Source organism: Micromys minutus (assembly GCF_963924665.1).
Source record: "Micromys minutus genome assembly, chromosome: 1".
Lineage (NCBI taxonomy): Eukaryota > Metazoa > Chordata > Mammalia > Rodentia > Muridae > Micromys > Micromys minutus.
In genome coordinates, this window is record NC_137969.1 from 249897042 (window position 1) to 250041220 (window position 144179).

General features: G+C 49.8%; 1 protein-coding gene across 5 annotated transcripts; it reads right to left on the reverse strand.

Moving 5' to 3' along the window:
* Window positions 1-15772: 15772 nt before the first annotated feature.
* Window positions 15773-101460, reverse strand: BCL11B (BCL11 transcription factor B; the record flags this gene model as incomplete). Of its 5 annotated transcripts, none has more annotated exons than XM_080908097.1 (4): window positions 15773-17787; window positions 64219-64434; window positions 87938-88300; window positions 101403-101460. In XM_080908097.1, the coding sequence occupies 4 exons, from the start codon at window positions 101458-101460 to the stop codon at window positions 15773-15775; spliced, it is 2652 nt and encodes an 883-aa protein (XP_080764223.1). The 5 variants fall into 5 exon arrangements, with proteins under 5 accessions (XP_080764223.1, XP_080764222.1, XP_080764225.1 ...); XM_080908096.1 differs by having other exon boundaries at window positions 87938-88303; XM_080908099.1 differs by lacking the exon at window positions 64219-64434.
* Between the last annotated feature and the right edge of the window lie 42719 nt (window positions 101461-144179).

Consider the following 144179-nt stretch of genomic DNA (forward strand, 5'->3'; position numbering starts at 1 on the left):
CAACCCAAATAGCATTTGCAATCAGCTCGATGTTGCAATGTGTTATACACACCATTTGCTTTTAAAAAAATTAAAATATGAATCAAACCTAGATGACAAAGAAGTTCAGCTTCTGGGGGGAAATCAAATATATCATCCAAAGGCCACAATTCATGGACAAATTGCTGTTAAAATTTATTACTTGTTTGCAAAATGTACTCTTGATCATTGGTAACTGCTAAATGCTTGGGCGCTTCTGACTAAATAAATAAATAAATAATGTGCTCCGCGTGTGTTATGGGAGAAAGGTATGAAAAAAAATTACCCAGAATGCTTCAGGCCAGGAGGAGGAGGACAGAAAAGAGTGCTGTCTGGCTGGGTGGAGCAGAGGCAAGGAGAGCAGGGAACCCTAAGGAGGAGATAACTGTGCAAGGTCAGGGCAGACTCCTTTTCCTACCCCTTTGGACAATCTGAATTTCTTAGTAACGTGAGAAGCACCAAAGTCCAAGTGGCAGCCCAGTAGTGGCTTCGAGGCCATGGAACAGTCTTGTAGACTCTGCGCAAGTCAGTCCTGACAGCATGGTCCAGACCTGTGTGATGAACCAGGTACTTGGACGTGTTTGTTTACAGGTGAGGTTCCCACATGTATGATGTCATACATGCACATCCGGTCCCTAGCAAAATGACACACGTGGGTCAAGGCACTGTTGTGCGCACTGTGGTGTGCACCTAACACCCCTCCCACCCTTTGCACCTGAGCTGCAGCCATGTGCAGTTGGTTTGTGGGCTTCTTCCAGCCACCTGATTGGTTTGGGACTGGCCAATGAGATATGAGAGGAGGACGGCCGGACTTCTGAAAGGTTTGGGGGAGTTCCAGCGGTTATGCCCTGACGCGTTCGACACAGATAAAGAGTTCAGAAGGGAGGGTGGGCTGAGGGGAGCTATAGGATGAGACTGGGCACACTGAGTTCAGTCACAAGATGACTTTCCTCCAACAAGGCCATAACTCTCAATAGTGCCACTCCCTGTGGGCCAAGCATTTGAACACATGAATCTATAGAAACCATTCCTGTTCAAACCACCTCAGGTGCCCTGATGGGGAAGCACCACACAACCTGGGTATGGAGTATTCCAGCAGCCAGGGCAGAGCAGTCCAATACTAAACGACAGGAACAGGAGTTGGATGGGAAAAGAAAGGCTTTTCCAGGGGGCAGAGTCAGTGAGGGGAAGCCCGTGGGGCTCTGGAAAGAGCTTGGCTCATCTGAGTGGCCGGTGGCCAATGCGGGGGGAGTGGGGTGGGAACCCCCATCACTTCGATGGTTCGTTAAGTACATCATCGCTTTCTGATGTTAAAGACGCGGTCTATTCGTCATGCCCGATGTCATTGATCCTGACCACTGTGCCGTACAGACAGATTGTCCCCTCAATGAATTGGCAGAGAAAGGGACAGACCAAGAGCTGAGGAGACAGGGCAAGGTCAGAGCCCGGACAACGCTGAGCTGAGGATTCCAAGTTCCAAGCTTCACTCGTGACATTAGGCTGCCCTTGGCCTGAGTCCAGGGGCCCACCCAGTGCCCCCACCTCCTTTCTCCAGTCTGGAAACCAGGCCTTAGAGAGAGCTGTGGACAAGAGTGAAGGGGTTCCTGCTAACCAGGTCATAGGCTAGGCTAGACAGGCCCTGAAGGCTGGTGTGTATCAGACCCCCAATGGGCTTCTTGCTCATGATCCTTACGCAGTTCCTGCCTCAGAACCTGACAGGATTCATGTTTGAAGACACAAATACTTCATGCCAGGCCCTTACACTCTGAGCAGGGAAACCGGGAGTCTGACATTTTCACAAACTTCACAGAAGATCTGTCTAGTTTGAGCCTAAGAGCTGCAGGATGGATTCTGGGTTCTAGCTCTGTGTCATCGGGGCACCTGTGGGCTTTCTCCCAGGGACAAGCAGGGCCCCTGAACAGGGGCATGACCTTTCCCAGGGTTCCGAAAATGATTAGGGTGGGGGGAGGGGTTAGCTAGACAAATAAGGTCAGGATGGTATACAAGAATCTAAGAATCAGGCACCCTGGGTGGAGGAGACAGAAAGATCTGGAAGAAATGGGGGCCTAGCATCAGGAAAAGCCCAGGAAGGACTAGGGAGACCAGGCCAGAACATAGACTGTGGAGTTCTTGAAGAGACATAGCCAGGCTAACTGGAGTAAGAGAGAGAGGGGCAGAGGGGAGGGGATGTAATGGGGCCATCATATAGGTGTGGCTCCTAACTCCAGGTCTTCCAACCACACCACTAGAGACTGAGGAACAAGTGGACAGATTGGGAGTGATCTCTAGAGGTAGCCTACACGCCTACCAGTCCCTACCCAGTTGCCAAGCTGCCAAGTGTCAGGGTTATGCCAAGTGGGTATCTACCTACCAGGAGAGGCTTCTCAAAGGCACGCATGAGGGAAGGCGCGGATGATTGCAGACACCAAGGACACCAGCAAATGTCCAGAGACTCTGGTCCTCTCCAGTGTGCTAGACAATGTATGTGTAAAATGGGGGTGGGGAAAGAAGCTGCCTGGATTGGGTTGGGGACTTTCTAGGGACTAACAAGAAAACTAGTGGGCGTGGTTGGGTATTTTCCATGTATCATCTACCCCATCTCCACCTGCCTGACCCTCACGGGGACTCTTTAGATATTCTTGTCCTCACACTGCATATGGGGAAACAAAGGCAGAGAGTTTCCACCCTGCAGCTACTTAGCGAGCAGGCAAGAGGCCAAGATAAGATTCCTATTAATGGTCAGGGCTGCTCAGTTTTAAATTGTTCGTCCCTGGGGCTGAAGCGATGGCTCAGTGGGTAAGAGCACTTTCTGTACAAGCATGAGACGAGGGACCCCAGAACCAAGAAATAGAAGTAGGTGTGACCACACACATGCGCCTGTAAACCCACAGCTGTGGGGAAAAGGAGGCTGGAGGTTGATGATCACCAGCGTTACTTCAGATTCAGTGAGAGACGCTGTCCTGAGGGGACTGAGGGTGGACAGCAGGATAGACAGACACCCAGCATCCTCCTTTGGCTTCAGTGAACAGGCAAAGAGATGTATACCCACACCCGTGTGTGTTGGGGGGTGTGCGCGCACATGCTCATGTGAGCACCAGACATATACCCCACACCATACACAAAATAAATAAATCCCAGTTCCTTCCCCCACAGATGTGTCTAACATTTGACATTAATGTTCACACTTGAGAAGCACACAATCGAGTTACAAAAAGCTTGCAAAGCTGAACCTCATAAAATTATAAATCAGTTTATGGTTTTGTGCTGAGCTGAATTCACAGACGTCCTCGGCCACATGTGGCCCACGGACTTCGGTTGGGATATGTCTGCGATCACGTTTCTTGGGTCTTAATAACACAAAGGACAATGGGTGGCGTTTGGAAGCAGGACAATCCAGCAGTATCAGAGATGTGACCCACTACAGCCACAGAGGTTCAGATAGCAAACACAGCAGGAATGTTGACGGGAGCAGACAGTGTGGACAGCATCCTGTATGGCTCTGTGGGGGCAGTGGGTATCATCTCTTTACTTATTAATAATTCTTTATAAGAGCATCTTCAATATTCATGAGGTTGCAATAAAATTACATAGAGAATAATCTTATCAAAATGCTGCATCAAAAAGAATATAGAAAGGGAATTTTTTTAACCTAAAGTGAATAGTTCTAATATTTTGATTGGATATTAAATTTAACTCTGAGCTTCCTGACAGTGGTAGCAAAATGTGAGGTGCAGTTAGTTATGTGAATTTGAATACAAGATGAAACATTAAAACATAAAGGAGGTAGCTCTCCCTCACTGAAGGATAACATGTTCCAAATACTTACCATCCTGTTCTATTTATATAAGGATGCATTTATATAAAAATATAAACGCATGTGTTTGAGTGGTAGATCACACACATGTATAACAACACATCTGTGGGCATATATTCAGTTCATGAATTCTGGGATACATGAAGGCCAGAAAGATGAAAAGTCAGACTGCTAAGAATTGACTCCACATCCTACGGGTTTCAGACCCTGAAAGGGTAATAGAAACATGGGGCTCCAATGTCCATGTGTGACTATATGCGTAGAACCTCACATTGCTTTTGGTACTTAATCTATCATCAAAACCAGGACAGAAGTCATACTTATCAGGAGGCAGTTATGGAAGTGTGTTGCCCACCTTGGCCCTATTTTAGAATGAAACTTTGAGACCTTGAGTGCACGGGGTCCACCAGGACAGTCATTACTCTTTTGCTCCTGTGATCAAAGACTTGAGGAGAGGCAGCTTCCAGAAGAAGGGTTTATTTTTGGCTCTTCGGAATCCAGCCTGTCATGGTTGAAAAGGCGTGGCAGCTGGTCGCGTTGCATTTGCCACCCAGTGACCCACTTCTCCCAGCAAGGCTCCACCTCAAGGACCTCCCCAAGGTGAGAACCAAGTGCTCCGGCACATGCACTCACTGAGAACATTTCACATTCAAATCATGATGCTTCGCTCCCAGCTAAAGTCCCTAGACAGCCCCAGTCAGAGCTGAGAAAGGCGCTGAGGTTTCCAGGGCTCTTTTCATAGTCAAGACACTGCAGATGCTCTTGGGAGGGATCTGCAACGAGGAGCTCACAAGTCTGAAATTACAAACTGAGGAGTCAGATAGATGAGAGTCCTCAGAGGAAAAAACCCTCTGAGGGGATGTGGGTGATGGGATGCACTGGGCGAGACTGGAGGGCATCTATGTCCCATGCACGGCAAGCTTTCTTCTTGTCCGCACAGTCAAAAGATCTGCTCGGTGGCAAGAATTCTTCTGGAATGACCTGTCAGCCACCGATAAAAACCCTAACACTACAGTGGACCTTGTTTTAAATGCTTATATGGACCGAGCAAAGATTATGCAATCTGATCCTGCCTTGATCCCTCAGGTTGTCATCTTGACATTGTACAAATGAGGAAACAGAGACAAGACCAGGTTGCATAACTGGATTCTAAGCTCACAGGCTGCAAGACCAGGGCACAGTTCTAAGCCAGGATGGTCAGCTCCCAGCATGCCTCTCACTCCCAGCATGCCTCTTCTACCCAGCATGCCTCTCACTCCCAGCATGCCTCTCCTACCCAGCATGCCTTTGTTAGCAGATCCCGTGCACTGTTGCTTGGCAGACTCCTCAGCGAGACTGTGAGGATGATTTTGTCAGCCTTTAACCGTGCATCCTCTCCAGCTTCCTGAACCCCACGGGGCTCTGGATCGCCTTCCCCGAGTTCCTAACACCTCCATGTTTCCTCTGCATCCATAGACGGCTACTGACCCTATTGTGCCTCTACTTCACTCCCACACTGCCTCAGCTTGCTCTCTATGGCTGTGATAAACATCACGAACAAAAGCAACTTGGGGAGGAAGGGGTTTATTTTATCTGACAGCTTGGAGTCCATCTTGAAGAGGAGCCAGATCAGGAGCCTGAAGGCAGGAAACCGAAGCAGAGGTCATGGAGCACGCTGTTTACTGGCTTGCTTCTCATGGCTTGCTCAGCCTGCTTCCTTACAGACCCCAAGACCACCAGCCCAGGGATGGCACCACCCAGAGTTCCTTCCACATAAACCATGAATTAAAAATATGCCTTACAAACCTACAAGGCAATAAGATGGAGGCACTCCTTCCCAGGGACAACACACGCACCCCTACCCAATCCAATGGCAGATCCCAGCAGTTTGTCACCTACATCCAAAGAGAGTTGAAACCAGAACTCTTACCAGCTTACTTCTATTGATTTGAGTACAGCCGCCATCCTGTCCTCATCCTCTTGGACATCTTCAATAAACAAATGTGTGGCTGGATCTCTGGCTGGATCGCTGCTGCCTTGGAACATTTTTTAAGAAAGGAAGTCACTTCAGAAATTAAAGAGAAAATATGAGCTGGTTCCTACCATGACAGGTAGAAGTGGGGAGAGGCATTTGTAGACTGTTGACTGGTAGTGGGAGAAACTTTCCTAAGCATAGCCTTCCTCTAGCCATCTGTGTTCAATCTACTCCCACACAGTAAACTAGAAAGCTTACAATGATGTCAGCCAAACGTTTCCTAATGTTTTATGTTTGTAACATGTTTTAGCGTTACTTGTGTGTGTCATGTATGTCTGTGTGTGGGTATGTGCACGTGTGAGCGCAGTACCAGCAGAGGCCTAAAGATGGCGTTGCATGCCAAGAAGCTATAGTAGGCAGTTGTGAATCCGTCTCCATGGGTTCTGATAACTGAACCTGTTCCCTCTTGCAAGAACTGTGTGTGCTCCTAACCACGGAGCCCCCACTCAGGTGCCCCTTTCTAGCCTTAGAAACGTTAACATTATCCTGCACAGTTTCCGTGTTATCGCCAAGTCCTGTCAGGTGGATATAAACATTTCTCAGTCATAGTTCTCTTCCTCATTCATATACTCTTTGTTGCCAAAGCAGGAGGCTGCTTATAAAACTTTGCACCATGTATGTCAATGATACCAAGTATTCTCATGCTTTGAAAAGACCGTGACTCGGTTTCCCTTTTCCCTTTGGCTTCCTGGAAGCTTACATTCAGTGTGTGGTTTCGGTAGACAGTTCTATTTTTGTGAATGTGCCCATTTACTCATCTTTCAGTATCTCGGATCCTGATGTTATGTCGCCAATGTGTGTCTTGAATGGTTCCTACTGGTCGGCTCAGAGCCTTGTGGATCAAGGACAAACACCAATTATTAATAAAACCTTGTTCTGAAATGATCATCCAGGCGCCTAGCCTCTTCCTTCATCTGGGGATCACTAATGCACACTCTCAACATAGTTTTTGAGGATGACATCACCAGATCAAACATTCAGCATATCATTTAGGCTCTTGATTCATACTGGCTTCTTCCCAGGAGAAAAGGAACATGGGCCTGAAACACAATACAGACGATAAAGCCAACCTCTTAATCACATCTCCAACACAGGCAGAGTGGGGCCATGTCCGGTGTGGAAGGTGTTGAGTGGCATGACACCTGCTAACTCCCTACATCTTGGCTTCCTAGGTTAACTTTGAACCCAGCAGCTCAGCATTTCCCTCCACGAGGCACAGGACTTGAGCAGGTACTTAGCAGAGTCTCGATAATAATAGGGGAAGAGGCGGGGTGGGTGGCATTGTCCCTAACCCAGGTCTCCTTCATTGGCTGAGATGCTAGCCAAGCCTTTGGAAACTGCAGTCTTCGGTGCATTCTGAGCCAAAGGGTCTTCTAAAGTCTGGACCAAGAGCTACACAATAGCAGCACTTGGTATTTGAACAGATAAACATCCCTCTCCTTGTTCTAGACAGGGACCCTAGGATCACAGTCAGCACTGTGTCCTAAACCAGACAGTGCCTATTTATTTTATTGGTTTTAGTTATAAGATATTACAAAGATACAATTTCCCTTTTCAATGTGATCTGAAAAATAAACCATAGGAAAGAGAGGCATGGGGAGGAAGGACACTTGCTCCCACCTCTCACTGAAACCTATCGGTCAACATACCAAGCCCTACTTACCTATTCCCTAGTGGCATTCCCAGCTAAAATGGAATGACTCCATGACAGAGCCTGTGTTTCAGGCCTGTGAGTGTGAGCCAGAGGTGGGAACCCAAGACACTGAAAAGAACAAATGAGTAGGTGGGCGGACAGGTAGTTGGATGAGTGCATGTTCTAACCACAGAAATAGAAATTCCTGAAAAGCAATGAGAATTCTATTTACCCCTAACTTCTATCAGTGTCTGAGACACAGCGTGGGTCTTCAGTGTTTTCAAAGTGAGGAAACATGCAGGTGAGTGGGTGGTTGGATGGATGGATGGATGGATGGGTGGGTGGGTGGGTGGATGGGTGGATGGGTGGATGGATGGATAGGAGGGTGGATGATGGATGGATAGATGGATGGATGGATGGATGGGTGGGTGGGTGAATGGGTGGGTGGGTGGATGGGTGGATGAGTGGATGGGTGGATGGGTGGATGGATGGATGGATGGATAGGAGGGTGGATGATGGATGGATAGATGGATGGATGGATGGATGGGTGGGTGGGTGGATGGGTGGGTGGGTGGATGGGTGGATGAGTGGATGGGTGGATGGGTGGATGGATGGATGGGTGGGTAGATGGATGGATGGATGGATGGATGGGTGGATGGATGGATAGGAGGGTGGATGATGGATGGATAGATGGATGATGGATGGGTGGGTGGGTGGATGGGTGGATGGATGGATGGATGGGTGGATGGATGGATAGGAGGGTGGATGATGGATGGATGATGGATGATGGATGGGTGGGTGGGTGGATGGGTGGATGGATGGATGGATGGATGGATGGGTGGGTGGATGGATGGATAGGAGGGTGGATGATGGATGGATGATGGATGGATGGATGGGTGGGTGGGTAAGTAGATGATTGTTTGGATGGATGGTTCTATGGATGAATGCATGCATGGATGGATGTACTTATGAATCAGTAATTGTGTTGAGGTACTTTGGGGTTTGGGAAGGATGGAGTCCTATTCCTACGTTAGCTAGAAATATACCACTAAATGAATTTTAAGGATGCCAGTCAACTCTGGGATTCTGCTTCTCTATGAACTTGACCCTGCTCTTCCAAGTACTGTGAAGGTTCCCCCCCACGCCCTCTGTAAGACGCACCATCTCTCCCTTTGTTCCCATCTTCCCGGTGAATCCTCAGTCATCTTTGAAGGAACAGCAGCACACTTTCCCCAGCCCTCCTGACACCTGGCTGGTCCACTTCTCCCTCTTTACACCTTTGCTTCCCATACCTCCTAGCCCGGAAAGATCCTGCCTCCTTTCTTGGGAGCGAGAGACAAGCCTAGCCCTCCCTATGTTCACACTCATGACATTCAGCTCAGTCCTTGCTTTGGGAGTTAAATTGGTTTCCAGGTTCAGCCTGTTTAGACGTCTTTTAAGCATCTTAGATGGTCTGCAATCAGAATCCGATGGAGCCGTTTTGAAGACTGTTCAGGGCAGGTAATTAGCGGCTCAGGCATCACCTGCACGGAGTGTCAGCGTTTTCATCCTCCCCAGCTTGAAAGTTACATGAGATTCATTATGTATCTCCATCACATTAACATAAAAAGTCCCATTCATCTAGTTTTATCTCCAAAGCAGACAAGGGAAATTTTCTCATTTTAATTGCTGGACCTTGCAGCTCAGAATGGGGTGACTAAAGCTGTCCAGAAACTTCAGAGATGCCCCAAACCGCAACGGGATGGTTGGAAACTGCAGAGATGCTGGGATTTATATTGCAGACGGGACCTTCAGTCGTAATTAGCAACCAGGACCATCTACTCTCAAGGTTCTTTCTCATTCTTGGTTGGTGGAGTCCAGGCAGTTGAGAGTCAGAGCAAAAATGGTTCGGTCTTGTTGCCTTGACCCCTTGCTATGCAAGTAAAGACACAGAGACCCAGAAAAAGGAAGAGGCTGGTCTGAGATCTTAAAATCAGTTACCAAGGAAACTAGTAGGAACTCGATCAAGCCCTTCCGTTGCCGTACTTTGTCCCCAGTTTGTCCCATAGCCCTCAGTTTGATGTAAGCGGAGCACTGGCTAACTTGTTCATGTAAACAACTTCCGTGACTCAGACTAAGCATGTTTCCCCCGACTTAAAGAGGAGAGTGTCTCCCCCAAAAAGAGCGCACTCTCTGAGTTCTTAGGGTAAGAGATTGGAACATTTCAGCTCCACTATTTCTCTGGATAGGAAGTACCAAGGCTCAAAACCTGTGCTTCTAAGCCAGCTGAGGGAAAAGCTGTGGAAAAACAAAATAAAAAACAAACAAACAAAAAAGCAAAGCAAGCAAAACATCTTCCCTGGGAATTCTTGCTCCTGGAGCTCTAGAAAGAACTCGGGCCTGTCCCACTCTCCTGGTCCCCATTACCAAGTCCACTTCCGGTGCAAACTGTTCTTCATGCTCCACTCCACTTCCGGTGCCGCCGTTCAAACTGGTCTTGTTCAGTCACGTGACAGCTTCTTGGGCTTAAGATGGCTTGGAGAGGAGCACACCGCCGACCCCGCCCCACCCCAGTTCTCCTGTAATCTCCCACAGAGCGCCTCGGCAGTGAGGCACCTCCTGAACACTTCGCTGTGCAATCCCAGTGAACGCTCGGCCCACAACGAGAGCGATGGGTGAGTTCAGGTGAAAGTGCCTTGTGGCTTTGAGATCAGGAACCCGGTGGGGGGGACCCTTCCTTCTTCCCATGTAGCTCAGGTGGACTTTGCTCACGTGGAGTTATAAAACTGTAACTTAACCTCGTGCAGACATACCCAGAACCTACAAAACCCGTTTCCATCCAGCTTCTCTCCTTCTTCCTCTCTCCCTCCCTCCCCCTTTTCCTTCTTCTCTCTTTCCTTTTATCTCTCTCCCATACGTGATCTGGCTATACATGCCAAGCTGGCCTGGAACCCATTATTAGAAGCCAGGTTGGCCTCAAACTTGAGACCTGGCTGCTCCTGCTTCTAGAATGCAGGAGAGCTTAGAGACTACAACCAGCGAAGCAGCCAGATTTTTATTCCTAAGGGGAAAAAATAAATAAGTGGTTTCACGTGGCCCAACCCGGAAGGAAGCGGCGTCTACTAAACTCACCACAAGAGAGCTTGACCATGACTGAGTGGGGATTATAGCATGGAAGGTTTGTGGAGATCAGGGCTATCCTGGGCTGTTTTGAACTACCCCCTCTCTGTTTTATTTTGCTGTTTGAGACAAGGCCTCACTCACTGTGTACACACATGCTGTGCAGCCGGGGCTAAGAGAGAGCCTTTCCCAAACCTCTCTGCTTCCTGGAAGTATCTTCTCTCCTCCTGACCATGGGCTTAAAGTGTGAGTCAGAAGGGAAATGGAGAAAGACCTTCAATTCCCTCTAAGAAATGAGCTATCCATTCCCCACCTTTAAAAGACACAGAAAAGGACAAGGTTTGGAGATCAAGTTAAATGTCCCAATTTATTTTCATAACTTGAAACCAGAACAAACTTGGTTTTGAACAAACGAAATGGCAGACACATGCTGAACTCAACATTGTGACATTAAGGGGGGGAAAAAGAGGCCCAAACTCTTGTACAGAGAAGAAAAGGAACAATAAATATTCTACTAAGCCATATTGAAATGACCTCTTGTCATCTCAACATTTTATCCATAATTAAAAAAAAAAAAAAACCAAGTGCCCATTTTTAAAAGCAGAGCACAAATACCAAGCAATAATAAATAGCTCCAAACTTGTTGTAAGAGACAAACCCCCTAGGCAAACAACAGAAGCTCATACGATAAGTAATAGAAAAGGTAATAAAAATATTCCGCCTTACCAGTACAAAAGCAAACAGCTGAAAGCAATGCCCCTTTGCTGTGTAGAGCAGACAGAGCACCAAAATCACAGATTCGCCTGCCTCCAACAAAACCTTGGACGGAAGGGCTGGGTGGAAGGCCGTTCACTTCCGGGTTCACATTTTGCCTAGAGTAATGCAGTCTCCTCTCCCCCTTCCCCTCCCCCAATGACCCTCCAATGGCAAGTGGCAGGTTCTAATAGGGGGCAACTTTGGGTCAAGTTGTGGCAGTATGGAACCCGACCTGAGGTCGGCTGGGTCACCCACGCTAGAGCCCTTTGGCTGGGGTCACTTGCTTCGGGTAGGTTGGTTGGTTGATTTTTCTCTTTGACAAGAGAAGCAAAATTCTCTTCTCTCTGCGGTTGGCAGAGACACACGATCCTTGTGCTTTAGGATGGCTTAGTCCTGGCATTCTGGTGAAAGGTGAGCTGGTGAGCACTGGCTAGCTTTTCTTAGCACAGGAGAACCACACAGAGGCTCCCAGGCAGTAGAGAGGCAGGGTGGCCAAAGGGCAGGGTAACAACCCTGAGCCTTAAAGCAGGCGTGCAGGATACCCAAGACCAAGGCCTGGCCTGCCACTTGGCCCCACCCCGTCCTTTAACTGCGCAAAGGCAAGTGTCAAATGGGAAACAGGAAGGCAGACTCCGCATTCAGTAAGGGTCAGCCTGGAAAGATGCACAACCATGCTTTCATAACCTGAAATGATGCTTTCCTGAAATTAAAAAAAGAAAATGGCTCTTCCTGATATAGGTATGTGTGAAGTGTATTATTATATTATTATTCCCTCATCCAATAAACAACCACTTTGTTACCTTAAAGCTACTTGGCTTTACAAAAGAAAGAAAGAAGGAAGGAAGAAAGAGAGGGAGGGAGGGAGGGAGGGAGGGAGGGAGGGAGGGAGGAAGAAAGGAATCGAGGGAGGGAGGGAGGGAGGAAGGGAGGAAGAGGGCCTGGGGAGAAGGGACAAAGAGGAGGAAGAAAATTAAAGATGAGTCGATAGAGAGCAGGCAGAGACTGGGGAGGGCATCGGAACATGGAAAGGCACAGAATCCCTTCATCCCAGGCCTCACCGTTCTGCGGAAATCGAGCAGACACTCTCGTCCCTCCTGCACCAGTCTCAGTGGCAGAGGCTCCCCTGGGTCCAGCTGCTCCTTCCAGAAGCTTCAGCTACTCCATCCAGGTTTGCTCAAGAACAAAAGCAAGGGTGGATTCTCTCTGCTCCTGAGGGTGGTCAGGGAGTGGAGGGGGTGGCTGCAGCCGCCATACATAGCGGAGAAGGTAACCTGGATCTCTCCTGGCGCTACCATCTTAGAGATGGCCTCTTGGAGGAAGGGCTCTCTTCTCCACTCAACACAAGTAAGGACTCGACTTGCCACCAACCTGCTGTGGCCTCGCCAAGGCATTCGAATGAAAAGCCCAAAGCCAACAAGTCTTTTGAGTAGGCCAATTCTGACAGACCGTGTACAACTAAAACGACTCATGAATCAGAGAACACCTCTTTCTGTGTCTTTTTCTCTTGAAGGTTGTCAAACAACCCCTCCCCCCCCATACAAGAGGACTTAACATACAAATGTGGGTGGAGGGTTTTTCGTTTCTTTCTTTTTTTTTTGTAATATTTTATCCTGCCAAATTAAAAAAAATATATTATGGCAGCCTGTTTGTTTTTGTTTTTTTTTTCTCTTTTTATTTCCAAATTCACTAACAAAAAGGTACATTAAATCCCTTTAAAAGGACAAGCTTACAGTTAAAAAATTACAAGCTCCAGTAAAAATACAGCGAGAGCCTACATCATATGAACCGACCAATATATCCATTCCAGAGGGAGGAGGGAGAGAAAAATAAGTACAGGTCAGAAGTGTGATTTTTTTTTTCTTCTGCAAAGCAGTAACAATATTAAGCACTTTCTCTACATACGTTTTCTACACATGTAGCAATCCCCCTTAACCCCCAAATACAAGTTTCTATACATTTTGTCTTCAAAATAAAAACTCAACACCCAAGGCAGAAAAAAAAATTACTAAACTTCGACTTTACAGGTTACCTGACAGAACAGATTTTTATAGACCCACCATTAAAACTTACTGTAGCGGTTTCAAGGAAAAGAAAAAGGACTTTTTTTTCTTATTATTCTCATTTTGTAAGACGCCCAGGCAGCTTCAATTATTACAAATACTGGTGCACTTTGACAGTAATCAAGAAATTTCAATATATATAATGTATACTAAAAACCCCATCACCAAAAGAAAACAATATACACCTAGCCGTTGTGGCATTTCTGTATAACCTATTAAGCAAACTTTGAAAATAATAAAATAAAATAAAAAGATCGCTCCAACACACATACACACGATTTATTTTACCCTTGTTTGTATCCAATACTGTAAACGTATTTTTAAGACAGAGTGCACTAAATTTAAATTTAGGAGGAAAAAAATTAGCCATTGTTCCTGAATTGTTTTTGTTGTTTGTTTGTTTGTTTTTCATTCAACGACATCGGCTTGTCACGTGAGTTTTAATTCAGCAGTAAAGTCACCTCCACTCCATATCTAAGCAGCTTTGTCCCCCAAAAAGGGGGGAGGGGTCTGAAAACAACTCTGCTAATGGACATCCAGGGCTCTGCTGGGTTTATTTCTTCATTAGACTGGGTCTTATGGCGTTTCCCATCCTCTATCTTTAACCAGGATTTTTTTTTTTAATTTAAAGTAAATGTGGCTTTGTTGCTAAAGAATGTACTTCCCTTGTTTGCTTTTTTAAAGTCTTTTCATCTCAAAAAAAAAAAAAAAAAAAAAAAAAAAAGAAGAGAGAGAGTTTTGCATTTGTCTCAAGAGACTCAAATAGGAAGATCGGTTTTCAAGGCACGCACATCAAATTGAATGGCAGTAGAGAAACTGTCCAATAAATTATTTAATTTTGTTCTTTATAGTGCCAGTATTGTGAATGCCACGCTTAGCAACACTGACACTCAATCTCAGCTGTCCCTTACAGTCTAACCCACCTCTGGGCCAAAGACAAGAATATGCTGCAATTTCTTGTTTAGAAGCCATTTAATTTAAATGCAAACAAAAGCTTTAAAGTGCGGGGCAACAGAATTCAAACATCAAATCCCAACAAGTCCAATGTATATAGTATGTCCCAACTAATTGGAGGAAGGAGAAAGACAAAACACAGAAATGGAAGCAGCGTGGGGCACCTTGAACAGAACTCTTCCCAGCTCCTCCAGAAAGAGAACAGGCGAGAGTCCCCTGCCCTACAGTGCCCTACCGACACTGCAGCTAACGTCCCCAGTTCACCACAAGGGCCAGTTGTCTGCCTGGGACACAGTCAATTACCACTGTAGCAATGGACACCTGGGATTTATCTGTAGGCTGGGGGGAGGAGGGGACTGAAAAGAGAAGAAGCCATCGTGCCAGTGAGAGAACATTGTTAGTCTCTTTCTTCCTGCCACTACAGGCCACTGCTGTCTACCCAGTGGGTGCCCTCAGCCCGTTCTATACAGCCAAATCTACAGCAAAGGGCAGAGGTGGCTTCCCAGAATACGCCAAGCTCTCCCTGAAAAGGACAGTATCGTATCTCCTGGTAATGCACAATTGCAGGATGCGGGAGGCTGTTCTAAGAGTCACCCTGGAAAAGATTCTCGGGGTCCCGAGCGGGGGAGAGGCTCGCCTGCCGCGTCCCTCTCCGAGTTTTCCTTCCATAGCATGAAAGTTGAACGGCACACAGAGACGCCTCTGTGGCTCAGTGCTACCTCTCCAATGCGACGCTAAAACAAAGTGCTACAATTTTAAAGATTGTAATCCGCTGTACATCCACCTCCGGGGGGGGGGGAATGTTTTTGAAAGCCACCCCTACCCCCCCCACCCGAAAAAAAACCCACATGCTACTTTTCATTTCAGGACAAGGTAAATGATGAAAACGCAAACAACTTTAAAAGTCATTTAAGTGTTGGCTTCTTGACAAGAAATTACACATGCTTAGCTTAAATTTCAAAAAAGCAGCACCCCCCCCCGCGCGCGCACACTCACACACACACACAAAATTATAATTTAAAAGATAGCTTCCCTCTACATCACTCGCAGTCACTGCTCAGACTACTACTGGGTTATTAAAAAATGAAGGGATGGATACTCAACAAAATCCTTTAAAGGAATTTAAACAGAAAATAATAATAATAGGTACCTGCACGTACATGCCAAAAAAATTACAAAACCCAATAAATACAGAAATTATTGCACAGTTAAAAGGCTCCACAAAAAAATTTTTTTTTTAATTTTTACTGCCTTAATCAACCCTCAGGTTTCCATAGGACTTCGCAGACACAGGTTAGGTTGGACTGCCGCCTCCCTGAGCCCCGGGGATGCAGAGGCCAGTCCGGTCACCGGGTCCCGTTGGCGAAGGTTGGCGATGGCCACGCTGTACAGACGCACGCACGCAGTGTCCCCCGCGTACACGCTTAGCTCCTCTCGGCCTGCTCGATTTTGACATCATTAGTCAGCAAGTGTTCCCCGTGCCACTTTTTCATGTGTTTCTCCAGGGTACTGTAGACACTGAAGGGCATCTGGCAGATGTCGCAGCGGTACACCTCCTTGCCGATCTGCCCGTGCGTCTTCATGTGGCGCGTGAGCTTGCTGCTCTGCGCGCATGCGTAGTTGCACAGCTCGCACTTGTAAGGCCGCTCGCCGGTGTGGCTCCTCCGGTGCACCGTCAGGTTGCTACAGTTCTTGAAGACCTTGCCGCAGTATTCGCACGTGTCGCTGCGACGGCCCTCCTTGGAGCTTGGCCGCCCAGGACCCGGGCCACCCAGGTGAGGCGTGCTGCCCCCGCTCGCTGTGCCACTGCGCCCCGACAGCCCGCCGTCCAGCAGGTCCCCCGGTGGCGTGGAGAAGCGCAGGCTGCCGTTCTCTGAGGAATGTTCCGACGACGTGGCGAAAGGCGACTGGCGCGCATCCGTGAAGCCCAGGAACGGGTCCTTCATGAAGTGGCGTGACGCTGCGTAGCCCACGAGCCACTGCGAGTACACGTTCTCAGATGGGATGAGGGCGGCGGGTGGCAGCTCCAGGTCCTTCTCCACCTTGATTCGCTTGGCCGCGTGCAGCGCAGGACCACCGAGCCCCGGGCTGGGCAGCGGTGCTGGCTTGCGCGGGAAGAGCGCTGGGAAGGGCTCTGCGCCTGGCGCGAAGGCCCCGCCACGACCGTTCACTGCGCCCGGTGCACCCGCGTCCCCGCAGCCACCAGCTCCGTTGTCACCCGCGTCGCCTGCACGCTTCAGGAAGGCGCCTCGCTTCTCCCCATACTGCGGGAGCGCGCCCAGCCCTGCGTCCTCCATCACCTTGCCCAGTGCCAGTGCCTTCTCATCCGCCAGAGCTGCAGCTGCAGCCCCCGCGCCCGGCACCCCTGGTGGCACGCCACCCCCATTCTCGCGGCCACGGCCCAGTTCTGAGTCCATGCTGAAGCTCGACTCGGGCCGGCTCTCGTTCTCCAGCAGCAGCTCCTCTTCTTCCTCCTCCTCATCCTCGTCGTCCTCAGGCTCGGGGCCCAGAGATGGGTCACTCTCATGGTGGCGGAAGTCGCCATCGGCTGCTTTGAGGTCGCCTGGCAGCTCGCTGGTGCCGGGCTCGGGGGAGCTGGCGGCCGAGAGCCCATCGTCTGAGCGGCCAGCCAGCGAGCCGGCCTTGTGCATGTGCGTCTTCATGTGGCGCTTGAGCTTGCTCGCCTGCGAGCACGCGTGGTCGCACAGCTGACACTTGTAGGGCTTCTCGCCCGTGTGGCTGCGCCGGTGCACGATGAGATTGCTCTGGAATTTGAAGGTCTTGCCGCAGAACTCACAGGACTTGCTCTTGGCTGGCGGCTGCGGTGGCGGCGTGCCCGTGGGCATGGGTGGCAGCGGTGGCGTGCTGAGGAACGGGGACTTGGGGCTGGGCTGGAAAGGGTTCAGCAGTCGGTGCATAGGGTTGCCACGGCCTGGGGACACAGGCGGCGGCGTGGAGCTGTTGCCCGCCAGTTCTCGAAGCCGCCGGGAGAAGTCCATGGCGGGAGAGTCTATGGCCATGGGGTTCAGGCGCATGACTCGGTCGAAGGCACTGGGGTGCTGGGCCACGAGCCCCATCTCCTCTGCACTGAGGCGGTGTGGGTCCAAGTGATGGCGTGGCGGTGGGCTGAAGAGCGGTGGCGTACCGGGCAGGCGGCCCTCTCCGAAGCCCGGGTGGTCCCGCAGGATGGGGCCCGTCATGCGCAGCAGGTTGAAAGGATTGCTGTCCCCCAAGAAATTCATGAGTGGGGACTGTGCCACGGCCTCCGGCCCGAGCGGCGGCGGGATGGTGAGCCTGGGAGTGAGCGAGGTGCTGGCCGGCCCGGGCTCCAGGTAGATGCGGAAGCCATGTGTGTTCTGCGCATGCTGCAGCAGGAACCAGGCGCTGTTGAAGGGCTGCTTGCATGTTGTGCAAATGTAGCTGGAAGGCTCATCTTTACCTGGGGAAACATGAAGAAAAAGGCAGAGGGTGAGCAGCTGCGGGGGGATCTGGGGTGGCCACGGGAGCGGTCAGGCCTCGCTGCGTGTGTCCACCCAGAAGTCAGAGAAAGCAAGATCTACGAGCATGCCCAGGGAATCCTTGGAGTCACTTGTGCAGCCGGAAAGGTAGACAAGCCCCGCTCGACTTCCCAGATAGCAAGGGACAATGGAATCTATGAGCAGGCTCCAGGTCACCTGGGAGTGGCTTGCATTTAATAGGCCTGATGTCCCCTGGAAGTGTTCTTATTTTCATCATTTTGGGGACCGGAAGGGAGAGAGTGACAATGGCTATGTTGTGTAAGAGACAGGGTAATAAGCTTCATCCCCACAACATGTAGTCCAGGGTTTTTGACTCAGTCACTGCTGACATGTAGACCCCACCCTCATAATTCATTGCTGGAGTAAGAAGGGGGTGTAGGGCCTCCACATAGTCGAGGCCAATATCCCCACCCTCCAGTGGTGTAGACAGAAAAGTATGCTCGTCATAAAATGTCTCCTCGGGATAAAAATCACTCCACCACATCCTCCCCTTGGGAACGACTAACTCTGTTGCTTTGCAAACTGAAAAAGAAAAAAACAAAAACAAAAAAACAAAAACAAAACCAAGTAACGGAAATTGCTCCGAGGTTCCATTGTGGAATGCCTGCCTAGCATGGATGAGGACCCAAGTTCAATTCGCAGGAATGCTAGAAACGGACATTCAGATAGCACTATAATACCATGTCTCCGCTTGAGATTTTAGCCACAGGAAATTCCTGTTTCCTGGGCCAGCATTGTGCCCAGGAAACCTGTCCAGTCGAAACCCAGAACAAGACTGGCACAGTGCAAAAGCCTGCTACCCACCCTGAGCTAAGGCCTCATACACCCACAGCGTGGGAATCAGCTCCCCAGCCCCCAAGCAGGGCAGGGGGTGGAAGACGGGACCCCAGCCTAAAAGAGCGGTTTGGTATCTTCTGCCAGAAAACAAAGGGACAAGAGGCGGTCACTGAATGTGACAGCAGTCAAGATGAGCAGCCACACGTGTTGATTTGTCACAACTGGCTCGGGTGACATCAGTAATAAATTGTGGTGGACACTGGTGGCCCTGAGCCAAAATACCACGTATTTGTCAGTCAATCAGGGCGGTGGAAAGATGGAAGCTGAATCTCTTGTCTGGAGCTGTTGACCTGGACGTGAGGCCACATGCCGCTTGCCAGAAGCTTCCTAATGCTTTAGAGGAGCAAGACAGGCACAGACAGGCCTGTCTGCCACCAGCAGATGTGGCATCTCTGAAGCAGTAAGAACATGGTTCTCACTTCAGGCCTGGCACACAGTATGGCAGCCTCAGTCTTGAGAAACCCCTCTCTTCTGTCTTTAACTTGCTTCTATCAAACCGATAATCAAAACTGACACCAAGTCGGTAAGCTTCAAAGTCCCCGGCAAAGCCAAGCATGCACGTTGTAGCCGTAGCCCACCATGGGCAGGGCTGTGGAAACGGACCTGAAAAGCTGCCACCTTTGCTGAGCCATCAGCCTAACCTGGGACTTCTACAATCCCCAATAGACAGCATCCCCACTTCCCGACAGCTGATGACACTTCATGGGAGGTTGTATGTATGTTCTGAAGGCCACCTCAGGCCCTGTTTCCAGGGTGCAACTCTCTAAGTAAGGTTTCCCAGCCAGCCAGGACCCACAGAAAAGTACCGTGTCAGCGTAAGGCAACATTGGGACTCTCTTGGACCATCACACCAGCAGGCCCAGGGCAAGCAGCTCTGGGATCCGAGGCATGCTTTTGCAAGCCAGGAATTTTCCCACCATTCCCCAATACTGTGTCTGTGGGTTTGATGTAGAGGGGAGTAAAGCAGAGAAGGACGAACACCAAAGAACTCTGAAAGTCCAGCCTCATTCCGCTGTACATGTGCGTTCATGTGTGCAGGCATGTGTGTATACATGCCTGAGGAAAACTTCCCGTGTCATTTCCCATCGGACATCATCTTCTCTTTTTTGAGGGAGGGTCTCTCACTGGGACCTGGGGCTCCCAGACTGGACACTGTGTCCTGGAGATCCATCCTCTCCCACCTCCCCCACACTGAAAATAAAAGTGAATGACCACCACCCCTTGTTTCTCATGTGCATTCTAGGGATTAAGCTCGGGTACGGAGAGCCTTACTCTATTCTTTAAACTGCCACAAGAGCGCTGAGGGTACAGCTCAATGGAACAGTGCTTGCCTAGCCTATACGAGGCCCTTGGTGCAATCGTCCACACCAGACCTTCCAGCAAAACAAACAACAGTTTGGAAAAACAGGCTGTGGTTCTCTCCGGCTGTCCCAGCCTGTCTGGATGGGTCTGTGTCGGGCAACGAGATTCCTAAGGAGAACCTTCGATCCTAGCCTGGTTTCACAAGGCCTGGGTAGCCACAGTGCTTGTGATTAGAAGACCGTTGGGTTTCTACAAAGATCTGATCGCTCCATATTCAGCTTATTGGCTAATGTGCTTGGGGAACAGAGTGGCTCGCCCCCAGATAATTCACACAGAGCTGGCCAGAAGACAGAAGACTCTTCCTCTTCCTCACGCCGAGTGTGTGTGTGTGTGTGCACGCATGTGCGTGCGCGCACACGAGCTAAGAAGGTAAAAGGACAAGTCCCTTTCAGACACATTGGAGCTACTAACACAAATGGAGTATCATGTCCTAGGAGGCCACATATCAAATGAAAGGGTATTTCTTCTGTGCCCTTCTCTTGGCCCCAGCCACTCTAAGTAATGGATTTATGGTACGTGGCTGCTGAGATCTGGGGTGTGAAGTTGGGGCCCATCTCTTCTTAGCATCTCCGTTTCCTTGAGTAGATCTGAAGTCCTTCCTGTCTCTTTCTCTGGTGGCCACACGTTTTTCTAGACTGTTCTATCCAGCAAATACAGAAGTCCAGAGCGGACTACGTAACTAGGTAGCCAAAATAACTGATTCAACTGATCCGGTGTTTTAGAAAAGCAGAGAGAAGGACACACATGTTCTAAAGTGCATGTTCTAGAATCTAGATGCCACCACCTTCATAGTTAGATTTCAGGGCCACTTGTCACCGCAGGGTGACAGCTAACTTTATCAGATCCCCTAAGTGTCCCTCTACAGAACTCTAGGAGTCCCTCACTGTAGGCAGCAGCCTCCTCCAGTACCTGACAGAAAGTAAAAACATCTCCCAGCCCTTGAAGGCCCTCCCTAGACACCTCTCTTTCCAGCCACCCCCATCTTTTTTAAAATAAAATGTTCATTTACATATGACGACCTCATGGCTCTCTCTTGCCTACAAATAGCCCTGAGCATGGGGTTGCTCACTTTTAAGAGCTGACAATGTCAGAGAGTCTTTGACGAGCCACTTGGAACATCTTTCTATTCAGGAACTGAATAAATGTTTTATAGAGATAGCACGCTTTTAGATGAGAAGAGCCGTAGACAGCAGGTTGCTTCTGACTCAGGGCTGGCTGGCCTTAGCTCATCCCAAACTCTTCCTTACTGCCTCAAACTCAGTTACCTGCACACAGGTATTCCGGGGGATGTCCTGCAAGTAGGTGGTGGCCGCTTTGCTAATGGTTAGGACAGGGTCCACTGGCCTCACCAGTGGCTGCTCCTAATGGCGCTAACTGCTGGGTCCAGATGGCTTCAGAAGCACCAATCCTGGCCTACAGACCTAGAAATGTCAGCTGTGTTTGTCTCACTAGATCACACCGGGCAGCTCAGAATCCAGGGCCCTGCCGTGCCCTTCCTTGCTTCCCTCCCTCCTTATTTTCATAGATCTTTAGAGCACTCAATGAGCCTTCTTTGTTCTTCCAGTATGTTGTCTGAAGATTTCAAATGCAGAATCCCCCCCCCCCCATGTCTTCTGACAAGAGCCCGTACACATAGAAGCATCACTAAACACTTGAGCCTCACTCACTAAAGGGTGTAGCCAAACATGAGATGTCACCTCTCTGAGCTTTGTTTCCTACTCGGCCTGGGGGCAGTGAGGTCCTGCCTCTATAAACTGCTCACTGATGCACAGATGTGGCGGCAGGCATGTACACTATGAGCTTGTCACCCATCCTTGTTCGTGGCTATGCGTGTTTCAGGGATGCCTTTTGCTTTAAGGCCCTGTACGAATCATAATGTAACTTGACTCAAAGGCAGCAAATGTTGAAAGGCACTTCTGATCAAACAGGGAAACTGGCGTGGACCTCCCAGGCTCCTCGGTAAGCCACAAAGCACAGCACAACTCCCTCAGCGGCGGCATTATGGCTGCCCCAGCTCACGGCACCCTTGTTCACTAACGCCTTTGAGGGAAGCCAAGTAAGGATCACGGTCATGCAGTGTAGAGAATCACCCGCTACCTTCACCCCTGCCACCTTCCCGGGCCCCATACAGGATCCTGGTGGCCTCTCTGAACACACCTGCCGACCCCAGGGTCTGCTACCATTTCTGGCATCTTACAGAGCCAGAAAGCATACTGGGTGGCATATGCAACTTGGGGGACCTAGTGAAAGGACCATGTGGCAGTGAGGTGGCTGAACCTTGGATAGGAATTGGTACCCCTGGGTATCTCAACAGTGATCCTCCAAACAGAAGGCCGGTCTTGCTTCGTCAATCAAACCACACCCCAACACACACACACACACACACACACACACACACACACACACACACACACACACACACTACAACTGCTGTCTTCACAGTTCCATAATGGCAGCCAGTATAACCATTATTCAGGTGACAAGTAGATCTCATGTTCATTTAAAAATTGCCCCCTTCCCTACGGGGTGGAGAGGTATCTCGGTGGTTGAGACTGGTTGCTTTTTCATAGGACCCTGGTTCAATTCCCAGTATCCATACGGCAGTCCATAGCTATCTGTAACTCCAGTTCCGGGGCACCTATTACCTTCTGGATTCTGTGGGCACTGCACGCACATACCACAAAGACATACAGGCAGGCGAAAGACCCATACACACAAAATAAAATAAAAATTAACCTAAAGACAAAATAAAATTAAACCACCCGCCACCCCCCACCAGCTAGAAGTGTATTCCAGTGTTCCAATGGCAGAGAACTTACCAACCCCCCCGTATCTCCTAGTACCCCCCAAAAAAAATAAAGTAAAAAATAAAACCATCTTTCACAATGTCACAGGAAAAAAAAAAAAACTGTCAGTTGGGCTCCTTGAGTGTTTCTAGTCATGCACAAATCCATAAGCATCAAGCATCCCGCTGGCTCCCAATTCATTCACTCAGCCCTGAGAGGAGGCAGAAAGTCGTGCTGAGGAACAGAGGTAGCAACAGACAGTAGGAAATCTCTACCGTGAGCTGGGGTGAGCTAAGTCCACCACAGGCCTCATGCAACACTCCCACGGCTCAGAAAGTGCAACTGCCATCAGTTCCATTTTACAGATGAGGAAACTGAGGGCTGGGAGAGACGAGGAGATCTGCCTGATGTCCCCCGACAGCTGGCAAGTGGCGGTGTCTTAAGAGAAGTGTCTGAAGCTCAAGGGCCTAGGATGGAGGTAGGCATGTGTGTGCCTTGGTGTTTTACCTTTCATCTCAGCATGAACAAAACAAACCAAGAAGAGTTTGGCTAGAACTGTGGTACCGGAATCCATGCTGGCTTGCTCATGATCCACAGAAGGATGTGATAGCGTGGTGGTTCTCACAGGGGCTGTGTAGCCTACATGGCAATTTCTGAACAGAGGTTGTCCTCTGGCCTCTAACACAAGCACCTCTACCCCACCACACACACACACACACACACACACACACACACACACACACACACACACGAGCACAGGGTATGCTGAGGGGAAAGTTAGGGTGCTAACTGAAGATCCAAGGGCTTAGCCACATTGGGGATTAGAATCCGCATTACACCGACTTCTGTCCTACACCCCCATAACTGCACACCCTGAAGGAATTGCAAGCCAGACTGACTGGCCTTGGACTATCTGTTCAGACTCCATCTTGTGGCCAATTCCAAGCTTATCTTGTCAATTACTGGGACTGCAGCCCCCATGGTGGTGAAGATCGTGGGGTGTGCTTTAATGTCTCTGCCCTGTGGCCCTGCAGCTCGATGTAGCCTGGGCCATTTCCTCAGCTTTGGCAAGCAGAGACTTCTGTCCCCTTTAGGCTCGACACTACAGTCCAGTTGCTGGACATCAAAAGAAGCCCAGGCTTCTCCCTAGGAAGGGGGAGGCCTTCCTGGGTTGGTTGTTGTGGTAACTTGCCCAAGAGGGGGTCCCCTATCCTCCGCTTCCTGAATACACAGCAGGTGGCTCAGGACACACAAAACCTATACCCTGCCAACATTTCCCATGGCATGTTCTGCAGGTTTCATAGAATAGCTGTCTCCTTCTCCCTGTCTGAGCTTCCACACTCTGTCATGCCCTATTAACGCTGGACACCTGACTGGGTCACCATTCTCTGACCTTGGTCTTGTTATCTCGGAGCCACGTGAGGAAGAGCGTTTTTCCATACTTATTTTTTTTTTAAGATTTATTTATTTTATGAATGCGAATACACTGTCACTGTCCTCAGACACACACCAGAAGAGGGCATCGGACCCATTACAGATGGTTGTGAGCCACCATGTGGTTGCTGGGAATCGAACTCGGGACCTCTGGAAGAACAGCCAGTGTTTTTTTTAACCACTGAGCTGTCTCTCCAGCCCTCCAGACTTCTTAGGAAAAGGAAATCTCATCACGGGTGAGTGGGCCCCACAATCCCCGCAGCTTGTTAACTAGAAAAGACAGGATTCACACTCAGACCTGCCAGATCTGGCTCATTTTGTGTTCTTACTCACAGCTAACTCCCTCTGTCACAAAAGAAGTGCTGGCCCTGGCACTCGCCCGAGGGGGCTTGGACCAAGCAATGTGAAGTCTTTCTACCTGTGCCTATGAACACCAGGAAGCTGGACAGGCAGAGAAGCCAGGTAGTCAGGTTCAAGTACAGGAAATGGTGGAGCGCATTGGTGGACACCGAGAAAATCTCATTGTCTTCCCCTGTATGGGACCAGCTCCGCTTAGATGACCACGTGGTTTCATCTACCAGGTGTTAACTCACCCTGGGAGCAAAAACTCTGTACTAACCGCCTTCACCACAGTGGCAAACCAGCTGCCATAATCCCCTCAACAGTCTTACTGGAAATGTCAGTGAGGGTTTCTTCCCTCCCCTCCAGGAGGCCACAGGTTGGGGTGTGGGCATGGTGTCCAGTTTGGCATTAGACCCAAATAGACTGATGGACTTCAGAAATACCAAGGGAAGGGGCAGAAAGATTAGGGGTGGGACTGAAGGCTATAATCAAGCCAAATAAGAAAACTCCAGAGGTGCCGAGGTGAGAAGAAAGACAGGCCTACGAGGCAGAGGTAGGCCCACAAGGCAGAGACAGGCCCACAAGGCAGAGACAGGCTTGCAAGGCCTACCTAGATGCAGGGCATGTAGCCACAATGGAAGACACAGCTCTGCCTGCTGCAGAATGAGGAAGCAGAAGATGCCACAGCTACCACACAGAATCCAGAAGCGTTGCATTCCAAAGCTTTGGATGAAGGGCTGGCCCTGCCCACCCCACTCAGTCTCCCAAACCAAACTAAACTAAACGCTAAGAATCAGTCTGTTCCCAGGAGTTCTCTCTCCAAGGTCACACACCATGTCTGGAAAGGAACACTGTTCCTTCATGCAGATGTTTCCAGCAACTTCCCAGTACCCTTTATCCTGTTTGGCCACCGGCCTCTCTCTGTCTACACTCCACAGACTTGTAAAGCACTGTGAGTCAGGACCACTGAGCATCAGGAGACGGGAGAGGCTGCTTTTACGGAGCCTACAGTCCAGCAAGACACTGGCGATCACGTGACTTCCAACAAGGGTTCAAGCATCTGGTCCATAAAGAAAGGTGAGTCCTGACAACTTGGGAGAAGCCCTAGGAAAGGCCCTCCGAGAACACCCTAATGCTGACTGCAGAAGGGAGAGAAAGGACAGGCTACTGGAGGAAAGGAAGTACCCAAAGCATGGAAAGGGGACCCTGGACGCAGAGGGGAAACCCTGGAGGCGTAACATGTTTGGAGCCTACCTGAAGAAGGACCAAAAATGTGTGGAAAAGAAAATAACTTCTCCAGATATTAAAAAAAAATTCCAATTTCTAAAAGAGAAAGATAAAAAAAACGTTCAAGCCCATACTCAAGGCCCATTCAAGACAAGAACCGTTTTGTCTAGCAAAATCTCACTACAGTGAAGGATGCAGGTCCCTTGGACAGTTTCCAACTGAATGATGCCTGTCAGCACCACCACCATCACCATCACCACCAACACCACCATCACCACCAACATCACCATCACCACCAACATCACCACTATCACCATCACCACCACCACCACTATCACCATCACCACCATCACCATCATCACCACCACACCACCATCATCACCATCACCACCACCACCATCACCATCACCACCAACATCACCATCACCATCACCACTCTCCCAAATGTGGAAAGGAAAATGAGAACAAACGCCAATCCAGTCCATGGAGACCTGTAATATAGGAGGTGGCCTTCCCTCATCTCTCAAGCAGGTCGGTTATCACGGTTAACCTTTCATTTGACATCTGAGAACCGCAAGAGACCCGTGAACCCTTCAGGACCAGGGTGGAGTAGGTAAAGTGGAAGAGAAGTTCAGCTGTGGGCACCATGCACCCCACAGGTCCTCCAAACAGTCTTCCTTTCAACCGTTCAACTTTGTGGTCAGACCAGGTGTGCAAGGTCAGGCTGGGACAAATAGCCACGGAGCTCCGGAACAGAAACATTGCTGACCGAGAGACTGATCCCAGTACAGTGGAAACAAAGGTGTTTGTCACTGATGTGGAGAGTGGGGAAGGACAGGGCAAAGGGCACAGGTGATCTTACAAATGACAGTTCCCCTAGAGCACCTACAACAACTACAGTTGGTCACCCTCAGCACCCTGGCCTCCCATGAAATCTTTAAGTTCATGGGAGTTAGTCCACCTAAGGTCTCCGCTTAGCCAGATCCCTTGAAATCTGTGAATCGCAGGCCTCTCCGAGCCGCACCCACACTTCTCCAGTGGGTTTTTCTTTATGTGTGTGGGTATGTGTGGACAAGTGTGTAGTGCTGAGGTAATCGAAGCCTGTTTGTAAGGAGGCTGGAGGAAAACCCACCATGCTGTTTCTCGGAGTGGGGGTGCATCCATCTTGGATTTGGTTTGGTTTGTTTTGAGACAGGGCCTCTCACTGGCCCTAGGGTTTACTAAACAGGCTGGACTGGCTGGCTAGAGCATCCCAGGGACCGCCTGTCTCGGCCTCCTCGGCCCTGAGAAGACAGGCTCATGCCACTGTGCAATTTTGTTTTTATTTGTTCGTTTTTACGTAGGTCCTAGACTTCACCAACTGTGCAGTCTCCCCAGCCCCCCTCGAGATCTGAGATGCCGATGATCAAAGTCACCTGAGCCGTTCGGTCATTTTGTGCCTCCCACACACCCACCCACCCAGCGTGCGGATTTTCAAGAACTCTGGAGCAGGAGTTGTACAGAGAATATGCCAGAAACAAGTAAGCCATACTTATCACTTAATGGCCAAAATGCAGTGACTTAAGGAAGCAAATAGAAAAGGCAGAGAGCTCCTGCAGGTGTATGGGAGCCTCCACATCTGCGCCCCGTCCTCTCACACGGCAAGCGAACCTCCCTCCATGTGGCTTTCTATCCTCCTAGGAGACACAGAATGTCTCACGTGTTACTGCTTCCTCCCCAGGAAACTCTATCCTTCTTTCCTTCCCTTAAATCCGCAAAAAAATCTCCACTTTCTACCCCAAGAAGTATGGCCGGGGCAGTAAATCTCATTTTAATGGAGTGTACGTTTAGCTGTGAGGAGGTAATTGGCGTTATGGAGAGCCTCAACGCCGAGTTATATAGGTTAGCTAATGCAGAGGGGACTCATTACCAACACACTACAAACAAGTCGTAATATATGTATATTGTTCTGAGTGGTGTTACAGCGAAAGTGTTCCGGTCCACGGGGATTGATAAAGCGCGAGAAAACAGCAGATACGCACTTGTAAATTTGTCTCATTTGTCTCTGAAGTTAAAGGTTATTCCCTTGTTCTGAATTTGTAATAAAAACATGCTAGCCCAGGGTTTGTGGAGAATGTTTGAATATTTAAATTGTGTATAATGATAGGCAATTATAGGGTAAAAACTGGACCTTGTGAATGGGGGGACACCGTGTGAATCAGAGTGCTCCCCCACAATCTGCCCCCCGCCCCCGCCGCCACGACTTTTTTATCTTTAATGCATTTTGCGAGTACTGCCGATCCCCTCTCCCAAGGGTTGAAGTACACAGTCCACAGCCACTGAGCAGGGACCAGCTAGACTTGGGTCTGCGTGAATAGGTGCCCCCCCCCCCCCCGTTCTCTGGTTTTGCTTCCTTCGGTATGCAGTGTCTGTCTAACCCCAGATGGAAGCCGAGGCACACGGCTCTTCTCAGAGTTGGTGTCAGTGCCACTGTGGCCAAGGGGGATGACAGGCTGGGTGTGAAGAGGACTTACAGAGGACAGGACGAATTTCCTCTACCCCCCCTTCCGCCATATTCCCTTTCCACAGGAGGGGTTGGCAGAGAGCCCCAGCTGTGCCCACAGCCAGGGGGGGGGACAGGACGGGGATGGCGATGTGTCTCTTTGCTGCAGCCTAGGTGCCCACCTGGTCCCGGCTGCCAGTCTACCCAGGTTAACCAACTACAGTTAAGAGTAACTCTAGCCAGCTCGTCACGGAGCACAAAAGTCATCAGCCGGCGACTGCTCTTTTTCTGTGCCACAATTAAGACGAATCAATACGACGTGCCACAAATGGTATTTTACTCTCAATAAGAACTGGAGCTGAGTTTATTCAGAATATTTTAGCGCTTCCCCGGGGGATTTTGGGCCGACGCAGATGGCAAATAAAGTAGTCAGCCTAGGGCTACAGCACATTATGGTAATTCTGATGTCAGATGTACTTTAATATACAGCTCTATTTAATCACCCCATTATTTCACATTTCCATATGAAAAACCTGCGGCTCCTGTGCACTGCCTTCTCTCTGCCTCCGTGCCAAGCTTCCTCCAGCCCTCTGCCGGCAGCCGGGCTGTGGTCATCCTCACCAGGCACTGCCCTACAAGCACTGGAGTTTCCCGGTGCCCAGATGAGCCGTTAAAAATCAGAGGACTCAGATGCAACATCACTACCGTGGAAGACAGAAGTTAAACGCACGCTTGGATAAAAAAAAAAACAAAAAACAAAAAAAAAACTACAACAAAAAACAAACAAACTAACAAAAAACAAATCAAGGGATGTGGAAGTGACACCTCCCACCCACAGACACACACAGACACACACACACACACACACAGGGACACAGGCACTAAAAAGGAAAGAAATTTATGTCACACAGTGATTACAGCTATGCTTACAACATATCCTCCTCCAAACACTAATGGCCCCAGTATGGTTGCTAGGTAGCCAGGCATCTATGTCCAGCCATGGCCTGTGACCCACACCAGCTGTGCCCACTGGTCCTCCTAGCATCCTATCCACCCCCCTAGGACAGGAGAAAATTCACACAGGCAGCCAGGAGGGCTGGCCCAGTGACAAAGGAGGAGAAGGTTGGAAAGGGGAGGGGCTGTGGAATCACAGCCAGGAACCATAGGTCTGAGGCCAGAAGGTCCCTAGACCTGGATGCTGTATCAGAGAACCGGAAACCATAAAGCCCAGATCCTGGGGCATGTGGGGGTCCTGTGGATTCCACATGTCTGCAGAGCCTCGGGCTGGCTGGCCGGGCCAGCTGGCTGAGAGCAGCTAGTGGAAGCCAGAGTTTTGGCTGGGACCAGGAAATCACTTTTAGGTAGTCACGTTGTTTTCCAGAGGAACTGGGCACAAAACCCACTGACCACCCAATTCTACATATCCCGACGATGAACCCCCAGAGGGAGGCAGTGACACCTGGCCCTACCCAAGCCTCACAGCGATGGATCAGTTTAAAGACATAGAACATGGTTCTTAGAAATGGTCACAGTATGGTCATTAAAACAGGCTTTGCCTGGGAGCAGGCTGAATCTGACCCCTAAGAATGGGGAGGGGGCGGGGGGAGTCTCCAAGGAAGGAGGGAAGTAGAGAGGGAAAAGGAAGTGGGGAAGGAGGAAACCAAGCAAGTCCCAGAGAATGTTCTACAGGCCTACTCATCGAGACAACAGGCTCCTTCCTGTCATTCCAGCATGCGGGAGGCAGGAGGGTTACTGCGAGTGAAGGTCAGCCTGGGTTACATAGTAAGTTCTAGGGCGTCCTGGATTAAAGAGATTTTGTTTTGACACCCACTTCCCCCTAAAAAGAAAAAGGACCCTATTCTCCCAGCGTTGTCTTAGGGGCTCAGAATGGGACGACTGCAGAGAAATCCAGCTCGATTATTAACGCCTGGCCCACTGACCACACAAGTTCATGGGCCATGCCAGTGATGGCCAGCTTGCCACCTGGGAACCCTGCTGCCTGCACGGGACACATCAAAGTCACCCTTAAACCAGGGTCACTCATGTTCCGCATTAAAATATGCTTTGGACGTGAAAATCAATCTTGATTTTCAAGGTCTTATAATATTTCTGTCGCTATTTCGCAACACAAAAAATGGATCTCCATATTCTCGGCCCCTTCTCTGCTCTTGGAAAACAGGCTGGACCACTAGTTTTCTATTTCACTCCCCCATCCCCTCCCAGGGGTCATAATCTGGTGATATTTCGATTTTCATGTCTACAAGGAATTGAGGGGGGCTTCAGGCACCTCTTGAGCAAAGGCCTAGGAGACCATGATAAGCAGGCTATTTCTCCAACACAGCAGTGACCCAGCCCCAGGGATGCAGCCCTGTGGCCGAGCCTTCCTGGGCCTTCAGCTTTGATGCTGGTCCCCCCACCTAGCAGAACAAACTGCAGAAGCAGAGAGCAGAGGTGAGGAGGAGAGAGAAGGGAGGGGGGGGGTTGCAACGGGCAGCAGGAGAAGACAGAGCAAACAAGACCGAATCATCTCCCTTTTGGTGACAAAGCTCAGGGCTGGTGGCAACCTTGAGCCGGTAGCCTGAACAGTAAAATTGGGCTGAGATCCTGGCCCTGCCACCAAGCAGGCCTGTGTGCGAGGGACAGCTCCCTTCAGAGCTCAGCCACCACTGGGGCAGGGCGGCATAGCTGCCCTAGATTTGTCAGCTCAGCTGGGAGCCTTGCAGCGGCTGCTTCATGAGACGAAAACCCAAATACGCTTCCTGAAGTCAGTCGGAAAGATAAAAATACAGTTTCTGCTGCGTAGACCACTCTCGCACCCCGGATTACATATGGGGAGGTGGGGGGGTGACCACGCAAGCATAAGAGTTTTGTTTTTTTGTTTTTTTTTTTAAATGATCTAGAGAGATTATATAAAAAGCAGAATTAAAGGGTGCTCACCATCCTGGGCCTTCCAGAGTACGCCGCTTCTGGGCTATTTTTAGAGCAATCACTGAAGTGACTCTTCTTAGTTGTAAAAACACTCCAAATCAGAAAGTCAATTTTTCCTCTATTTGCAGAAGTGAGCTGGCTCCTCTGGACGGAGCACGCGTGTTTTGCTTGGCGCCTGTTCATAAGGCTGTCTTGGCAGCGTTTCCTTGGAGTGAGCACGGTGAACCTGGCTAGCACATACAGTAGCACTTTCATTTGAAGCGCTCCAGCCACGCTTCCCTAATAACAGCCTGGGAACTGCAAAAAAAAAAACCGCCCGTGAGCCCAGCCCTTTAAATGGGGAACAGAGCAGGGCTCTGGGGCTGGCTCACCACAACGGGGACTTAGGTTCAGGCTTTCTGTCCAGAAACAAGGCTCCCGTTAAAAGCGGAAAACAAAACAATACCAGTAAACTTTCTGGTGACAGCCATAACCCAACTCTCATCTTCATCCTGACACACGTGTGTACACACACACACACACACACACACACACACACACACAGGCTCCTTAGAGCATCCTGCTTCCTCGACAGATGCCAGGGTCCCCAGTTGCCTTGGGGTGGACAGACCTGGCTCTCTAGCTTCCTTGCCTTAGCTGAATTTGAATGAGTGAGCTATAGTCTCCTCTGCCACGATGTGACTAATACCTGTGCTGAAGACGTAAGGAAGATACCAGAAGGGCACGGGAGGGGGCTGCATCCGGTCACTGCTCTGCAGACACAGCTCTTGCGCTAACACTACCACAGAGTGAATGACTGACTGTAAGTGAATGAATGAATAAATGAATGAATGAATAGAGTGAGTGAACCAGTCAGGGTAAATACGTGACTGGCCCGAGCCGATGCAGACCAACAAGGCAGGACTAACAGGTCCCATCTCACAACTCCTGGTGAACCTCTTTCTCCACCTCTGGCCTATTTGTCTCACTTGGCCCTGCATCCGGGGGCTGCCATTCAAAGCCGGACTGGAAGGCACAGTTCCCATCCCTCTGCAGCATGGGGAAATGTCGCTCTTTGGGCCTCTTGGAGCTGGCTCGTCACTACCCGCTCTGTTTCACACATTCCCTTTTCTTTCTCTCTCTGTGTTGTTTACAAAGGTTTCATTATGTTTTCAACTAATCAGAAAGGCCCCGCTAATACACAATTAACATGTGATTATAAAAAAAAAATTAAAATAGCTTCCAGAAGAAGGAAACGTAATTAAGTAGAGAATGCTTTTCAATAAGAGCTTGCTTTAACCCATTGTCAGAACACAGTCTCCGTGCGTCCACAATGCCTAGAACAGATGCCAAGGGCAGAATGTTAAAAGCAAGAAGGGGGGAAAAAAAGGACATTATTCTAGGGGAAATAATAACCACCGCTTGGCACAATGCGCCTGGAACTCAGGTTCCGGCAGCAGAGGGGCAACCTCCCCCAACGCACTCACAAGCTGTAAAAACACTTCCCTTCCACAGATGTAAAGTGAATGACTGTGGCCAAGCCCGGGACAATCGGAACAAGTGTCCAGTGTGGAGGGGACAATGGGGCGCACACGGGTCTTAGGGCCCACTGCTAGCAGACGTGCTAGGCCACGGACACGTGGTTAATTGCTGGCATCCCGTGTTCATTCCTGGTGGTTTTCTTTTAAATAGTTTGGGTTGGAATTCCAGAAGGGTTCTGTCTCCCAAGCCAGACTGGATTTGAGCCAACTGTCCAAGAAGCCAGTGGGGCAAGTCATTTCCTTTCTACCCTTCTTCCCCCATCACTTCGAATCTCTCTTCACACCCCCAGGTGCATCCATTTCATTGGTCCTGATGTTGTCAACGCAACTGTAGGCACCAAAGTGCAGGATGTTCTCTGCTCATCCACATGGCCTCAAAGGTACCTGGGAATCAGGCAGTCCCCAGAAGATGGGGTTTTGTGAGAGCTGAGCATACACCTGACCCCATAATGCATCCGGGGCACAGGGCAGTTCTCCCAAACATGGTGGAAAAGAAACAAAAGCCTGCGTGCTCAGGGATCTTTCTCCCTTCTACAGAGGCTCCACCTAGGGCTAGCTGCAGGCTTGACTCTCTAGTTTCCCTGTACTGGTATAGGACAAACTCGTGTGACAGTGGCACCAGGAAGGAGCCTAGGGTGTAGTCAGCACATCATCACCCTATCTCTGCCCTAAGAACCACTTAGAACCCCAGCCCATGTGACCTGTGAAGAATTTGACACCACAGCTCAGTGACCTGGGCAAAGCACCTAACTTCTTAGTCTGCCCCTGGTTGTGAAATTCCTTGTCTATAAAGGAGCCTTAGAGGAGAGAGAGAGAGAGAGAGAGAGAGAGAGAGAGAGAGAGAGAGATTTCCGGGGGCTAGTCCTAGAGGAAGGGATGAAGGCAGCCAGGCCTGAAGGATGTACTCATGAGCTAGCCTTTAACCAAGGGGTGTGTTGTCTTCCGTGGCAAGAGCCCAGGGAGGAAGCTAAGAGCCAGCCGTGAAGATGAGGCACCTCACCACACTCACACGGTAATCCCATCTTACCATGGCTCCCAAGGGGTGGAGCCAATGCACAGAAGTGCAGCATTATTTACGAACCCCACTGACAGGCCTTCTAGTGGGATGGAGTCCCGCCCTTCCCACTCTAGCTGGCCATGGCCCAAAAATCTCTCCCTGGAGGGCACATAAGGAGAAACCTACACTACCTAATGCAAAATGACTTCCAAGGTGGGCGATCTAGCTCTCGGGCCCTGAAGTCCTGCTCCTCCCGTAAAGGGAGCTCTCTGTCTGCCAAAGCGAGTGCAAGAGGATTTGTTCTCTGAGGCGTGCTGAGTGAGCCAGCCCGAGCTCCCTGAATCACACTTATGAGTCCTGCTCAGCAAACCAACCATAGGCACCAACAGCGTCCGCTCTGACCCACAGCTTAGTCCATAGGAAGAAGGGGAAAGGCCTTCAATGGCTCCCCAACATGCCCCTGACTTCCTCTGTGGTATACTTTACCAAACTTCTGTCTCCCACTGTTGACAGAACTCAGAGGAAGAAGGAGTACTCCCAGCATCCTCACCTGTCCTGCTCTACCCAGGGACACTTCTCTGGGCTTAACACCCTCAATATTCAGCCCCCGTCCTGAGGCTTGCTGAGCAGTTCAGAGTTCCTTTAGCAAACCTACCTGAGGTTCAGCCCTGTATATTCCAGTCTGGGAGTGGAAAGCTCCAAGACATAGGGCAACCTTTCAGAGACCACAATGTTCCCCCACCCCCACCCCAGGAGCTCTGCCACAGGAACACAACGCAAACAATATTGCTCTCTCTGCACCCCCACCCCCAGTCAGACTGGTCTCTCACAGGCAGGAGCCTGCCCCACTCATCCCTGAAATCCTATCAGCACCTATCACACAGTAGGTACCCAAGCAATTCCTGCCAGACTCATCTGAGAGGCCGCCCTAATTCTGTAGTCGGTACCCGCCCCAAGTGTCTGCACCACGCAGCAAGGGCTGACAATTCCTCCTAGATAGATATCTGGAAAGAAGTCGAGAAACAATTAAAACTCGAAGCTAATAAATGATGAAGAAGCCCAGGAGCCAAGTCCTGGCCCACTTCCCAGTCTTCATTCATGCATCAAAAAAGCCCCAGCGGTCCGAGGCTTTGAGAGGGCAGCTGGGCAGTGGGGCTGTCCGGTGTAATAGAAATGTGATATGATCAAAGGTACTCATTGATTCCCACAGCAGACACTATCTCCCGGCGCCCCCCCACCGCCTGCCACATCTCCCCAGCCAAGCACCCTTTTCCGGGAACACGTGACAGATGATCTTGTAACCAGGCAACCAGGGGGAAGAAAGGTTCCCAAGTTCCTCTACACAAGCAAGGGAGGATGGTCGCATTCTTTGCACCCTGGCTACTGGCTGCAAATATCTTCTCTAGGTCTTACAGAGCAGGACAGGAGGTAACATTTAAACACCTTGACCTCCCTGTCCATACTAGGTGGGCTGGCCCATTCTACAACTGGCAGCTCCCCGTCCCCCCTAAACACCATACCCCAAAGAGCTGGCCGTGCCATGCCCAGTACATTGTCTTTCTAGAACAGCATCCCTCTGCAGCAGCTTTTCCTGACCATGCTAGGCCCCAGCTCTGACAACAGGCAAGTGCTTACCCTCAAGGTCACCTGACTATACTCTAGGCAAATGCCCACCTTGTCAGAGTCTATGAGCCCTGAAGATGATCAGAGTGTTCACCTGCTACGCTAAAATAGCATGATGCTTCTCAGGATGCAGGAGACACCCCAGAAATCCAGTACCTACTGCTTACTCTGGTACCTCACCTGCTTTGGAAGTCTTCAGGCCCCACCCCTTAGAGAAGAGATCCTACCATACCAACTGCAGTGCCCCAGGCTAGAAGTCATAGACAGAAAAAGAACCTACTATGTGCTGGGAACTTCACTCAAATGTCTCTTAGGCCTGAGGGTTTACTTATCTCTGTGTTGTTGTTCACAGTTGGAAGAGCTGAAGCCCCAAACCAGAGCCAGAAGCAAGGAGAAGGCACGTGGGAAGAAAAGGGTCCCTGGAGAGAGGACACATAGCAGCAGGGACCCAGCAAGTGCCAAGCAGGACCCCGGAGGCTCCAGACCCAGCGGCCCCCTCCTGCCAATCAGCATAAGCTACTATGCAAAGCAGAGGTCCTCGCTTTGAATTCTCGGCAGAAATGCCATTTTCTCTCTCTAATATCCATAGCTCACCTAATAAAGAAAGCGAGTGAGTGTGAGAGATGGGAAATTGGAAAGAAAGTAATTTTTTCCTTATGTGACAAGACTCTAGCCCCTCTGGGTGTCAGGAGGTGTCGAGGGGTATTCCAGAACATTCCAGAAGGAAATGAAGACCTCGATGTGGGGTGGGCGGGGGGATCACCTGCTTCTTCTGGTGACATGGACAGGACCAGCCACTCTCTCCCCCACCCAGCCCCATGCATGGAATAGAATTATTACCACATTTATCTGGGCGTCCGTGACCTCAGCCAGAGGCTGGTAAACAATTCCGGTGAGGAGACTGGGAAGCTATCAACTTACTAACGGCATGAAGAGACCCATCCTCACCCAGAGTGACCTCCCACACGTCCCCTACCCTGGGATATGAGGGTCTGAGGGCCCTGCTTCCCCATCTGGAGCCCCCAGCAAGGCACACAAACACACAAATAACATCAGTATAAGCAAAAGGTGCCTCCCAGGACACAGGGGCGTGGGACTGTGTTGGGAATCGATCGATCACAGCCCACTGACACCAGTATCTCAAGCACATCCCATTACGTCTAAGGGCAGAATGGTTTTCTGGGAAGAGAAAGGCAAGAGCTAATGAAACCACAGGCTTGGCACAGGCTGCTGGCACAGGGTGCCCAGCCAGAAACTTTCTTTTCCCATCAGCAAAAGTCACTGGAACAGTCACTCAAACTTTGGGGCTTGGGTCACTGAGTTCTCTGATTTTCAAAAATCAAGCTTGTCTTGATGTGCAAAAGATATAGACAAGGATCTAAAAGAAAGTGTAAATGCTAGTGTAGAGCCGCCATTATATTATATATATATATATATATATATATATATATATATATATATATATATATATATATATATATATATATGCGTGTGTGTGTGTGTATGTACGTATATGTATATAAATATATATAATATGACAGACATATATATATGTGTGTATATGTATGTATATATGTATGTGTGTGTGTGTGTGTGTGTATATATATATATATACACACACACTGTCACATTGCAGACTCTGAATTTATTCTTGCCCCTCTTGGCACTTCCCTGGAAATGTCTGTGGTGTCACCATTTTTTTCTCCACCCGGCCCCACCTCCAGCATCCCTTTATCACAGCGATGTCATAGGTGTTTGCATGTCCTCATGGCTCCTGCATACGGCTCAGGAAACCCACCCCCAGGCCCCAAGGATACAGGCCTCCCCTAACAGAGATCAGTACTTCGAGGAAAAATTCCCAACCATGTTACAAATCACCATGGGTAAACATTGCCCATCTAGGGGCCAGGGGAAGGTGGTCTCTCCACGTTCCTGCCAGGCACCTGGCCATCTCTCAGGGCGTGCACCCCAGAAGCTAGCCCCAGTGACAAGGCTAGACACCTCCCCCGGGCTCCCAAGTCACAGAACAATGCTTTGTCCACAAACAACCGTGTTTTGAAAAACAAACAGAAAGAGCAAGGCTGGTACTTTCCCAATAGTTTCCACTTCCTGGAAATGTGAGATAATGAATAAAAATGTTCATTACTGAATTATTCACTTTTCCTCCCCGATTCACGTCCTGGTAATTACCGTGACCAGCCTAATAAAAACTGCTACAAACCGAGGGTCAACTGGCAGTTAGAAGTGTTCATTTTCATCTCGATGTATTCATCTCTGGCTCCTAATGGCCTCATTTTCTCCCATGCTCCTTAATAAATACCACTGAATTACAGGTTAAATAGCTAAATTAAATTATTGCAATTATAGCGTGCAGAGCCCTGAATCCGGGTTTACCTTTCCTAGTTCAATTAGAGACGAAGTTTCAACAGCCGCAGAATCATGATTGCTGTCAATAATCTCAACGCTGAGAGTCTCGCCCAGATCTTTGGTGGGGTTTTTTCTCTCTTCTCATGTCTGAGGGGCTGATTGGAGCGCTCTCCAGTGCAACTGAATCACACAATCAAAAGTGGGTTTTGGAAATCGACCACAAGACATAATTGGTTCTTTTCTACTGAAAAGGGAGAAGACTTAGCAGGGTTCTGGCTACATGCTCATGGTGTGTGTATGTGTGTGTGTGTGTCTGTCTGGTTTTGTCCATCTGTGTGTGTACATGTGTATGTCTGCATGTATGTACATGTGTGTGCATGTGTGTGTATACATTTGTATATGTGTTTGTCTGTGTATATGTGTGACTATTCGTGTGTGTGTCTGTGTCTCTGTATATATGTATCTATGTATCTGTGTATGTGTGTGTCTGTATATATGTTATATGTGACTATATCTGTATGTGTCTGTGTATATGTGTGTGTCTGTGTATATGTGTCTGTCTGTATCTACGAAGATATCTGTGTGTGTATATGTGTGCATTTCTGTGTATATGTGTATCTGTATCTGCATGTGTGTATGTGCCTGCCTGTATCTCTGTGTGTGTCTGTGTATCTGTGTGTGTGTCTGTGTGTGTGCGTATATGTCTCTGCATATATTTTGTGTGTATCTGTGTGTGCATGTGTGTACATGTCTGTGCATACGTGTGTGAGGGGTATATGTGTCTATATCTGTGCATGTGTCTATGTATCTGTGTCTGTCTAAACCTGTGTGACTGTCTCTGTATGTGGTATGTGTGTGTGTCTGTGTATGTGCACACATGTGTTTATGTGTGTACAACCTCATTTTGTGAAGGAAAAAGTACATTTTAGCGCATACAGATGGGTCCTTCTCTTACTTGTGGCACAAGCCCACAGGAATTTTCCTGGTCCACACTAAGGAACTTCTTCATTATTTAAATATACTCTTTGAATGCTTGTTGCTTTTACCTCTCCCCAGGATTAATTATCCAGCATCCCCTACAAGACAGAGTATCCTAATAATACAAAGTGCCTGGTAAGGAAAGAAAAAATAAATAAATAAAAACCCTGCCGGTTCTGCTTCCCCATGCAAGCCACGACATTCTATTTCTTGTGTAACAGCTCCCCCTGACTTCTCCATCCCTCGTCTTCGAAGGCAAGGAATTCTACCACGGACAGAGACTCCTGTCTTTTTGGTCCAGACAAGGAAGGCCAGGTCTGGTCAGAGCTACAGAGACAACAGATTCCCTGGTGGGCAAGGAGGGGGTCCAGTTGTCCTCTTTACTCAGAAGTCCTGTTCTCTCCATCACTGCTAAGTGCCCAAAACCAGAGCCCACTGCCTAAACCAACGGGCATGAACTGTACCCAAGACCCTAAGCACACTGGGTAAGTCTTCACAGTTGCTGAAGGTCTGAGCTGTATCTCCCAAAACAGAAGAGGAAGCCTCCAATTAGGCCCAGTTCAGCCAAGGCAATAAAATGATGGTATCCAATTGCGCATGTGTTTAGAGTTATAACCACAGCCTCTGACCCCTACAAACCTGCTTCAAGACCTAAGCTGTAAGCCCCCTCCCTGCCCTCAGGGCCACCTGTCCTTGTTCTGGGGTAAGAGGCTGGTACAGCTGCTGTTAGCTTACCATAAAGCAAATCATAAACAGCCAGGGAGTTTCCAGAAGGTATGATCTGTACCCCACTGACCTATAATCTGGAACATCCCAGGCTGGCACAGAACATACTGCTGACCCAAATAATCGTGACCCAAGCATGAGCAATAGAAGATGCAGGCCCCTCCCAGACCATAGATGACCATACAGAGACATAGGCTCAGCTAGCTCCAGTAGACATGGAGAAGGCAGACCAGAAGGGACACATGCCACCCCAGGTTCCCCAACATAAGGTCAAAGAACCACTCAGTCCCTGAGCAGGTGGCCAGGGATTTCTACCCTAAAGCAAGTGCTGGGCTTGCTCAGAAGAAGGCCAGATCACAGTAAACAGCAACCTACCCAACACTGGGTACAGACACATCTAGATTCCAGCCTAGCAACTGAAGAATGCACCAGCACCACCATTGTCCGTCCCGTGGTCCATCTGAGGTGTTTCTTCCCCAGTTAGGGAGGAGGAACTCTAGGGCTCAGACAGGTGAAGGGATGAACCTAAGACCCACACAGCTGGAAACCGCTGGGTTCTTACTAATGGATTGTTCCCAGGGAAATGCACAAACTACTCTTAACTTAGAGCAGTGGTTCTTGAGCTTCCTGACACTGCAACCTTTTAATACAGTCCCTCATATTGTGGTGACACCCCCCCACCATAAAATTATCTCATTGTTACTTCAGAACTGTAATCTTGGTCATTATGAATCATACTGTAAATATCCGATATGCGACCTGCACAATCCCCAAGTTGAGAACCACCATTCTAGAGCTTTAGATGACGCTGGACCTCCCAGATCTCCCCTCTGCATCCTGTCTGAGGTTCCCAAAGAACTCTATGCTCTGGTGTATCCTCCATGGCGCTTTGAGGGATGGGAGAGGTCTCTGTCCCCTCAAGTGTGTAAGGCTCTCAGCTGACTCCCTCAGGCAGGCTGCTGCTTGTCACAGCACACGGTCTGCCCCTGTCTGCCAGGACCCTACACATAGATAAAGGTCCCCAGCAGATGCCTTGGCCACACATGCCAGAGCCCTTTGCTTGGCCTTACATGAGATTCTTTCCTCAAACTGAGAGAAAACGCCCGACACTGAAGTAAAGCTAGGAGTTTATTTTGGCGCATGGCCAAAGGCATTCAGTCCACCATGGTAGAAAAGCGTAGTGACATCACACTCAGTCAGGAAGCAGAGATGAATATGTCTCCTTTCCTGTTTTATTCATCCGAAGTCCCAGCCCACAGACTGAACCCTCTCTGAAAACCCAGAGACGTGTCTCTCCTCGGTGACAGCAAACAGGGTCTGGGTGACAGATGCAAACCATCCCACCTTGTGATCCCTTTGATCGAGGACAAACTCAGGGGGGATTTTTATTCTTATTTCTCCCTCTGTGGTAAACTCATCCAGAATGGAGGGACAGTGTCTCTGCTGACCACCTGCTGGAGTCCCCATCAGAGGAGCTATGAGTGGTAATTTAGAGATCTACCCAAAGCATACCACGGGATACAGAAGAGGACAAGCCCAGGCCTGCACCAAGAAGACACCACTATTAACCGCTCCATCCTAGGAGGGAGCCTAAGAGGGCACCAGGGAAAAGGCAGGGGCTCGCTAGGCAGGAGAGCAAAGGTCATACAGCTCCTGAGGCCTGAGGAGAAGGGAGAGGTTGCCTCTTAGGTACTGGATACCCAAGTCTCTCGGCACCTATGGGCACAGGGCAACAGAACCTACTGACTTAGTATAACTCAGGGTTGAAGACAACCAGAAGTCTAGAGCTTAGCAGGAAAAGCCCGAGTCTCGCAGTGTCGGGCTTGGGCTCTGGTTAGGGAAGAAGGCAGGTTAGAACCTCTAATGCGCCACCAAGACAGCACCTCCCACCCAAGCACTCTGGGGAAAGGGCAGCTGCTAAGAAGATGTTCCATGCAGGGACAGCTCCTGATCACCTCCACCCTCACTGGCCAACACCCACCCTGCTCTGACAGAATAAATGGCGGCCTCCTCAAGTCCCTACTATGCCAGGGATGGTGTGAGGCTTGAGTCCAGTCACGTGTTATCTCATGAATCATCCCACTGTCTCCCGGGCTCTGTTCTTGTGTCTGCAGCCTTAGAGGGCACAGGCTCAGCCCCGATGGAGAAGCTTCTAGGGTGAGATCTCCCTGAGTCACAGATGCCTTTCCAGCAGCTGATAATGTGGGTCTAGGACAAGAAAAGACTGTAGGGTCCATGGATTTTCTTTCTTAAAGTTTGAGTCAATGAGGTTAATGGGAGAGGGCGTGCACACTAGAACCCCGAGGACCAAGGCAGGGAAGATGGGTTCTTTGCTGGTGCGTTCATCGAACAAGCGCTTCTCGGGTACCCACTCTGCCCTGAGCACTGGGGGGATGCGGGGGAAGACCCTGACACAGTAGTCCATCCACTCATTCTGTAGTCCATCTACTCATCTAGTATTATTCATTCTTGGCTACTGCACTAATGTCTGCTGACTACATCTTTGAGCCAGGCAATGAGTTGGTGGGGAGGACATCAGGAAAGAGGGCAAACAAGGCACCCAAACGATGTTAAGATGGGAAAGGACAGAAAGCTACGGGACAAGAAAGGAAGCCGGCTGTGCCCGCTGTGTAACTAAGCCTACTTGAGCCATGTCAAGCCCCTGGCTGTCAGCAGCATCCATGAAGCCATAATGCCTGCCATCCTTTCCCTCGACAGAAGGAAAGCCCTCTCCCCTCCAGACACTGCCCAGCCCCAGAGCATGGATCTTTTTAGGCTTCCCGGGACAGGGACCTGCCTTACAGGGGAAGAGGCTGACTCTCATACAATGGGCTTCAGGCAAGGGGGCAGAGTCCTGGACCCAGAAAGCAGTTATCCAGAGTGGCTATCCATTCCGGGGATGGGGTGGGGGTGGGGGTGGGTTGGGAGGGAAGGGGGTCTGAAATGGAGGGAGATGGCAGGGAAGATGGAAATCCTGTGACCACCACCTCCCCCTCTGGCTGGCCACATGAGCTCATCCTGCCTACAGAACCCAATCGCTATGAGTGAGGTGGGCTATCCAGAGGGGGACCTTAGAACTCGACCCATACACATAGAATGCACAGCCCCACTCCTGGAGTGCTCCTGGGAGACTGTTAGCATAACACAGTGACCCACCACCAGCTGCCCAGCCCCCAGACAGTTGAATAAATCCCTCAACTGCCAGCAACAGTACCAGGCAGGCCAGAACCTGACAAGGGTCTAGAAAGCTCTTTTTCTACTATACACAGGCAAAAACCTTCAAGGAGCATTTTAGGAAGAACTGAGAGCCAATGGGTCCCCGGTGATGGCCAGGGAGGAGTGGCAGCATTCCACATTCAAAAGCCATGAGGACCCCCCCAGAACCTTGGCACCTACAGCCTCATAAAACAAGCACAGTTTCCAGATACAGAGCCTAGATAAAGCCCACTGTGTTCGGTCAGTGTGCCATAGCTTCTGCCCTCATCCAGAGTGTGCTCGGACAGGTGTGCTAGGCCCCAGATCACCCACCCACGGGTCTGGTCACAGGACCTCTGCAGGCAGAAAATATTCTGACCACTTTCCTGCTGATTCTCTCAGTGCAGAGACAGAGTGGATCCCAGGCAAACCAGAAAGCCTCCAAGGACCTTGCTAAGGGCGGAGGGAGCCATAAAGCTAGTCATGACTGTGCTTTTATCCTGGGCTAGTTCTTAATAGCAGGGGGTTTCTAGAGAATCTCAACCCCTAACAATCAACTTCCTGGGACCCCCCACCCACCTAGGTGCCTTCTATCTCGGTATTGCCACATTGTAGCAGATATACCCAACCCAAGGCCCTTAGGAGGTAAGGGCCCAAGGGTTATGAATGCCGCCCAATCCAAACAAAGAATTCTGAATTTAAAGTATTATAAGACTTTTGCAGGGCGTGGTGATGCATGCCTTTAATCCCAGCACTTGGGAGATAGAGGCAGAGAGTTCAAGGCTAACCTGATCTACACAGTAAATCCCAGGATACATAGAAAAACCCTGTCTCCAAACAAACAACGAAAAACCCCATGAGATTTTTGTGAGTGTGACTTTTCTTATAACTCAATTTTGGGACCCCTGAAAAAGCTCTGTGCCTGTGGGAATGTCACCTTGCAATAGGAAGAGGTTGGACTGAACTGTACATTTAAAGTCTGTGTTCCAGCCAATGGCTTTACTTGAGTCAAGTACAGCTGACAGCCCGGCTGGCCACAGCAGCACCTAGGAAGATGGACCATCCGGGCGAAGGCCCTCCTGCCTGCCTGCTTTTATGAGCTCAAGGCTTCCTGTTGCTAGGAGGAATGGTGCCAACTCCAAGGGATGCTTGGCATGGCTGCCCCTCTCCAGCTATGGAATGAGGGCAGGAAGGTGGACACACGTGAGTTAGGAGAGAAGACAGAACCAGCATCTCCCTGCCTGTGGCAGAGGAGACAGCAGCCCTGGTCTGTATTCCCAGAGCAGCTCAGGTCCCCCTACCACAGAGCACACGCCAGACACCAGTGGCAAAAGTCACAGTAGCCCTAGACAAAGGATCCTGAGGGAAGACAATGAGGGCCTGCTGGAATTCACCAGAAAGGGCGAGGCCTAGGGAAGGGACACCCAAGCCAGGGGCGTTCAGTGTAACCCCCAGATACACTCACTCTCTCTAGGGAAAAAAACAAAAGGAGGCCCAAGGTGCAAGGCAAAAGACCCATGGCCTCCACTTTAGGGTGTATTTCAACCGCTGTCAAGGAAAAGCGGTTTGTGTGTGTGTGTGTGTGTGTGTGTGTGTGAGAGAGAGAGAGAGAGAGAGAGAGAGAGAGAGAGAGAGAGAGACAGAGACAGAGACAGAGAGAGACAGAGAGAGAAGAGAGACAGAGACAGGGATATTTACAGAGGTCTCAGTCACACTATTGTTAGAAGAGGCAGAGGCTCTCCCACTACAGTCAAGAGCTAAGCAGCTTCATCCCACAGAGCCTGAGCTACAAACTACTATCTGCATCTTTGTCTCAGTTAGAAGCCCTCCCTCCCTCATCCAAAACCCTAGGATGAGACCTCTGGCCCTTTAGGCTGATACAAAAAAAAATCTTCCTTCAGAGCCAACCATGTTTCCCATTTTTGCTATGGCTGTCAAGAAGAGTCTTCATCCCACTACGGGGCAGGATACGGGGATACAACCTATCCCATCGATCAATGGTGTGATTTCTACTCCTGTCCTGTGTGTGTGTCTGTGTGTGTGTGTGTGTGTGTGTGTGTGTGTGTGTGTGTGTCTGTGTCTGTGTCTCTGTATGTGTGTGTGTGTGTGTGTGTGTGTCTGTGTCTCTGTGTGTGTGTGTGTCTCTGTGTGTGTGTGTGTCTGTGTCTCTGTGTGTGTACATGTGTACGTTCCTCAAACATTCAAACTTACGTTTTGAGATGCCTCTCAATGAACCTGGAGCACAGCTTTAGTTTTAGTAGACTAGCTGGTCACCCCACCCCACCGATCATGTCTCCAGCTCCACAACACAGGTGTTGGGGATAGACCTCAAGTCCGCTTACTGACTGAGCCAGCTCCTGCCAACCCCTGATTTCCATTTTAAGATTTATTTTTGTCTTAGTTGGATGGGTATTTTGCCTGGGTATATATCTGCGCACCACAGGTGCTCAGGGTCAGCAGAGGCCAGAAGAGGGTGTTGGAACCCCTGGAATGGGAGTGAGAGCCAGTTGTGAGTTGCCATGCGGGTGCTAGGAACCTAACCCAGGTCCTCTGTAAAAGCAACTAGTGCTCTTAAACACTGAGCCGTCTCCAGCCTCTTTCCCCTTCTTAAATCACTAAGGTGTATTTCAAGGATCTCATACATATAGAATACATTCTGGTCTCACTCCCAATCCCGTCCTCTGTTAACTCCATTGTGAGGCCTGCCAACGTCCCCTGCCCGCTGTCACATCTCTTTGTAAACCATTCCATTTCTGTCATTTTAATGCTTCATAAAGCATGAAGCTTCTACTCCGATTATTGCATTAGTAACTCTAGTTCACATAATAGAACAGAGTTGGCTGCCCCGGCTCTTGGGCCTCGCCATACTAGGCTAAACCTCTGCACACTCACACTGGCGATTCACCCAGCCAAGGGCCCCCTTCCTTTCTTCCTTTCCACCATCTTTTCCCTGGCCCATTCTTCTAGATTCCAAAGCCTGCACAGAATTGGGGGTGGGGAGCTTTGAACTCTTCACTCTCTTCACTCCCAGAGTCTTCCTTACGTCTGGGCAAGAGAGCTCCAAAGACGGTTCTCCGTCACCCGGCTCCACACTGGCCTTTAACACCAAGGCTTACCCTGAGAGACAGGACCAGCAGATGATGAGACAAGCATATTGTGCATGAGACTGCCCGCCTTTCTCCTATATAAGGTGATAGGATAGGTCCTGGGGTGTGCTGAGGCTGGGGGCTGCCCAAGGGTGCTTTCCTAAGGTGTAGGGCATTCTGCTGGCTGTTGGAGAGTTATCAGGAGAAAGGGCCTGGGCCTGCTGGACAGCAGCATCTGGCTTAATTGGGGGGCCCCAGAGAGTAGTGTGCTCAAGCACCCAATAACAGCGGATGAAATTCCGGCGGTCCACCTGTGAAGTCTACTAGAAAAGAAGCCTCGGTGTAGAATGGGGGATGGAGTTCTGGTGGCCACAGCAACACCACAGGTTTATTAGTAGATGAAGGTAACGACGGGACTCCACACCAGCAGAGGACAGGTACTTATCCACACAAACCATCACCAGCGGCCAGCCTAGACTTGTGGGGACCAAGGCAGCACAGAGACTGAGCTGGGCCCTGGAACCTGTACACCTCAGTGAGGAAGCCTACCACTCGTCCATCTCGTCCAAAGAGGCTCAAGGCCCAGCCCCAAGCTCCAAACAAACAGGTTCTTTGTTACCCACCCACCAGCAGGAAGAACTCGCCCAGGAACAATGTTGATGTCAGAGACACAGAGATCAAGGTCCCTGGCCGTCAGTCAGGATCGACAAACTCACAGAAGACAGTCTGCAGGCAGGACAATCATAGGGACTGGAACCCCCAAAGGACAAGAGAGCTGTAAGCACTCCTGAGACACAGTAGGGCAAAGCTGGCCCAAGAAAGTGGCCAGGCACCACACGCTGGCTTGCTCAGGAGGGCCCTGGCCTTCTAAGATTTAGTTTATCCATCCCTAAGATAGAAGTAGCCTTCACCTCAGCAAGACCTGAAGAGGAGAGAAAGGAAACAACCGAACCTTCTGGAGGTAGAAGGAGGTTCCCAGTTCTCTCTCTCTCCTCACATTCCTAGTGGACCCTAAGACTCCTTGTTGACACACAGCCTCTGCTGACATCAGCAGAGAATTCTTGAGCGACTGGAGAACAGGCCATGGCCCTGGGGTGGAAAGCCACAGAGACCACAGAGGCCATGTGACAGAACAGGGCACAGCACAGCCAGGGTTAGAGCTGTACGAGGATAGGCCCTACCCTGGATGGAATTCCAACAGAGCACCCGGAAACACGTGGGACCTCAAGGGAAGAACAGGCAATGTGCCAGACCCTCATCTCAGCAATGTCTGGGCGCCTGTTCCTGGGAGACAGCCTCGGGAAGCCAGAGTCTACTTCCAAAGCAGCCAAGAGCCACCTGGAGGGGACCCTGGCATCCCTGGCACTGTGGAATATGAGATCCCTGGGGTGGTACTGGCTGATCTGCTATCCTCTCTGATATCCTCAGGTCAAAGACTTTCTTTCTGTGATCCACTCAAGGCTGGGGGTCTGACTCCAGCACACACTGGCTCTCACCAGAGAAGTCATTATCTATTGAGCCCCTCCCTCCATTCAGGAGAACCCTGTCGGAACAGAAGAGAGGCTTCAACTCATGGCCAGGATGATCAGTTGCTACTGTCTGCCCTTCATCTTGAGCTATCCAGGTCAGGGAAGGTGGTGATCACCCAGTAATGTCTGCCATGGTACAAGAAGGAGCTGCTCAGGCACAAAAGCTACACCAAGCCCAATGCACCCCATGACGACAGCACCCTGCTCCTTTCAAGAGAAAGAGACAAGGCCAGGACTGTAAAAAAGGGAGGCCGTTGTGCTGTTCTGAAAGAATGTCTGAAACCACCAGGAGTGCGGGTTGACTAGACACCCGACAGCCGGGACTCTCAGGACCCTGGGCAAGCAAGCGTGCAGCTTTCCTGGCAGGCCATCTCGTCTACAGATGTGCCTACTGTCCACATCTTCTCCAGGGAGAAACCATTTCCAGATCCACCCACCTTCTATCTAGTACGTTGCCCAGCAGCTTTGCCTGGGTCTGAGAGGCTCCTAAGTGAGGCCCAGCAGCTTACGCTGGGGATGGAGAAGCCTACCACCTCAAGTCAAGGATCCTCCCTGCTCTGGTTTAGAGAGAGCCTGACAAAACTGAGAGGCAACTTAGGGAGTACCTCACTCTGGCTGGAGGGAGAGAGAGAGGGTAGGCCTTGCCACTGGGGCACAAGAATGCCCCTGACAAAAGGGTTTCCAGATCTAGCCAAGCCCAGGGTCCGGGCCTTCCCATCACCCCTCCACCTCAGGGTTCTGCAGGCCTCTCAAATGATCATGGACCAGACACCTTCACCTGCATACATTTACCAAACAACAAGATCAATCAGCCCGCCTTGCCGGAGCCTACCATGTGTCAGTCCTACCCCAAGCACTGTACATGTGTTTGCTGATGTAACAGCATCGTTGTCTTTAAGCAGGGAAGGAAACTGAGGCTGGAGCATGAAAGTGAAGAGTCACCCTGCTACAAAGGGGCAACGCTTTGTGCTCCCTTAGTGTTCTCTCATCCATTCTGCCTCAGGCGTGAGAGCATCAAGGGGGTGTGGACATCCACCCCGACCAAGCCCATCAGAACCCTCCTGAACCACAGCAGGGCTGCGCATTTTGGGTGCTGTTTCTACACCCCAGTTCTTTCTCTGATCCTGCTCATTTGTGGCTCTGGATCCCCTCTTGAAGTACCACAGCAGCTGATCTCAAACAGGTCTCAAACACACACACACACACACACACACACACACACACACACACACACGCACGCACACGCACATATTGTATATGAAGACATGCAAACACACAGACTACATTTGCATCTTACTGCACATGCACACATCTATCTACAGCTGTCAACAAATGAATAGGAACAGGGGTATGCATCTATACCTGCATGTTCATGCACATGAACACACTTGTGCACCCATGTAACTACATGTTTTCCATACATGTGCTCTTGTGTACATGCCTGCTTGTATACGTACATACATAAAAGCATATCTATGCTTGTTCACATGTTATAGGTTCACGTGTAAACTACTAGTGTATGTACCCACATTACACACATGTATATGTGTACACACACCCCTCTTGGACACTATTACCCATTGTTCTTCCTTCCAGGGACAACGCCTGGCCTCTGGAGCAGAAACACACGGTCCTGGCTTGCTGGTCCATTCCCACTCTGAGGTTCACGACAAACTTGTCCCCTCCCTCCAGAACGCCCTGCAGCTGGGCCCTTCGTTCTAAATCCTTATTTATTTTATGGAAGATTTAATGAGTAAACAAACAGCCTTTCCAGGCTGTGTTTCTCATCACTTTCTCGGGCTTTTGCTTCTCGCTCGTGAAAAGAGGAAGCTTCAGCTTAATACAAGTAAATGAACTTGAATCCCTGCCCACTCCCCCCCTACTCCCCTACCCACATCCCAAAGAGAAGTGTTATTCCAAACTCAGAAACCACACTCTATCCCATTCCAAGCCCAAAGCCTTTCCCATGGCAGCCACCAGTTTCCACACGCTCATCCTCCCCACCCCTGGCTTGTCTCTCCTAGGTGACAGACACCAGAACCTCCTTCTACCCAAGGGTTCCGATGAGCAGCAGGTATGCTGCAACCACTCTCTGAGTAAAGAGACATAAAAACAGAATGTCCCTCTAGTCTGCAAAATTCAAAGACTTGCACCCAAAGCTGTGGAGACACAATTCAGGTTCATTTGAGAGCTGCGTTTCCAGGGGCCAGTGTTCTGCAACTATGCTAACTTGCCCTTGTTCTAGGACTAGAGCAGGCAGCCCACACCACAGGAAACAGAATCCCGCCCGCATCTGACCTTAGCTGTCTGTCACACTGGGCTTCTGCTTTGACCTGGGCTCAAGAAGCGACCAGGGTCAGCCCATTGCAGCCCAACACTGGCCTAGACAGATGGGAACCAGGAACGCTCAGGTCAGATGGAATAAATAGATCACACTGATAGCAACAGGAACACACAAGGGAAGGACCCAGAGTCACTGGGAACCTCCTTACCACAATCTTTAGCAATAGCTGAGAAGTCACAGTAAGAGAAACACGCAGCTCAGGAAAGTTGATACCGTATTATCCACAATATTATCTAATTCCCTCACCAGCCTGGCTACATTTCTCCAAAATGGGTACAAACCCACCCCCAGTGACACCGCTCTACCTACATATGTCCTTCTCTTGATCATCAAGAATGTCTGGGATCTTCCCCCACATAAGCAGAACCCCCCCACAGTGGGGGGGGGAGAACAATTTCTGAGACAGAAATGGACGCCCATCTCCTTAGAATTCATGTGAGCATCCAGACATGGAACCTTATCAACCAGACATTAATCATCTGTGGTAATTAGACACCCAAGACCATGCACGGGGAATCTGATGAGCCCAGAACAGAGAAAGAAACTCCGGGAGAGCAAAAGCAAAGGAGAGGAAAGCACCGTACCCGACGGCAGAGGGCTAGGTTACCAAGTGTCTGGTGGATTACCCAGCGATGAGATTTAATTGCAAGGCTTAGCATGAATGTGATGCTTCCCTTCCAAAAAAATTCGAGGAACGTCAAAACCACTCTCATCTGGACTAGTGTGACTCATGCTTTTAATAGAAGAACTTAATTTTACTCGGGAGGAATTTGGGCTCGGGAAAACATTGTCTAAGAAACACTCATTTTAGACCCCGGACAACAGGAAGCACCACACACACACACACACACACACACACACACACACACACTACCCCAAAAGTAAAAATAAAGACCCTGAGCCAGTCTTCAAGACTTTGTTGGGAGCCACAGGGTGTGGCTTAGTTTTCAATGGGAAAGTGAGGAGTTAAGTCAGTCGGGCAGGTCCTGGCTTAGCCCAGTGGCCTGGGGCAAGTCCTGTCCCCCTCTCTCTAGAACACGTTGGGTGGTACCTATGAAAGAAGCCCAGTAATGAAGCACAGGGGCTCCTGGAACAGTCCCCCGAGGAACAACCTACATGACCAAGTACAGACACAGTTAAAGTGAATCTTTTCCTGATCTCCAAGGGTTAGGGTGACACAGTTCCCCACAACCACTGAAAAGAGGCTGAACACCATTAGCTATCTGAAACTGTCCCATCCAGGACGGCAGGGTGAGCCCACGACACCAGCCCCTCCAACTCCCACTCTCAGATCCCAAAGAAAGCACAGGGAACCTGGGCCTATGGGTTCATAGATCAGCTGTTCCATCGCCAGAAACAATACAACGACCCGCCCCTACGGTCCCCAGCTGGTATCTGCAGAGACCCCAGAACGCACAGGCTTCAAACCTACCTCCCTTCCAAAACATCTGAAGCTGGGCTGTGTGGGCTACACACTTCCCACAAGCCTCTGTTCCCCTGGTAACATGTTGTTACATTTCCAGAATTCTCTACAGTGGACCTTCCAGCCCAGCAGGTCCAAGATGGTATTTCCTGCCATCTTGAAGGAAAGACAGATCCCAGACACCCCCATTTCCATATGTGAGGATCTTGCAGGTGAGTTTCTGTCTTATGGAGCTGGGAAAATATTACCAGATGCCTGTGTCACACACGCTGGGTCTCAGAGCCACTGACCAAGGTCTCTGTCCCTGCCCCTAAGTCTCCAACCTAGGGATGCTACCCACCCAGCCCCCCACCCTGCAATTAACAACAGATATGCAAATGTCCCTCCCCAAATCTTCCCCAGCCCTGCCCCAGCCAAGGGACAGGCACTAATTTATAAGTTGCAGATAATGTCACCGACCATTCATCCAAATGTGTCACTAACATCCCATTAGACTGTAATTATTTTTTAATTAAAACTAAGAGAATTGGCATGCCCGAGCCGACTTTATGCATCTGTTATGGGTTAAAATAGCTTTTAAAAAATGTTTCAGAGACCACAGTCTATTGTGGCCGCGGCCTCTGCCAAAGAAAACGCAAGCTTGCTTATTTTCTCCATGGGGCGCAACAGTGCCTGTGTGTGCCGGCACAGAATCGGCTGGCCGTGAAAAGAATTCTAAATAAAACACAAACATGGAATTTGGCAACGCCACAGAAGCAAGCTTAAGACTAATTCCAGCATGCGGACGACGCTCACATAGTAAGTCTGGCTCCAGCATAAATGAAACCAGGCACTGTAAAATACCACGGCAAGTCGGAGCCTCGGCTTAAAGAGACAGGACGCTGACTGCAGGTACCCGAGCCTATAAAGCCAGCTCTCGCTGCCTCCATAAATCCATAGGTTATTAGCTGTTCGCATCCAGCCGATCCCTTCGTAAAGAGATGCTGCGTACTAAGAGGAAAAGAAAGGGGAGGTCGGCGAATGGCAGCCGTCACTTCGAACTTGACTTTTAGCTCCGATTCTGGAGCTGGGGTGGGGGGGAGGGAGGGGGAAGGCTTCGTTCATTATCTCAATTAGAGCAGAAAGGCTGAGACCTCAAATGCACAAACCCAAAATGGAAGAAGAGCTGCGGCACAGAGGCGGAAGGAGCCGGTAGATGAAAGATGAGATGCCCGGAAAAAAAGAGCATGGCTAGAAGTCAAGGCTGGCTGGGGCAGCGACAGAGGGTTATCTCCACCCAGGAAACGGCAGCCGTAATGATCTTGGGGATGATAATTACAGTTATAAAAACAATAAGATGTGACAGTCAGGGCCAGCTGCTGCTCGAGGCAGGGAGTGGATCACAAAATGGGAAAAGTCTCAAAGGGAACGTTTCTGGAGTCGCCGTGCCTCAGTTTCCCCATCTGTAAAGTGGGGTCGACGGGGCTGCCTTCCTGTCAGAGACCGGGAAGGAGTGCCAGCATGAAACCCATGGTAAACATGTCATGTTGTCGTGGCTGACTGGGACACTCGGTTGGCATCGGTTCCATTTCTCTTCAGATGAGGAAGCAGGCTCGCTCACCCACCCACCGTCACAGCTCGTCACAGTCAGGATGAGAGCCCACCATCCACTCCAAAGCCTTTGGTCTCCGTGTGTGCCACACTCCGGACTGACCATGATGTCTTGGCCTCAGTACAGTGAGTTCCCTAGCAGGCACTGGGAAGAAAATCTGTCTTCAGAGACACACTCACACCAAAGCCACAGCAACCTGCAATGCTAAGCCCTCCCTTGTCAGTACATGCCTGTACCAGGGACATCCAGTACCAGGCAGAAGGGTAGGAGGGGCCCTAGAAGGTGCTAGAAGGTCCCTTAATAGCACATTCTCAAAGTATACCTGCAAACACCGACATAAATACACATTGATAGGCACACACAGATTCACACACACACACACACACACACACACACACACACACACACACACACACACACACACACGGCTTTTTATTACAGAAACTGTGCCAGGCCCAATGACCCTGGCAGAGGCAATGGGAAAAACGGGGAGATGACATGAGGCAATCTTTGGCTCCCAACAGGAAAGCTTGGAACACTTTCCCCTCAAGCCCTAGTCACTCCAGCAGGTCTGCTGAGGTAGCAGGCGGGGCTTGTCTTACCACGGGTTCCCCCTCGCCCAAACAGGAGCTGAGCCAGCTATCAATCAACCAGGGCAATGGCTCCCTGTCCAGGTAAGACCAAGATGGCCCCAGCTACCTATCAGCCATAGAAGCTAGAGTCTGACTCTCATGAACCATTCTCTCAGCAAAAGAGGGCTGAGGACAGGGCTCCTTAACTTCAGACCCTGCTCCCCCAGGGATCACCACTCGACGTCCTGGCATTACCACACTCTGGTGGCCTCTGAGATGCTCTTCCTAGGATGATACCCAACATCCTAGAAGACACGGGCTAAAAATACTCCTGGTTTCTCAGAGCTGGTTTACAAAAATAATTATGTTTTCTTAAAAAAAATAGAATATAGGCAAATGTGTGTCCAGCTATTTTTAGCTTCTATTCAACTCTGTTAATTTTTTTTTCTCATAATCATTACAGGCCTTGTGAGAAACCATCCCCCTCCACACACACTTTGTACTCTTGACGTGGGTTGGACTGGTGGGGCCAGATGTGGCCAGATGTGGCCACAGGGCTTGCCACAGAGCCTGAGGAGAGCTGGCCAGAGGTGTCAGGCAGCTGAGAAACGTGACATTCCTGTGGCCATCTCATCAGGGACCCACTCTGGAGTCCAGCAGGGGAATGCCACACAGTGTGTGGAACTGCCCCAGATCTTAGCAGATCTCCCCAAAGCAACCAAACTGATGTTTCTTCCCTGAAGAGCCCTACAGTCCAGCAACAAGGGGCGTGCAGGGGGGGCTGCTAGTGAGACCCAAAATGTTATACATGCCCGTGACTAAATGGGTGGGGGGGGGAAGCTGTGTGTGGCCTCATGTGGATGAAATAAAGGATTATAATAAGAAGCCATCCTGGGTGGTCTAGGTGTACCCTTAGCCTATTGTCTAGAAGAGGAGGCTGAAAACTGCAGTGGCCACTATGTGCCCACAAAGGTAGGAATTCGAATGATGTGGCCAGAGGCCAAGGGACTCCTGGAGTTATCCGAAGCTAGAAGATGCAACGAAGGCCAGAGTCTAAAGCAATGGTTTTCAACTTTCCTAATGCTGCGACAACCCTTTAATACAGTTCCTCAGGCTGTAGTGCCCCCAACCATAAAAATTATCTTCATCGCTACTTTTTAACTGTAAGTGGGTACTGTTGTGAATCATAATGTAAATACCTGTGTTTTCAGGAGGTCTGAGGCAACTCTGAAAGTCTTGTTTGGCTGTCCAAAGGCGTTGGGACACACAGGTTGAGAACCGCTGGTTGACAGGAAGCCAATGCCATAACTCTGAATCTGGCTTCTTCCAACACCCAGTTTGGGTTCATTTGCCACAGACAGCCACAACACTCATGAAAAGGATTCAGAGATAAGACGCAGAGCAACCCTGAGCAGTCATCTATGCAGAATTCTCAGAATTTCTCTACCAATCTACAAAGGACCCAAGGCCATTCACAAGATACCCTCCTTCCAGTCAAAGGATCGAAGCCAGCAAGAGCATCGTATGAGACAGAAACTGTTGACGCTCAGAGAGGGCAATGGGTTTCCTTCTAACACAGTACTCCAGGCCAGGCTGCCTCCAACTGACTGAAAACAACTCGTTTGCCCAAGTTTCTTCCCCAAATCTCCATGCTGGATGGATGTTTAGCTGACTACTTAAAACCAGCTAACTGAGTAGACAAAGCTGTCCTGGGGGAAGTTAGGGGACTCGACCCTCCCCAAGAATTAACCCAAAACAGAGTTAAGCCTGAGTCAGTGGGGTCTAGCCTCAAATCATACCCAGGATGCACTAACCACGTCCCTTCAGCCAATTCCCATGTTCTTGATGCCTTCTTAGCTCTAGAACCCAGCAACTGGAGCCTTACGCAGAATCAACCAGGGTCAAAAACAGGGCAGCTTCCATGGAAAGACTGGGCCACTGCCTCTAAATTAATAATAATAAAAATAATAATGGGCAACAATGAGCGCAGAGTCACCTACGATCCCGTGATCTGGGTATGCACCCAAAGGAACTTAAAGCAGACCTTTGAGTAGATAGATGTACACACCCAGGGTCACAGCTGTAGTGTTGACAACAGGCAAAGATGGAAGCTGCCCGGATGCCCACTGACAAAGGAATGGAAGGGCAAAAGAGCAAGTGGAAGCCATCCGCACAAGGGAATAGTACACGGCCCTAAAATGGGAAGACGATTTCACACCTGCCACACCATGGATGAGCCACGTGTGTACACACACACACAAACACACACACACACACACACACACACACACACACACACACACACACACACGGATGCAGTACACTGCATTCCCTACAAAGTGCCTGGAGCTGTGACGATCAGAGGAGCAGATAGTAGGATGGTGATTTCCAGGAGGTGGAAGAGGAGAAAGTGCCAGAGAAGAAGGGAGGTAATGGCTGGCCACATAGTAGCCATGTGCTCCGCTGTAGTGCATACTTAAAAACGTCTCAGAATGAGGCTAGCTCTGTAGCTTCGTGGTCGGGCCTTGCTTTAGCAAGCTGGAGGTTCTAGCAGTGGCAGCACCAGCGACATCAGCAAAAGTAGTGACCACCTATCAGAATTGTAAATCTTACATACATTTGAGCCACCATAAAAAAATATTTCACGGCTCTACCTTTGAAACATTGTGACGATCAGTTCTCCAGGAGCTGAGAATATCATTCACTTGATACAATGTTTGCCTAGCCTGCAGAAGACCCCTGAGTTTGATTCCCCTCACCACAGAACCTGGATATAGGGACACACACCCAGCACTAAAGCAGCAAGTTCAAGGCTAACCTGGGTTACATGAGATCCTGTCTTAATTTTTTTTTTAAAGCCTGTGGTATACCATGAGCCATCAATGGTTGGTTTCTTTTATGATTAAATGAGCTGGTTAATAAAAACCCAAGGAAACTCAGAGCAAGGAGAGCAAGCCTGAATTAACTAAGTCCAGACTAAACTCACCCTGAGTCACTGACACATCCACCCACCCGCTAGAGCAGGCCTCACCCCATCAGCGGTCATCACCTTATTAAGAAAGGCAGTAATTAACGTCCAGTTTTATGAACCGATCCCATCTGCCGGTCTCTGCAGATAGTAAGTTCCGTTTTGCATTAACCTCCTTGGAGAAGACCTGGGCCCTCTGACCCCTTCTACAAGAACGATAAAACACAGATGGTCTTATTATCCAGGGCTCCGGAGGAACATCACAGTTCACGTCTGCGCCTCTCCCTACCAGCACCTGCCAGGTAGAGGTGATAAGAAGGGCATCGGTGCCCAGACTCAGGGAAGCCACCCTCAGACACGCCATCCAATACCGAACTCCAGCCACCTCTGAGATGTCAGTGTGCAGGACACCAAATCCCAAGGAGAGTCCAAATTCAAAACTCAGAAGGCCGGAGCCGAGGATCTCATGCACACTGGGGCATCCTGACCGTGTCCTGAGGGCCCACCGCTAGGTATAAGGCCCCAGATGGCAAAGGGCAATCAACGCTGCTGCCTCTGTCACCTGTGACCGCACACTGAGGTGATGTGCCATTTCCCGACACTTATTAAGTAATGTCCAGAGAGAGGACCACAGACCTGGCCAGAGCACAGGGGACTGGAACACCTCACACCGAGAGACCCCATGGCTTCTTCCCACTCCTGCTCGGATCCAGTTGGCCGCTCGTCACTTAGACAAACCAGATTCCGACTACTCAGAGTTGCAGTAAAACACCTCCAGTAGGCAAACCTCCCTCCTTCTGCCCCGCCATGGACCCTTCTACTCACTTGAGCAAGCTCAAGGCTCTGGGTTTGTCTCTAGGAAACATAAAAAGGTGGGTGGGGTGTTCAAAACTATAATTCTTATGTCTAACTGTGACTTTTAGAAATCCCGACATCATGTCTTGTACCACGGCAATGTCACTGTGTCACCAACGGCCACCCCAGTTGTCACTACAGTACTGGACTTCGGACCAGTCCTGCACCTCACCTTGTCAGACCCACAGTGTCCTAAGCTCCTCAAGGTGCAGGCCCTACCATAAACACAGGAGAGGCAGACCGCACAAAGCCTGGCTGGGTCAGGCTGGATTTCCACCCAGACACTAGAAACCCCCCAAAATTGCCTTAGGGCAGTTTGCCAAAACTGCCGTCCATGGGCTCCTGTCTCTTCTTCCTCATCTTCCCCGTAAGTCCAGTCTTGCATGAAGACCCACATCAAAGCAGCCATGGCTCAGCAGGACTAACAGGCAGCCTTCTCCACCTCCTACCTCAGGCGTCTCTGACACACTTCAGTTCTCACACACCCAAGGGTCCCATTTCTAGGACAGGGTCAGACACAAATGTGGTCAGTGAAATGAAGAACCAAGACAACCCTTTCAGCGACTATGTCTAAGTGCCAGGCGCTTTTCCACCAGCATGTCCTGCATCTGTTAGGCAGGTACAAGGAACCACTGCAGCCCAGTGGGAGGGCGGAGGGGACAGGCAGCTGCCTGTGACCTCAGTTGGGTGGCCTGGGCCCCCTAAGAAGAGGATACCAGAGTGAGATGAGGGGTTACCTCTTCTTGTAGTAAAGATAAGAACAGGATGTCAGGTAAGGGGCAAGCTGGCACATAGTAGGGGCTGGCACATAGTAGGTTTTGTGGATTAACAGCAGCGAGTTCTAAAACTGGTGAGAGTAACAGATGGCCCTTCTCCCCTTTCATGAATGCTACGAAACTCCCGAGTGAGGATTGTCACAGATCTGGCACCTGTGAATCATGGTGCCCAATCTAAACAAGACTCCATGCCGCAGTTCCCAGGGTAGATTGGACGGCAGCCCTGTAGGCAGTCTCAGAACAGAAAAATGCCTGGGGAGTGGCCACAGCAGAGACCAAAAACCTCATGAGAGTCCCAGGACCACCTGTTTGGGGCTCATTGCTGTCAAAATGCTACCCGCTGCCAAGCCCCAGTGCACAAGAAATCGGACCAGCTGGCAACACAGAAACGGGTTTTCTAAGCATCTCCCTGGGATAACAGGTGTCCTTCAGTAGCTCTCAATGTGAACTCAACAAGGGCCAGGATGTGGTCCTAACAGAGTGATAGAGTGCTTGCCTAGCACTCATGAAGCCCAGAGTTCAGTCCTTAGCGCTACATTGAACAGGGCATAGTGGTATAGACCTGAAATCCTAGCCCTCCAAGTTAAGACAGGAGGATCAGAAGATCTGGGGTCTTCTGTTACAGGCATCAGAAGATCCTCTGTTATAAAATGAGTTCAAGGTCAGCCTGGGATACAAAAGCTGCTGTTTCAAAAGAAAAAAGAAAAAGAAAAGAAAAAAAAAAAGAAAAGAAAAGAAGGCAGTGTGGCCTAGTGGACAGAGCCCAAGAGAGACATAGTGTCAAGTCAGTCCTGCTGGCCACTTGTGTCTTAAGGCGTCTCCCTCCAGCCTGGTTCAGTTTCTCCGTCGAGATATCAAAGAGGTCAGATGAGATGTCCAATCAGGACCCCTAATCCAGACTCAGTAAGGGTTGGCTTGACCCCTTGGGTCACCCTAAACAAACTCATTCCTGGATGAGCTCCTCTCCTCACGGAGGGTGGCGGGCAGCCTCTTCTGCCGAAATCAGACCCCCTTGAAAAGAGCCTGTGGCTGCTTGGCTCGCAGGTCTCTGATGTCCGCAGCCGGCGCTGGGCCTTCGCATCCACTAACTGCTTTGCTTGAAAGTGCTGCACCCAGCGCTGCATTAAAAATTAATTACACATGCTATTTCATTGCCAGTCCATAATGTAACAAGCACCAGCTGCGCTAAACAGCCAAACTCCTTTTTAAGACAGCTATAAAAAAAAAAAAAAAGGAAGAAAGAAAGAAAGAAACAGAAACTGTTCTTCCAAATGCCTCTCTCCTGTCAGAGCAAGAAAAAAACGGTAACATCTTGTAAGGATTTGAACAGAATTCTTTGATTTAGCTCTGTCTTCTGAAAGGCCAGCAGAGGCCGAAATGGTGTCTTGTAGTAACGACTGTATCGTTGGGACCTCTTCTGAAGGTAGTCACCCCAGTAAGTCCTACCCTTCTGGCCAGTTTCCAGCCTTTGCCTTGAGCAGCTGCGCTGGGCCCTGTTGGTACCCAAAGGTGTGACATGCCACGAGGCCAGTGGACACTGGTCTTTTTCTGGAGACCTCCTTGTCAACCTCCAAGGGGGCTGGCAGCTCTCTGCTGGCCTGTGACAAGTCAGGGAGGACACTGTGCAGGTCTGGGGCAGGCACTGAAGGCATCTCGGGAGTCATCCCAAGAAGACACAAACAACAGACTGACCTATGAACCTGTTGTGTTGCAGAGGGTGACCTTGAACTTCTAACCCCACTGTTCGAGCCTGAGTAACCGGCTGGCACCGCACACCTACTTCACACAGTGTGGGACTAAGGCTCTGAACCCAGAGCTTCATGTGCGCTAGGCAAGCACTCTGCCAACTGAACTACATTCCCAGTAGAGCTCTCTAAATTTTTAATAATTCTACCGAGCCAGCCCCATTGACACAGGGACCCGGCAGTCACAGAAAGCACCCCCTCCCTCCCCCCCCCCAAAAAAAGCATTACAGTACAGAGGAACTCAAGCGTACATCTGCCACCTCCCTCTGGAAGCTTCGAGACACACACACACACACACACACACACACACACACCTTCATACTACTAACTCACAGCCCCTCCTTCCCCACATAGGCTTAAACGCCCCGCCCAGCACCCAGCACACCACACCCACCAAGCAGGGCCCTGGCAGGACCATGGAGGACCGCCAACCTCTGTCCTCCGGGAGAGTGGCTGCCCAGGGAGCCCCTGCTGCTAATCAAACCCAGTCCAGAGAGCAACAACTCTGGCTTGTTCTTCTTTCTGGTATGAAATGTGCAGCGTGCAGACCATATCATTAACATAAAACTTCAAGAAATAAGACCACTTTCCAGACAGACTGTATTAATTGCGTCAAGCCTCCACAGCTAGGGTGTTCTGATCCAAGGCATCCCATTGGAGGGCTCCGAGTATAAAAAAAATCAACACGGGACAAACACCGGGATATAACTGAAGGAGGAGAAGACGAAAGATTCTTCTGTTAAACCCCACTATTTACTTACAGGTAGCCTTTTATCTTTATCGTCCCTTTATCCCATGCCAAGAAACCCCAGACTAGTTAAATAACACAGCAAGCACAATTTCAGTAGAAAAGTAAATTGAATTTAACTTTACAAGATTGCCCTGTGATTCCAGCATATACTAATGACTGCAACTGACTCCCTCTATTAAGTCTAAACACTTCCACTTCCCCAAGCCTGGATGCTGTGTGTTCTTGCGTGAGACCTTGGACGTCGCCAAGTACATGCATTAATCACTCTGCCTGATGACCATTTACAGCTTCTAAATATGCAATGAAGTTTCTCAGTTCCCGTTCCACCTCCTAACGCTGGTGCATGAGGAGCCAGCCAAGAGGCTAAACGCTTTTAAGCATGGAAACCAGGGATGTGGTTTGAGGGACGCTCCCACCCAGTGCCAGATACGTAATGCCTGTCAGATTTCGAAACCCCCACTGCTTGCATGTGAATCATAACGTCTGTGGGCTTGTTACGTTCAGAGCATCGTTCTGAATGTCTGCCCTAAATGACCTCACGCAAAATCCTCCAGACAACCCTCAGAGCACGCCCGGTCCTTACATCCATTTCACAGATGAGAGGACGGAGGAAGAGAGGCCACACACCTAGCTACACACTTCACTCATGAAGGTGGTCTGATATATTCTGAAGCCCACTTTTTGATCATAATGTCTCAAAGCAGGGAAGGGTTGAGGAGAGGATGGGTGGAGCCCAGTGACTTTCAGCTATCTCTTGAGTACCCTCAGATTCTACCTTGGGGCCCAAGCCAAGCCCAGACCCACAATACCCCAACCTGTTCTAGTCCATATTACATTCATTCATGTGTGTGTGTGTGTGCTTGTGTGTGTGTGTTTGTGTGTATGTGTGTGTATACACATAAGCATACACACTCCCAAGCCTCATGTTGTAATATTACATTCATTCATATATGTGTGTATATACACATACATATACACACATATAAATATATACACACATGCATACATACATACATAATATGGGTTTTGTACAAAAAAAAGGGAGGTGAAGCCTACAGAGGGACAATGACATGCTCATGGTCCTTAGACAACAGAGGGCAGGGCCACTGGCTGTGGCTCTTGGTTACACAGCTACCTTGATCTGAGAGAAGACCTTTTAGTTGCCCGGAGCACCTAACTCGAAGCCACAAAAGATCTGTGTGGACTCCATGAGAAATGGGGCCCCAGTGTCCCTTCTCCCAGCTGTGACCATCTGCAGAAGCTTGGGCTGGGTGAGAGGGGTCTTAGCAGGACCTGGCCATGTCTGGGTAGTTTTCCTCTCCCGTGAAATCACACCCTTCTATAAATAACCCAGAGTGTGTTCGCGGGCATGCAATTAACCTGTGTGAAACTCGGGCCTCCTGAGTTAATTTGAAGAGATGGGTTCAGAGCATCCTGATCGAGAAAGGGACAAAGCACACTGAGTGTGCCGCCGCGTTCGGTTTTTACGGCCCCTCCTTCCTCTAGGGTTCCTGGTGATTTTATGCCTCCTCTGCAGCTACTAATTAAACAGGCACTAAAAACACTTCAGCAAACAGCCCAGTGCCAGGAACAGAACCAAAGGGACAAAACCCACTGGAAGAGGATACTTGAATGTGTCAAAATTTATCAGAAAACACAGCACAGCGGTGCAGCAGGTGACGCTAACAAGGCAGCGCAATGGCCAAGAACAGCACTGGATACAGGACAGGAAACGGAAGCAGAAAGACAGCAGGTCCCTCAGGAGGCGTCTCCTGAGAGGTCCGGGGGCTCAGACCCTCGCGGCGTCTCACCTCCCCCGTACTGCAATCCCCACGCGTGGACAGGATGCTCCAGAGCCCTGAACCCCATGGCGGCCTCAGCCTTACATGTGGAACAGGTACCATATGGGAGCCAGTTCTTTTTCGTGTTTTTTTTTTCCTCCACTCCCATCAGCCACGGGACACGGTCCCCACATACCTAACTCTGCCTGTGTCTATGTGCCCGAGGGCCAGCGAACTAAGGAATGAGCCGGCTTAGGCTGTGAGACCTCAGGGCTCGGAAGCTCGTCTATACCAAATGCCTAGTTCAGGACAGAGAGCTACTCTTAAGAAAGCAAGGAGCCCGTGTGAGGACAGACTAATGCCAGAATTTCCTGGCTGCCAAGGCCCTTGTCTGTCCTCCACTGGGCCTGGGCAGGGGCCATGTGGCTAAATGAACTAATCCCCAGGCCTTAACCCAATCCTCCAAGGGGCTCAGCTGGGACCTCCCAGCCTTTGCCCCTCCCACTCATTTATAAAATGAGCAGGGACAGGCTCCTGCTCAGCACTTGACAGAAAGATACCAGGAGAGCCCAGTCACATCGAAGGAAAACTCCGATCTGGCAGCTCCTACGGAGGGTCAGCAGAAGGTTAAGCTTACCGCAGTGGCAAATGGAACATGCAGAACTTGACTGAGTCTGACCATACACATTCAGGCTCATCTTTGCTAGCGAGACCCCCACTAAGTGTGCACAGGGCTGCAGCACCCATTCCAAGCCAGAGAACGGGGCACGTGCCCAACCATGCAGGTATCCCAAGCTTGGTGAACTGGATCTTCCAAGCTACATGAAGCCTCAGTCAACTGGGGGAGCAGGCTACCCAGGAAGGCAAGCCAGCTTCCTTGGAAGCTGTTTCAATTCCTTCCTGGGTGACGTTGGTCTCTGCTTTATACACAAAGCACAAACCCAGTAAAGAACCAGAGCTCCTGGTCTTGAATGGGAAATCCAAGGACATAACCACCTGTCACAGCAGGAGTCTGAGGCCCGGTACTGCAGAATGCCCTCCTAGCAGGAAGACCAGGGAGGTCTCACCCTAGAGCAGGGGCTACTTGTCTTGTGCAAAGCTAAAGCTCCAAGAAGAGGTCCCTGAGACCGTGTCAATGAAAAACAAAACTTGCCCCATAAAAATAGTTTTCTTTTCACAGCTTGAGTCAAAAAAAAGCCTGCAACGTGCCTGGCAATGTAGCAGGGACACACTGAATGTACCCCAACGCCGCAGCCACCCTCTCCTGGCCCTGGCCACGGAAACCAGGCCACAGCTGCTTGCCACGTGAGTCTGTGTCAGCATCCTGGCTCCCAAAGCCACAGTGTGTTGCAAACCAGGCCCCACCACGAGGCTGCAGGGAGGGCCTTCTCTCCTCGACCTTGTGGGGACCCTAAGCCACAGAAGTCTATGTTTGTGGGGAGTCTGGGCAGGGAAGCAATAGAGGCTGTGTTGCCACCTGGCTGGAGATGCCCTTTGTGTATCGGGGTCTCACTGACCTCCAACAACGGCAGAGAGGTGCCTGGAACAAGTCGGGGTCCACCCAGATGGAACCACTGACCGTCACAGCCCCGCGCCCCAGACGCCCACAATGCTGTGCTGCTTGCCATGGCCACAGCTTTTTTAAAAAGGCTCCTCTTTGAGAAGCCTTTTTTTTCCCTTTCCTCTAAGTTAATGGGCAACACATTGTCCCAAAGAGAAAGTCAGCATTTTGAACGGCTCCAACACTGTACACAGACAACCCAGGAATCCTCTCCTACCCTTGTCTGGGGTGGGTGGCAGAGGCAAGGGGCAGAAGGAAACTTCAGATGTTAAGTGTTATCCAATTAGACTTAGGCTAAACAGCCCAAAGAGATGAAATCTGGAGGTCGGGCGGTGGATTCTGGGAGTGAGACTCTCAGAATTTCAGGCCCCTTGACCCCCCTGGAAACCGACACAGGTTTACAGTTCAGTTGACATCTTTGGCATCTCTGCTTCCATCCCCCCAAAAAAACTTTCTGGGTAGGGGGTGTGCACCACCCCAGGACCCCACCTTAGGTCCCCGGCTCGGCCCAGGGCATAGCCCGCCATCCCGGGAGCCCACCTCCCCCACCGCAGCGGCTCTGTTACCTGACAACTCACACTGGCATCCAAAGGAAGCCTCCATCTGACCCTCACCCTGAGTCCCGTCGCCCGAGATGGGGCGTGCACCACAGCAAGGCAGCGGGAAACAGGGTGGGAGAACGCCCAGGGCACGGAGAGGTGAAGTAATCGCGGAGGTGGGAGGGTGGGAAGAGGAGGCAGCTATGGGGACCATCGGTGGCAGCTGGGCAGGCCTGCACGGCCCTGGAGAAAAAACAATAGAAAACACTGGTCAGTTGGGCCCTGGACTGTACAAGGGGCTTGGGGCACAGGAAGGGGCCAGGGTCCCAGGGCTACAGTATAGCCTCCAAGAGGGTTCGGCCCCCGAGGACACCAGCCCTACGGGGATGACAACTGGGGTCCAGGAGCAAGGGAGAAGGGGTGCAGAGAGGACATTAGCAGGGGCCACACCTACAGCTGCCAGATAGTTTGGGGGGGGCTGCCTTTGGAGTACCTAGTGCAGGGGGTTGGCACAGAAGGTCTGTCAAGGCCCCCATACCTAGTTAAGATTCCCTAGAAGGGTCTTTCAGAAGAAACTAGAATGGGCTTCATTTGACGATTTGTTCTGTCAAAATATGAGCAACCCCTCTTTGAACGAGTCGGGAAGCTATCGGTCTGGGTTCTTCAGACAGACCTGAACCACTCCAGGTCTGTCTCCAAGGGTCCGGACACCAGTGAACCTCCTGCCTAGATGATTACCTCGGGCTTCTCTCCAGACCCTGGCAAGCAGCACCCAACTCACAAGGTGCCCTGAGCTCCTCCTCCCCCCCTTGCCACAAGAACACCCAGCATGGCCCAGACCCCTCTTCATGTCTTCATCCTGGGAGTCCCCACTCGCTCAGTGACAGCCAGTGACAGCAATGAACGGGGCCGTCGAGGGTGCTGCCCTGCCTCCCTCCACGCGGCCGGCCCCACATTGAGCCTCCACTGCCAGCAAGGCCTGCGTTTGATTTGGCCATTTATCTTACATTGGTTAGGAGACCACCAGGGCAAAACATTTGTGTGAAGCCCTTGCCAAAACCACAAGTGAAAAAGCCCAAATTCCCTGGGTAAATAATTGAGCAGAGAAGCATCAGAGAGACAAAAAAAAAAAAAAAAAAAAAAGTCAACAAGATGCTGGACAGCTAAGCCTCACCAGCTCTGCAGGGGAGAGGCCAGAGCTTCACCTCCTGGTACCTGCAGATCTGCACAGCCACCACAGAACCACACAGGCCCTCGGAGAGCCAGGAGCCTGTCTGTCTTCTCCAATCGGGTCCCTAACATGCTCCCGAATATAAGAACGTAGGGCAACCGTTGCCCAGACCCAAAGAGAGGCCAGAACTGCAGGAATCAGCAAACCTTAGCAGTTTCGAGCATCCTCAAAATCCCACTGCTTAGGACGATGTACATACAGAACCGTGCACATACATGACCATGTACATACAGGATGCAGGTACTTGGGGCGCTGTGATGTCCAGGCAAGAGGCGTGTGTCGGCGCTGACACTGCTGGACCCTGCCAAGGCAGTGACATTTGTGCAAGGGACCAGTTGCTTCTGCACCGTCACACAGCCCCAAAAGGGCCTGGTCAATAAGCCCAAGAATGGTTCCAGTCCCAAAACAAGAGCAGCAAGCCGTATCAGTTCTCCTATGGGCCTCAGACTTACCTGGCTCCCTTGGAAGGCCAGTGTTTGCCTCCAAGCCCTCTGCATTAGACACTGTACTTGACCCTATCCACTAATGGCCTTGAGTCCCCGTGCGGGGGAGGGTCCTCCTAAAAGCCATCAAGGTGAATTTCAACCAAGTATAAGATAGCCACCATTTTTAACAGGTAGGTAGGACCTCCACTCCACAGGGAGAAACTGAGACTCCAGAGGACACACTCTGGGACATGAACATGGCAGTGTCTCCAAAGCCTGACTCTGCTCCGTTCCCATCTCTGTAGCTGCAGCTGGAGTGAAGTGACCAGGGTACCACGTATCCTGAAGCCAAGGGCCACGTGGGGATGGAGAAAGACTGAGCAACCTGGACCTCAGCCCATCCATTAGTGAAAGGAAAAAGCTTCTGATCTACAAAAGGCCATAACTCAGCCAGCACCACATCTCACAGCCGAGAATGCCCACGGGAGCTCCTCAGAGTTGACGCTGGCAGAAAGAATGGCTGAGGATCAAAAAGGAAATAGCATGCCTCCACAGCCTTCTGGAAGGATGTCCCTGGGGCTGAACCAGGGTCTGTCAAGATGAAGTCACATTCCCACACCGGGTAACACTCTGGCTAGACAGGCGGCCACAGGTCCTCATCAGGTATGATCACCTCATTAAGGTCTAACTGCTCAAGGGCAGAGAGTGTGGGGTCAGATTAGGACTTTTAGAGCAATCTCTGCCCCAGTAGATGTCCCCTCTAGACGCAGCTTACCTCCGAGCTTTACACACAGAGGGACCCTGAAATCCAGCTCCTGCAAAAGCTGAATGAGAAGTCACCATGTTCTAACACCATGGTGAGCTTCTGGGCAGCCAAATAGCAGGAGACTGGGTACTAATTACCAGGGGCTGGGGGCGGTGGAGAACTAATGGGTTCTGTGGTCTTCTGAGGGTGTGATCAATTAAACAGTAGTGACAGCTACGCAACAGTGTACATAAATCCGAAGCCCCAAACGGAACGAATTAAAACAAGTTTCACAATACGTGCATCTCAATTTAAAAGGAAATCGAAGGTGAGGACCGTGTCTCTAGGCCTGTCCCTGCCCACTTCCCAGCCTCAGCTTCCCCTGGAAGGGATGCCAGACCTTGGATCTAGAACAGACTCTGCACCTGACACACAGAGAGGGGTGCCAGTCCCGGGGGAGGGGTGCAGAGACGAAAACAGAGACAAAGACAGAAAGATTGACAGGGACAGAAAAAAAATGGGCTCAACTTCTACCTAGGCCCTCAGTGGTCACTTTTTCGGTCTCAGTTTCCATGTTTTTAAAGGGTCTGTCGGGGGCAATCCCCACGCAGCCAGAGCCAGACACCCTGTGTGCCCACTCCTTACTCACAACGGTCTTTTATTCCCTGACCTGGAACTTTTCTCCAGCCCCCTCTCAGCACAGAGCCTGCTGCAGCGGGGAAGATGTCCTATTAGCTTCTGTAGGATATTTCTTTAAAAAGCTCTCTGGGGTGTGGAGTTCAGTGTTGGAGTACTTGCCCAGTATGCATGGGGACTTGGGTTCTGTTCCCAGGCGTCCTAAAATACTGAACAGAAAATGTGGGCCTGTGAGGTGGTTCAGCAGTTGGGGGTTCATTCCCAAGACCCACAGAAAGGTGGAGAGGAAGGACTAACCCACAAAATTGTCCAGAGCTGATTGTGTGCCACAATTCGTTGCACACGCAGGCGCAATTCAATCTTACATCTTCTTTTAAAAGACACTTTCTCTTGCAGTCTAAGCCAGTCCAAAAAGACCCACAGGTATCAAGGTACATGGGGGAGGGGTGCAGGCGCTATCTCAGCTTCTTGTAGGATCTGAGCACCTTAATGGAACCCTTGGCTGCCTCCATTCTTATCATAAAAGAACATTTTAATTAGGGCAAAAGAAATTTTTTAAAAAATGATACTTGTATTATGTCATGCAAGCATAAAGCATTTATATGGGGTGGGGATATATTATTTACCCCTCTCAAAAAATGTGAAAATGAGGCTCCAAGGTCAAGGTCAGACTGACTTTTTGGTTTTTGAGCCACCTACGAAAGAATATCCAAAAGTCTCCAAAACCGGCCTCTGGTACGCCGGCTAAAGTCCAAGCAGAGGACAAGACCACTGTGGGTGCTTTCCTGCGGGTGAGGCACTTGGAGGGAGCCTGAAGCCCACCTCCTTTTGCGAGAGCAGTTCCTGCAGATGCTGGGCTGCATGCCCTGCACATGCGCATTAAAGCAGCAACACGCCCACCACCAGGAGCCTGTAGACACAAAAAATGCCTGGAACCGCCCAGCTCCTGTTTGAGGGAACCAAGCCTTCCCGGTGCAGGGTGCAGCCTTCCTGGTGCAGCATCCTCGGGGCCGCCACTCTACAACCGGGAGGGGGCAGATTCCATGTTCCTAGCCCAAGAGGCAGCCTGGCACACACCGTACAGAAGTCTATTTTTCTCCCTACTGGTGCCTTTCAACGGATACATTTTTTTTTAAGGCGAGAACTCCTACTGATAGTTCAAAAATGAGTCAGAGATCAAAGAAGGAGACAGACAGCCACGCCAGCGCGTGTGAGCGAGGGACTCTGGCGAGGGAACCTGACAGTCCCCGCGCCCCTCCCCCCCCTCGTGCCAAGACATTAATTCTCACAAGTCGGAGAAAATTACTATGCATGAATGCAAAAAGCATGATCAGGAGTAATTAACATGGCTTCATATGCAAATTTTATTAATGCAGAAGTACAAAGTCATTATGCAAATGAAACTTACGTCAACTCTCTTGACAAATATTCATCTCTCTGAGCTCAAGTTTCTCTTTTTTTATTTATTTATTTAATTCTATCTCTTCCCTATCCCCTCCCCCTTTTCCCTGTTTTTGGGTTGTTTAGTTTTTTGTGGGTTTTTGTTTTCTTTTTTTTTGGAGGGGGGGGTTATACTAGGATTGACCAGAAGGACTGAGGAGGGAGATTTGTGGTCCCAGTGTCCCCAGAGGGTCCAGCAAGCTACAAGGGCTGTTTGACAAGTTTGCTAAGTTGTTTTTCAACCAGAGAAATTTATTCTTGCATTGTTGATTTTTTTTTTTTTTTTTTTTAGTTGTTGGCAGGTATAAGATAGTTCATAGGAGAAGGGAAATTCAAAAAAAAAAAAAAAAAAAAAAAAAAAAGGTCTATGGGCAGCAGGCAGCCAATCAAAACGCCAGAGCCAGTAATGAGAGGGATTGATGGCTGTTTGGCTTTTACTGCAGGGTAATGAACTAGAATCCAGTCTGAGGAGGGGAGAATATGAATATTCATGAGACTGTGCTCCTGCGTTTGATGATTAAAGAAATTTTTAATATTCAAATAAGCGCTTGCCAAGTGATTAACAAAGAGCAAGCACGCAGAAATATGGAAATGGGAGCCGGGGAAGATTCGAGAGGCGAGCATACTGTGCGGGGAGGCAGCCCCGAATTCCGTAAACAAGATAGGCAGATAACCCAATTCGCATGCAGGCAAATAAAAACATTTGTTTCTGATCACTTAAATATTTTGCCAGCTACTTTGTCTTAAGGACGATAAAAAACGCCGTGTATTAGGAGGGTAGAGGAAAAATAACATGTAACCAGACGCATTGCTCATATTTAAGAATCATTATCCTGACTCGAGCCCGCCTCCTCCCAGCTCGACAGGAAATTAAGATTCTTTTTCCGGTTTGGTAGAGAGAGAAGATGGAGGTGAGGGCAGATTAGACTGGAAAAGCCAGAACCTGCTCAGCTCATGACTCCCTGTGGTGGTACCACATAGACACAAGCCTTCATCCAAAGCTACAGAGCTAGTCCAGAGGCCCAAAAATTGGTAGAGCGTGCCACGTGGAGAGGAGGAGCTCTGGTGCCCACGGCCTGGGCACCTCAGGATCTGCTCTCACTGACCCTGGTGTAAACACAGAAATTAGGAGTAGAGAAAGTCAGCTCGGCAACCAACCCCTCTAGCTGTCTGCTGAGGTTGAGCTCTTACAGTAAAGGCTCCGCCACGGGTTCGCAAGGAAGCGCATAATAACGGTATTAGCTGGTAAAATAATCCTGCAGTTAAAATTCACCTAATTAGCAGCCAGTGACATCCATTTTGGCAATTTCCTATTTCAAAGGGGCGGGTGCCACCTTCATGGAGACAGGCCTGGATAACTCCCCAGACAAGGCCTGGGCCTGCCATCACTAGCCTCTCTAACACTCCAGTTTGTTGGGGGGAAGGGTGGGGTGAGGTTGGGGGGAGTAGCTGAGATAGAAGGAACAGAAATGATCCTGAGAAAACCTCTCTGTCACTCACTGTCACAGCGACCCAGGTCTGGAGTGCCAAGCTCAACAAGTAAATTCTTTTGTTCTTTCGTTCGTAAGAAATCAAATGCAACACTAAAACAAAGCAGAAGAGACCGTCTATGGCTCTAATCAACGTTATCTCTTGCCGTGAAAAGCTAGAAGCCAGGCCAGACCTCCAAGACAGAGCTAGAAAGCAAGTCAGGGGAAGGCTAGCCGGGTTCACGGCCCCATAGCATGACTGTCCAACCTAGAAACTCTGAAAAGGTTGAAGGCTTCCGGACCTCCCTCCTCTCACTTTTTGGATCCTCAGTGTGAGCAGGATGCCCCTCTGTGTCAGCAACATAGAGCATGCAATGGCCATCACAAATCTGCAGTCCCTGGCTGGGGAATGGGGGACACATGAGTCCTTTGTCACAAGGGCAAAATGGGGTCTCACAGATGTGTTTAGAGTTCCTCCAGGGTCCTCACAGGGGAGACAAAAGACCATCTAAACTCACAATGCCCTTTCTCAGGACTGCCTGCTCAAGGGCCTTACAGGTGGCTGGGGGTGACCGGATGTTGGATACAGATGGAAGAGCTTGCTTTATTTCTCCACTGTCCACTGCTTATGACTGGACTCAGAGAAGGTCTCTGTGGGTGTCCATGGCAAGGAAGAAAATGGCCAGCCACAGCCTGGAGGACCACAGGCAACTGCTCCTGTCTGAGCCTGAAACTACTGTTACTACCTCTTCCTGAAATGACCACACGGGGACACCACTCACAGCCCCATGTGCACAGCTGGACACCTTCCCTGCAGCCAGCATGAGAAGGCTCAGAGGCACCCTAGGAAAAAGCAGCACATCTTCTGGATCCTGAGCCAGGCTGCCTTCCCCCAAGCTCCTTCCTCATCTGGCATCCCTGTAACTGCCAAAGACCATCACAGTTTTAACTCCCTGACAGGCGGCCCAGGGAAGGGTTAAGGGGTGCAGAGAAAGGGTTGTGCCCTCTGACGGCACACCAAAACCTGAGTTCTGCCTCCTGCCAGTGTTGGAAAAGAGACCATCCTCTCTGGCAGCTGCATCTAGCAATCAAAGCTGGTACCCAGCGGTGCCACTTCCCAAAGTCCAGGAGCATTTGTTTCAATGACTGCCAACCCTAACTTCCTCAAGACAAGAAGCTGCTGAAATCCCTGGGGCAAGTAGGTACCCAAAGCCAGGTGAAGCTACACCACCTGTTCCAGAATCTTCCACCAGCTTCCAAAGGCTCCAAGGACGGATCGGGAGGATAGTCCACAGGTCACTAAGGTGTCATATGACTCTGAAGCATCCCCTCAGATCTGCCCAGGGTGAGGTAGAGGAGCTGAACAGTCAGTCCTATGAGCATCACCCTCCAACCCCCAGATGGACACCTGCTGAGGAAACTGGAAACCGGAACCTTTTCTTTTGCTTCTCTTTAGGGAGCCTGGAGCTCTTGGAACTGGCAGGACGCAAGTTGGTCACATTCACCGGCTGCAAAAGCCTGAGCCCGGTAGCTTCGGGCTGCTGCGTGCAGAACAGTAAATATCGCTCATTAACTGTGATCGTGGCAGGCTTAACCCACCAAACTAGGGTCCAGGATTCTGGGAATGAGAGGGCCTAGGGACCCCGGAGGAGGAGGCCATGTGTTTAACTAGAGAAACACGGGTGAGCACATCTGTGACAGAAAGAGAGAAGCTAGAGACGCCAGCATGCACCAGGAGCATGCACATACATGTGTGTCAGAAACATGGACAGGTTAAGGCATCTACCTGCAGTCTACAGGGGCCAGGACAAAGCTGGGGCTGAAAGACTCTCTAATCTTACCTATAAAAATAGCCAATGCAAAGGAAGCCCCTGTTTCCCACCTTAGGCCTTTTATCCTAAAGCTGCGTGGCCGCATCAGCCCTTATGAGACCCGGCCCTCCAATCCAAGTCCATCAAATACTTCAGAAACTTCATCTTGGTTTTGCCTCCAGAACAAACAGTTTACCACATGTGTGCACGGGCCCAGAGCCCAGGAAGATAGCGCCTACAACTGGAAGTCAACAGCCCAGTACATTGTTTGCATTCCAAGAAAGAGCCTGACACAGGTCAGGACCCTTCTGTCCTTTCACAAATAAAACTTAGGATGGGACTCCAAGGCCAAGCTCCCTCCTGCGCCCCTCATCAGCTCCCCTGTTTCTTTCCTTAACAGCTCAGGGAGGCGGAGTCGAGAGGAAATCCATAGTGAAAACAAGTCACGTGACCAGAGGGAACTAACCCAGGAAATGAATTGTCAGATTTGGGGCCTCCTGGGAGTTTTAAACGAAGGACTCTGTTGGGCCTGACATGATAACCGGCAAACACTGAACTTGTCCCTGGTCAAAAATCTGATCCTGCACAAAAATAAGGTGCGAAGCTGCTGAGTTCAGGATTGGAGTTCGTTGTGGTTAGAAGGGGCCAGGAGCTCCAGCCTTAGCTTCTGCTTGGGGAAAACAGAATAAGGAGAGAGGAGATGCAAGTCTGAACTGTGGGGATCCTGGAAAATTGGGGGGTAGGGGGTGAAACCCAGTGCAGGCCGATAAAAAGAACGAAAGGAAAGGACCAACACGGGTTTAGAGCAGCGACTCCAGCCCAGGACTAGGAGCACACTGAAGGTGCACACTGGGGAGGGGGGTGCGGGGGGCTACCCAGGTGAGGCAAGTCAGCACAGCCACCCATCTACAGACTGGACCCTAAAACCCCAGACAGAAGTGAACTCCCAGCCCCCGGGTTGGAAGGGTTTCTTGTTTCAGATGGAATAGAAGTAAACTTGGTAAAGAGAAAGTTGGGGGGGGGTGTCAACCATAAAGAGGGTCCCTCCCAGCTAGCCTTTAACGGCATGCTTTATTTGTATTGAATGTGTCAGTTATGAGCAATTGATCTCCCTTATTAGAATTTTTTTAAACCCAGCTCTCCTCCAGATTTAACTGACTTCCACACTGCCATCTCTTTGTACGTGGGGTTGAAGGCTTTGCCTCACATAAGGGCAGGCTCTTTCTGTCTCTTTATGTTTCTAAGCTAGGTCTGAAATGTCACTGACTAAAGAACTGAGCAGGCCTGTAATTACTTCCAACCAAGTCGTCTCTTTACCTCAGTTTTCTGTACGTGAATGGTATTTAATACCCATATTGTGAGCCTGCTTTTCAGCCTAGTAGCATTTGATGGCAAAAAAATAAATAAGTAAAATATTTTAAAAATGAAAAAAAAAAAATCACCCATTTCTTTTTAAGGGGGGAACCAAGCAGTCTGACAGTCACCCTTTTAATTTTTTTTTTTTGACGTGAAATTCATTTTCATCTTCTAACACATGAGGTCATGTGGGGTGTGTGCACACGAAATATATAAGAATTAACACTTCGTGGGATTAATTTAATAAAGGTGGCTATCCCGTTAACACTGGCAACATTGATGCGCATGAGTCAATCTATCTGCAGCAGCGGACGTAGCGGAGATTTACATTCAGCTGAGGTTTATACCACTATTTAATGTAATTAAAGATGCTGGCAGCCCAGTCCTCAATGGAAATATCATCTTTACTACAAAATATTTCCATTAGAAATTGTGGAAGACCATAGCATGCCTACTTTGGTTTTATTGTAATTCTTTTTCCTGGCCATCTTCACAGCAGGGCTGATGTACTTGACCATGGACAGAATTCCTGCTGGAATCTCCCAGAGAAAACAGGTCTCACCTTCCTCCAGGAGTGGACTGTTTATCTGCCATTTACATGTTTTTTGAAATCGTTCCTTTAGAGTTTTTTGTTTTGTTTTGTTTTTTAATCCACAAGCCTGCACTTGGCTTTGATTATCCAGGAAGCCCTCTGCCTGGCAGACAGGACCCATCACAAAAGTGACTTTTTCACATGCCCCCAAAGCAGCCTCATGGGTGAAAGGCAGAGGCGGGAGACCTGTGCAGCTCGTGCTGAACAGAAGCAGTGACTGTCAGCCGGGTGCCGACAAGCTCCCAGCCCAGCCCAGGGTGACGTTCTTAACTGGTACCTCAGAGAAAGAATGCAAGTACCATTCCAGAAGCTTCCGGAACTAAACAGACCCAAACTGAACAGAAGGAAAGAAAGAGGGGGAAAAAAAAATCACTGCACCGAATCTCCAAATCTGAGAAAATGAAGTCTTGGGACTGAAAAGAAGAAACTTGAATCAGCTCTCCCGGCTCAGAACAGTCTCTGCACCTCCTACGGGTGTCTGCAGCCCAGGGAGAACGGAACAACAAAAACCCAGACCTTTCTTCTCTAGCCTTGCCTGCTACAAGCCCTGAGTAGAAGTGACTAGAAAGCTTCCCCCCATCCATGTGCATTTTAAATACCCCTTATTCCACACCCTAATTTCTTTGAGGGGGGAAAAAATCAGTGTCACTAAGAAAACGTCACTCTGTTTTGAAAAATCCAGCAGCTTCCTTGGCAGCAGGAAAGGCTGGCTGGCATTATCCCCTCATTTGACAAAACTACTATTTCTGGGCATGGGCTCAAAAACAGGTAGGAAGCAAATGCTGAGAAATAAGGAAGTGGAAACAGCCAACAGCTTTTTCACTACCAAGAACGCCAAGCGTAAACATGATTTATTTAGCTGTGTGTAACACGCCGGTCCTTCACTCAGCTACAAGCCCACTTGGGTTTAAGGGAAGGGTGGGTAGGAGGGAACAGGAAGGGAAAAGCTGGGAAGACAAGAGGGAGAGAAGAGGCCATAGCTCCCCGGGGAGGCTCCTGAGCGGTTCCGGTTAGAGTTTTGAGGAGAACAAGAATGTTATACCCCAAAATATATGTACGTGTCAAATGAAGGCAGCCCTAATCTGCGGGTTAATTAAGGAACTGCCACTAACAAAAGATGCAGCAGGTCCCGCTCCTGTAAACAGAATGTGCAGAGGCTCCTAGGATCTCTGCTGCTCCCAGGCTTTTCCACACAGGGTTTGGCCTCTGTGGAGTCAGGAGATGTTTCCATGCCAGATTCAGTGACAGAGAGAACCTGGAACCTTGATACCTCCCTTGTGCGTCCTTGCACGCCCACACAACTCACTCAGGTCTGCCTTCAATTACAGCTACCGCACACCTGGCTACAAGCCTACCCTAGAATACAGACCTAGCCTATCTTCGATACAGGGGTACTGAGAGTGCACGCACACAAAGCCCATCCAAAACCCCAGCCCAAGCTGACAAACACTTCAGATACACAGCAAGGTCATCCGAGTACCTTTAAAAAAAAAAAAGGACTGGCCTGGAGGCTTTCGGTCCAGCAAGAGGTTATTATTAAAACTTAAATTCAAGTCACCCAGTATTTGCAGAGGGAAAAGAAAACAAGCCTCTTTGAATAATAATAAAAAAAATTGCAACAACACAAAAAGGTAAACTGTTGGCCCCCTGCAGGCCACCGGAGGTCTGCTTCTCCCTGTGAGCTTAGGGGAGGCAGGGGAAGGAAATAGCGATCTGAGTCCCTTTACACCTGCACAGAGCAAGGCTATGCATTTACATTTAAAGGCTGCCTGCTGTATACATTTCCCCCAAGTCTGTATCCCATCCCCCCTCACCCTCACCCTCACCCCCAAATTGCTCCCTATCCTGCCATGGCCAGAATCTAGTATCAAAAAAGGGAGAGGATATTTTCTGGGCTGTTCAGGCCAAGGGTTTTAAGTTAATGAATCACACAGCGGTTCCCTAAAAATAAGGAGCTGGAGGTGGGGAGCTAGAGAGGAGGGCTCCTAAGTGAATGGAGATGAGGGAGGGGTTTTTTTTTGTGGTATGCCTTAAGCCTCTCCCCAAAGCCCCCAAATGCTTCCTCTTTACATTAAAAACAACACCCTATACAACCAGCAGTTGGATTCCTTTCCTCTTTGCAAATTAGTCACCCCGCCCCCAGGGCCCAAACAATAAGTCTCACTGGCGTGGTATCTGTGAAATCAGCCTTAGCTTTGCTCCACTGGCTTCTGTTCCTTTATAGATGGGGTAGGTAAAAACCACACGTCCCCATCCTACAGACACAGGCACCATCTGAGGGACTGGCTGGCCCTACACTGTTGGAGGACAGGCCAGGCTGTGTGCCAAAGGGCCCAGTCTCCACCCCAGTGCCTAAGCCCTGAGGTGGCACCTGATGCTCCAAGAGCAACAAATATTTATCAGATGCCTGAGTGGGGTGCAGGTGCCATCCAGGGCAGAGGCTCTGTAGGAAACCCTACAAGAGATCTCTCCCAGCAGTAAAAGTGAAGACGCTGGGCTTGCTGCTGGCATCCTTTTCCGCCGCTTCAGCTGCCGGCCCCAGTGGTTGAACTGCCAGGAGATACAGCCGACGGAGGGCTCTGGTTTCCATGCACACCTCCCACACGAGGCTCCCAAACAAAGCCAAGAAAGCCACCTGTGCCCCGAGGACACAGCTCAGGGCTCAGAACCACATAGCCAGCCAGCACTCTGTCACTCCCGACTGTGAGACATGAAAGATCTACACACACACCCTTACCCCAAAGGACGGCACGGGGGGGGGGGGGGGCGTCCTGCCCTAAAGGAAAACCTTACAGTGTGAAGCCTTAAGCCTTAAATCAAGAGGAGGTGGGGGGAAGTGGGATCATGTATCATTTTTTAAATTACTTTGGAGTTGTCAAACTAAGGAAAGGACAGATGGGAAGCTGCCCTTCTCCTTGGGGTGGGGGCCATTAAGCATGAACAGGGGGCCCTCCTCTCACACAGTGAGCATCTGAAGACACTGAATGCTCATCTCCCTGACTGTGAAGAGAGCTAGGATGTACACACACACACACACACACACACACACACACACACAGTGTTTCATATTTCATTCTGTAAGGGAACCCAGGCACATAAATATTCATCAGACACAGAACTGGCCTTTTCCTCTCAGCCCATTTTGAAGGCAGGGTTGTGATCTTTAGCCGTATTTACAGATATCAAAAGGCAGTTTCTGTCTTGTTGGAACTGTCATAAATGGACGTCTGAGAAATCCAGGAGCAAGTTCGGGCAGAGAGAAACCCTTCCTGTCCAGGACTGGCGGGTTTCCGTTCCAGGGAACGACTTACTGTTCCCCAAGGCTTTTCAACAAATAAATTGACAAGAACCTTCACACTCCACCAGAAAAGCCAGTTCGAAGTTTGGATTAGCTGAACCAGTACGTTTTAGTTTTTTGTCCCACCCCCCCCCCACCCACACACACTTTGAAGATCAACTTTCTCTCAAAATGCCAGGAAGGCATTGTTGACACAGGACCCAGAGAGGGCAGAAGGCACAGCCCAGTCAGGCCCAGACCTTAAGTACACATGAGCGCACATTTTTAAACCATCTTGGCTACCTACTGTTCTAATGCATTGATTCTAGCTAGCTCAGACCTATTTCTGCATAATGGAGAACAGAGGATTGGGCCCAACCCTATGTTGCAAAAGATGTCGCAGGTAAGACGAATGCCTTGTCTTCCACAGGCAAGCAACACACTTTTTTTTTTTTTTTTTTGAGCACCAGCTCCGGAATGTTTCACCACTGTTTTCTCCAGCTCTTGGAGAGCTTCAACTGTGAGGCCAATTTTTAAGGCACAGGACCGGAATTCTATCTAGCAAGGTGACATTTGCATACGAATTCTCCCCAGGGGAATGGGAAGAAGTGGTAATGGTTGAGGAGGGGGCTAACTCCATTACGAGTAATTCCGTGCTCCCCCACCCCACTGCAGTGACGGGTTCCATTCCCAAACTATTGAGAAAACCTTTGTCCCCGAGTGTTTCAAAGTCACAGCCCCAAGATTTCCCTCTGAAACAGTAGGTCCTGCACTCCCACTGTGGGGCAAGCCTGGCTGCGCTGCTGGAACTCTAGCTTGCAGAAGGGAACTCAGGCCCCTGCCTTCCGGTCTCACCTGGATCCTTAGGCCAAGGTGAGCTTAAGATCCCATCTGAGCGATAGCAGCAAAGGTGGGTGGGGGGAGTCCCCGGGCGGCCCCAGGAGCCAGGACAAAAGTCACAAGGGCTGAGGACTGCCCTCCGGGTGGCAGCTTCCAGGAGCTTCTGAAATACAATCCCTCTAGCCAGGGGTCACTCGACTTGGCGCCCGCACGGTGGGCAGAGAGGGGGCGAGCGGTGGGGGAAGGGCAGCCTGTGCACAAAGGGCCCCAAGGCGGGCGGCCTTCCCGCCCTTGACCTTGGGTCCCCGCCTCCAACCCTCTCCTGCAGCCCGGGAAAGGTGCTGGCGTGGAGCCAGCGGCGTGCTTGCTGGACTGCGGCTGGACTGGGGGCCGCCAAGGTGCCGGGGTGGAGGTGGGGGTGGAGCAAGGGGCACATAAAAGAAGAAGGAAAAATAGTCTGGGACTTTGGCGCGTTCTGCGGAAACTCGCACTGCAACTCCTGCAAGGAGCCGGTCCGAGCGGCTACGACTCCATGCCCCTTACCCCATCCCCCAAGCCCAAAGCAAAAAGTTGCAAGAATGGAAGCTCGAAAGATGGACCCATCCCCCAGGAGTGGCCTTTCGGCTCGCCCAGCCCCCACCCACTCCTCCGACCCCGGCCGAAGGGGACAGGGAAGAAAGGAGCGCGCCTGCCCCGCGAGGCCAGACGGCTGCAGGGTCAGCTGCGTCTGCACCCGCCCCGCGCGGGCAGCTGCTCCATTAAGCCCAGGAATTATGCATGGCCCCGGCCCCGCTCTCCTCCCGCCCAGGGCTCAATCAACGTCCCCGGCGAGGAGGGAGGGCAGAAATGGCCCAAGGAGGACCTGGAGAGTCCCAAGGCCCGAAAGAAAGCTGCGCAGCGGAGATCCCCAGACGACCCGGCGGGACCAGGGGACGGTCACCGGCAGCCAGGGAGGCCCGGGTGCAGTCACCAAGGTGTAGGGATGCACATCCCACTTGTGTCCGGCCCAGAGTACAGCGCGGCCGGCTCCAAGGGAGGCCATTGTGTTCTCCTGCTGAATGATCTGGTGTCAGTCGGTCCAAACTTCCAAGTGCCCTTCAATTCTGAAGATGCACACACACCACGTGGACCAGGCCGAGGAGCACAGTCCCGGTCCCCTCTCTCGGAGTCTAGAGGAGGACCAGAGGCCGGGTGGGGGAGGGGCTGCTGGCGACCAGAGGCGGGAAAGGAGATGAGTCTTTCAAGTTGCTCGTTCCGGGCGCAAGAGAAATTGCATGAGTAGCGCCTTGTGGCAAGAGCCTGAGGAAGTTCAAAGTCAGAATGGGGAAGATTTTGATGTCCTTACCCACTCCAGATTCCCCCCTTAGGCCTCAAAACACCCTGAAACCTTAGGGACCACTACCACAACCAAGGGCCACTTTTCAGACCCCTACAACTGCAGTATACTGACCCCAACCTCCTTTGCGGCTCCACAGACTGTTTACAAAACTCTTTTTTCCCCATTTTCCACAAAGCAAAAGCCAGGTCAGGAAAATTACATGCCTTTTTTCCCCCTTCCCAGCGAATGAAGTCGCCTGGTTTACAGGGAAAGTTTAACAAGCCAGTGACGGAGGGAAGACCGCACAGTTTGGGTCCCTTAATTGGGAAGCTTTGAACTCGGGTGGGGGTGGGGCAGACCCCAAAAAAGAACTTAGTTCTGGTCTAGGACCCGCCGACGGTCTTCCAGTTATTTGCTGGAGGTGGGAAATGTTAAGGGAGGGCACTCCTTTTTTGTTAAGATTTATTTATTTCATGTATGTGGGCATATTATCACTGTCTTCAGACACACCAGAAGAGAGCATCAGATCCCATTACAGATGGTTGTGAGCTGCCATGTGGTTGCTGGGAATTGAACTCAGGACCTCTGGCCCGACCTGGCCTCTAACCTGAAGGGCCATCCCTAACTGGATCCCTACCCTCTCCAGAAATCTGGTCTGTCTTGGAACAACTGAAAGGAAGCCATTCAGACGGTTTGAGGGAAAACAGGTTTATTCTTCCTGGACCCTAACTAGGACTAATTTGTGTCATCCCTGAGATGTAGCCCAGGCACTGGGGCTGCAGCCATTTTACACGGCTCTGTATTTAAGCACTGACCCCTACACCCACAGCTGCCCTGTCTCTGTAAGGCCACACTAACAACCTGAAAGTCATGGGAATTGCCCCCTGGCTCTAGCCCAGGGACAACAGCTATGCTGACAAATCCTTAGGTGTGGCTGTTTTGGGGTCAGGGTGGGATTGCCCTGGTCTGGGAGGCACATCTAAACAGCTTACTGTTGGGTCCGGCTCCAGGTATCCAGGAAGCCACAGATACCATCCCGGGTCTGAGGTCCAATCTTTCCCTCCCCAGAACTGGTGATCCTCCCCAAACCCCACCTAACACCCCTTCTCACATTTTAACTTAGAAAACAGGGAGCCAGAGAGGGAATGAGCCTAGTCAAGGTCACATAACAAGAATACTCCTTCCAGGCCTCAGATCCCATCCATTTGAGCCTCCACTCCTTGGACCCAGAAGCCACCTGGTGGTTATGGTTCTACTGTTGGGGTAACAGCCAGCAATGGGCACATGACCACAGATATATACACAACAAGGGGGCACTGTCCTCCAGACCCTACTTCCTCTCAGAACGGCCTCCAGTAGACAGCACCTATTGCCCAGTTAGGAGCAAAAGGCCTGGACCTAACTTAGCTAGAACCCACTGCGTCCCACAGGAGGAGATGACCGAGCGCAGACTCCTTCCGGGGCAGGGAGCAGAAGCCAGGCTGCAGCGAACGAACCACCCACAGACTTAGGCCCTGCCCTGACTGTTTCCTCTCCCACAAAAACAAAAGTGATAGAAGATTTAGAACGTTTAGAGGACAGAGATGACGAGAGAGATAACACATAGACCCAAGAATCGAAGAGGACCACATCTCTGCTTGTTTTCCCCGTCTGTAAAGTGGGGCTCCAGTTAGCTCCTCCGGCACGCAGGTGTTTGTAAGATCAAACAGAGGCTTAATCTTTACAAGGCCCTTGGAAATAGAGGCATTCAGCACATACTAAATAGTCATGCATTAAATTAAAGACCCAACAACAGAAGCCTCAACCTCGGGTGAAAAGATGACCCAGGGGGACCAGAGGTCTTGTTTACATGGTCCTGAGCACACACATCCTCCCCCCAGCTTTGTATAAAACTAACAACAGCACCATCAACGAACCCTATCTCTCTCTCTCACACACACACACACACACAAAGAAATACTCTCATCAACTGCTAGCTACTGTCAAACAAACAAACAAAAAGCAATAACAGACTGGTTAAATTCCCCCCCCCCACCAAAGCCAAGTTTCTCTCTCTCTCTCACCCTCTCTCTCTCTCTCTCTCTCTCTCTCTCTCTCTCTCTCTCTCCTCCCTCCTCAAGCTGCTTCTCTAAGAATGGGACAATTTGCATATGCCACTAGCAAATAAAGGTACACACCTAGAGGGGTTGGGAGATATCCTTCTAACAGGCCAGTGTCTGTAAAATCCAGTAAATGCTGAACTGTTCCTCAGAACTGAGACTGTGCCTGTCACAGGTGAAATGGTACCCTCTCTGGGAGACAAGTGGCCCCCAGACTAAGCAGTGATGGCTAGCTAAGTGACGGACAGCTACCTCTGTCCTGAGTCAGGGTCACTCAGAGCTAAGTTCAGACAAGCCTCCAAGTCTGTGGTGGCACTGACAGCTCTCCCAGCACCGCCTCTGCGGCCAGCCTTCCTCTGAGTGGCCCTGTGACAACAGCTACTGGTCTAGGGGCTGGGTGTGCAGACATACAACACCAAATAAAATTCACAGTAAACGGCCCGTCCTGGAAGGCAGCAAAGAGTATATTCAGTTGTGACAGGGGACTGAGACTCCCAGGAGTATCCAGATTTGTCCAAACCCTCAATTTTACAAAATAAAACAAATGACTTGGATTTGTGGGGTTGCAAGTAGCTGCAACATTGGATATAAAATAAAAATAAAACATGTTCATGAATGAAAAAAAATTTTTTCCAACCCAGTCCCATGGAAATTCACACCTCACTCGGCTGCCAAAGCCTCTCTCCAAAGCCTTCACATTCAAGGGTCAAGTTTTAGGGGCCTGAGGATTTTTGGCTACATCCTGACATTAATACAGGACTCAAATATCATCCCAGATGGAGTACAGAGGTACTGCCTGCTGCCTCCCAGGTCTGCCAAGGAAATGACAGACTTCCCTCTCTCTAAAGACATCTATCTACCCAAGTGAGCCAGGCCAATCGGGTCGGACTGACTCCCCTTCGATATGTCTACAGTAGCGAGTCCTTCAACGTCTCCGAGAACCTTCAAAGCCCCAGTTCAGTACAGGATTAGCTATATCAATTCGGAGGTTTGAAATTTAAGTCCGGAAACCCATCGAGCACAGTGAGAAGAGCCAGGCATGACCTCTGTCCGGACCATCCAGCAGACATCCCATCCTGAGCCCCGAGGTCAGACCACCAGCACCCAACCCCCCATCTTCACCCTGGGTTCTGTCCCTCGGACGGAAGAATATGGGCAGACAGAACTAATAATTAGTTGCTGAGATTTAACAGTAAAAAAAGAGAGATAATCCATACCACAGTATGCATGGATTTAACCCGTCTTAATTTGGAGGGAAAACAGCAACGCCAACTAGATGAAACACAGGGTTTTGAGGAGTCCTGCGAGCAGGGTTATCTCCAGCTTCCAGCACAACACACTTATTTTCTTTCTCCCACATCCAAAGTAATGCCTTCGTTTTTTCACAATGAGTTTTCTCTGTAGCCTGCAGCGAATATTCTCACAGCAGCATGTAAATCGTGGGACTCACCAGGACCCCTTTCCTCCAGCAGTGAGTTTGAGACCATAGACCAAGCCCTGTCTATACAAGGACTCTCTACAGGCTCATCCTGGGCCCCTGCTCAGGCTTCTAAGGAGCACACACACCACTGTGATAGCCACCTGTCGCCTCCAAACTGGGGATCTGCCACCTCCTGTCACTACTACCCTCGATCTCATATTTCAGAAAACTGACATCTGAGGTTAGCGGAGTGTTAGGTCTCAAACCCAGGACAACTGGCTGAGACGCCCATTGACAAGGTAGACTCTGGCTGCCATATTCTCCCAGCAACCCTCAGTCCCTATCTGTGACAGGGTCTTCCTGGATGGCATAGCCTTACCCTAAACTTCTCCTGCCCAGGGACCGGACCGGGCCTTCTCTTCCCCTTGGCTTTTCTGGCCCCTATATAACTCAGCTGTTTTGGCTACGCCAGTCTCTTGGCCAAGACTGCCCCTCTTGGGTGATGGTTCCTCTCTTGCTCTGTCTCTCTCCTCATGGCCTGACTTGGTCTAATCACGTTCTCTCTGGACTTTCCCAGATGTCTCTGTCTCTGCCTGTTTCCTCCTCTTATATCTAAAATGAAAACCTCAGCCCCTTTGGGATCAGCCATGTCCTCTTTTTGTTCTGTTTTTTCATTGAGAGAGAAGGAAAAGACAGCATGAGGAACAGTATCCTCCCTGCTGGGCCTCCTTCCGGGTGTGGGCAAGGTGATAACATGAAAAAGCAAATTTCCTCTGGAGGCTATCTAAGGAATTTCTAAGGAGAGAGTAGAATCCATCGAGAGGGCCAGACTCAGCTCCAAGACTGAGAGAGTAGGGTTCCTATTACTGCTAAGCCTGGCGCATGCTCTCCTCTGCCCCACCGTCTGTCTCTGACTTGACCTGCTTAATGTGGTGTATCCTAGGGCTCATTTCATTCAGTCCTCTCTGCAGGAGGCTCAAGAGTGGGTGCTGGGGGAAACTGAGGCTGGAAAAGTAGTGACTCACCCTCTGACCAGCTGGAGGAAAGGTACCTGGATTCAGCCCAAGGGACGCCATGGTCCCCATCCCATGTGCAGGATGAGATGCTGCATGAATGTCACCACATGACACTAGAGAGAGGGGTGGGCATGAGCCCTCACCCGTCTCACCCTGCCTTTGTATCTGGAGTGTGAGTCTCGGAACCCAGGTGATGCTTCCACGGATCCCAGGGAGCCATTCCTAAAAACACAGCAAGCGTGGGGCTAGACGGAAGACCTCAGGCGGGGGAAAGGTGCACCACACATGCCTGTGCCCTCTGCCTCACCGGGTACCCACACGAAGGTTGCAATCACCCTTAGCTTCATGCACAGATAAGGAAGCAGACTCTGTGTAGGGCAAGGAGCGCAGCCTCACATCCTGTCTCTCCTACACGGCTTCAGACCCCAGATAAGTGAGCCCCTTCCTCTCCGCCGCTCCCATCGACAACTCCCCCGCCCCTAGCAAAAGCTGTATTTCCTCATCCCCGACCCAGGCCGGTTTAGGTGCAATCGGATCTAGTGCCTGAGCAGAGTTCCTAACAGAGGCAGGGAGAGGCCACAGGGAAAAGTGACGAGGACCACACAGCATCCCATGACGGGGTGTCATCAGAGGCATCCCTTACACTCTTGAGTCAGACCCCCAGCCACAGGCTTTATTTCCAATCACCCATCCCTAGGCAGGCCTTGAAACCAGCTGAGGTCCCACCGACAACCAACATCAAGGATAGGGCTTGGATCTCCTCACACAGCCCCTATGAGGGACACCCCCCCAAGGGAAACAGCATAGGTGTTCAGTTAATGAGTGGATGAATGAATGTCCAGTAGAAGCCAAGCTTTATAAAATCTTTTCTGTACATTCCTAATCCTCTATCATGGTCCTTCTCAAACTGTAGGTCACAACCCCCTTGGGGTCTAGCCAACCTTTCAAGGTAAGGACAACAGAAAACACAAATGCTTGCATCACATAACAGTCACAAAATTATGGCCATGAAGTAGCAACAAAAATAATTTCATGGTTGGGGGTCAGCACAGCTCGAGGCACTGCGTTAAAGGGTCACAGTGTTAGGAAGGCTGACAGCCACAGCTCTTTCGTTTTAAGCAACAAAAAGTTCACAAACTATAGCTACCTCCAGAAAGGCCTTGCCCGGGGAAGCAGAAGGGCAGAGCCCAAGCTTTGACTGGATGAGTGGTCAAATCCCAACTCTGCTCTCACCTTGGAGACATAGTTAAGGACAGGGGGAATCTCACCTCTATCCATCTCTGGGGCCCTGCTTCTAGAAGTGTCTGGCTGAGAGGAAAAGCTACCCGAACAAAGCGAAGGCTGCAGGCTTCGGAACATGTCACTGTCCCAGCCGCCCCATCATAGACTCAGTCACAATGGCCAGCTAGGAGCAGAGTTCCAAGAATCAGCAGCCACCTGCTCACCAGCCGGGAGGCCAGTGGAGACAGAAGCAGGACCCAGGGCAGCTGGGAAGGGAATCCTGAACCCACAGCCTGGAGGCAGGATCAGGGGGTCCATGGAGGCCAGTGTGCCAGGGGCCTGGACGGCAGGCAGCTATAAGGATTTCCGGAAGCCTGGGTGAAGAGTCAGGGATGCCTAGCTCCCCTCTTAAAATATAAAGACTCGATTATCTTTGAGCAGCTTGCTTTACACATGAATTGACACATTTATTTTACAATAAATAACTGAAAGTTATCTGTGTTTCCTGTACTGTTAATCTACAGAGAAATAACAAACAGGCCATGTCTACCAAGCTGCAAGGACTGCAGGGTCCTCAGAATTCAATTAAGCTGAAATAATTAATGCTCTCACCATATTAAATTACTTTATACATTTGAGCCACTGATGTTTTATTCTTTAATCTTTTCTTTCTATTAAAGAAAAAAAAGAAAGAAAGAAAAAGAAGAAGAAAAAAAAGAAGAAGAAAGAAAAAGAAGAAAAAAAAAAGTTGGTACCCAAGTAGGGAAGGACCAGGAGACTCGGGGTAGGAAGGAAGGGTGAGATGGGTTTTAAGGAGAGCAATGGCCAGTTGCAGGTGATACAGCTCGCAGAATGCTTTGTGCCTTTGATTAGAATAACATTTTAAATGCTTTGAACAGACATATCTCTTTGGACTTCTAAAGGCTTATTTTACATATTTCCTTCCAGAGTGAAGAAACCCTCCACTCCTCCCTTGCTTCTCTTGCCCTGCCACTGAACAGACAGACCAAGGATATCTCTCGTCACGCATAAAAATAAAAAACACCGTGGGCCATTCACAGTAGGGGGGGGGGAATCGGAGTGGGGGTGCAGAAGGATAAGGACCAAGCTGTGGGGAAATTAACTGCCTTTTGAAAAATCCCATTTAGTTGCTTTCTTAAGCAAACTTCCCCCACAGTGATCCACAGGTGCTCACTGGGAGAGACCTTCAACATAGAATGGGGATTTTTTTCAGGCCAGGCCAGCCAATGAAAGTCAAGTAGGGACCAGCCGCCCCTCTGCTGTGCACTTGCAGACACCAGGCGTCCCCGCGCTTTTAAAATCCAGCCCAAGAGGAACGTCTGGCGACGCAGACAAGGAACAAGACGCCCTTTCTGCTTTAACGGGGAAGTGTTGCAGGCCATGACTGCCTGCCCCGGGCCTGGTTCTGCAGCCATGACTTTCATGCCTGATTCCCACTGGGACACCCACCAGAAAGCCAAGCCAAAGGCCAAGCTGGCCCACAGTTTCTCCCCACTGCCCATCCTGTGCCTGTGAGGGTTTTTGGATTGTCCAGTCTCTCCCAGTACACAGGTGAATAAACTGGAGCCCAAATGTGGCATGTATGATGGAGCTGGCCTGGCAGTGACTCTGAGGAGTGCCTCTAGGTGATGAAAGGCCCTGGCCCATACTTTGTATCACCACCTAAGAGGATGCAATGTGATGCTCCTCCCCATGTCTCCACGTCCCAAGGGCTCCGTGACCCGAACATCATGGGGACTGGCTTTACATTTCTCCATCTGGCTGCGTGCTCGAAAGCTGCACCCCCGGAGAGACACCCCCACAAGAGAAGCTCTCCTGCACAGGCTCTTCTGGAACCCCCTTTCTCCACCACTGCACAAGACCTGCTAGAATTATCCACTCCCTGTTGACGAAAGAGAGAAACAGGGATGCAATTCTCGAGATATCCAGCCCAAAGCTCTAAGATTTGTCTTGCTGTCTTATTAGGGAACATGGCAGAACGGGGCTCTCACATTCCCCGGAAGCAAAAGCTCTGGGCTGCACACTGCACAAAGGCTCCCTCGGAGACTCCAGCATGTCACAGCAAAGTCACCAAGTGAGAACATCCCACCGAGGGACACTGCTGGTACTTGTGGCAGAGGCTCCACAAGTGTTCTTCGGGTAGACAGAACCGCTGTCCAGGTACAACCAAAAAAGAATGTCCATGACTCCCCCAAGGGATTAGAAATCAACAGAGTACCACAACCTGAGGGTCAGGCAAAATGGGGAACAGGCTCGTGAAAAGAGGGCCTACCCCCTTTTTTTCACAACAGGGAAAACTGAGTCCAAAGAGAGGAGGGTAGATGAATGCCACACGTATGTGCCTAGCAGGTATTACCACACTCAGAATCAGCTTGAGTCCTTACAGCAATTGACACAAGGGGGGAGGGAGGTCTCCTGAACTCCATCTTAGAGATGAGGAAACCACTGTTTCCAGGTTAGAAATAACAGAGTTCAAACCGAGCCTGGCTCCAAAGCCAGGGCCTAAGCCAGGATCACCAACAAGGAGAGAGCCAAGCCAACCTCCAAATTCCCTTCTTGTACTTCCGGCCACTTCTGGATTAAGCACAAGATAGAGTTTCTTCACCAAAAGCCAAGTAGCCATACACAACAACAGTCAGGCCTCCCTCAGCTGTCTTTCCCAGAGAATCACCTGGAAGGCAGACCCTCAGAAAGGGGAAGCCCCAGATGGTGACCCAGAGGTCATCTTGAAAAGCTCTGGACCTCCCAAGAATCAGTACTTCAAGGTTAGGGAGTGGGACCAGCTGGGGAGGCAGCTTCAGAAGCCACCCAGGTAAGCAAACATCATACCTGCAATGTTCTCCTGCTTGGGACAGATGCCTTTCGTGGGTGACGGTAGATGGTCATCTTCATCAGGGGTGACCTGGATCCCGATCTCCACTGGCTCAGACACTCTCCTGAGCTCAGAGCGAGAGGAAGGTGGAGGACTGCCTTTGTCCAGGACCTTGTCATAGCAGGAGCCCAAGCCCCCACACTGTTTCTTCTTGTGCTCTATAAAAACCAGGATGTCCCCCAGCGGGAAGTTCATCTGACACTGGCCACAGGTGAGTAGGTCAGGGTCGGGGCCGCCCACCATCAGCCCCAGGCTGCTCGGCTCCTCTATCTCCAGACCCTCATCTTCCTCAAGGATGGCAGCCTCCACATGGTCAGCCTCTGCTGGAGACAGAAAGAAGACAGGGAAGGGGCAGAGAAGACAGAGATGGGCTTAGGTGGTTACAGACTGATTGGTTCCTTCCACCCTTTCCCACTGAGAAACAAGCCCCTCTACCGGCAGCCTCTGTGGCTCCCCACATCCCCCCCCCTGCTGCCCCAGGACTGGAGTTCACCATCATAGCCACGAGGTCAGTGTAACAGCATTGATAGTTTTTTACTCCCTAATAATGCCCTGCCAACATCTCCCAACACACATGTGTGCACACATAACACACACACACACACACACACACACACACACACACACACACACACACCACTGGCTGCCCCACACCATCAGCTGGAGACAACTCTCATGCTTGTGGGTATCTGAGCATCACACTCAGGGAGCCTCTTGCCCTGGATTAATGATTTGGGAAGCCGACCACCAGCATCCTTTAAGCTGCCCCGCGTTACTCCGAGGGGTGGCCTGGATGAAAAGTAGGAAAGCAACGCTGTGCCCCAAGCCCTGGTTCCAGCTGGAGCTGCGCCTTCTCTCCAGCACCTTTCATTCATGCTCAGGGTCTCCCCATTCATGAGCTTCCTACTCACATTCTTCTACCTGAGTCCTGGCCAGGCACCAAACTGGGAAACAGAAACCCAGACGGGCGTTGGAAAGCCAGTCCTGCCCAGAGAAAGAGATGCAGGTGCTCAGCGGCACGGAAGGGAAGGGAAAGCAAACTGAAGAGGCAGCCGGCTTCCCCCACGCACCCTGCGCTCCTGCTCAGACTCCAGACCCTCATCAACTTCCCGCCATCCTTTCAGCTCTGTCGGCTTTCTTTCCATTCCAAGAAAGAAAACGGCCTCTTTAGACGGCAAAAAAAAAAAAAAAAAATCATTTCTTGGCAGCTCTCAAACCACACTTTCAATGGGGCTGGATGTTTTTAAATTTTCTCCAGCAGTCACTACACTTCCTTTTGTTGTTTATGTTATTTTTCTGGAAGGGGCACGGGACCTAAATATTTTGAAGCTAATAAATGCTTCAAAAAAAAAAAAAAAATCAGCCACTCCCTCAAGGGATCCTTGGAAGGCTCAGCAGCAAAGCGACATAATAAATCAAAGGAAGAGAGCAAGGGAGCTCTGTGTTCCCCTCAGGGTCTGGGCGACTCTGGCTGGGACCCTTCCGTGTCAGCCTTGAAGACAAGTGGCCAGGTCTTCCTTGGAACTGGGGACAGCCACAGGTCTGACACTGAGGAGAGAGATAAAGTCTAAGCTGTCCAGCAATTAGGAACGGCTAGTGATTGGCACCGAGGAACTGTAGGGGGTGAAAAAGAGGAAGAGACATTTCTGTGGCAGCGAGGTTGTTAATGAGCCAGAGCCTAAACAGAACACTGAAGGAGACTAGTCGGTGACATCCCCAACGCTACGTGCAAGTCACTGTCCCATGTTTCCTCGGTATAAGCTCGCTGGGGGCCTAGGTGAGTCCGTGAGCAGAACCGATTTTGGAACCTGAGGCAGGAGAGGCGGATGGGATGGGCAGCTAGAGCGGTTCGGGGAGGAGGCCGGGTACCACCAATGGGAATCACAACGTCTCTGCCCGTGGTTACCGGAAGGCAGGCAGGCAGGGCCCTCTGTGAATTAAATGTAGACGACACGCACCGGAAAACACGGCAGTTCAGAAACACCCCGCACGTGTGTAAATCCTAAATCTGTTGTCTGTAGATCATTAATAGCAACAACCGTGGGGAAAGAAAGGGGGGGAAAAAAAAACAGGTAACGGTGCCATCCTTACCACGCCGACCAGAAACCATTAATTACACTTGAAAAAGAAATCGGAGTTTACTTAAAAAGGAGCTTGAAGACAATGTTACATAATTAATTTACCGATTTATCTTATGAAAAGCTGCCCTGCCGTGGTTAAAATGTAATCACAACCTTCAAGCTGAAGGTTCGAGGGAGAGGCTGGATCCCCGTAAACCGTTTGTCAGGACGTAAAAGGTAATTATTCGGTGCCTCCTTTCTCTTTAATAATCTAACATTGAGCAATACTGTTTGTATTGAGAAGCTTGCACCTTTAATTACCAATTACATATACATAATTTCAGAGCCAAAGGAGAGGGCTGTGCAAACAGCCCTTTAGAAACATAAGGATGTATTGTGTCCCGCACACAGAGAAGGAATACTAACCCATAAATAGGAAGAGGGTGTCAAAATATTGTTTGGTCAAAAAAAAAAAAAAAAAAGGACAAAGGAAATAAACTGAAAAGCAAAACAGGGGGGGGGGGCAAAGTGAAATTGAGAATTCAAACTGAGCAGGGAGAGGCACTTCACCTGGAGGGCTTCCATGGTCACCTCAGCAGCCTGGCAACGCCTCTGGCTCTCACAGCCACACACCTCCAACCCAGGGCTCCTCTCCACAGTAAGGGGCGTCTTTTTTGCCTTTTAATTGAACCTACCTCCGATATTATTATTATTATTATTATTATTATTACTATTATTATTATTAATCATCATCATCATCATCATTATTAACTTTTTCATTAACGCCCACCCACCTGGACAGTTCTCATAATTCCAGCCCCATCCTCCCTGCAAGGAGGTTTTAGGCCACAAAATTTCAAATCGATGCTCTAACTCCAAAGAAACGCAGACCAGTCTAAACATTAATGAAAGTCCTATGTGACTGCTCACAGTTTCCTTCCCTCTCCACCCCTCCTTTGACCAAGACTCCAAACCAGCATTCTTTTCTCTGTAATATCCAGCTATGTGTCTGTCTGTCTATCTTCTCTCTGTCAGTCTGTCTTTTCACTGCCCACAGCCCTGTGAGCCCTAGAAACTAGACATGAAGACCTCCAATAATGTTTGTTAGGATGCAGTTCTGAGTTCTGTGTCTTGCCCCTTACAGGCAAACCGACCTGGAGTACCCAAAGCCCTCCAGGCACGCAGGCAGGCAGACAGACAGGCATGTAGACAGACAGACAGACAGGCAGGCAGGCAGGCTGTGCTTGCACAGGCTCAGAACTTAGATCTGGGCTTCCACGACTAAAGCAGTTGTTAGGAGGAAAAGAAACCAGGAGAAACATAGAAACTACTTCCCCTCCTGCTTTCAACGTTGAAAGCAAAACGCCTGCCTATGGCAGCAAGTTCGCCCTGTCAATGCCAAAGAGTGGGGGTTTCCTCTCCCCACCCCCAGGCCACGTGTGGGTCTCTGGACTCTGGCCTGTTGCTAATGATTCTCTCCTGAGGAAGGTGGCAAGGTCAACCCCCACTCCATCGTTCAGGCAGCAGAGTTCCACTGAACCCCAAGTTCTGGGTGAGAGTGAATGGACTAGGCAGCTGACTGGGCCTGGAAGCTCAGGAAGGGACTCTCAGAAACTGAGGGCTGTGGTTTCATTTCCGTTGGCAGGCGGATATGGGCTGGGCATGTAGTACGTGTGTGTGTGTGTGTGTGTGTGTGTGTGTGTGTGTGTGTGTGTGTGTGTGTCCCTTCTAAGAACTGTATCAATAACAGAAGAAAGAAAAGGGAACAGCCTATTGGCCAAGTCCTGAGGCTGGTCCTCTGGGAACCTGGACTGAAGATGTACGTCTCGCCTAGACACTTGGATCTCCTCGGAGGACTTAGCCTCTGCTTACACGAGCAGTGAGTCCCAAACACTACACAGAGAGAAGAGACGGATGAAAGCAGCCATTCCAACCCCTAAGTCTCTAAACCAGCCCCCTCCCTCAACCTCATCCCACAAACAGCCTTAAAAAGTAAGGCTGTCCCCTGAAAAGCTCCGTGCTTTCCTGAAAAGCTCCAAGCGTTAGGCAGCCTGCAGGCCATTACTACTCTCAAAATACCGAGAGCCGTTGCTAAAATGTTTGACTCATTAAGAGGAAAACGAATGGACGGATGCAGCCGGCAACTTGCTCACATGTAAGACACCACAGGATTGGAGAGGGTTTTTAATATTAAATTTAAGGCACGTGAGCAAATACATACACACACACACACACACAGAGAGAGAGAGAGAGAGAGAGAGAGAGAGAGAGAGAGTTAGATTTTCTTTTACAAGAAAACCACATTTTATTTACAAGGCTGGGCCTCCTCCCAGCTGGTAAACGCATTTAGAGGCAATGAAATCAGGCTTCAGAAATAATAATAGGCATCACTGTTAAGTGGAAGGGGAACCCTTGATCCTGAGGCAAACTTCCTCAGTCTCAGCTCCGCTGGGAAGGAATTTGGGACAGAAGACAGAAATGGAAAGGAGCTGTTCACACTGGCTCAGCCAAGCAGCCACCAAACCTCCATCGGGACTCAGAAGACCTTACCTAGCTCCAAAGTCCCTCTGTGCACACAGATCCTAGGGCCCTGCCCGCTCTAGTCCATCAACAACAGTCCTACACCTGTCCCTCAGGGAATTCCAGCCAAAGGATCTGCTGTCTTTGGTCCATGATTTGTGTGTGCTGTTAAACACACACACACACACACACACACACACAGCCCTGCATGAATATTGCTGCAGACACACACACACTTACACTCACACTGCTGCAGACACACACAGACAGACCACAACACACACACACACACACACACACACACATTCCGGCACGCACATTGCTGCAGACACAGTACGCAGCCTCCTGTTCCCCCTTTGCTTCTGCTCAATTCCAAATCTCCACCCTTAATGGCTAACCCACAGTTAGTACTGTTTCAGGAAGGTAGGAAGGACTGGAGGTGGGGGACAGGTTGTTAAAACAGTGTGCCACCAGCATCACAGCCCCCATCACAATGCGTATGAATGTTCAGCATCCACCGAGCTCTGCCTCCTCTGACTGGAGACTTTATGCCGGCTACCCAGGAAGCTAGAGCCGGAGCCAGCTAGCCCAGGCTTACCAACGCTCTGCAAAGGGAGCCTCTCATTCTATTCTAGGTGGACACCCAGGAGGGGCCAAGACACCAAGAGACACAGCAACAGTAACACCACCTACACAAGCACCCGGCAGAGCACAACACTTTCTGAGCGCCCATCAATTTTTAATGTGTTAGATCCAAGGGAGAAGAACCTGCCAGAGGGAGGGGAAGGCTGAGTGAAAGAGCAAGAGCCAGTACTTGGAGAAGGAGATGATCTACGGCTAGGTGACGGAAGGCACTATGACGAGGGGTTTTATAAAGTTCTCCATCTGAGGGGAAAATGAAGCCCCCAGAGAAGAGGAGCTAGGACCCAGAATGAGGCACGTGCTGAGAGAAATGTCCCTTTGGGGCTACAAAGGGTTAGGTCCCCTACCCAAATAACAAGGTCCAGTGTAGGACCTATAAAATTCTATCCCACCCCCTCTGTGCCCTGCAAGCCCCACGTGTCTCTTCCCTGCATCCCCATAAGACCCTCCGAAAGCCACCTCTCTGGAGGAATAGGCACGCATACACACCAGATTGCCACCCTGCCTGCTTTGTGTGTACACACAACTCAAAATAAAAAAATTCGCCGTTTTTTTTTGTTCATTTGTTTGTTTGTTTTCCAAGGCAGGGTCTCTCTGTGTAGCCCTGGCTACCCTGGAGCTAGCACTGTAGACCAGGGCGGCCTTGAACTCAGAGATCCACCTGCCTCTGCCTACCTCCCCAGCGCCACGATACCCAACCTGGAATTTTCCCCATTTCTGACAAGTGGGATAAAGACCCAGAGGAACCAGTCAGCACAGAATATGAGGGCAGAGTAGGCTTCTCTTCAGGGAAACTGACTTGGATTGGGCCTTATATGACCAACAAGAGGCATACTGGAACCAGTCAGTCTTCCTGGAAGGTTTCTGAGCCAGGAAGAGGCCCTGACTGCTTGGAGAAGCTCACTTATACAGCCTTGGTTGACAGACTCCAGGTAGAAAAATCCTGTGATGGGGGCAGGGCCCCCCCACCCGCACAGACTGTCCTGTAACAGCTCCACCTTAGGGAAAGTCAGACCGATTAAGGCCTGCCTCTAAACATCGCCTAAGATGCTCTGCAGGATTAGTCCAAGCCTTTCTCTCCCACTGCACAAAAACACAGTTCAGGAGGCTAGATCTCCTCAAAACTAAGAGACTAAGGAAGGGAAAAGGTAATTTATCCCACACAGGCATTTTCATAGGCCCTCACCATACGAAAAAGTTAACATGAAAATCTACGCCCAGGACGAATGAGAATAAATCAGCTAAGGCTTTGATAACAGTTGCCTTTACAAAAAAAAAAGAAAGAAAGAAAGAAAAAAAGAAAAAAAAAGGAAGTGGGGGACATCTCCATCCACGGTAGAACACCTTCTAAACACATTTGTCCGTGAGGCTGCAGGTGCCTTCCATCTTCAGAGCCACAACAGGGCTGGCAGTGATTTGATATAAGAGCGTTCTCTGTAGCCAAATGAGAGCATTTGTTTTGTTTAACGTTTGGGGTTTTCAAAGATACAGGGGGAGGATTTCCATGGGTACAGCGGACGTAGGCTATCTCTAGGGGGATCCAGATACTCAGAGCCGGCAAGAAGACCACAAGGGTAACCGTGTCTTCCCACACCTCCTCTCCAGGGTAGAAATTCAAACACGACTCCAACTTGGTCGTCTTCCCTTTGTAGCAGTGCCTCTGTCTGAGCACTTAATGGGAGTAATGCTGACACTCCGACTTGCTTGCTGAGTCCCTTCACATGCTGTTCTAGAAGGCCCCTTGGAGCAGTTCGCAAACGTATTTGTAGTTTAGCAATTCAGTAGAACAAGGTCGTAAAAAGTTATAGCAAAACAGAGGATTTTTTTTTTTTTGCCCTCTTTTTTACTTTGAAGTTACTTAATTTTGTATGGTCTGGCATTTCATTGCGGTAAATAGCTCGAGCTAGCTAATTCCACACCCAAGCAAATTATCAGCTGCCACAGAGAGAGAAAAAGAGAGAAAGAGAGAGAGAAAGAGAGAGAGAGAGAGAGAGAGAGAGAGAGAGAGAGAGGGAGGGAGGGAGGGAGAGGGAGAGAGAGAGAGAGAGAGAGAAGAAGAAAAGAACAAAATTCTGAAATTTCGACAACTACACAAAAGACTTGCATATGTCAAAACACCACCCAAGAGTCCCCGGAACACAGCCCGGCTCAGTAAACAAGAGGCTGCTGAGTTCACCTCTCTCGTAGCTCCTGATGAGAGTCAGAACTATGTCTACCTGACAGCCTCCTTCCAGCCATTTGTAGGCACATCCTGGGAAAACCAAGCACTCGAGGGAGGTTACAGACCTGGGGAACAGAATGTGGGCAAATCTTACAGGCCCTTAGAATCTCACTTAGCTCCCTAGAATGGGAAATTGGATCATGAGATGGGGGAATCCGCTCCCTGACTGAGGCAGAGTGGAGAAGACACCCCCCCCAGGCAGGATCAGTAGGGACAGCTGTATGACACAGGACCACCAACCCCAGCATTCTTCTGTTTCCTCCCAACTAAGCAGAAACAACTCTCCCTACAGCTAATGGAGTCTTCAGGGCAGATTGCTCAGCCAGCACCAAGACCTTGATCATGATCTTGTGTTGCAAAGTAGAGCCCCCACCCACCCAATGGATTTTTTTTCACCTAACCTGGGGACCAAAATCCTTGGAGAGTTTAAGCTAAAAGAAAGGCCCAACCAGGCAGCCAAAGAATCCTTCCTTCATGAAAGAGAGGTTCTCACAGGAAAACATCTAGCCGCTGTCTGTCCCAACACCCTCATAATTCCCCCCGCCCGAATTGAATGTCTGTGTTGGTGTGTAATCACAGTATGGGGAGGTCCCCAAATTCCAAGGTAAATGATTGGGGCTTCCTATAAACTGAATTAAAAAACAAACCAAACAAAGCAAGCGAAAGAAAGAAAGAAAGAAAGAAAGAAAGAAAGAACCTAGTTCTCTGTAAGCCATAAGCCATTGCCCAGGTCCCAAGATTGAGAGCCCCTACATTCTTCAGTTACCCTGTGTTTGCCTCTCTGGTATGCTTACGACTGGCCAGACTCAAACATTAAATGAAGTAGAGACATCATCAGATAAATGGCTGGCCCTCTTCCTCCAGCCGATGACAACTAAGGCTTTTTTGTCTGACCTAATTTATTTCTCTTTCAGGTTAGAATAAAGCACTTTCCTGTGTCAGGGCAAGCTTCTTCAGCTTGTCCACCGAGCTCACGTACGACTCCAGCTCACTGTGCCGTCTGAACTCTGAAGCTCAGACATCATAGATCTGAAACCCCACCATCCACCCGTTCGCATTCCCCGGCACTAAATCACATGTTTGGAGGAGCGATATCGCTTCCTGGCGTGTCACCTATGAAGGGAACTCTCTGAGGCGAGAGGTTCACTGGAACCAGCTAGCACACACTCCTTGCAAACAAAATCACCCACGCTATCTGAATTATGCTATATCGTTAGGGAGAAAGTGCTCTTTCCCTTAGTTCCCTGGGCTCAATGAGGAATAGATGGGATCAAGAGTTGATATCAAATTGGAGCTGAAAGGACGGCCATTCATCAAGTCGTCTTGGGTCCACAACTCCCTTAAGCAGCAATCCACGGTGATTCCCCACCTTCCGGGAACATGCACTAAGATGGGCCACCCCTAAAATGATGACCACTCTCCCCAGACTCCCTAGGTGGACTATGAATGCTTACCCAACAAAACAAAATGTCCAGAACGTCAAGACTATGGACAGACCAAAGAGGAGCAAAATACCCATTCAGAAATAACAATTTTAATTACTTAAAAAGTAAAGGAAATTAGAGGAAATGGGGGGGGAATGCCTCCCCACCTTCTAGGTAAGGGCTTACAAATCGATAGCAATGGCTTGAAAATAGATTTCTCAAACTTATATTCTCATTTTGTCCTGCACAAATCTCTGCAGGAAAATCAATATTACAACTTCACGCTTAAGACATTTTGCAGCGACACAAACTGCAGCCGCTGCTGTGGCAGCCGCTGCGGCCAATGTGCTGATGGAAGCGGCTTCCCAGGCAAAGCGGCCGAGGCACCGCAGCCATGACACGGGCACCGAGCGCCCCCTAGCTGACGAGAGGCGCTAGGCGCGGCTTGGAGCATCAGGCTTTTTTTTTTTTTTTTTTTTTTTTTTTACCCTTAACCAAAAGCAAATTCCCCTGAAAGTTTACTTTGGAAACTATTTTATCACAGGAAGCAACAGAGTTCAAGACGATGAAGACAGAAGGTGCGGAATGATGTATAAAGGAGAGGAGGATCGAGCAGGAGTCAAGTCTGTAGGAACTCAGTGTCTGTAAGCAGACTGACATAGGTCGGTTTCACCTGAGATTACTGTCAAATGCACCAAACACTGACCAAGGAAGAGCTTCAGGGTCCTTTGGTGGCTGGCTGAAAAGTGTATCTAACCATCGAATCCTAATCTTTCCAAGTCTCTGAGGCCAGTTCCCCATGAGCAACTGCATTCACCCCAAGACTGAACAGCTGACCTGTTTTTTTTCTGTTATGAAACATCCTGAAGACTAGAGACAAAATTTGCCAAAGCTGGGGCTCATGCAGATAGCCAGCTTCCCCCATCCAAACAAGAAGCAAGTACAGATACAAAAATCTTCAGTAAGAGAGAGAGAAAGAAAAGTCTCCTCTAAAAATATGAGGGGTTGTTAAAATGTGCTTGTGGCTGTTTTCTCTCGGGTGTGAATTACAAATGAGTAAAATCAACCTGGCATAACACCTTTGGCGAACACATTTTTTTATTCTACCGTGGAATCCAAGCTGCTGACATACTACACTTCTAATGACACGGGGGTTCCCCTCTGTGCAAACGGTAAACTGCACTGCCCCTACCCAACTACCAAAAAGATAAAAAGAAAAGGGAAGAAAGAAAGAAAAAGAAAGGAAGGAAGGAAGGAAGTGTTGTTTCATGTCCTATGAAATTTATCAGAGACATAGTTTATTTAGTAAGGTAGGTGGAGCATTAGAGGTATACCCTAGGGTTCAGACAACTGTGAATGTGGCCACTTTTAAAACATACAACAACCACGAAATGCAATCTGCAGAGGGTAGCATGGGATAAAATACAACCAGCCTATCTTCTGCGGCAAATCTTGGGTCTCTGGCTGTTGTACAAAATTATGAATGCATACCCAAAACTGCTATCCTTCCTTGGGGGACTTGTTGGTGGGTTATTAAAAAGTTGGCTTCATTGGGGGCCTGTGCAATTGACCACTCAGCTTTGCCTCCACATTGCTTCAGAAAACCTTTGAGCTCTTCCGAGGACCTCAGAATCCATTTCCTTTGCCTGACCCTGCCTGGTATGGCTGGTATAAGGCCCTTCCCTCTGCCTGGCCAGCGACTGCTTTCTCCCTTACCTCCTTTCTACCATCACCCCCCCGGGGGGGGGGGGCTGTTTTGTTTGTTTTTACTAATGTCTGTGTCTGCCCTCCTGTTTGAAAAGCCGCATCCATCTGGGTCAAACATTTTGAAACAAACCAGAAGCCCAGGTCTTCTTTTCCAGCTGTCTCCCAATCCCTTAGCTACCTCAGTCCCCTTCCTACCCGTCATGCCTGTAACCTTAACACACTATGAAGCCTTTCTCCTACCCCGCACACATGCACCAAGATCATGGATGCTATTTTTTTGTGCTTTTCTGGGCCATCAGTTATTCTAAGTTGCATCATCCTCAAAGAACCTTAAGCTGCTGCCCCACAGGCCCAAGGTTGCCACTCAAGTGATCGGCCACGTTTTAGATGGTTTCCTTCGGATCTGAAATCTCACATGGGAATGGGTGCCTGTAGGGGCTAAGACAGCACCTGCTGGGCTGGCCAGTCCCTTTGCAAACAGAGCTCCTGTATCCCGTGGCTCATAGCTAGTCACATTCCCTGGGCTACACTGTATCTCCTGCATCCTGATCTTGCCACTTCTGGGGTGACACAGCACAGACAGAAAAGCCAGCTGCTTTTCTGAACACCATTTGGACCAGCCCCCCTGAAACAATGCCCAGGCTCCCAGGGCCCCCCCAGAAGGCAGGTAGAATGGTTCAGTAGCCTGGCCTCCTGCCCCCCCTTCCCTCTTCAGCATTCTTGCCTTCTCTGCCTCTGCTGCTTTTCCCAGCTGCTCTGAGCAAGGGTGAGACAGAGAACCAATGCATGGAAGGATGTCACATCCCTCACCCCCCAGGCCCAGCTGCCACCCGTCCCTCTGGTCAGAGCTTGTTCAGGATGTCCCACGGATGCCCAGAGAGGGACAGCAAATCTATCTGTCTTTCCCCTAATACTGCAAATGCTCCAGTGGAGGGGGGGGGGAGCTGCCAGCTTCTCCCTCTTCCTACAGACTCTCTCCCCTCCTCAAAAACAATTCTTGCAATTATACAGGGGACTGGGGGTGTCGGCAAATTAGGATCTGGAAGTGTGGATGTTTTAACAACCACTTTACCTAAAGGTAGGGACAGTAAAATAACCCGTGGCTGCCGTTCTAAAAGAAGAAATGTCAAGTGGTCAAAAGGATCTTGATGAGACCAGGCTCAAATTTGGTTGCAAACCATTTTGTCTTAAACGCAACCAGCAAGTCCCCTTTGACATTTCAACATTGAAAATTATAAAGGAGGCTCTCCTTCTCTTCTCCCCTTAAGAGACATTCCTCTCCCAAGAACCTCACTTTAATATATATGCACCCCAAGATAATAATAATAATAATAATAATAATAATAATAATAATAATAATAATAATAAACATAATAAACGCACAAATTCTTACTAACGTGTCTGCGGTAACAAAGGAGAGAAGGGAACAGCAGTAGCTTCGAGCAGATGGCTCCTGTGCTGGGTTGGAGGGGAGGGGAGAACCCCTTTATATATTTATTTATTTATTTAAATTCTTTAAAATATAACATAAATATTCGACTCTCGGCTGCAGGGCAGCCAGTCCTCAGCGGCGGCCGTCATTCTCGGGCTTCTCCAGCTCCAGCGCGGGGAGCCCGGCCCCAACGCAGCGAGGTGACCTAAGGATGGCGAGATTACAACCTGCCTGAGGTCTGGATGGCACCCAGAGGGAATTTTATTTCTATTGCAATAAAAATTTTAATAAATAAAAAAGAAACCTCGACCCAAAAAAAAAAAAAAAAAAAAAAAAAACCTGCGGGGAGAGACTCGCGCAGGCTGCGGCCGGGGCGTCCCAGAGCTCTGCAAGCCGACCTCGCTGGTGGCAGCGCGGGGACCCGGCGGGCTCCGGGAGAACTGTGTACCTGCGCGGCTCGCGCTGGCGTTTTCTTTTCTAAATGAACCCAGCTGGGGCGTTGGAAGCTGCCGAGTGTCTGCCCTGCTGCCTGACTTTTGCCAGCCCCGCCACTTGCTTGAAATCCGGCGGATTTGCACCGCGACCTGCCTTGTTTATTTAGATGGGGAAGATGAAAGATACAGAGATAGAAAGATGGATAAGAGAATGATAGGCATTTTCTTCCCTTCCTTTTTTTTTCCCTCCCTCTTCATTTTTACTGTTCTAAGAGCATCCTTCTTTTCCCACTAATGACTCTTTTTTTTTTTTAACTCGTGGCGGGGATTTTTTTTTCCACCAACCCAAAACCTCCCCCCACACCTTTTTTTTGAGTTGGGGGGGAAAGAAGACAAGACCGTCCCAGGAGACGGAGGTGGGGAAATGAGGAGGGGGTGCTCCAGCCCAGCAAACAGCTGCGCAGCTGGATTCTTTTGCAAATAGCGAGAGGAGGGGAGGGGACGGCGGCTTCGGAATCCTAGCAGCGGCGCGGTCGGCGCCCTGCCTGGCGGGGCGCAGCGACCGGGAACCCGAAGCCCGCGGCCACCCCTTTGCTCTGCGGGTCCCCGGGTCCAGGGCGCACCCGGGGCTCCGTCCGCCCGCTCCTCCGAGCGCGGACCCACGCGCTCGCCAACTTTTCCCGGCTCCCCCTCCCCCTCCGCTCCCCGGCCCCCTCCCCCTCCTCTCCAAACCCCGCCACCAGCGCCGCCGCCGCCACACACGCCGCTTGGAGGACCGAGCGTCCAGCCGGGCTCGGCGCGCACAGCCGCCTGCAAGCCCGCGCGCCCCCTTCCCGGCCCGGAGCCCGCGGCGGCTGCCCCCCGGCTGCAGAGAAACTTTCCCAGAGCCCCACGCTCGGCCGCTGCGCCGGGCTTGGTGTCCCCAGCCCCGGGCGCCCGGAGCCCCAGCCGCCGGCCCCTCGCGCGTACGGCAGACACTTACGCGTGATGAGTTCCCTCTGGGACAAGTGCTGCGGGTTGCCCTGTTTGCGGCGGGACATTGCCCCGGCATCTATTCTGGCATCGCCCGGAAAGCTTGCACAGATGCGGGCCGGGGAGGGGGTCTGAGCCGCCGCCGCCGCGCCTCCTCCTCCGCCCGGGTTGGTGCCTCTGCCCTTCCTCTCTTCCTCCTCCTCTTCTTCTTCGTCTTTATTTTGCTCTTTCTTCTGGGCTGTGTTTTTGTTTTTGTTTTTGCAAAAAGAAAAAAGAAAAAGCCAGGAAGATGGCTTGCTCTAAAATAGAGAAAGGCTAAAATAAATTATAAAACTGCTGTTGCTCGCCGCGGGCTGGCCGGTTTCTTTAAAAATATATTCTTTTGGAGGAAAAATATCTCTCACACTTCTTCAAAGTGCTTGGCCTCTTAGACTTGTAAATGTCTTCTTGAAGTTACGCCGGGTTTTGCACCGGCCTCTGACACTTTTCTTTCGGGGGTCTGGTAGGTGGAACGCGCACTTCCACCCAAGGGGAGGGGGGAGGAAAAAATGCAAACAAATTTCAAAAAAGCAAAAAAAAAAAAAAAAAAAAAAAAAGCGAAGAAAACTTGGGGACTTGTCTCGTACCCCCTCACCCCGCCCCCTCAAAAAAAACCCGAAAGCAATAAAAAACTGCCTCGGTTCGGCTCTTTCTGGGTTTTCTGCGCGCTGCCTGCTTTTTTTCTTTCTCGGAGGCTGACCCCTCCGAGGCTCTGGGGGACTCCGGGAGCGGCTCCTTCCCGGGTCACCTGGCAGGCTGGCGCCGGCCGGAGGGGCTGCGGATCCCCGCGTGCGCTCCCCAGCGCTGCCCGGCGCCGCGGGCCCAGGGGGAGCGGGGCTGCGGGGCGGCTCGCCCAGTGCGCCCGGGTCGGTGCGGGCGTGGACGGGAGCTATAGATTGCAACGTGAAGATGGCGGAGTCCGGGTTCTCCGGGAGCTCTCGGTCTCTCTGTGGCTGGGGCTGCCTCTGTACAATGGGATAAAATTCAAGTTCAAGTGCGGACGTGACGTTTAATCTGCTCTAGAGACAAAAAGACCCAGAGAGTCGGAGCACTGGGGGCGACTAGCGGTGGCTTTTTAACATTGTACCCTGTAAGAGAACAAGAAAGCACACACCGAGACACGCGCGCGCGCACTCACACACACTCGCCAGTGCGCACACCCGCAACCCAGGCCGGCCACACGTGCAAACTACTGTTTTTGTGAGCTGGTCTTATCACCGAGCACCGGCTGCGCAAAGGGGGGGGGGGGGGAGTAAAAAAAAATAAAATCTTGTCCCCACTCACTCTTCCTCCCCCGGGAGCCGGACTCCCTGAGAAAGGGGGCGGAGTGCTGTGTGAGTAACTGAGGTACACTGAGTCCAAGCAAGTCTAAACCCACCCACTCAAGAAGGAGGGCTGGAAATCAGGAGGTGGGGGAGACTGAGGCGACAGATACAATTGTCTTTCCTTCACTCCCTGAAAAAAAAAAAAGTAGTTACAGTTTGTTTTACTTATTTGGGGAGGGGGGCATTTTGTAGAAACTTCCAAAAAGTGTCTCCATACAAACCGTTGCTGGGGGGGGTCGTCTTAAACAACAAAATAAAAGATACTAAGGGGGCACAGTGGGGGGGGCATTTTATTTGAATTCCATTCCAGAGGGGTTCTTCGCCTTTCTGGGCCCCATTAACTCCTAGGGGTCAAGCATTGCCCCGCCCCCACACCCTAGTCTCTCTTGGGAAGCACGCGCTGGAGGGACTGGGGGCAGGGGGGAGCACTCCACGTGGGAGAAGTCTGGGACTCACAGACCCAGAAGTGGGCGTGGCCAGCGCTCGGAAAGGAGGGTGCCTCGGAGAGGCGCCCCCCAATTCCCTCCGTGAAATCTCTGCAACCTGGAAGTCGTCCCCCTCCTCCAACGCCCGGGATCGGACTTGAAATTGCTTGTCCGACCGGGAAGGACAGAGCCGCCTTGTCAACCGTTTGATCTCCAGCGGGCGAGGACAAGGGGAGTTGTGGGGGCCTGCCCGTGGCCCGGGGACAAGGCCAGGCTGCAGTCCCGAACGCACCGCCCCCTCCCGGCGCTCTCTTCCAGGAGACCAGCTGGGTCTACTGGATAACCTGGCCTCCCGCGCTGGGCGCGCCAGTAGGCTGGACCCCTCTCCCTTCCCCCGCGGCCAGGGCGGGTCGGGGCCTGGCTGGGGCTGAGCTCTGCGGTGAGCCGGGCTACACCACCCTCACCCCGCCCCAGGCTCGGCGGCCCGGCTTCAGCCGAGGGATTGGCGAGGCTGCAAGGCCTCCAGGCGAGCTGCCTCTCCCGGGGCCTGTTCCTCGGGGGGCACCTGGGCTTTTTGTTCATCCTGAAAGCCATGGGTGGGGCCATGGCACCAAGGCAGCGGCGTAGTGCTAGGAGCGAGGACAGAAGGCTCTCTCTTCCCTTCCCACTTCACCCAAAACAATCACTGCACAATGTGCCCCGGCTTGCAGTTTCCCCGCTTATGGACTGCAGGGCCCACGGACCGAGGCGAGGCTGAGCTGTGAGGATGCTGGGTGGGGGCAGGCTTGCACCTCCTTCCGCAGGCCGGGCTGGCCACGTGCAGCTGCCCACCGCCACACACACACACACACACACACACACACACACACACACACACACACGTAGGCACCCCTCCACGTGGTCCAAAGTCTGGGAGTCTCCTCTCAACCCATCCCGCCTCACGGGGGGGGGGGGGGAATTCCAGGAAAGTGGCCGGAGTAGGAAAAAAAATGCATATAGTCCACTCTCATCCTTTGATAAACCTCCCAAGAAACCCATCAACTGGTCTTATCCGCACACCCCCAACCCCCGCTCCAATTTGAAAGATCAACTAGCCTTCTGTCTCCTAGATTCGCAGATGGGAAGGAAGGCCAGAGAGGGATACGACTTTGCCCAAAAACACACAGCACATCAGGGGCAAGTCTGGACTTAAAACGCTGCATCCTGCCCGAGACAACCTGCCACCATGGGCGCGAAATTCAAACACGTGGCCCTCACCTTCTGGGGGAGATGGCTACAAGGATGGGGGAGCGAGCCAGAGGCCCAGGGCGAGGGAGGAGGAAGAGCTCTCTCAGAAAACAAGGAGCTTAGGGTCCCCGGAGTCAGCTGCCTGCTGGAGCACGGGGTGGGACCGGGGACAGGGCAGCGGGACGCGCGGCGCAGTCCGGACTGACCCCAGCAGGTCCTCCCCGGACCGCGCGCTACCCCGACGGTGGGAAGGCGCGCGCAGGGCCGAAGCTGTCGCTGTCGCCGCCGCGCGCTCCACCTCGCGGCCGCCACCAAGAGGCTGCCCTGCCCGGCCTGCGCCTCCTCCTCTCCCAAGAGGCGCCCGGGCGCAGGCAGCGAGCAATCCCAGCTGCCACTCCAGTCTCCTCCTTTTCCCTCTGCCCGTCTGGCACGGCACCGTTTGCGCTGAAAGCTGTTAATGTCTGGTCTCACAGCTCCCCCTTTAGTCTTGCGGCGCTCCTTGTCTCGCGTTCCCAAGCAGATCAATAGCTGCCTCTCGGCCGACCTTGACCTCTTGCTTGACCCTTTCGTACTCAGGCCGCTGGCTCCCGGGTACTGGCTCTGGCTCTGTTCTCTGCCATACTGGGCTGGAAATCACTAGCCTTTGCTCGGGACCTCGGACCAGGCAGGTATATCCAAAACACCCTTAGACAGATCTACCCACCTATGACGAAGCCCTGTTTAGAATTAAGTTCACGTGTTGCGGGGCAGAGGGGAGACTACCCAAAAGAGTGAGGGTACAAACGTGGGCCTGAACCCCTTGCATAAAACCTTAGCATCATTTCTCCTGCACCGACTATTGGCCTACTGTATGCTCTTGGCACAGTCCATAATCAGAAATGAGAGAGAGACAGAGACACACAGAGACACAGAGAGAGACAGAGAAAACATAAATACGAATGTCACAACACTTCGCTATTTCTTCCCTGGCGTCACACTGCTTTCCCAGAGTGAATTCCCACATCCTGCATCTCTTTAAGGATAGAGGAGTCGTCCTCTACAGAGGAATCGTTCGGAAATTAAAATTAAAACTCGTCTCACGGAACCAAGGGGCGTTTTTATCAGCTTGTGTGGGGTCCAAGCGCCCCGTATACGCCTCGTGTGCCAATGCACGGAGAGGACAGGCCAAGCGGCCCCTTGGTCAGGCTTTGGGCTTAAAATTCCTTGAAGGGTTTTCAATTCTTCGGCGCAGACTGGGACCCGTGGAAGAGCCTGCAATGTTGTCTTTGCCTTCTGAGCTGTTATATTTTATCTTATGTCTTTACGAAAATTTGGTTGGATCCAGATAAGCATCTGGGGGAAATGGGAAGTCCTGGAGTCCTTGCAGGAGAAAGAAAAAAAACCTGACATTCCACTTCTTCTTGTAACAAGGATCCTCCCTCTGAAATAGAGACAGATAACTTTGGAGCTGTCTGAAGTCCCAACAACACAGCTCACCAAATTACTTTGTGTTTCATTTCTGGTGCTTAAAAAAAAAAAAAAAAAAAAAAAAACCTGTGCAAAGGGAAGGCAAATCTCATTTTCACAAGTGTGGGGCAAACTCAGAAGTAAACTATGCCTGCTGTTTCTGTTCTTCCAGGCTCCAAACCTTATTGACTGTGAAGACTCGGAAAATTCAGTGAACGCTCTGATCAGAGCATCCGCGCCATCCGCGCCTTCGTTTTTTGAGAACAGAAACCCCCGAGCAAGTCCTAAACACATTAAGAAGGTGCCCAAGATGGTCTTGATAGATTTCCTCGTGATTTGAAATCCTTTCTAATTAATTATCATATCTGAGATGAGTGTGTGGTTTGTGGGCTCAGTTCTCTCCCTCCACCTGTGTGTAGGGCCCCAGGGATCTAAGTTCAGTCCTTAGGCTTCTCTACAAAGGACTCTACTGGCTGAACTGCTCTGGTTTAAAGCCTTCAGAGATCAAATCCAGACTCAGTAGTCAGGAGAGGCCTGGTAAGTGTCCCTGAACACCTTTTAGAATCACATGTATGTTCTGGTGGAAAAGAAGGTTTTTCTGGATAACAGAGGGTTTAGGTCTTAGCACCTAAAGGCTAAACAGAACCCTTCTTCAGTCTGTCCTTGTTGAATTTAAGATCCAGGCTTTTGTTAGAACATGAGTCATTACATCTTTTCTTTCCTCTTTCTCCCCCCCCCCCCCAACAAAAAGAAGTGTTGGGGTTTCGGACCATGGTAGATTTTTAACAATCACTTAACTACTTGAAGCCGACTAAAATAGATTTGGGAGCAGGGAGTAGAACACGGCTAACCCCCTGCCTGAGTTCTTCAAGTCTGCCGCCTAGAAGACTTCACCAGTTTCACAGATCCTAATTCGTGCCTAATTTTTCCCTTAATAAATATTAAAAAACAAAAACAAGACGTGCCCATCTCCCTATACCTGAAAAAGGACACACGCCCACACCAAATGCTCCTAACTCTGCCCCTGCCGTCAGAAGTGGCATTGAATGGCTAGGGCATCTGGAAATATTTCTACAGCTTTCTCACCTCGTTTGGAATGTTCTTGCCTTGCTAATTTTAATTCTTTAGTTGAGTCATTGAATCAAATTGTGCAGGGAAACCAGCACCCAGTTGGGAGAGATTATCCCCAAGTTTGAGCTCTCATCCCTCAGAGACAGGGGTCAGAGTGGGGAGTACCTACCTCTGTGTGTGTGTGTGTGTGTGTGTGTGTGTGTGTGTGTGTATGTGTGTGTGATGCGCAAGAGCTCTCTGCTGCTGTTCTGGGATCTCAGTGTGTCTGTTGTGACTTGAAAAATGCAGAGGGGGCCATTTCCCTGAAGGTGGTGACGTTTCTACTTCAGACACTCTGGCACTTGGCACCCACCCTGGAGCCTGAGTTCAGTGGTCTGGTGATGGAGTGACCATTTAGAGCAGAGGCAAGGGTGTGGGGGATTCGGAAGGCTGAAGATGGTTCAAAGCAGCAGGACTCAGAAAGGGGATTTTCAGTTCCAGCTCTGGCTGTCAGGAATGTGGCTGAGAACCAGGGTGACAAGGAGGTGCCTGGAATGGTAAATGGGGAGGGTTGGGGATAGAGGTAATCGTGAGGGTCACCTTCCCAACGAGGATTTGACGAGGCTGTGAGGATTAATTAGTTTGTATCCTTAAGCAGTATGAGAAGGAGGAAGTTTCAGGAAACGTTGAGCTCGAGTTGTAGACAAGTTTGATTCAATCGAGAGCTGCCCCCACCCCCAAGGCCCAGGCTGTGAAAACTCCTATCTGTGCTGCGATGTACTACAGGGGAAGTGAGGGGGAAGGAGGCCTCGGGAAGAAAGGAGCATGAGTCAGTCGGGCTAGCATAGCATCCCTCCCGAAAGACACAGGCGCAGCTAATGAGAACACTGCGAGGGGGCGCTCATCAAAGAGAGAGAGAGAGAGAGAGAGAGAGAGAGAGAGAGAGAGAGAGAGAGAGAGAGAAAAGAAAAAGAAAAGCCAACAAACACCTTGTTTCAGCTGTGCCTTTCAGAGCTGGGAAAGTGAAAGGAAGAGCTCATCTGTCGTTCCATCATTTTAGAAACAGCCACATGCATGCTTTCGAGTGAATTCAACAAAGATAGCTCGCATCCTAGAGAATACGGCAGCGGTGGCTTCCCTCCTGTGTAAGAGGGGAGGGTTGGGACTCTAAACCCACTAGCAAACCATGCTGGACAGGACAGTTACTGGGGCTGGGAGGCAGCATCTCTGCAGTGTGTCGACATTTTCGGTTGCTTCATATTCAAACATGCATCGCCGGGAGGTAGAGGCAGAGATGTCAGGTGTTCAGGTCACCCTCAGGCGCATAGCGAACCCAAAGTCAGCCTGGGCAGCCAAAGACTCCATATCAAAAAATAAGAAAGTAAGTTGTAATATGAAATAAGAGGAAATGTGCGTTGGCTTGAAGATGCACTTTGGGTACCATTTACGAGGCAGACAATTTACCACAACAAAAGACAATGAATGTCCCCCAAGGGAGAAGTAGTACATACTTCTGTATAGAACACTGTATGTTCTGATATTAGTTTAATCTGCGTCTTTAAAAAAAAAAAAAAAAAAAAAAAAAAAAAAAAAAAACGGTTTCCCTGTGATCTTAAGCCTTCGGGATCTTTGAAACAACAATGGCTTCTAAAATATAGATAGGATGATAATATTCCCCATCTGAACATGTAACAAAGCCCCCACCCCTGCCCTCCTCGTGCTCGATTTCTCCCACAAGCGTGAGGGGGAGCACTCCAGGAGCAGAGGGACCCATATCCGGCCTGTGTCCAGCTCACCCTGAGGATCTGGAGTCTAAACTGGGCAGATTTATGGTCAATTGTTAAAATCTGCATTTGGACCCCCAGATGTAGATGGCAGCTTCGTCAGCTGCTGGGATTCGGCATAGGCAGTTTCATTATTTCTATCTGCTTAACAGGAACAATTAGAGAACAGAAGACTGGGGAGTCTGTTTGGGGACCGGTTCGGTATTGTACCCAGACCACACATTCCGGCTGGGAAGGAAGACAGTAATGTATAAAGCATTAGTGGATTTAACACTGTTCCCTGTGCTTGGGGGATCGAATTGTCAATGTTTCTGGCAAGAACTCACACTCCAGTTGAAATCTATCACACACCTTAATTAGCTCCGGGTACCTAAGTGCACCCAACCCAGAGGCAAGTTGGAAACCGGAGGAAGAAGACAGGAGCTGGCAAAGAGGCAGTGTGGGACGTGCCCCTTGGGGCTCGGTGACACCCCCATCCCACCCCTCGTTTTCAGAATGGAGTGCACCAGCCATGGTGCTAAGAGGACAAGTGTGACTCACCAACCCAGCCCCAGAGAACATTGGCGGAAGGCGTTTGGATGGCTCACCCACGTTGACTAAGGGGATGAGGAGAGGCTATCGTGACTCGAAGCTGTTGCCGACAGTAACTGGAGGCTTTTTTTTTTTTTTTTCTGAGCCAACCATCCCACCTGGACCTCGGCACAAATTATTGTTTTCAATTACCACCTGTGTATTCCTTCCCGAGCAACTTATTGATGTAAAATTACTGCTACCGCGATATAAATAAGTTATACCGCAGTTGTAAAATGGAAGAAATTTTGTTGTAGCAATTATGTTCAGCAAGATGACAAAATAAATTTCCAGAGCTGTGCCTGCAGTAACCTGGGGAATTTAAACCTCATAATTTCCATTCATTTCAGATAATTTGGAGTAATTTCTATATGTAATAACTTCGTAATGAAAAACAGCAGTACTGAAGTGATTTCACTGTTTGCTCCTCCTATGGTATACATGGTACAAAATAAATGATAAAAATAATATTTCCTTTTTATATGTGTGTGTGTTGAGTAATTCCTTCAGTAAAAAAATCATAAACTAATACCCGGACTAAATCTCTGTCCACAAAATGAAAAATAAATTGAGTTAAAGAAGGGAGAGAGAACGAGAGGCTTTGGATGTTTTATTGTGACTTTATTGAGTTGTCTCAATCCCAAGCCCCTCCTGCTCTCTGAAGGTTACTGTTCCCAGGCAAGATGAAGAGAGCAAGACCCCCAAACTGCCATGGCGGGGGACTATAAGGAGCCCCCTCCAAGACTGGAAGACCTCTCCAGGAGGCCACTTCCTGCCCCTGGCATGAGTGGCTAAACCCCCCACCCCCATCCAAGTCCCTAATCTAAAAATTAGATTTATCTGTTTGCTCGTTACTTTTTGCAGATGGGTGTTTCTGACTGCATGTATGTACGTATGCATGCATATGTACCATCTCCGTGGTTGACTGCCTGCAAAGGTCAGAAAGGGGCATTGGATTTTCTAGGACTGGCGTTACGGATGATTGTGAGCTACCGTTTGGGTGCTGAGGATGGAATCCGAGTCCTCTTCAAGAGAAGCAAATCACCTTAAACACTGAGGCGTTTCTCCAGCATCCTGTCAAGTCTCTGACAGCAATATTCACCGGCACAAGGAAGGACCTGTTTGGTTGGACAGTGGCCGAGTAGGTTCTGACATATTTCCTCCTTCAATTAAAGACTTGGCAAGGCAGCGCTGTGTTGCCCTGCTGCTCTGGTGCCCTGCCAGACCTCTGCTAGTGACACATGCAACTGATGCACCCGGCCTCTGAACACCACAAGCTATTCATCAGAAGCTCCTACCGAGTTGTTAGGAGGTGACAGGAATTACAGCATCTGCATTAGCTCCAGGCTCCGTGCACTTAGCCTCTGCCACCACTGTGGTGCCCATCGAGAGCTTCTACTGAATGAAAAAGGGAAACTGAGTCTAAAGCTGGACTTCGGAAGTGATGGCCAGACATATAGGCACTCTCCGTCTACCAGCCCCGAGGGCGCCTTCCTGCCTGGGGTTTCATAGCCTACAAGCCCTGCCTTCTTACTATACTCCCAGGATGCAGATGGGCAGGCATGGGCTAGGAAAAGGTGCCTAGGAAAAGGGATGTAGGGAAATGCAAGGTTGTCTCTGATTTAGGGGCTCTCTGTCACCTGGCCTCAGCACACTTGTGAGCTGACAGTTGGGCACAGCACCACCACCACACTGTGATGGAGAGATGATTCTACTTACTAGCTAGTATCCAGGCTCTAGTTCAAACAAATCCACACTCCATATGTCACTCCAGTGACACCAAATAAAGGACAATAGCAGCTGTCTAGACTGGGGACATTCTAGCCCCCAAAACGTATGTGTGGCCTGTGTTCCGAGGTCACCACTACAATCCTTTCAAGGCCTGCCAGGTCACAGAGACACTCTGTCTAGAAATGTCAGGGTTTTATATTAGCTCATTCTAGTAAGAGAGAGACTACCCCCATTACACGGGGGATGCTAAAGTCAGGTTGCCAGAGACAGGACCCAAATCTGCCAGGCCTGTGGCCGCATAAGCATGACCCTGTCCTCTCCCTAGGCCCCATTGTAACTATCCTAGAAGCAAGAAGCAGGTACCAGAGACATCACTAAACCCAAGACTAGAATAAGGGTACCAAATAGGCCGTGGTAAATCAGAACACAACGGAGAGAAACGCAGAGTTCAAAGGTGAACCAGCTCGGAACTGAACAAGGACACCTGGTTAATGGAACGAATTGGCAGGGGTAGGGTAGTCAAGTCACGGCCTTGGACCGGAAAGCAAACAGCAGGGAGGAAGCGGCTAGGAGCAGAGAAGAAGACGGCCTGAAATTTGTCTCAGACAGAAGGGAACAGAGGAAACAGAGAACCTGGGGCCCAAGAGAAGGTTGTGCCGAGGAAATGTCAGTCAGGCAACCTCCTGATGTCGGAATAGAGTTTGAAACCTCTTAGCTTGAGTTTGTTCTTCCCACAGCTTTGTGAGACATGAGAGACAGACACCAACATGGTGCCTACATCCTTCCCGTGGTGAGTTTGGATCTACCATAAGCTACAAGGTCTGGGGGCAAACAGCCAGCGTCCAAAGCATTCCAGGTCCCCCCAGGTCAGGTCCTAGCCTCAGTCAGGAGTCCCTCTGGTAACTATGCAGAAAGTCCCCGGCATAGGACACAGCACGTGTTGGTGACTAGGACACATTGATCTCAGAGGTGACAGATTTGTATCTAGAACTCCTGGCTGGACTTTGGGTTAAATGAGAAAAAGAGAAAATTATCAAATTTCCTGCCTGCTTTTGTGCTGTTTGTTTTATTTGAGACCCCTGCTCTGAAGGCTGCTTGGGCTCTTGGTTCTTGGTGGCCACGGGAGGTGGGGATGAGTAGGAAGGTAGGGAGCTATGGGTACTCTGAAGAGGGTGAGGGTTTACTCCATAGTCTTGTGGGAGTCAAGGACAGGAGGGCCTCTGGAGAAGACTCAGAGATAGGAGCAGAACTTGTGCAAAGTTTCCAGGAGGTTAGGGAGATCGTCCTCTGCAGAAAGAACAGGCGCCATCATGTAGCCTTCCCCATTCCAGAAGGCTCTGGAGTGAATGCATAATTAGGCCTGCTGTAATTACCAGTTTGAATCTGCCTAGGACACTCAGGTTCCCACCCCCTAATTTACCTTATAAATTTATTCTGCTAAAAAAGTTGAAAATGTCAGTCTTCTGCGAGCGCTGCATAAATGAATTATCTCCCCGGATGACAGAAGGTGGGAAGGAGGAGGAGGCTTGGGAGGACATTCCTCACTTTGAGCTTGGCCCAGCAGAGAGCCCAGCGAGTCTGCTTTTTGTGCAGGAAGAGGACAAGGCCACTAGGCTCTGCCATTGTTCCCAGGAGGACATTCAAGCCAGCCTCCTTGGACTCTCTGAAGACAACTTTGGGGATATTTCCTACTAGGTATTAGTAAATGCTTCTCTCTCTCATGGCGAAGTCTCTGTAGGAGTTTTTTCCCCTTAAAGTTAAAGGGCACTTGCTCTGGATCAGAGTGTCCTGGGCTTTCTTCAGTCCATCACCTCACGGCAAAGGCATGTCACAGCAGCCTAGAAGCAGAGAGCAAGGCTGCCTGTTCTTGCCCCGAGCTTCTCTTCCTCCTATTCCATCAGGGCCCCAACCCCCACCCATTTGTTAATCCTCTCTGAGACACCTTCAAGGGCATTTGACATCTACCCCCTCAGCACCCTATGCTGTTATCCCGACGACGCGGGAATCCAGCTGCACAAGAGCCCAGCCTGAGGCCAGAGGTCCTGGAAAACAGGCTGATGTGAAGGGAGTGTTCCCTGTGGGGTGCAGCCCCAAAGAGAACATTGGCGAGAACTTCCAGGTGCTTGAGAGCAGTGGACAGCGACACCTGGGCCAAGCCAGGCGGGCTTATCCAGACGTCCCATCCAGACCCCTGCCTCAGCAGCCTTTGGTCCTCACACAGCCTAATTCAGGCTCCAGTTACCAGCACAGGATTCGGTTTAAGTAACATTTCAGTACAGGAAATATTGGGGGCCGAAGGATAGTCACCATGGCCCTCAAATCACACCTTCCCTGTGACCACATAACCAGCACCAACACGAAGCTAATCCTAAAGTGAGACACGCTCAGCTCTGAACCTCTACAGCCCGAGGTGTCAGCTTGCTCTGTGTGTGTGTGTGTGTGTGTGTGTGTGTGTGTGTGTGTGTGTGTGTGGTCAGGTTTCATTCTTTCATCTTAGAGCGCAGTGGTTCTCAACCTTCCTGACATGCCTGAGACTGCTGGGGACAGTTCCTCTTCTTGTGTTGACCCCCGACCATAACATTATTTTCACTGCTTCTTCATAACCGAAACTTGGCTACTGTTATAAATTATAATGTAAATGTCTGATACATAGCATGTCAGATGTGTGACCCCTGTGAAAGGGTCATTTAACCCCTGCCCCATAGGTTGAGAACCCTCAGTGCAGACACTGAAAAGTCTCCAGGACTGGACCCGCGAGTCCCACACACTGGCTTTGGTTAAAACCTGACCTACTTTGACTGAGAATTGTTTCTGCACATGTCCCTTCAACTCGGCTCCTGCAGGGAGAAGGATTTGGTCTTTCTGCTACCCTGTACAGCCTTGTCCTGGTGCCCACCCAGGCCGGAGCCACCGCTGGTTGGCTCTGCCTCCCTAGCAAGCCAATGGAGAACTGACACCTCTGAAAGGTGCTGGGTTCACACTAGGCCACGACCTGATGCAGCTTTGACCGAATGCAGCACGCTGATCTAACGTAGGGGTCAATTTGTGACCTTCACAGGAAGCAGAGACTGCTCCCCGAGGTACACTGGGCACTGGCAGCATCTGCTTCCCCAACACCATTAGAGACAGTCACATGATCCAAAGTAACTGCAAAGGAAGCTGGGAAATGTGTGCAGGCGGGTGGGTATCAGAGAGCAGTGCTGAGCAATTCACAGTGAACCCAAAGGTTAAAGGAGCCTCCGGGAGTCAGCTGAGGCCAAGGCAAGGCCACGGGGAAAGGAAAGAGAGAAGAGCTGAGCTTCATCAGTGTCTAGGCCTTGCTTTCTGGGCTATTGGGTTTTCTCTTCCTACTCTCTACAATTTACCAACTGTGACTGGTTTCGTTACCACACACTCACTGAGCTGGCCCCACCCCACAGGAGAAGGGTGGGGCCTTCCTGGATGCAGAGACATCTTAGTCTAGAAGCTGCTTCCCTTCTGGTGCCCTCTGCCACAAGAAGCAAACGTACCCGAGAGACTGAAAGGTGACCCGTTAGCTCCCTATAGGGGAGCCCTCTAATTCTGAAACTTAGACATGTCAGTCAGGTGGGAAGTGATGTAATGATGCCCGGGTTTCAACGACCTCAAAAACAGTGTTTGATGGGTGGATTTGGAACAGAAATTCTAAGCTGGAAAGAGATAAAGAGATAAGGCAGCCCACCTGTCTCAAGAGGGAGTTAGAGGCCATGGGTGGCAGAAATGATTTTTGCCAGAGCAATGCGTGAACCTCAAGCCCCTCATTTCCAGGCCGGTGTCAGTATCTCTCCCCACTACCCCACCCCACACTTTTCTTACTCTGTCTAAGGCCTGTTAAGCAACAATCGGGAACCATGTTTGAGGAAGAATGGGAGTCGGTTTCTAGTCAGCCCGGAAGGACTGGAGATCGATGTTGGGTGACACAGGATGACACTGAGTGGGGAAACGGGTGGGACCTAGTGGAGACTCTTCAGTCACTACAGAGCGGGAGGAAGGCCTCGTATTCCTCACAGTTTGGAGCCAAGGAAGTCCACGATGGAGTCTCCAGCAGGTCCAGAGGCTACTGAGCACCCACTGTCTGACTCGGTGACTGTCTTCCTGAGGAGTCCTCAGCAATGGAAACACAGCATGACAGTAATTTCTGTGTTCGTTGCTATGCCAAAATATCTGACAAAATACAAGTCGGGCTCCTTTTGGCTCACAGTGTAAGAGTGCAGTCCATCACGGTAGACAAGACTCGGCAGCTCGACCATGGCCTGGCTCATCACACGTGTCCAGTTCAGAAAGCTGAGAGAGATGGATGTTAGAGTTCAGTTCATTGACTCGTTTTATTCGGTCCACGGTCTTAGCCCAGGGTGTGGTGCTGTTCAATTAACACAAACCAGACAATTACTCACAGAGATGCCCAGAGACTAATCTAATCTAGGTGATCACTTATAGGCATTCACTAGGCTTGTCTCCTGGGTGATTCTACGTTATATCAGGTTGACATATGTGGTGGTTTGCATGTGTTTTGTCCAGTGAGTGGTACTCTTAGAGGGTGTGGCCTTGTTGGAGTAGGTGTGTCACTTCTCCTAGCTGCCTGGAAGCCAGCCTTCTCCTGTTTGCCTTCAGAACAAGATGTAGAACTCTCAGCTCCTCCAATGCCATCCCTGCCTGGACACTGCCATGTTCCTCACCATGATGATAATGGACTGAACCTTAAGCCAACACCAGTTAAATGCTGTCCTTTATAGGAGTTGCCTTAATCATACAGCAATAGTAAACCCTAAATAAGACAACACATTAACCTTTACAACTTCTATGACCAAGTTACTCCCTCCAAAGACCATCATATAGGGGTTCTAATATGCAGAGAGAAAAGGTCACAATACTCCATAATGACCCCCAAGTTCTCTGCCCCTATTCACCTTCTTCATGGCCTTGGGTTTTTGTGCTCAAAGTCTAAGGGGCCAAACTAGCTCCAGACAAGGAATCTTCCCGCTACAGACTCTCAAGGAGTCCGAGGACTTGCTCATCAGAGAAGTAGGCATCCAGAGGGTAGAGGACCTGCAATCTCACTGATCCATGGTGGGACCTCAATATGAAAAAAGGCCTAATGTGTGACACATGACATCATATGAACTTGTCTCAGCTACTTTACCATGCCCTCAAGCATGCTAAATTTCTCCTTAATGTTAAGCATCAGAGAAAAAATATTTTAAAATACTGCAAGGTATTGAGGCCCCTGCTAGAAGTCAGGAACTGTCTCCAAGGGCACCATCCAAGGCAGAATGGACAGGGACAGGCCTTGACAGAGATACTGGGAAGAGCCGAGGTAAGAGGTGGGGCAGGACTTGGGCATAACCACCAAGGTCAAGAGGTGACCAACTTTATGTCCTTTCTGACCAAGAAGTGAAGGGGAGATGGGAAAGGAAACTGTAGGCATGGGGCCACCGTGGAAGCTCAGTGGCCAGGGAAGAACGACCAGCCACCTGTGGGCTATGAAAAACCGATGACTAGTGTTAGACACCATACGTCTCACACGCAGAGACATATCTAGAAAGCAGGTCGGGGTAGGGATTCTCAATTTTAGGAATTGCCACCAAGCTACTGGCTTGTAGTCAAGTTTGCAGGACATTTTCTTTTAATAAGGTGGGATGGCCCAAGCCACTGGGAACAATGCCACCCCTAGGAGGGTGGTCCTATGTGGTATAAGAAACAGGCTGAGCAGGCTGTGAGAGCAAGCCGGCAAGCACCACCCCTCCATGGTACCTGCTTTGGTTTCTGCCTCCACATTCCTGCCTGAGCTGCTGCCTCTGACTTCTCTTCATGATGAACTACGATTAGGACACGTAAGTCAAACTAACTCCTTCCTCCATGGTTACTTTTAATGATGTATCATGGCAGCAGGAAGCAAACTAGGGCACGTCCCCACATCTGCTCCCCTGCCACATGATAATCCCTAAGTTGGTGGTCAGTGTTCAGCCCAAACCTTGAGCAGCATCCCTAGCCAGCATCTAACCCATCACTGACTTTATAGCCCCTCTGCACCTTCCTGGCCCTTCACACCTGGCCTTCCTGGTTCTGTCCCTGCCTCTGTTTTCAAGGTTTGGGGTGTAATGCAGATCATTGTTCGAATGACAACTGTATCACTCCAAGCACTTGGCAAACCAAAAGAGTAATCTATGTGGGACCTCTGACCCCACCACAGCCTGCTGGCTCCTCCACTATTCACCAGCATGTGCCTCGGGGCCTTTGCACCTACTATATCCTGTCCCGGGTCTCCTTTGTTCCAGAAACTCCAACAGCTTAGGTGAAAGGTAAAAATTCCTTGACATGTCATTTATTAAAACTGACACAAGATGAAACAGAAACAAAACAAAACAAACCAAAACCAAAAAAAAAAAAAAAAAAAAACCCTACAGTTGTGTCTGTTAAAGATTCAATTAATGGCTTATGGACTTCCCTCTCTTTGCCTGCCTGACCCCACCCAAAAGAAGTTACTCCCAAATGCTTAGCCTGTGACTTTCTCCAAGTACTTAAGGAGGAAGCACAAATTTTATACACATTTCCAGAAAACAAAAAAACACTACTGAGTGTACTTTGTGAGAGATAACCTTGATCAAAACCTAAGGAGGGCATTACCAGAAAAAAAAAAAAAAATTAAGGAACTTTAACTCTCGAGTACCTAGATGAGAGGGTCCTAGTCTGGAGAGATGGCTCAGTGGTTAAGAGGTCCTGAGTTCAAATCCCAGAAACCACATGGTGGCTCACAACCATCTGTAATGAGATCTGATGCCCCTTTCTGGTGTGTCTGAAGACAGCTACAGTGTACTTATGTATACTAAATAAATAAATCTTTAGATGAGAGAGTCCTAAACAAAGGATTAGAAGATAAAATCCTGTGATGAGAGTCATGAGTAAGTGGGGTTTGCTCCAAGGTGCTGACTGTTTGAATACTCAGCATAGGATGCCCATGTGGGAAAATCGTTTGGGATATAGGGCTGAGTGAAAAGGATGAGAGCATCCACAGGCTGCTGCATTTAGGGCCAGGAAAAAAGAATGAAAACACACGCTTGCACTAGAGAGATGCCTCGCTGGGTAAGCCATGGGCTATGTTAATCCCCAGGCCTAGTAAGCTGGGCAGTAGAGTGTGCAGCTGGCTGGCTGGTATACATCTGTAACCCAGTGTTGCTAAGAGGAGATGGGGAAATGGGGACAAGAGGATCTCTGGAAGGTTGTGGTCCAACCTTCCTGTATGCAGCAATCATCAAAGACATCCTGTCTCAAACAAGATGGAAGACAAGTATGTCTGAGGGTATTCTCTACCACAGTGCACTGTGCCCACACGCACATGCATGCTTGCATGTATGCACGCACATATACATGGCACTGTGCTCTCCCCACACATGAGCTAAAACACACACACACACACACACCACACACACACACATACACACACACACACACCACACACACACATACACACACACACACACACATACACACTACACACACACACCACACACACACATACACACACATACACACACATACACACACACATACACACACATACACACACACACTACACACACACACATACACACATACACATACACACACATACACACACATACACACACATACACACACACACATACACACACACACTACACACACACATACACACACACATACACACACACATACACACACACTACACACACACATACACACACATACACACACACACATACACACACACACTACACACACACATACACACACACACACACCACACACACACACATACACACACACACACACCACACACACACACACACACACCACACACACACACACATACACACACACACCACACACACACACATACACACACACACCACACACACACACACACACACACATACACACACACACCACACACACACACACACACACACACATACACCACACACACACACACACCACTTACATCTGCTTATTTGAGCAAAGAGAAGCAAGAAGGTGCAGTGAGGACTGGTGGGTTGCTTTCTTGCTAGTCTATTGCCTCTGCCACGAAAGAGATGCTGCAGCGGCCTGAACAGCCCGTTCCTTTTTACAGTTTTAGTGCAAGGTCAAGGCATCAGCAGAACTGGTTTCACTGGGGCCCACTTCAGCATACACAGCACCTTCCCTGATAATAGACAGAAGATGCACAGGCAGATGACAGATGGGTAGACAGTTGATAGACGACAGATAGATGAACAGGTAGGTGACAGATTACTGTCTTATTTATCCAGATACCTACCCCTTAGATGAAGGCTCACTCCTGTGACTTCATATAAGATAGCCAAGTGTGCTGATATGTGTCTCCAATCCCTGCACTGCAGAGGTGGAGACAGGGCAACACCTGGGCCTCCCTGGCCAGCCACCCTGCCTAATTAGTGAGCTCCAGGCCAGTGAGAAATCCTACTTCAAAAATAAATAACCAGTCAATCAATGAGACAGATAGCATCTGGGGACAGTAGCATGGGTTGCTCTCTGGTCTGCACATACATGTGCACCCACACACATGCTTTAGCACAGGAGCTTGAAGAGATAGCAGCACAGTCCCCCTGGCTTTGTGGGAGACTGAGAGGAAGACAAGGCTGTTCGATTAACACTTTTTATACTTTGTGTGATCTTGACCAAGTTCCCATTGGCATGCCTTAAAAAGAAAAAGAAATCGACAAGCAGGGGTTCAGGGGAACCTAAAATGGTCTTGAGCACAAAGCTGGATTCAAACAAATGCCAAAGCACACCATAGGGGAAACCCAGTAACATTTGAACACAACACTTGAGTTACACACCCTCAGAAAAGAGGCCAAAAGCTCTAGACACATACAAAATTCTAGCTAACTGGCTTGCCGTTCTTGCAGAAAAATAGATTAGCAATTCTGAAACTACTCTGTACATCTTAAGATCAAACACACGAACTCGCTGTGAGAACGGAAGCCAATGCTGTCGCTGTTGAGAAGGAAGCTACAAAAGCAAAATGGGGAGAAAGAGTGAGAGATGTCCACGTGGTGTTTCTGGGGATTAGAAGTATCAGCATGATGTCACATATTTCAATACAGAGGGAGGGAGGGAGGGAGAAAGGAAGGAAGGGAGGGAGAGAGGAAGGGAGGGAGGGAGGGAGGGAGGGAGGGAGAGAGAGAGAGAAGGAACAAAGGAGGAAGGGAAGGAGGAAGGGAAAAAGAGAGGGAGAGAAAGACACCAGAAAATTGACAGAAATTAGATAGATAAACAGATGGCAGATAGATGAAAGCTAGAAAAATAGAAAACAGACATAAATGATAGAGGTAACTGATAAATTGGTAGATGACATGTAATTAGAAAGATGATATGTAGATAAACAGCCACAGGATAGGTAGATAGATAAATAGATAGATAGATAGATAGATAGATAGATAGATAGATAGATAGATAGATAGATGGATGGATGGATGGATGGATGGGTGGGTGGGTGGGTGGGTGGATGGATGGATGGATAGATAGACAGCCAAAAGATGAATAGACAGGTGATAGACAGGAAGCTAGTTGATAGATGACAGATGTACAGATAAATGAACAGGTAGGTAACAGTGCTTTCTGCTTATGTGCACGACTTTGGCTCCTGAGCCCAGCAGCAATGGGCACACGCACAAACAAGATCCTGGTTATACACACCAAGGAACTGATAACTAATCCAGACCTGGGATGAGGAGAGTTCAGACAAGCCTAGAACATTTTGTGGAAGCTAAAAGTAAACAAATGCTAGGAAGAGGAGGAGGAGGAGACATGTCAGAGGACAAGAACCAGCGCACACAGGCTTCTATTGGCCAAACTGGAGACGATTTGAGTATCAGAATAAAGTCAGTGTTTACAACCCATAGAATAAAGTACGGGAGCTAGAATGGTCTGCACTGTTATTGACAAATTATAAGTTCAAGTAATAAAAGTAGAAGAATGATCAAATTAGAAAAAGCATCCAAATATAATGATGATTGGTTTGGGCAGAAGCCACCAAGGGATACTCAAACTAATGGATCAAGTTCTGACCAGTAATGGGTATTTATACCGCCCTAGAGTTCATCCCCACGTGATACTTTTTAATTAAAAGAGTAAAATAGTCATCCAGAGGCTGGCATTCCTAATGGGACTGTCCCTTTCTCTTCCCCTCACCTATGCAGCCAAGGCTGTCCTGGGAGTGACGGCTCATGTCCTCCTTCGGCTTCCCACACATGTGACTGTACTTTTGCATGCTGGGACATCTACTCTAAATCCCTGCATACACACTCATTTGAAAATTTGTTAAGGCATTCTAAGGGGGAAAGTTCACACACACACACACACACACACACACACACACACACACACACACTCACACACACACACACACACACACACACACACACACACTTAAAACATTACTAACATTTAACAGACAATATATTTGAAATTGATGGGTAGATAGAGATGGCTATCAGGTTGATAGCCTGGAATGAAAGCAACAAGACATAACAAATTTAATATCAATAGTAGGAGTTGTCCTGGCAGAGATGATTCTTGTACAGAGATGGGGCTGTAGCAGTTCACGCAGAGACTCATGACTGGTCCACAAGTTGAGAATGAGCAAGTGTTGAGGGCTCAGCCATAAATGGAACATCTGTATCAAACCCGCATCTCGGGCTGGAGAGATTGCTCAGTGGTTAGAGCACCGACTGCTCTCCCAAAAGTCCTGAGTTCAAATCCCAGCAACCACATGGTGGCTCACAACCATCTGTAATAGGGTCTGATGCTCTCTTCTTTTATGTCTGAATTATGTATGAAAACATTAAAAAATAAGTCTTAAAAAAAAAAAAAAAGCTCACCTCAACCCTACCGGAGGCTCAGGGATACCGTAGATTAAACCCAATTGCAATCCTGCCCAAGGCTTGGGGAACACCATAGGTCAAACTCCCATCCTAACTGGGATGATTTGTATATGCTTGGACCAGGGAGTATTACTATTAGGTAGTATGGCCTTGTTGGGGTGGATGTGTCACTGTGGCCGTGGGCTTTAAGACCCTAGTCCTAGCTGCCTGAAAGTCAGTTGATTCCACTAGCAGCCTTCAGATGAAGATGTAGAACTCTCAGCTCCTCCTGCACCATGCCTGCCTGGATGCTGCCATGCTCCCAACTTAGTGATAATGGAATGAACCTCTGAGCCTATAAGCCAGCCTCAATTAAATGTTGTCTGTTATAAGACTTGCCTTGGTCATTGTGTCTGTTCACAGAAATAAAACCCTAACTAAGACAGGGGTTGGTACCAGGGACTGTGATAGGCCTGACCATGCTTTTGTTTGGAGGAATGTGGATTTTGCAACATTGGATTTGGAAAGCAGTGGAATGCTTTAAATGGGGGCTTAATGGGCTATCGTAGAAAGAACATAGAAGACTTTGTTGCTGGCAGTATTTTGAACTGTGCTGACCTGGCCCAAGAGGTTTCAATGGATAATTCCAATATGTTGCCTGGAGACTGTTTTTGTGGTATTTTGGTGAGGAATATGGCTACTTTTGCCCTTGTCTGAAGAGCCTGCCTGAGGCTGAGGTGAAGAGACTCAGGGTAATTGCATTGACAAAGGAAGTCTCAGAAATGCCCCATCATAGAGTTTGTTCTCTGGTTAAGTCTCATGGAGAGCATTTTAAACACGAGTAGCAAGCTGAGAAAGGAAAAATATAAAATATGTGGCTTGAGTGTTAAAGGGGCAGCAGGAAGTGAAATGGAGCTGAATCCTGTGTTCTAGGAGACAGGAGTGGAACTTTGGGGCAAGATCTTACCCAACTACATTTTGATCTAGGCATGGTGGTACACACCTTTAATCCCAGAAGATAAGCCCAGCAGATCTCTGAGTTCAAGGATAACCTGGAAGTTCTAGGTGAAGAAAAGCTTAAGTCCAGGCAGTGTGGTACACACCTTTAATCCCAGGAGACAGGCATGAAGATCTCTGAGTTCAAGGTCAATCTACAGAGTAAGATCCAGGACAGCTAAGCTTGGGCAGTGAAGGAGTTGGAAAACAGGAAGATGGTGATAATGTAATAGAACAAGGGGGGCATGTTCCAGCCCCAGCAAGCAGCAGAACTCAACAGCTTCGTCCATGTGGCTCTGGCTTTAGAGTGAAAAATAGAAGGGACTGCTGGGACAATTGATGCTGGTCAGCTGGAGCTAAGGAATTAGTGGTGATTAAGAAGAGGCCAGCATCACTGAGGTGAAATTTTCTGGTGTTTTCTGAGAGCACAAAGAAGCTGTGTCCCAGAGATAGCCAAGGTTGTACTTCATGCTGCAGCTGGACTTGGTAATGTGTAAAAGTCACCCAGGTGGTACTGGTTTTAAATACATGAAGGGGTCATGAAGATCAGCTGAGGCTTGGCATTGTGAGAGGCCAAGGAAGGCCATTAGTGAGGGAGCAGGCCCAGTTGCAGTTGGTGGCCCAGGACTGAAGGGGTCATGCAAAGGAGTTGAGCTTGGCACCATGAAGAGAGCCTATAAGAGGCTATTGGTGAAGCCTGATTGCAGCAGAAGACCAGAGTGTATTGGAGATGCCAGTACCATGGGATGATCACCAAGAACAGCAATGGCAGTGGAGCAGACCAAACCGAGCTTAGAGTGCTACAGAGGGCAGAGCTGGAGAAGTGACCCAAGCCCTTTGGAGGAGCCCAGAAGATCATGTGTGGATCCCAGACATTGGTGTAATCAAGTTGTAACATTGAAGTTGCCTTAGAGAACCCAAGATGTCTGAGAAGTCAGAGTCGTGGGATACCTGCGAAGGAAGGCTGCTAACAAGGGAGTGGAACCAGCCCAGGAGAAAGAAGTCTGTTGTAGTCAACAAAGTTGAAAAAAGATTGAAGATCTGAAAAGTGCTTTGACATCAGACGTGGAGATTCAGAGATCGAAGTGTGCCCAGCTGGTTTCCTGTCTTGCCATGGGAATTACAGTTAAGTGATTGGATGGCTCTCAGAAGAAACTTTGAATCTCCAACTTTTAACTTTGTTGAGACTGCTATAGACTATGGTGACTTTGGAAGTTGGACTAAAATATACTTTGCATTATGCTATGTTTAGGTATGGCCCCCATAGCCTCATGTGTTGGAACAAGCCTATAGGGGCCAGGGAGTGGAATGTGATTGTTTGTGTATGCTTGAAACAGGGAGTGGCACTATTAGGTGGTATGACCTTGTTGAAGTAGGTGTGTCTCTGTGGGGTGTGTTTAATACCCTCATCCTAGCTGCCTGGAAGCTAGTCTTCCGATAGTAGCCTGCAGAAGATGTAGAACTCTCAGTTCCTCCTGCTCCATGCCTGCCTGGATGCTGCCATGCTCCATGCTTAATGACAATGGACTGAACTCGGAACCTGTAAGCCAGCCCCAATTAAATGTTGTCCTTCTAAGGGTTGCCTTGGTCATGGTGTCTGCTCACAGCGGGAAATCCCTGACTAAGACACCAACCCAACCCAAGGCTCACAGAGCACCACCGATCAAAGCCCCTCCTCAACCCTGCCCGAGGTTCAGGGAGCACCGTGGATGAGGGGACAGAAAGAACGTATGAGCTTGGGGATGAGATGAAATCCTGGAAAATGTTTTCTTCTGGACAGGACATGGCTGTTGGACTCATGGACTCAGTACAGCTCCGGTCAAGACGAGAGCGGTCAGCACTCCAGCAACACCGACCGGACTCAGTGGGTTCCCAGAGAAGAGAGGTGGGAAGATGTCTGGAGGAGAGAACATGCTGTGGTGCCTGGATGAGTAGAAGGAAAAATGAGGATGGATATGATCAAGGTGCATTGCTTATGTGTATGAAATTGTCAATGAATAAATAAAATATATTTTAAAGTAGGCCTTCCAACCAGGGCAAAAATTTCCAACAGAGGTTTCCAGTCGAGTAATAGGTCAGTCACCCTGTATCAAGGAAGGCTTGTAAGAGGAGAGGAGGTTATTTGTCAACAGCTTATTCAAGTCAGTTAAGACCAATTAAAAGTTGTCACAAGTTTCCTTAAAACTGTGAATCAGCCCTTATGATACCAGGGACACACTAAGGAAAAAAAAAATCCCACAGCATTTTTTCATTGACTCGTGTAGACTTTGGGCCTACTTCACTTTGGGTTTTGTTAATTATGATTTTTTTTAAAAAAAGACAAGTTTTGCTAACATTGTATGTAACTGTCCTCTAGGGTTAAGATTTTATAATCCGACTGATGTCGCCATGTACCATATTTCTACACATATTTGACAAATATTGTATCTTAGATGAAAGTTCCAGGTAAAAAGTTTGCAACCTGGATGCATCCCTATAGAAACTGGGGGGAGAGGGACAGAGGGGGAGGAAACTGGAAAAGGGGATAACATTTGAAATGTAAATACATAAACTATTCAATTAAAAAAATTTGTAACCAATACGTATGAATAAACTCCCATATGTGGAATAATATAGAAGGCAAGTTCAGAATAGTTACAAATTGTTCACAATTAAAAACTTGAGGGTTATATAGTACATCTGTCTGAAAAGTGTAATTTTTAGTTCATGAAATACGCTGCTGAATGTAAATACATTTGGCATTAGTTTTCCTTTTGTGTTTGGTTTTTGAAACAAATAATTAAGAAATGATAATTAATATTGACTGCTGCGTGACGGTTCTAGAAAATAACTTTATTGAACTGAGATGATTTTCTTCTTGCATTTATTTTTTGAACCTAATAACGAAGAAAACAGTGATTACTATTGACTGTTGCGTGGATGTTACAGAAAATAACTTTACCGAGTTGAGACAAAGGGTGATCTTCCCCGGGTGACGAATGCATTAGACTCGACGGTCAACGTTAACTGTCAGCTTGGCAGACTCTAGAACCACGTGGAAGACGCCGAGTCTCAGCTTGAGCAGGTGAGGATCTCAGTTGTGTTCGTAGAGGTGGGCAGACTCGCCCACTGTAAGCAGCAGCACCTGCTAGCCGTGACCCCGGACTGTGTCAGTGAAGACAGGTGGCGAGTACCCATTGTTTTCTGCTTCCTGACTGTGGAATGCAGTCCCCTTTTGCCATGACTCCTCCCCCATGGATGGTACCCTTGAAGTATGAACCAGAATAAAGCATCTCTCCCCTTCCGTGGCTTAGTGTCTAGTATGCAGCCCGTGTTCCATGCACAGCTAGTTTTGTCCCTCTACCTTCAGAATTTTATCTGATAAATTCTGATAATTGAGATGCAAAATCCCGAGAGTGCCCAGCTCCGCCCCCTTGGTGTTTAATATGCATTATCTAACTCAACTTGCAATCTCTCAAGTTTGCCTCAGATCCCCTCAGCTGATAGACAGGCTTCTTGTGAGCAAACCTAATTTTGCTGATATTATGCTTCTCTATGGAGCCATTCTGCAAGCAACCGTGTGCACCATTGCCGACACTGCACCGTCTTCAGTACTGTCCCTAGCATGCACCCACTGAGTGCACACACCGGGGACTTCCATCCCAGCTCTCATATGGGAAAACTTTGATCCACACATTAAACGCTTTCTTGCTCTTTGCAAACCTCAGACCTTGCATCTGGGGTCATTTTCCACCTGCTTGAAATGTATTCATTAGAATTCCTTGAAGGAGACTCTTTGGCCTCAGCTTCTGTTAAGAGGCCTTCACTTTTGCCTTCCAAGCTGCACCCCAGTTTGGTTTCCTTCCTGGCCCAGGAGAGGGAACATGGCCTTCTACGTCACCCTTACAAGCTTTGTGCTCCCAGGTCCCATGAGGTGTTCACACCTCCCCCATACACACGCACCCCAGGAACAGCCAGAATCAGTTCTCACTTCCTGGACAGAGAGAGTGCTCACTTTTCCAGCCTTGAACGTTTTTCTGTCCCCATTGCTTGAGTGCTTGGCTCCCGATGTTGCTAGGAGTGCAAGGCCAAAATGAACTTGTAGCTAACTCCCAGGATAGCTAGGGAGGGAAAACAAGAGAACAGAATTTCAAACAAGCTGTAATACAGTGTTTCTCTCATGAGAAGTAGAATCCTTAGGAATAGGCACAAAAGTACTCAGTATAGGCCACCCCTCCAGGCCTCAGAAACCCTTAGTGGTATCAATTTCCCAGACTGACACTCCATCCCAGGGAAGAAGAGCAGAGGTTCCAGAGGTAGAAATGAACCTGGCCTTGAAGGCAAATCCAGCTGGGGACTGAGGGAGAAAGGGTACTGCAAGCAGAAGGGACCAGCACAGAGTCTTGCAAAGACCAGGTGACTTTGGGGACTGTGGGTGGCCATGGTGGAGCAATGGGTGAGTGTGAAAGGAAAGGTAGCAGGAAGAAGGTGGATGCCCGGATGCGGTATTCTGCATTCTCTTTAGGAATTGGTGATACAACCTGGAAGCCAGAGGCAGAGACTGGGTTGGCCGTCAGTATATGTAAAATCCGTAGCACACGCTGCAGGCAAGTGGGCAAACACTGGATGGACAGACGGGCGGATGGAAGGGTGGGTGGGTGGATGAAAGGATGGATACATAGATGGATAGGTCAATGGGTGGGTGGCAGATGACGGTGCCTGGGCGGATGGAGGGATGGGTTGACAGGTAGATTGTTGAATAGATGAGATGATAAAGAGATAGAGGGATTGGTAGGTGGTTGGTGGATAAGCAGAGGATATGGACAGATGGACGGACGGATGAACGAATGGATGAAGCGTATCATGTGCTATCATGCTCAGGCTAAGTGTCATATATCGCCGGAGTATAAACTTTGTGACGGTCACCCCAGCCTTCCCCATGTGACCACTGGCCACCATCTCCAAGTTTTCAGGGTAATATCATCATTTCTTTCCCTCAGGAGATGACATCCAAGCTCAGGTTCAGGGCTTACCCTGAATCACAACACCCCCAGTCATGGTGCAGAAAACACTGAAGTCTCTCGTGGAACCCAACATAATGATTCCCTGAACGCAGCTAGACCTAAGTACGAGTGGCGTGTCCCTGGTCATTGAGGAGCGTGACCCAACTTCTATGAACGTGACAACATACTTGGTCAGTGTGCGGAGTGCATATTAATTTAGTACAGGAAGTAAAACAGATCAGAGGGATGAGGAATGCTAAAGCAAAGGGGAGTCTCTGAAGCAATCCGTAAGGGCCCGGGACTGTGAGAGACCATGTTTTAGTAACACAGGGGTCCGAGAATCTACACATGTGTCATACTGGCATAGAATTATCCACAATGACATGCAAAGAGGGAACATATGCAAGAAGTAGGAAATTCCTTTTGTCTCATCCCTAGTTTCTTAAACTGTAGGCCATGACCCCATTTGAGGTCACATTGCTGAGAATGCTTGTCTGAGTCATTGTCCCATTGCTGTGAAGAGGCACCACGGTCACAGCAACTCTTACTTTAAAAAAAAAAAAATGTAATTAGGGGTGGTTGTCTTAGTTAGGATTTCTGTTACTGTGATAAAACACCATGTCCAAAAAGCAAGTTAAAAAGAAAAAGGGTTATTCGGCTTATAGTTCCACATTGCTGTTCACCACTGAAGGAAGTCAGGACAGGATCTCAAACAGGGCAGGATCCTGGGGGCAGGAGCTGATGCTGCTCACTGGCTTGCTCCTCATGGCTTGCTCAGCCTGCTTTCTTATAGAACTCATTTCTACCACCATGGGCTGGCCTTCCCTCATTGGTCACTAATTGAGAAAATGCCTTACAGCTGGGTCACGTGGAGGCATTTTCTACTGAGGCTCCTTTCTCTCTGATGACTCTAGCTTGTGCCAAATTGACACACACACACACACACACACACACACACACACACACACACACACAAAATCAGCCAGGACAGTGGCTTACAGTTCAGATGGTTTAGTCCACTGTTGGGGGAAGCACGGCAGCAGGCAGGCAGACATGGTGCTGGAGAAGTAGCGGAGAGTTCTACATCCTGATCTGTAGGCAGCAGGAAGAGAGAGAGCTCATGGGCCTGGGTTGGGCTTCTAAACCCTCAGAGCCCAGCCCCAATGACACTGTTTCTTCAACAAGCCACACCTCCTAATCCTTCTAAATTTTTCAAACAGTTCCACAGTGACTAAGCATTCAAATATGGGGACCATTCATACTCAAACCACCACAGTGGCTATAAGGAGGTTATTAAGAAAAAAGTGACAATAGTAAAAGGTTTCTAAAAGTGCCAACAAATGAAAATTAGTTCAAAATAGATGCCTAAGGAATCTGCTTCTGTTCATGCTTGCTGACTAGTGTCACTGCGATTCTGTGCTTACATGACACGGCACACACTGACACGTCACACAACACCAACCAACAGCTAACACTGCTGGAGACACCTTAGATCAGATTAAAGACTACCGAAAGTCACTTTCCTGTTAGTTTGCTTTTGTTTGTTTGTCTTTCTCATCATACTGGGGCTCGAACCTAGGACCTTGTGGATACCAAGCAAGCATTCTACCACCAAGCCACAGCTGCAGCCCTGTTGTACTTGATGAATTGCAGCATATGTTTGGTGCTTATACAGCTTCCAGCACATAACGTAATAGCTAACTACAGTTAAAAGAAAAAAAGAAAGAAAGACCTAATATTTCCCTACTGTCATTTTTCGGTGTGTGGGTCCTGGGCGTGTAGGTATCAAATTGTTACATTTTTTGGATTAGACTATATTATAATGTTTTGTTTTTTAAATTGCTATTTGAATCGATGACTTGAGTTTCATTTTAAAATGTATCCTTAAGTGAACTTTAACTTAGGATCAGAATAGAATTTACAACGACTACCAAAATGATCGGAAACATGTTTTTCTTGTTGTAGGCTGTGTTAGTTAATGCTCTGCTGCTGTCAAAAAAAATAAACGTCATGACCAAGACACTTTATATAAGAACACTTATTTGGGCTTTTGGTTCCAGGAAGAATCCATCATGAGAGGGAACGGTAGCAGCAAACAGTGGGCATGAGGCAAGAACAAAGGCAGAGAGCAGACGGGAAAAGACAAGGTCTTTACTCTCAAAGCCTGTCCCCGGGGATGTACTTTCTCAAAAAAAAAAAAAAAAAAAAAAAAAGTACCACCTTCTGAACCCTCTACATTTCTTACTTAAGCCCACACATATATGTGCTTTGCATTCATTTAAAGCAACATTCTCAACATTAACGATTTTGACATCAAAATACCAGTCAACTCTGAAAATGCTGGAAATTTTCTGCACCCTAAAAATGTCAACTATTCACCCAAGATTGAAGGGTCCATGTAAACATGAGCAAGCAACACCCAGCTAGTTAATATGTGGATTTGCTTGAATGTGTAATAAATGATAAGATGATATGCGTACTATAGAGCTACTTTAAATTAAATATCTTTGTGGTTTATTATTGATAAGTGTTTGACTGATGTATATATTCCAAACACCCATCCATGGGGAATCACATATAAAAAAAAAAACTCTTGGGTGCGGGCCAGTGAGATGGCTCAGGGGTAAAGGTGCTTGCCACCAAGCCCGATGACCTGAGTTCAACCCCTAGGAGCCCACATGATGGAAGAAAAGAACCAACTCCTGCAAATCATTCTCTGACCCCCACACGTGTACCCTACCCAAATAAATTTTAAAATGACGGCATGTTTCTCTATTTCCTGTATGAAAGGGGTCACTAGTAGAAAAGAAACGTTAAGCAAGCCCATCTCTTTGTGTCCCAGCTTCCTGTTTGTAAGCTGGGGGCTGTGACGCTCCCTACCCACGTGCGCGAGAAAGGAAGCAAGAGAGCGGCAGTGGAGAGTCCGCTTTCTGACAGTGGTTTTGGCTGTGGGAAAAGCTGGTGAAGGAGAAACAGTGTTTCTGTGTTACTTGCACATCAATAACTGTTTACAAACAAACAAATGTAAGCACACTACACAAAAACCCTTCAGAAAAGCAGTGGTCCCTGTGTCTGTGGCAGACACATTGTAAGCTGGCTTCCACTACTCAGCCCCGAGAGGCTGTGCCTGTCTACAGACCTGTGACCAGATTGTTTATTGCGTCCATAAAGACCCGCCTCGGCTGGCTCAAATTTGCTTTGAAATATGTTGATAACTATATTTCAGTATCACTGGCTTTCTTTCAATCCCTAAGCTATGTCTCCAAGGCCCCAAGAAAGCATTCTGAGAAAGAGGGCCCTCAGCTACCCTCAAGTCCAGGGCACAAAGCCTTTGACGCTGCCCTGGGGCCCAGGTTGTCTGAGAGCCACCTGCTTGGTTGAGCTGCGGTCCAGATGGGACTGGTGAGACCGTGGGGCCTCTGGTTCCCAGCCCACTTGGAAGTGAAGCAACTCTTCCAGGAGAAGGAAACGTTCTCGTCCCCCTGGCCCGCGGCCACCTCAAGTGCATGTTTACTCTAGCAGGTGGGGTCCATACCAGGTCCACTATGGGGCTGCATGGTGGCCTTTGAGACTGAGAACAATGACACATTGTGGCCCAGCTACAGATAAAGGAGAAACTTGGCCCAACTGCCAAGCAAAAGGGACTGTCCTTCAATATTAATGCCCGAGGCGTGCCTCCCCACACCCTTCCACTTTCACCTTTCTGGCCGTTGTGTGGAAGGCGATCCTGCTGCTGCTGATGGGGGTGCAAAGGCCAGCGTGCCGGGTACTTTATTGTCAGATGTTTCAGTAATCTTTAACCTTCACTGGCCAAAGGGCTGAAACCCAGAAAGACTAAACAAACATGGGTTGGGCCCACAGGAGAGTGACTCAAGACTGGAGAAACCAGTAGGTACCCCATCTTCCCCAAGCCTTATTAATGCCCCCAAAGTCCTCCAAGGGGGGCCCCTCGAACACTTGGAGCAAGAACTCAAGACCCACTGTCTCTACTCCATGGAATAGTGACATGCAGGACACCTGAGTAACGATAATTTTATGCTGCAAATTCAGAAAGGGAACTGTTACCACACTCACTGGCCATATCCGGGTCTGCAGTTGAGGCTGGACTCGGGGTGGGAGCATCCCATTAGGGAGAGAAAAGGATGTGCGAGGCATCAGATATGCCCTGGGCTAAGCTGACCCAGCCCACCATGTGGCTGCCCTTTCTGTACCCTCAGTTTTCTCACCTGGACAATGGGCGCACTGGTGACTCTTCTTAGCATCATCCGCTAGCCACTACCACTCGGGGAGCATTTGTTCCTAGTAAGGACGCCGCTTGCTTCCGTTCTCTTAGTACCTGGGGAGGGGACTTCACAAGCCCCATTTTGCAAACAGGAGACGGAGACACAGAGAGATGGATTTGCCCTATGGTGATCCCAAATTCTGCAGCCAAGTGTCCATGAGGCCCGGCTTGCCCTCCTTCCCCTCGACTATGTGTGAAACTACAAGGGTTGGCCACGGTGGCTGTGGGAGAGGGCTTGTGGCTCAAACCTCATACTAGGGAGGTGTGAGTTCCTTGCTCTGAAACTGAGGGGAATTGTCATCCATCTGTGGGGTAGGGTGGGGTCGGGGGCAAGAGGTCTGCGGCATCTACTTTCTCAGTCCTCAATCACTCTCTGTCTTTGGGGATGGGGGGCCTTGGCCGTTTGAGACAAGGTTTCTCTATGTATGTAGCCATGGCTGCGCTGGAACGCACTCTGTAGACCAGCAGGCTTGCCGTGACTCACAGAGACCCACCTGCCCCTTCCTCCAAGTGCTGGGATTAAAGTTATGTGGCATCTCTACCTGGCTTCCAGCATGGATGGATGGATGGATGGATGGATGGATGGATGGATGGATGGATGAATGGATGGATGGATATATGAATACATACATACATACATACATACATGCACACATATATACATACATAGGGTCTCTCACTGAACTGGAGGTCATTGATTCAGCTACAGTGGCTGCCCATTGAACCCGAGACCCTCCTGTCTCCACGTTCCCAGATTGTAGGTGCATGCCACCTCTGCGTGGGGGAATCTGGATTCAGGTCTTCATTCACACTTTCAGTGGGAACACGCCAGGGCGGTTTTCCGGCCTTACAATGACCATCCCCTTCCCACCCTGAGGAGGTTTGAACACAGCACCCGAATCTGAATCCCTTTTAAGACACAAAGACAGAAATCTGAGAGTCTCTAGGGGTCCCTAGTTACTTCGAGGCGCACATCCCGGTCTCATTGACTAACAAGAGAAGCCACTGTGCACAGGAAAAGGCTAGAAGAACTAATCTGACCCCATCCCACTCCCAAGGAACCAGAGTTTGTCAAGGGGTGAGGGATGCCAGAGGTTGACAGGGATGTTGTTAGCCTAGAATATGAGTCCTTATAAACCCTGTTCACAGTGCTGGTCTTTCTCCTGTCTCAGCTTTGCTTACACCATGTCCCCTCTCTGACCACCCCGGGCTGGGCCTGCCAAGCCTTCCCACCCCTGCTGATAAGGTCTTCTTCCACACCTGGGGCAGAAGGTCACAAAGAATCCAGCAGCAGTTGAAGAGGGTTATGGGTCCCAGGGATCTGCACAGGGTGAGGCCTGGGGAGGGAGAGATAAGACTGGACAATAAAAGACAGTCAGGAAAGGGGGGCCAGCAGGGGACATGGCCATGCGGTGCCATCGCTTTATGATCATAAGGGACAAGCAAACAATCAGCCGCGTGGCCCTTATCTCCCCCCTCCTCCCACGATCTGTAAATGATCACCCAGAGCCCACCACTGGCCTCCAGGAACGACAGCTGTGCTGGTCACACGATGGAACAGAGCCATGGGGCACTGGAGCTCCCGGGTCAGAGAGGCAGTGGGCCTGGTTTTCCTGCCAACTGCTCTGGCCTCTGCTCACGGGTTAGGAGGCTACAGCTGTTTGGTGGTGGGACCCTGAAAAGCTTCTGGGGATCCAGTTGCCCCTGATCAGGGGTCGAAAGAACCCACAGCTCACTCCCATACAGACGAGGATCCAGGAAGATCACACCGTCTTCGTTATAATGTGAAGGGTTGATCATGGCTGAACTAGGCTCTCTGCATCTTTATGGCCTTGGCAGCATCCAAACCAGTAGGAGGCATGAAGCCGGGGGAGATGACTAATGACCCATAGCCACCCTAGCAACAACCCTGTCAGGTGTTTCCCACGTCCGGGCACCACAGGAATTCACCTTCAATACCCACAGTGGAACTACAACCCCTGACCCCTGGTGTGCTCCAAAATCTACCCAACATTCTTGACACTCAATGGCTGAGGACAAGGGACCTTAAAGCCACCATGAGGCCCCTCTCCAGAGTTTTTCTGTAATATATGGGGATATTATAGGCATGAAGAGATGCCTCTCTTTTGCGTGCATGTGTTCACATGTGATAGCATGTTGGGGGGCGTGGCTACATGTGAACATGCATATGAAGGCAAGATGTCTGCACCCAGTCTCCTTCTCAGTCACTCTCCCTCTTGGTTTTTGCTTAGGCCAGGCTGGATAGCCAGAAAACTTCCCCCTCTGAAGAACCTCACATTGAACTATCCCTCCAGAGCCTCTCTTGACAACCGAGAATGAACAACTTGGACCAGAGGAACTTGGGGAAGCTTTCATGGCTGCTTCTGCCTCGCAGTCTACTCTCCTCTGTGTGGCTCTAGCTTGGCCTTACTCGGAGCCGCTGGCAGGTCTTTGCAGATAGGAAGTGGGGAAGAGTCTGCCATTTCTTTTCTGTCCTTTTCTTAAGTGAGCACTAAGGTGCTGGCCATAGTCATGTCTTCCTGTGACAACAGCTTCAGCCAGGAGACTTCCTTCTTGACCCCACCTGACATCCCTCCCTCTGCTGAGGGTGGGGCCACAGCTCCTGCCACTTGGTATTGGAGACCCCTAACTACAAGCAGCATCCCTGGTGGCTCCTTTAACCTCACTCACACCTCACTAGGAAGGTGCCTGAGAGAACACCTACACACTGTTGGTGGAAATAAAATAGTATGACCATTATGGAAAATAGTGTGACAGGTCCTCAACAAACAAACAAACAAACAAACCAAACAAAACAGAACCAATGGCCATGTGATCCATCCATCCATCCACTCCTAGGGATGTATCCGAAGGAGATGAAATCAACGTGGGGGCAGGGGGACTGGAGACACCTGCATCCAAACTCAGCGCAGCACTATTCAGTGTCCCCCAGCAGAGAAGAGACCTAGGTGTCCATTGACAGGTGCACACCTAAAAAGTGTGGTACATGTACACAATGGAATATTATTCAGCCATGAAAAAAGAATGGAAGCCTGCTTTGCAGCTACATGGAGGAGACTGGAAGATACGGCGCTAAGAGAAATAAGCCAGAGGGGGAAAAGTACAGACACCCACCACTTGCTCTCACCTGTAAGCGGAAGGGAACGTTGATCCCAAGGATGCGGAGAATGATTCAGTGGTTACCAGAGGCCAGGAAGAGCAGGGAGGGAGAAGAGGGTAACGAGAAGGTGGTTAGAAAGTGCAGGACTCCTTCACATCTGTGGCACACAGTAGGGCAAATGTGACTGACAATGAGTTATCTCCTTCTAACTAGATCCTATGGGGATTTTTAAACATATCCCCAACACAGGTAAAGGAGATGTGGCGGAGGTGACGATGCCCGGGTGACCGTTACCTGATCTTGGTGTGGTGTGGGCTTGATTGTAATGCCACCCCGCAGGGCTGGAGGGGGTTCTACAGTTAAGAGCTTGACTCCGTCTTCAGAGGCCCTGAGTTCCCAGCACCCATACCAGACGGCTCACCACTGCCTTTTGGACTCTGGGAAAACCTACACTTACGGGCACACACACAAAAAGACATGTAAACAGATACACAACTTTTTTTAAAAAACTTCAAAAAAGCACCTGAGATAGTGAGGCTAGCGTGCCTCTTTTTATGTAAATCAGTGTGTTTTTCATTAAGTTGCTATATTCTGTGCTCATTGGGTAACCCTGGCCGTTAGAAATCCCCCAGGGAAGCAGAAAGGCTGACACCCCATTACCCCAGCCCCAAACTCCTCACCCAGCAGGAACAGGAGCCGTGAGTAGGTCTGCAGGAAGAGGTGCATCCTCCCTCCAGCCTGTCCCAGGGCAGCTCACGGGGCCAAAACGGAGCTGTTCTCTCTGGCAAGACTTCCCTGTGGGTGTTCAGATTGTAGGGGCTCTCCAGAGCGAGGCAGGAAATCGAGAACAGACAGACCCGGACCGTGGCAAGGCAAGGCTCTGGGACCCGAGCACTCTTGCTAGGTCTCTACCTGAAGAGAAAGGGGGAGAGGGCAGGAGCCCTCTGTGCCCTCCAGGAAGCTCGGCCAGGATTGGCTCCTGTAGTCACAGCATCCCCATGAGAGCTCTGGAGGGTGCCTGCCTGCTCAGAGGCACATGGAGTCCGTGGTGAAGCTGAGACCTAGGTAAGAGCTATGACTCAGAGAGAAAGAGAGATGTGACCTGTGAAGGTAGCAACAAGGTCACTTGGGCTTCAGCCCAGCCCAGACAGGAACGGTCAACAAACCTATCACAGGCCAGAAGGCCTAGGTCCAAGTGTCTAGAGCAAGGTTTGAAAATCTGGAGAAACACAATCAACGGGTGACCTAGAAATACCCCAGTGACCCCCACCACCTCTTGTGCCCTCTCTAGAGACATTTGCATCCATTGTCCTGTACTAATTAATTAATATGGTGCTAATTAATTAATATGCAGATACTGAGGACTAGGTTATTACCAGGGCAACCAGAACGGGAACATAGCAGAGCCATGAAGGCAAAGTGAGCAGGGTACCAGGCAGAGGTGCCTGGGAAGTCTAAAGATGGGGCCTGGGCAGCTCTATTCAACAGCCTCAGTCCCTGTCTAAACACTGACTATACAGCGTGTACCTTAAGAACAACATCTGCTCTTCTTACCTTGGGCCCACCTCCCACAGTATAACTCTGCATTTCTTGGGACCCAGGGATTTCTCCTAAAATCTCGAGAATGAGGACAAAGAGACTCAGCATCCAGAGCAGACTGTGTCCTTGAGTTTTGTGTCTGGAGTCTGGTTGTAGTGGTGTAGACACACACCTTCAGTCCCAGCGCTTGGGACGATCTCTGAACCCAGAGCTATCCTAGTCTACAAAGAGAATTTCAGGGCAGCTGAGGCTACACAGAGAAGCCCTGTCTTGGAAACAAAACAAAAACAAAAACACAAAATAAAATGTGTCTGGCTATGCGTCTCACAAGCTGTGGGCCCGGGTCCCCTCAGATCCCACAGACCAAGTCTGAGTTAAGAGGGACCCCTGAAAAATATTTCTCTAGTATTAAAGTCCTTTGGGTCTGGTTTTATAATGGGGGAGGGGGCACTGTGATTTTTTTTTTTTTTTAACAAAACGTCGAAGCAGCGTGTTAGTGACACTCTGTGGAAAGCCAGTTGACAGGGTTTGTTGTGGCACCACATGCTGGCAGAATGAAGCCACGGTGAGGACCTGGAGTCTGAAATCGGCGTAAAGACTTTCTCCTTCAGTACCCGCACTGTACAGTTCATGGAACTCCCTTCAACCCTGTGTAGGTGGGGAAGAGTCCATGAAGTACAAATGAGCTCTTGCCACAAGGGGGCGCCACTTAAGCTTATAAACCCTGGTTCGTGGCTTTGGTGACACAGGCAGCTGGTGAGCCATGGCGCAGAGCCATCTCACAGAGAGCTGGTGCTTGGCACAAGAAAACTGGGGTGGGCACGGGGGCCCTGAGAATTCACCTACGTGGGCTCACCTGGTCAGCTGAATGGAACGGAGAGCAATCGATTACCTCAAGGGTTCATGTGGCTTTTAAAGGACACCAAAAAAAGAAAAAAAAAAAAAGGTCGAGAGTGAGACCTCGGGACAGCTGCAGTGTGACCTGTTGTGTACCCGTGCAGCAAAGCACCCCTCCCCCCAGGATTAGAGGCTGCAGAAAGGTCATAGCCTGGGCCAGATAGCTGACCACATAGGCTATAGCCAGGGCACAGGCTTGTAGAAGTGAGAAAACACCCCTGCGCTGAGTTCGCACCTCCTCCCACCTATGTGGCCTCTGCTTCCGGACCCGCTCTGTCCCAAGTCCCCCAAGCCCTGACCTGTCATATCAGTGTCCGAGGAAGGACATCCTTGACCCCTGAAGCCAGATGACTGAGAGGCGATTCCTTCCAGGGACTTCCTGGTGGCTTTGCCAGGGGTTCTGCCATGCCAGGGTTCACCCGGAGGCTACGCTCTTATTCCTGGTCAAAGTGCAGGGATGCCAGCCCCTAACCAGCTCTCTGTAAAGCTCCTTGGACTCCCTAGAAGTCCTACCAGACACCAGGCTCCTTGTTCAGGGTTGTGCTGTCTCACCTTGATCTTCTCTTCCAAAGAAAAGAGCCAAGCTGGCTATAGCGGTGAACGCCTTTAACCGCAGCGTTTGGGAGTCAGAGGCATTTGATCCCGTTAGCCGGTCAAGGACACCTGACCTGCCCAGCCAGCGCGGCTTTGACGTTTGCCTGCCGATCCTGCAAGCCTATGGCTGTTCGGTGGGTTGCCACACCCAAGCACACCACCAAGTCCTGGGCACGGGGCTGAAGCCTGGATCGCTCCTGCTGACGTGATACCAACGTCTGGGTACTAGTCTCCCGGATTGGCTGTATTTACTGACCGGCTGAACACAGACATGTACCCACACACCTCTGTGTGCATGCTCTCATGCCCCCTCCAAGCGTGCCGAGAGAAAAGGGAAGGCGGTCTGTAATGCTGTTGTCAGGAACATCTGGAGCATGATTCTCAGACTCCCAATAGCCCAGACCCTGGCCACAGAGGTCATTGCCTTCCTCTGAAGTTCTTCCTCCTCGACCGCAGGACCTCCTCCACAAAATGAGGCTCTGGGTTAATCGAACACTTTTCCCCGGTATCTCCCTTTATGTCATCCTGGCTTGGTGACCAAGGAAGCCCCTACCAGAATCAAAGTACCTTTATGTGCCATGGGCCTTGATCCAGCGTCCTACCTCACCTGACTATTAACCCTAAGAAACCTGAACAAAACACCTTGTGCTTCTGAGCTCCAAGCTCTTGTGTGCACACAGCTCAGAAGCACACGAAGGTGGGAGCCCACCTCTGCCGAGCCATCGACTCAACCAGATTCCATCTGACCTTACCTGCCACCACCTCCCCGGGAGCCCTCCTTGATTGTTTCAGACAGCCAGAACTCTCTGTCTAGCCACATCCCCTTTACCATTTGATATTCCATCCCCGTAGCTCCCTGAAGGCAGGGCTGGTATGTACCTACTGTTCATCACTGGAGCCAACCAAGAGCTAAATCCTAGAGGCGGGCAGGTATGGATGGGAAGGGAAGGAGGCAGGAAGGGCAGGCTGCCTCCAAGCTTCCGCAACAAGAGCCGCATCTCCCGGCAACGGGAGAAGGATGCTGACTTCCCCATGTGTTAACCGTTCTCCTCTTCTCTCCAGCCTTTGCCTGAGGAACAAACTTGGGGTTTGGCAACCACCACGGGACTTCGTGATTCTCTGTTCCTTCCAAAGCTCCAGGGAGCGTTTTCTTGCTGGAGGAGTTTGCATCCTGATTTAGGGAGACAGGGCAGTGCCTGGGGACCCAGTGAAGGGACCGTCTCCTCTTCACACAGCCCCTCCATCCCAGACACATCTTTTCCTGATTCCAGTTCCCTGGGGGCATTTGAAAGCAAGCCTATGAAGAGCCAAGGGCCTGCTGCCCTGTCCTTGCCTTGTGAGCTAGCTCACTGAGAATCATGGCTTTCTCAGCGTCACCTGGCTGGTGTCCCCAACCTACTACCTGTACCTTGACCATGGCCTCCTCACCACTCCCGTGACTTCTGCCGTATCCACAACCCTCCTAGCTTCCACCTGCTGGGACTCTGGTACCCACAGTCAGTACCGGAACCCACATGTGTGGGCTGGCCTCACTCTGGTCCAGACCCAGCATACCTGGTCTTCTGACCATCCAGACACGTTCCCTCCACCCAACGCTGACAAAGTCATCTGAGCCAATGCCAACCTTCAGCCTTCTTTGGACCACGGGAAGACACGGAGGTTGGAGCTGAGATTCAGTGTCCTCTTTGGCAGAACATCTTTGGAGCTCCCACCCAGCAAGGTTTGCATTAATTCAGAAGACACATGTCCATTCCCATCACTCCAGTGGTCCAGCCTGAGAGGAGGAGGGAGTAACTTACTAAGGTGTGCAGTGAATCCACCATCTCTGCTACATTCAACCCTGTTTCCTAACTGACACATTCCCAGGGCTCGTGATTAAGAACCTAGACTTGGCCAGACTTTAATTTGAGTCCAATCCCCAATTATATCGACTGCGATAGGTGATTCAACCCCTGAGTCTCAGCCCCAACATTTGAAATATGGACATAGTAAAGATCCTTGTTTCAGTCCCACCTACCACACTGCTCCAAGAACCGAACTCAGGTCAACTCCGGGAATGCCTTTACCCACTGAGCAATCTAGACAGCTTGTTTTTGGTTCTGAGGCTGGCCTTGAACTGGCCACATAGTTGAGGACGATATTGATTTTCTGATCATCCTGGGATCCCAAGGTCTGGGACTATAGGGATGTGCCATGGAACCCAGGTTTAGGCAGTGCTGGGGTTTGAACCCAGAACTCCATGCTCTACTAACTGAGCCACATCCATAGATTAGATAAAGTGATGTGCATAGAGTACTTAACACAGGAAAGATGTCAGCTGCTGTTGCTATTGTCTACCTGGAAGCTAAGGGCCTGGGGTCTCGGGCTGTATTTGTCTGAGGAGCAGATGCCTCCTGGTCCTTATAAGACAAATATGGACTGAACATGGGGGCTTCAGGTGCTGAGAGGTGAGGCTGAGAGAGACGGTAGGCCCCCTAACTATGCAGTAAGGTAGACGGAGCTGGACCCAGCAAGCCTTCCCCAGATACTGGGCTGCAGAAGACAGAGTGGCAGCCATTTTGGGGCCCAACGGCATGTACATTCCAGGCTCCGGCAGCTGTGGAAGAAAGGGTGGCCAGGGCCAGGGAGCAGGACGGGTGCTAGGAAGCCCTCAGGGCCCTCTGTTCTGGCAGTGGCTACAGATTCCATACTCCCCAGAGTCAGAATTGTAATGCTACAGAGCTCCTTCACCTTCTGGAATTGGAAAGAAATCTCTTTTTCCTCCTCACTGGAAAAAAGAAAAGCAACTAGGTGATTTGTTCTTAAACCTCAGTGGTCTCCAGCTTCTTCCTCCTGTCTGCCTTCCAGGGGATACCACTGCGCCCTATTCTTGACTTGTAGAGGAAGGACATTTGTCTAATCAACAAGTAGTGATAAATGTGTCATTTTCAGCCACACGTGATGGCTCAGGAGACTGAGGCAGGGTGTGGAACATCAGGAGACCACCCCGTGTTACACAGCAAGTTCCAGGCCTGCTAGAGTGAGACCTTGTATCAGAAAAAGGTTAGTTTTAGCTGACAAGTAATAATTTTATAAGTTTATAGGGTACAACATGCACAGACACGCACATGAGTATGGAGTGATTCCCTCAGTACCCCTTACACCTTGACTCTGCACCAGACACACTCAGCTGTTTCCCTCTTAAATGGCGGCCTCACTGTGTCCCACTGCAGCTGACCTGAGCCAACTGCCCAGAAGCTCACAGAGTGCAGCTCAGACCCACACACATAGGGCCTCACAGCCCAAACCACTGCTGTCTGCCCTGGCCTCTGTCTGTCTGTGTGTCTGTCTGTCTGTGTGTCTGTCTGTCTAACCTGGCCTCTGTCTGTCTGCCCTGGCCTCTGTCTGTCTATCTTGGTCTCGGTCTGTCTGCCCTAGCCTCTGTCTGTCTGTGTGTCTGTCTGTGTGTCTGTCTGTCTGATCTGGCCTCTGTCTGTCTGCCCTGGCCTCTGTCTGACCTGGCCTCTGTCTGTCCTGGCCTCTGTCTGTCCTGGTCTCTGCACTTTCCTCTGCAGCAAACCAGCCAAGGTTGATCCACGTAGTTCCCGGGAAAGTGATAAGACATTCATAAAACAAACAACATACCGTTTCTAATTCTGAAGATGAAAGTTAATCACTTTTTTTTAATTCACACATAAGGTTTAGGAGTGGAGACACCTGGGTAAGAAAGATCTGATGATACAGTAGAAGGAAGGCACTGCCATCTTAGATCTGGTGTCTGGTGGATGGTCAATGAATATTGTACATGGTGCACCCCCCCTTACCGAGGTTCTAGTCACACGTGCAGATACCCAAGGCATCACGTGTGAGACATCAAACAACCCTGTGGTCTCTGATTAGGCTATTTTGGTAGATGGCAGAAATTTTAGATGGTAGGATGTAGCTGAAGGAAGTTAGGCGTTTGAATGGCATATCACTGGGTCCGCCTCTTCCTGTCTCTCCTTCCTGGCCACCTCTGTGATGTTCTGCCCCACCACAGGGTCAGGACATCTCTGAAGCCGACATAAACACTCACATGTTTTGTCACACGCATGAAAAAGGAGCTAGTACAAAAGGTCAACTCTGCTCTGATAATACTAATTGGAAAATTCTGAAAATAACTCATAAGTTTCAAATCGGTCTTATGGTTTCTTATTATTATAACTTCCCTGTCTTATTAGTTTCTGCTTGTCTCTTACTGTGACCGATTTATAAACAGTGAAGAAAAACCCGATCTGCATGAGGCCTGGTGCTTCCGCTGGTTTTAGGCCTCTGAAGAATACCTTGACCTGTGTCCTCCTGCAGGTTACCCTGTAGGTAATCAAAGAGTCCTGTATGTAAAAATAATCTAAGAATCCAAGAACAAAGCAAGACGGCGTAGAAGGAGTGGGTTCACGGGAGTCTTACAATGGCACACAGAACTTCAATCCTAAAAAGACTTGTATAAAAGACGCCCAAGCCAGATATTTTATTTATAAGCCATATGCCTGGATTGGGCAGGACTAGAGCTATACTGACTTATTCCCCATCTATAACGGCCCTTGTCACCTGCTGTTTCTCCTGACTGCATGGTTCTGATCCATGGCAGCTTCCTCCTCCTCAGTCTTCCTCCTCTCTTCACCTGAAAGCCCTTCTCTCGAACCTCCAGTCCTACCTTTCTGTCTCCACAGTGCGGTCACCGGCTCTAGCCTTTTATTGACCAGTTAAATTGGGAGAGAGGGTCCACATGGTACCACTTGAGTATGTGAGGATATGCTGGGGGGGGGGTTGTGCCTGGTAGGGTGGGGGAGAGGCGATCTCCTCTTGAGGAACCAGTATTAGCACAGAATACAGGCAGCATCAGAACAACCCACTACAGGCACAGCCTTTGCATTTAAAAACAGTGTTTGTGCGGCTGGAGAGATGTCTGGGTTCAGAGGACCCGAATTCAATCCCCAGGACCCACATAGCGGCTCACCGCTGTCTGTAACTCCAGCTGTAGGAGTTCTGAACTGCCACACAGATATTCATGGCAGACAAGAATGGCAAAGTCCATCAACGCAGTAAGGAAATATATAAACAGTTCAAAAATAGCACTTGTGCCACATGGGAAGAGACAAAGAGTATGATTTCTTTCTTTCTTCCTTTTTGGATAGACTTATTTAGTCTCATCCACCAGTGTGTGCTTGCCTGTGTGTACGTGTGTCCTACTTGCGCCTGCAGTGCCTGTGGAGGTCAGAGAGGGCATTGGATCCTGGGTAGTTAGTTGTGAGTCGCCATGTTGAGTGCTGGGAACCAATCCCCCACCCCCACCCCAGTCCTCTACAAGAACAACAGGTTCTCTTAACCTCTCAGGAATCTCTCTAGCCCTGAAACACAGAATAATCCTCCCTTCGAAAGATCATCTGCTTCCTCCTAGCCCCAGCTCCAAGGGCCACCCACTACCAGCTCCTGAGAAAACCCTGACCTGGGTCCTGCCAGACCCTCCATAGACTCGGGTTCCAGCCACAGGAAGCAGATTATGGCTGCTGGAGTTGTTGGACAGGGGAGCCTCGATTCTGTGCCTGCAGCCATTGTGTGGGTCAGGGCTCCAGCGGAAACCAGAAGCCATGAGCCAGCAGTGCTCACAGCAGAAAGAGCTGAGAGATCTACAAGCAGTCTGGGCTTCCGGGCAGCTCCAGAGCCAACAAAAGGCAAAAGACAGCTCAAAGGTCGTGAGGCAAGCATCCCTGACTCTGTCTGGAGTCTTTCTCATCTACTGGAGTAGAGATCCACCCACGTGGTGTGGAACAGACCGACTGTTTTTCGTGCACTCATCCCAATGTTAGCCACGCCCAGAGATACCTGGCCACCCTGGGACAGCCTGGCATCCAATCAGACCGCTGTCCTTGACCCGATGACCTTT